General features: G+C 42.4%; 2 protein-coding genes across 4 annotated transcripts in view; one reads left to right on the top strand and one right to left on the bottom strand.

Annotated features, from left to right (window-relative positions):
- The window catches only part of LOC122565411 (MICOS complex subunit MIC13), a 17,901-nt gene extending 9,662 nt beyond the window's left edge, over window positions 1-8,239 (top strand). Inside the window, exons 2-4 of the mRNA XM_043721361.2 lie at window positions 906-1,062; window positions 5,706-5,757; window positions 8,127-8,239. Of these exons, the coding sequence (XP_043577296.1) occupies window positions 906-1,062; window positions 5,706-5,757; window positions 8,127-8,233 (316 nt within the window). The 3' untranslated portion in view covers window positions 8,234-8,239. The remainder of the gene's footprint in view (window positions 1-905; window positions 1,063-5,705; window positions 5,758-8,126) is intronic.
- Window positions 8,240-25,750: 17,511 nt separating this feature from the next.
- Window positions 25,751-121,277, bottom strand: LOC122565409 (spindlin-Z-like). 3 transcript variants are annotated; one of them, XM_043721358.2, is made up of 7 exons: window positions 121,200-121,244; window positions 82,149-82,296; window positions 81,505-81,576; window positions 71,669-71,716; window positions 48,534-48,784; window positions 32,876-33,109; window positions 25,751-27,476 (listed from the first exon to the last, which is right to left on the bottom strand). In XM_043721358.2, exons 4-7 carry the CDS (start codon window positions 71,692-71,694, stop codon window positions 27,277-27,279), a joined length of 711 nt encoding a protein of 236 aa, XP_043577293.1. In that variant the 5' UTR covers window positions 71,695-71,716; window positions 81,505-81,576; window positions 82,149-82,296; window positions 121,200-121,244; the 3' UTR covers window positions 25,751-27,276. The 3 variants fall into 3 exon arrangements, with proteins under 3 accessions (XP_043577293.1, XP_043577290.1, XP_043577291.1); XM_043721355.2 differs by lacking the exon at window positions 81,505-81,576 and having other exon boundaries at window positions 121,200-121,243; XM_043721356.2 differs by lacking the exons at window positions 81,505-81,576; window positions 82,149-82,296 and having other exon boundaries at window positions 121,200-121,277.
- Window positions 121,278-144,179: the final 22,902 nt, after the last annotated feature.

Genomic DNA, 144,179 nt, shown 5'->3' on the forward strand with positions numbered 1-144,179 from the left:
CGTTGGAGACAATCCAGAAAAGGTTCACAAGGTTGATACCAGGTATGGAGGATCCCTCTTCTGAGGAGAGATTGAGTTGATAGGGTCTATGATCATTCAAGTATAGAACAATTTAAAGTTACTTTATTGAAACAGGCATGATTCTTCCAGGACTGAACAGAGTTGGTGCAGAAAAATCGTTTCCCCTTGTAGAGAGAGTGTCAGACCGGACTGCATAATGGCAGAATAAGAATTTGGTACACTTAAATCAGATGAGAATCTTCAGTGGAATTCTTTACCAATGAAGGGCTGTCGAAGCGGGATTGTTAAGTCTGTTCAAGGTTGAGAGAGATTTTTAATCAGTACGGGAATCAAGGATTCTGGGAAAAATGGGGGAAAGTGGACTTTAGGGTTATTAGATCAGACATGATCTCATTGGTGGACATGCAATCACCAATTTTAAACTAAGTGACTGGTCAATCTGCTTTAAAGACGTGCTGTTTAGGAGTAAAATGTTAATAATATTACATTTTGAGTGGAAGTTTTGATTTTGGTTGAGGCAGAACAGGTCTCTGAAATCTGAGTTAATAAAAGCAGAGGAATCATCTGTTTGAGCCCAAACTGATTATTGTCCTCATTATCTGATGGTGATTTGGAGATGCCAGTGTTGGACTGGGGTGTGCAAAGTTAAAAATCACACAACACCAGGTTATAGTCCAACAGGTTTAATTGGAAGCACACTAGCTTTCGGAGCAACACTCCTTCATCAGGTGATCACCTGATGAAGGAGTGTTGCTCCGAAAGCTAGTGTGCTTCCAAATAAACCTGTTGGACTATAACCTGGTGTTGTGTGATTTTTAACATTATCTGGTGAGGTTACATTAAATGTTCATATTGTTTTTCTTTTCTAATGGTTTTGTTTCAAGGTTCTTTACAAAGTTTGGGATAATTGGAGGCACTGTGTACATCATTTATGACCAGGACCTATTTGGAAATGGGGAGCACAGTTTGGAAGTATTGAAAACTGTTTCAGCTGCGGTCCCAACTGCAATGGATCACTGGGCCAAGTATTTTGGCGTGGAGGTACAGTATATAAGCTGAGCAAATTTGTTTGTTTTTAATTCTTTGTCTCCTCTTTCCTGCTCCTGTTTTGAGCTGGGCTGCCATTGATACCAGAAATCAAGAGAATGTGGTGCTGGAAGAGCACAGCTGGTCAGGCAGCATCCGAGGAGCAGGAGAATCGATGTTTCAGGCATAAGCCCTTCATCAGGATACCAGAAGTCTTCAGTTAAATTGCTAAGGAAGCTTTATTTCTGGTGTGAGTTCAGCATATGTACAGGATTCTAGTTGGGTGCTTGAGAAAGAATATGAAAAAAATGTACAGGATTCTAGTTGGGTGCTTGAGAAAGAATATGAAAAAAATTGTGCCCAAGAAGGTGCTGATCCAACTAGCTGGGTTGTTAGGACATGGCAAGCTGGAAAATGTTAGTCCATTCTTAAGGATGCAAAAGCAGAACATTTAAAAATACATAATATAATCAAGCTGAGTCAGTTTGACTTCACAAAGGGAATATCATTCTGCTCAAATTTATTGACATTACCATCAAGCCAGGGTGATCACCTCTGGTTCGATGCAAAGTGTTGGAGAGCAGAGTGGGAGCAACCCTATCATGTAGAGAAATGTCCAGCACACAAAATGGAACAGATCTACCTCATCAATTACTGTCCATTCAGTCTACTCTCAATCATCAGTAATGTGGTGGAAGAGGTCACCAACAGTGCTGTGAAACTGCACTTGCTTAGCAATAATCTGCTCACTGTTGTCGAGTTTAGGTTCTGCCAGGGCCACTCAGCTCCTGGCTTCATTACTTCAAACATAGACAAAAAAGCTGAATTCCAGAAGGGAGGTAACAGTGACTGCCAGTGACATCCAGGCTGCATTTGACTGATTATTTTCTCGTGGACCTCAAGCAAAACTAGAGTCCATGGAAAGCAGGATTAGAGTCGCCGCTTATAAGAATCATACCCAGGACAAAAGATGATGTTTGTGGTTGTTGGAGATCAATAATCCTAGCTCCAAGACATCTGGAGTTCCTCGGGGATAATGTCCTAGGTCCTGCTATATTCAGCTGCTTCACCTTCCGTCCGTCTCTATCCGAGGGTCAGAAATGGAAATATTTTTTCATGATTGCACTATGTTCAGCACCATTCATGATGACTAAGATACTGAAGCAGTCCATACCCAAATGTAGCAAGACCTAGACAATATCCAGCTTTGAACTGACAAGTATGAAGTAACTTGCATGCCACATCAAGTGCCAGGCAATGACCATCTCCAGTTTGGGACAATCTAACTAATGGCATTGCCATCACTGAAACCTTAATATCAACATCCTGGGGCTACCATTGACCAAAAGCTGAATTAGACAGGCTTTATAAATAGTGGTTTCAAGAGCGTGTCAGAGGCGGTAGCAAATAACTCTCCTCCTGATGTTCCAAACTTCATGTACGAGGCAGAAGTCAGGAGTGTGATGAAATAGTCAAAAGAGCCTGGATGAATGCAGCTCTGACAATACTCAAGAAGCTTGACATCATCCAGGACAAAGTAACCCAGTTGATTGGCACCACTTTCACAGACATTGATTCCTTCCACTGCTGACACTCAGTTGCAGCAATGTGTACCATTTAAAAGGTGCCCAGTAGAAATTCACCCAGGCTCCTTAGACTGAATCTTCCAAACCCATGACCACTACATCTACAAATACAAAGGCAGTAATAGGTGGGGACCCTGCCAACAAGTTCCTTTCTAAGCAACTCCCCATTCTGACTTAGAAACATACTGTCAGACCCTTGGTGTCACTGGGTCAAAATCTGGAAACTCCCTTCCTCATGACATGATAGGTGTACCTGCACCAAATAGATTGCATTTGTTCATAAAGGCAGCTCACTATCACTTGAGAGGCCAATTAGGAATGGGTCCTAAATGCTTCACCAATCAGTGACTTGTACATACCATGACTGAATATTAAAAAAAAAACTGGCATTCCTTGAGAAGGTAACAAGCAGGATGGATAAAGGCAAATTATTAGGTGTAATTTTGAACTAATTTTGAAAATCCACATATAAGTTACTGGACAACAGGGTGTTTAATAAGATAACATCTTACGGTTTTGGGGATAGTATACTGGATAGAAGATTGCCTAACCAATAGAAGACAGAATTGGGTTAAGTGGAGGCATTTTACAGGTAGCAACCCGTTATCATGTGGATCAGTCAGAAGTCACACAATACCAGGTTTATTTGAAATCACAAGCTTTCAGTGCTCTTCCCCTTCATCATAACCTGATGACATGTGACTTCTAACTTTGTCCACCTCAGTCTCACAGTGGTGCTTCCATGCCTGGGTGACAGCTATTTGCAAATATATATTGATGACTGGAAGGATGGAAGTGAATATACTATAGTCCAGTTTGCAGAGGACAAAATAGATGGAAAAGAATGTTTTAAGAATGACAGAGGCATATAGACAGGTTAAGAGAGTGGGCAAGAGCTTGGCATATGGAATATGATGTGGGAAAATATGAGGTTAGGCATATTGGTTGGAAGAATAGATGAAAAAATATTATTTATAAAATGTTATTTATTTCTAAACTTCAATCAAATGGGAAAGGCTGCAACAAAATGCTAACATTTGCAAGTTCGGTAGGTTATAGGGAAGGCAAATGGAATATTGGCCTTTTGATTTCAAAATGAATGGAGTTTTTAAAAATAGGGAGGTCTTGTTAAACTACATGAGGTGTTAGAATACTGTGAACAGTTTTAGTCCCTTTATCCTAAGTAAGGATATACAGACCCCACCACCAAAGATATATTTCCCTCCCTACCCCTATCAGCATTCCAGAGAGATCATTCCTTTCGTGACTCCCTCATCAGGCCCACAGCCCATACCCCACTCCTGGCACCTTTCCCTGCCACCACATGAAGTGCAAAACCTGTGCCCACACCACTCCTCTCACCTCCGTCCAAGGCCCCAAGGGATCCTTCCACATCTGTCAGAAATTTACCTGTACCTCTACCAATGTCATCTACTGTATCTGTTGCACCTGATGTAGTCTCCTCTGCATTGGGAGACAAGACGCCTTCTTGCAGATCATTTCAGAGAACATCTCTGGGACACCCGTACCCACCAACCCCATCGCCCCGTGGCTGAACACTCCAACTCCCCCTCCCACTTCGTCAAGGACATGCAGGTCCTGGGCCTCCTCCACTGCCAAACCGTTACCACCCAGCGCCTGGTGGAAGAAAGCCTCATATTCTGCTCGGGATCCTGCAACCACATGGGATCAATGTGGATTTCAACAGCTTCCTCATTTCCCCTCCCCCACGTTATCCCAGTCCCAAGTCTCCAACTCAGTACCACCCTCCGGAACTGTCCATCCCTCCCCCCTCTGACTTTCACCTTCTCCCTCACTTCATCCACCTATCACTTTCTCAGCTACATTTCCACAAACCCCACCCCCGCTTCCCATTTATCTCTGTCCTGGCCCACAAGCCTCATTCCTGATGAAGGGCTTATGCCCGAAACATTGATTCCTCTGCCCCTCGGATGTTGCCTGACCTGCTGTGCTTTCCCAGCAACACTCTCTCAACTCTGATCTCCAGCATCTGCAGTCCTCACTTCTCTAAGTAAGGATATAATGGCTTTGTAGACGGTGCAAAGAAGGTTCACTAGTTTGATTCTGAGTACAGAGGGACTACTTATAGAATCCCTACAGTGTGGAAACAGCCCCTTCAGCCCAATAAGTCCACACTGATCCTCCAAAGAGTAATCCACCTGGATCCATTCCCCGACCCTATATTTACCCCTGATTAACGCACCTAACCTACACATTCCTGAGCACTATGGGCAAATTAGCATGGCCAGTCCACCCTAACCTGCACATCTTTGGACTATGGGAGGAAACCATCTGGAGGAAACCCACGCAGTCTCGGGGAGAATGTGCCAACTCCACACAGACAGTCGGCCGAGGCTGGAATCAAACCTGAGTGTCTGGCGCTGTGAGGTAGCAGTGCTAACCACTGAACCACCGTGCATGTCATTCTTAAATTCCAGTCTCAGTGTAGAGTTTCTGTCTGAAATGGCTTAACAAGCCAACTAGTTGTTAGTGCCTTGAGAATAATTTCTGTTAAATCTCTGATGGGATGTGTTCCTCACTGATGAGACCAGCATCCCTAATTGCCCTTCAGCTGAGTGGATTGTTGGGCTGTTTGCAAGAGTGTTAGTGGATAGGTGAGGATTTTATGACAATTCATGGGGAGTACCAATGCTTTAATTCCAGATTTTATTAATTGAATTTAAATTCTTTGAACTAAATTTTTGTTGTGGTTGGTTTTGAACCCACGTCCTGAGAACGTTAGTCGAAGTTACTCGTCCTGTTGCATTCCACTCTGCCACTGATGCCCTCAAATTGCGATATTTTTGCATGTCCAATATAAAAAGTTGTATATATGTGTGAACTATATAAATGTGAGTGTATATGTTCTGTTTGTAATTTGAACCATGGCAATAACATCTATACATATATGTTTAGCGATGATGCATGAATTACTGAGAGCATCTTTGTAAAATGGAGCTAACTCTGCACTGTATAGAAAATACTGACCACTTTGTGTGAAAGGAGCAGCTGTAGAACTACAGTGTCTAACCATTTTCATTCCCTTCACAGTTACCAGAGGTTCCCAAGCTGAATGTTCCCGTTAACGAATACTGGAATTCAGGTAAATAGGGGGTTGGTTAGCTCAATTAGCTGGACAGCAAATTTGCAATGAAGTGTAATGCCGGTGTGGGTTCAATTCCCACACTAGCTGAGGTAACTGTAAAGAACTCACCTTCTCAATCTCTCTCCCTGTACTGTGGTGTAGTGACTCTCGGTTTAAACCTCCACCAGTCATCTGTCTTTGAGAGATTAGTCCTGTGGTCTGGTAAGATTATGGTGACTTTCACTTCTAGGGTACATGAGTAAAATCTCTAAAGATAGACTTCAATGGAAGTTTGCCCAGCTTCGTACCAGCCTTTAAAAAGGCAGTTCAATCAGTTGCTAAACTGGTGAGCACCTGGAGTTGCAGTGATTGAAGATGACTAGATTGTGGAAAAGCACTGGGACCCCTGATCCTTCATCTTTTTTCCAGCAGTTACTGGATCTTGAACAGTAGCAGCAGTTGAATATATAGTTAAGGGGAATATTGAAACAAAGGATGAGTGGCGTTATGCCTGTCGTTGGATGTGTTTTGCCTCTTTTGAGAGTGAGTCAGGTGACCTGGCACAGGAGCGATGGGACACAGTAAGTCTGACTGGAGCAGAGAGGTCTATTCCCGATTTAAGTCTACCTTGTGTTGTAATGGACAGCCAACTTAATGCTGTGAAAAATGAAATATATAACAAATTCTAGGGAGATGCCAGCTTTACACAATTGGAATCGTTGACTCTAGATGAAGAGTTAGCACAGGAACGTGAGGCTGGTGCCTTGTGCTATACATTCTATGACCTGAAGAATATTTTGAGATATAATTCACAAGGTTTTAATTATTTTTGTTTTGCCACGTTGGACCATTCTGCTACTAGGCAGATAAATATCTCAGAAATGGGAGGAGCATTCTGAAGATTGGGTGACTTCTTTGGATAACTTATAAAGACAATAAGAAATAAAGCATAAATATGTGAGAAATGCCCAAAAGAGCTGTTGACAGTTAGAGATACTTAATTGGCCTTCCTGACATTGAGCCATAGCTAATCCATGAAGACGAAGCAACTGAATATAGGTTTGCTCGCTGAGCTGGAAGGTTCATTTTCAGACGTTTTGTCATCCTACTAGGTATTTCGTCATCCTACTAGGTAACATCTTCAGTGAGCCTCTGGATGAAGCCTCATCTAATATGGTGACGAAATGTCTGAAAATGAACCTTCCAGCTCAGCGAGCAAACCTACATCCAGAGGCCTGTGACCAGTGGAGTGCCACAAGGATCGGTGCTGGGTCCTCTACTTTTCATCATCTATATAAATGATTTGGATGTGAGCATAAGAGGTAGAGTTAGTAAGTTTGCAGATGACACCAAAATTGGAGGTGTAGTGGACAGCAAAGATGATTATGTCAGACAGAATCTTGATCAGATGGGCCAATGGGCTGAGAAGTGGCAGATGGAGTTTAATTCGGATAAATGTGAGGTGCTGCATTTTGGGAAAGCAAATCTTAGCAGGACTTGCATACTTAATGGTAAGGTTCTCGGGAGTGTTGCTGAACTAAGAGACCTTGGAGTGCAGGTTCATTGCTCCTTAAAAGTGGAGTCGCAGGTAGATAGGATAGTGAAGAAGGTGTTTGGTATGCTCTCCTTTATTGGTCAGAGTATTGAGTACAGGAGTTGAGAGGTCATGTTGCGGCTGTACAGGACATTGGTTGGAATATTGCATGTAGTTCTGGTCTCCTTCCTATCGGAAGGATGTTGTGAAACTTGAAAGGGTTCAGAAAAGATTTACAAGGATGTTGCCTGGGTTGGAGAATTTGAGCTATGTGGACAGGCTGAATAAGCTGGGGCTGTTTTCCCTGGAGCGCCGGAGGCTGATGGATGACCTTATAGAGGTTTACAAAACTGAGGGGCATGGATAGGATAAATAGACAAAGTCTTTTCCCTGGGGTGGTGTTGTCCAGAACTAGAGGGCATAGGTTTAGGGTGAAAGGGGAAAGATATAAAAGGGACCTAAGGGGCAACGTTTTCACGCAGAGGGTATGTGAATGGAATGAGCTGCCAGAGGAAGTGGTGGAGGCTGGTACAATTGCAACATTTAAAAGGCATTTGGATGGGTATATGAATAGGAAGGGTTTGGAGGGATATGGGCCAGGTGCTGGCAGGTGGGACTAGATTGGGTTGGGATATCTGGTCGGCATGGACGGGTTGACCGAGGGTCTGTTTCCGTGCTGTACATCTCTATGACTCTATAACTAGGCAACTGAGTTAGGTAATGTGGCCGTGTTACACTCGGATGGCAAAAACCTGTACCATGCAGAATGCCTCTGGTAAGTTTGCCTATACCTGTTGGAAAGTACTGAGCAGAATCTCAAAATTAACCAGCTTTTATTTAACTTGCTTTGCAGGTGTTGAAGCTACCGCATGCTTCTTGTCCGCTGCGCCTACAAAATGTAACGAATACACTCAGAAAGGCTGGCAGTACATCAAGAACTTAACCAATAAAACCGAGTAAACCGCTCCTTCATTATAATAGTTTTTGTTCATGACCACAAACTGTAACAAAGTGTAAATACCTACATGATAAAATGTTTTTGAAATTACCTGTGACCGTTGTCACACTGTCAGGGAAAGGAATTAATATTTAATACACTCAGAAACTAATGTAAGTTACATGTGTATTATCATTGTCAGTGTGATTACTACAGTCCTCTTTCAGGTTGATGATTTGGAGGGCAAATAAAAGACCCTGGGTGGGATCATAAATATCACTCCATTTCTTGACTGTGAAATATTAAGACAGATATCCTAGATGTATTGGTGGAGAGGATGAGATACGTAGCTGGGTTTGAATAAGTGACCCAGGATCCTCCCCAGATAGGATGGAGAGTTATGTGGGATGAAGTCCCATCTTACCAAAGACAAGACTTTCAATTATATCTAAGTGATTATAGTCTCTACTGTAGTAGTTTTTGTCAGTTTCAACAAACCTATTTGTACTTTTGAAATGTGTTTTATTACTCCCATACCACTTACCCACTCAGTTATTGTGTCCACAACACCAAAAGGGTCTGGTCAGCCCATCCTGCCTGCCCAGCTGAATGAACTAGCTGCCCAATGGAAACCCGCTTACTAGTATCTGGTCTATAATCTTATAGGTTCCAGGATTTTCAGTGCAAATTCAGGTTCCTTCCATGTGAGCTGAGCAACACCAAACTGGACAGTGCCCGACCTGCTGTGCTTTTCTAGCACCACTCTAATGTAGACTCTGATTTCCAGCATCTGTATCCTCACTTTTGCCTCGTGATTTTCAGACACCCACTACTCTCTGGGTGAAAATGATTTTCCGCCTGTCTCCTCTAATGCTTCTTAGCTCTCTGTCCCCAGCAATCGACTGCTATGATACAAGGAAAGGGTCTTTTCTGTCCACTTCATCCAACTCCATCGTTATTTCACCCCCTCTGTTCAAAGGAAAACAACCCTAGCCTATCTAACTCTGTTTGCAAAACTGCAATTTTCAAATCCTGGCAGGATTCTTTTAATCTCTTGTGCACTCTAAAGCAGTGATACACTTTTGAAAATGTGGTGACCAGAACTGTCAACAAAACTCCAGCTCTGCCTAATCACTGCCTTGTATCGCTCCATTGTTACATCCTTGCTCTTTGTATTCAATACCTCATCCAGCGAAGGAAAACTGCCCACATGTATGTACCACTTTATCTCCGTGTCCTGCCACAGTCACTCATTTCCTCTACCCCTGCCAATGCCCTCCTGTTTATTTCCTTGTTTTGTTTGCCATCCCCAAATGCATTACCTTGCACTTCTACAGCTTGAATTCCATTGCCATATTCTCACCCACTCGACCAAACCATTAATGTTTTCCAGTAGTTGATAGCCATCTGTTTCACTATCAACTACCTTGCCAATTTTTTTTTAGTTGTTTGCAAATTTCCCAATCATTGCCTCCCACATTTAGCAAGGGACCTAATACAGCCTTGTGGAACACCACGGAAACCTCATTCCATTTGCAGAAACATCTGTTGGCTATTATCCTTTGTTTCTATGGCCTCGATTGGAGAGATTTAATTATGGACAGAGATCGCATAGACTGGATTTCTCTGGAGCAGAGGAGACAGTTGAGGCAGAGAATTAAGAGTTATACACAGGGAGAAACTTCTCCACTTGGTGGAGGGATCAGTGACTGGAGGCATAGCTTTAAGGTACAGACAGAAGATTTAGAAAAGGATTTTGAGGATTTTTTTTTCATTCGAAGGTTGGTTGAGACAGAAGCTTTCAAGGGCCTGTTTCCACACTGTAATGTAATCTAACATTTAAGGAGCATTTAAGTGTGCAGTTGCAAAACCATGAGATACAAGGCGATGGGCCAAGTGCTGAAAAATAGGTGCTTGCTTTTGACTGGTGCAGGCCTTATGGCTGAAGGGACTTTTACTCTCCTGTAGGCCTCCATGTTTGCTGTCTCAGAATCGATTTTGGATCAAACACACCATATTCCCCTATATACCAAGGGCTTTAACTTTTTTTTTAGCAGTCTGCCTTGTGGGACCTTATCAAATGCCTCACTAAAATCCATGAGAAATATTCACTGCAGTTCCCTCATCAGTCCACCTTGTTACACACTAAATTGAGCTCTATTTCTATTTTTTCCTTTTTATTCTTTTTCATAACAAACTAAATTAGCAAGATAGGACTTGCTTCGCAATAACCTGTTCACTGATGCTCAGTTTGGGTTTTGCTAAGGCCATTCTGCTCCTGACATTGGCCTTAATTTGAACATGGACAAGATAAGTGAATTCCAGAGCAAAATGAGAACAACTGTTCTTAATGTTAAGGCTGCAATTGACCTACTATGAGAATGTGTCAATGAAGTGTTTTGGGTTGTCTTATGTTCAGGTACTTTATTTGTCATATTGTTGAATCAATTTGGATCAAACTCACCACATTCTCCTGTACCCCAAGGGCTTTAACTTTTCTTAGCAGCCCACCATGTGGAACCCTGTCAAATGCCTCACTAAAATCCATGAGAAATATTCACTGCAGTTCCCTCATCAGTCCACCTTGTTACGCACTAAATTGAGCTTTTTTTCTATTTTTTTCTTCCTTATTCTTTTTCATAACTTAAACTAAATTAGCAAGATAGGACTTGCTTTGCAATAACCTGTCCACTGATGCTCAGTTTGGGTTTTGCTAAGGCCATTCTGCTCCTGCCATTGGCCTTAATTTGAACATGGACAAGATAAGTGAATCCCAGAGGCAAAGTGTGAACAACTGTTCTTAACATTAAGGCTGCAATTGACCTACTATGAGAACACATCAATGAAATGATATGTCACGTTGTTGAACATTTTCTCCGAAAGATGAGGTGCAGGGCAAGTTTGGCACTAGGACAGATTTAGAAATAGGTTTTAAATATTTCCTATCAAGAATAGTTTCTATTTAAAAAAAATCTTTTTCTTTTGGAAATTTGTCTTTTTTTCCAGTTGTAGTATAGTTCCACAAGTTCTCTGGTATCTCAGAGGACTGTTTTCCACCATCAATCTAGGCAGGGAGATGTTTTGACATTTTAAAGCTTTGACTGGGTATTGCAAGGTGAGGTCAGAACCTCATCTTCTGATTTTACTTGGGAGTGTTTTGGGAGGGCAGGGAGGGTGCAGTACAGGCAGCAGCAGAAGGCAAGGAAGAGGAACCTATGCTGATCTTACCTCCAGCAACTTGTATGTTCAGTGGAAAGCGCTGCATGTTCCAGTATTAGCTACCACCATCTGCATTAATATAGCATTCTCAATGTCATAAAATGTCCAAAGATCATCACAAGAGCTTATCAGAGACAAACTGTTACCTAGCCAAAGCTTGAGATATTATGATAATCATGTGATTGCTTTAAAAAAAAAGATTGAAATAGTAGTAGCAGCTACAGAACAAAGGGATTGAGGAGTCCATCTCCATGAATCACAAAAAGCTAGCATCCAAAGTCAGTAGGTAATAAAGGAAGGCAAGTGGAATGTCGGCCTTTAATTCAAAGGAAATGGAGCATTAAAGTAGGGAAGTTTTGCTAAAATTATACAAGGCATTAGTCAGACCACAGCTGAAATGCTGTGAACTGTGGATGTGGGTTGGCTCACTGAGCTGCAAGGTTCGTTTTCAGACATTTTGTCACCGTCCTAGGTAACATCATCAGTGAGCATCTGGGTGAAGATTCATCAGGAGGCTCAGTGATGACGTTACCTAGTATGGTGACGGAATGTCTGAAAATGAACCTTCCAGCTCAGCGAGCAAACCTACATCCAGAACCTCAACCTGACCTACAAATCTCAAAACGCTGTGAACCTGTTTTGGACCCCATTTATAAGAAAAGATACAAAGATATTCAAGGCAGTCCAGAGAAGGCTCACTCAGCTAATACCAGAACTGGAGAGACTGTCTTATGAAAAGCAGTTCAGTAGATTGAACCTACACATTGGGATATAGAAGAATAAGGGACAACATTTTTGAAACATACAAGATTCTTATAAGACTTGACAAGGCAGGTGCAGACAGGTTGTTGCCCTTTTGTGGAAAAAGTGAAGACTGCAGATCTTGGAGATCTGAGTTGAGGAGTGTGATGCTGAAAAAGCACAGCTGGTCAGGCAGCATCGAGAAGGAGAGTCAACATTGAGCATAAGTTCATCAGGAATGTGGCGGGGGAGGGGGCTAAGAGATAAATAGAGTGGGGGAGGGGAAGGTAGCTAGACAGGTGATAGGTAGATGCAGTGGATGGATAGGACAGTTCAAGAGGGTGGTGCCAAGTTGAATCTAGGATGAAGTGTGGGGAGGGGAGATAAGAAAACTGGTGAAGTCAACTTTGATGTATGGTTGGAGGGTTCCAAGGCAAAAGATGAGGCATTCTTCCTCCAGTTGTCAGGTGGCTTGGATTCAGTGGTGGAGGTGGTCCAGGACTTGCATGTCCTTCATGGAGTGGGAGGTGGAGTTGATATGGTCAGCCACAGGGCAGTGGGGTTGTTGGGGTGTGTGTGTGTGTCCCAGAGATATTTCAGGGAACATCTCTGTGGGAGAGTCTCTCAGAGAAGACATTATCTCATAATCCGGGATCACACGTTTAAGACAGATCAGGAGGAATTGCTTATGCCAGAGGTTGTGAATTTGTGAAATGCTTTACCACTGATGGCTGATAATGTCATTAAATAACAAAACTGAGAAAGAGACAGATTTTTGATCAGTATCAAGGGACATGGGAAAAAGACAGGGAATGTTTTGCCATTCAATGAGATAATGGTTTGTTGTTTTCAAGGCTGAGGGGGGAATCTGCTTGAGGTTGTACAATCCTCTAAGTGGCAATAGACACAGTAGATAGGGAGAATTCCCCTTCCCTGTTTTGATCACACAGCACTGCCCTTTGATGTGAAGGGCAGTGCTTGTCAATGGCAACTCGGGTGTTTTCCTATCTTCCTGGTGGTGGAAATTGAATAAAGATTTGTGCACCTTGTGTCTCTCACTGTGTCTCACACCTACACACACCATGGGTGCTGGGGAAAAATAAGCACTACCGCAGTTAGGCGGTAGTGTGGGGGTTAAATAAAAAAGAAAAGAAAAGAAGAAAGAGAAAAAAAAGAAAGAAAAGAAAAAAAATAGGGAGAATCAGTAGATAGGTGAGGCAATGGCATAGTGGTGTTATCACTAGGCTATTAATTACAGTGAATCCCCAGTAATGATCCAGTGACCCATCAGAGCAGCCAATGAATCACAGAATCCTATGTAGAAGCAGGCCATTCAGCCCACAGTCCACAGCAACCCCCTGAAGAGTATCCCACCCAGATCCACCACCCCTTGTAACCTTGCATTTCCAAAGGCCAAACTATCCTAACCTGTATATCTTTGGATTGTGGGAGGAAACCAGAGTACAGATTTTTTTCTTCAAATCCTCCCCTCAAAACTGTGCCCCTCTGGTCATTGACCCTTCCCCAAAGCAGATTTTTTTTTTCATTCATTCACAGGACAGGGGCAGTAAAGAGTCAACCACATTGCCATGGGTATGGAGTCACATGTAGGCCAGATCAAGTGAGGATGGCAGTTTCCTTCCCTGAAGGACATTAGTGAACCAGATGTCCTGTCCCGTTGCACAATTAAAACTAATTTCATGGTTATCATTAGACTCTTCATTCCAGATTTTTAATAGAATCCAAATTCCACTACCTGCCATGGTGGGATTTGAACCTGGGTCACTCGATCATTACTGGGGATTCACTGTAATTAATAGCCTAGTGATAACACCACTATGCCATTGCCTCACCTATCTACTGATTCTCCTTATCTACTGTGTCTATTGCTACTTAGAGGTTTGTACAACTTCAAGCAAGTTCCCCCCTCAGCCTTGTAAACAACAAACCATGATCTCATTGAATGGCAAAACAAGGCTTGATAGGCTGAATGGCCTACTCCTATATAGTATGTCTTTCCACCTTTGTAAGACCAGAGTGTTTAGGGTCAAAACAAATTAAGGTCAATGGTGGGGTGAAGGAAAAAAGCAGATGCACATCGATCATAAACATTACACTGGACAAATTTAGGTACAGAGATTGGAGACAGGAAGACTTGGAACACAATGGGAAACTAATTCCTTCAGAAGTATCAAGTTATGTCTTGGTCTCAATATTTCAAATTAACCAACTTTCCTTTTCCATTCACCAGCTTTCCTTCAATTAGATTATTTCCAATGGCTTCAGTGTCAACAGTAAAATGCATTTAAAACAGTTCTTAATCATCAGTAGTTGTTCTTTTTAAAACAAAGCATCTCCCATGAAACGCAAACCACTTCAGTGCTAGCTTGAGCCAGGAGGTAACACCAGAAATAGATTCAGGAGAAGGCCATTCAGCCCTTCATGCCTGCTCTGCTATTCAATGAGATCATGGCTTTCTACTTCAACTCCATTTTTCAGTACTTTTAGATTACATTACAGTGTGGAAACAGGCCCTTTGGCCCAACAAGTCCACACCGACCCGCCGAAGTGCAACCCACCCATACCCCTACATTTACCCCTATACCTAACACTACGGGCAATTTAGCATGGCCAATTCACCTGACCTGCACCTCTTTGGACTGTGGGAGGAAACCGGAGCACTCGGAGGAAACCCACGCAGACACGGGGAGAACGTGCAAACTCCACACAGTCAGTCGCCTGAGGCGGGAATTGAACCCGGGTCTTTGGCGCTGCGAGGCAGCAGTGCTAACCACTGTGCCACCGTGCCGCACTTGATGCTAATATATGGAATTATATAGATCTCAATCTTAAATATAGTCCATGACTGAGCCTCTGCAGTAATCCAGATTTAACACCATCAAGTGGAGGAAGTCCTCACTCGAGTCTTAAATTTGAACTGACTGGCAGACAGACAAAATGGAATAAATGAGTAGCAGCCAGTAGCTACTGAGATACTGGGGAGATTACTGTTTGAGAATGTTAGTTGACACCATATCCAATGTCTTTACAGAAAGGTGAGCACGGTGGGGGATGTAGTGCTTCATGTCCCCCTCCAATACTGTTTTGATTTAGTTCTTACCCTCCCCTTCACTTTATGTTTCACATGAGCACTGACCCTGCTATGGCTCTGCTTGTCACATGGATGTTTTTCCTGGTGGTGGAATGTTAATAAAGATATTTATATAATTCGTGTTTAGCACACACACACACACGAGAGGGGATTTTAAAAAAAAGGAAAAGAAAACAAAAATGTTTGGCCAGAAGTGATTCCCAATATGTATTAATGATTTAGAGGTGGAAACTAAACATAACCTCTCCAACTGTGCAGATGACAAAGCTGGGTGGGAGGGTGAATGGAAAGGAGAACTCAGAAATGCTTTGGCGTGATTTGGACAAGTTCAGTGGGTCGGTAAATGCATGGCAGATGGATTCTGTGGAGAAACAGGTGGTTATCCAATGTGGTAACAAAAACTGGGAAGTAGATTATCATCCCAATTGTAATAGATTGAGAAATAGGAAGGTACAATTAGACCTGGGTGCCCTTGTACATCAACCACTGAAAGAGAGCATGGGGAGATGCAGCAGTTGGTAAGGCAGTGTGTTGACCTTCATAGTGAGAGGATTCAAGTACAGGTGCTGGGAGGTCTTGCTGCAATTGTACAGGGACTTGGTGGGACCACACCTGGAGTACAGTGTGTAGTTTTAGCCTCCTTACCTGAGGAACAATGTTCTGTCTATGAAGGGAATGCAAGAATGGTTTATTAGACTGATACCTTGAATGGTAGGGCTGATGTATGAAGAGAAATTGGATCGGTTAGGACTTTATTCACTGGAGTTTAGAAAATAGGTGAAGGGTGGGAGGTTTAACCCATAGAAACCCTTAAAATTCTAGACAAGGTAAACAAAGGAAGAATGCTCCTGGTGAGAGGTCACAGTCTTATGATATGGGGGTAGGCCACTTAGGCTGAGATGAGGAGAAATGTCTTCATCCAGAGAGAGTGGTGAGCCTGTGGAATTCTCTGCCAAAGAAAGTAGTTAAAAACATTCAATATTTTGGCCTTAAGAAGTCAGATATAGTTCTTAGGGCTAAAGGGACCAAAGGGTCTGGGGAGAAAGTGGGAAATGGAGTACTCAGTTGAATGATCACCCATGATCATACTGAATGCCAGAGTCATCTCAAAAGAACAGGATGACCTACACTTGCTTCTGTTTTCTACCTTTCTCAACAGCCTGCCCCTTATACTGATGCAGTGGCTCTGGCCTCAAGTTTTTAGAAAAGCAATATTGGCATGTGTCAATGAAATAATTCAACAGATGAAATGCTTTTTTGCTCTGATTGTCAACCCCCTCCTCACCACAAGACCAACAGGTCTCATTCTTGACACATCATGAGTGGAATGCCTCTAGAGTGGAATGCCTCTCTGCTGATCAGAGGCCTCTAGAAGCTTTTCTTTCACATTCAAATCAGAGACACATTTGGGTACAGTCAAAAGTACTAAGTAAACAGAACGCTTTGGGGCAGAATGAGGTCATGAAATACTTCAATTTTATTCTTTTATCCCACAGCTTTAATCTAAATTATAATTCAGAATATTTGTTGCTTTCCTCTGTTACCTGGCTCAATGAAAAGTTTTTGAAAATCAAAAACACAGACCCACTTATTTGTTTGTACAGTTTCTGGTTTTAATTCAGATTAATACTTTGCTATTATTGCACAGTACCAGTTTGGTAGACTTTTTGTTCGAGAATGGTATTGATACCAATCAGGATCCACTTACCAATCAATCAGCGCTTCCCTTCCGTGCAGTATAAATGTTGGGTTTCCTATTTGAATTAACATTCTTGCAACTTGTTCTGATGAGTGCAAGATTATCTGAGGGATAACTTTCTCACCCAGAGGATGGTGTATGAATGTAAAGGAAGCAGAGGCAGGTAATTGGAATTTAGATCACTGTTGAATAATCTGATGAGCAAAATGAGTTTGAGGGTTGGGATGACTATCCCAACATGGTGAATATTCCAGCCGAATTGTATACTCTCTTCACTCAACACACAGACACATCCAAATTCCTGGTCAGATTTTACCAGTAATGATTGGGGATAATGAGAAGTGAGAACTCCCTTCATCCTTAAAACTGTTGCAAAGTGTTTTGTTATTAACATACCTCTAAAAATCAGCAAATCCTGCATAGACCGAAGGTCTAACTTAGCACTTCCCAACTCAAACAGCATTTGGAGGAAAAAGTGATTTAAATTTATATTGCACCTTTTAGAATCACAAGGCATCACAAATCCCATAGCCACAATGAAGTTATTTTAAAGAGTAGTCACTGTTGTAATGTGGGAAAAACAGCCAACTCTCACAAACAGCACTAATACTAACCAAAATCAGGTTTTTTGAGATATGGATTGAGGGGATTTTAGCCTGGACGCTGGGGAGAACTCCCCTGCTCTTCTTTGAATACAGCCAGGGGATATTTTACATCCAAATGAGGCAAAAGATTGAGTCTCTGCCAAAAGCTTCTACTGAAAGGCAGCACTTCTGACGATGCAGCATTCCCTCTGTAGCGTACAGGAATGATCTGTGCTCAGGTTCCAGACTGGGAACTGTACTCACTACTTTCTGATTAAGTAGTAAGAATGCTACCAACTGAGTTATGACTGACACATTTAGTTTTAAATCCACTGGACAATGTCATGATGAGGTGCCAAATGAACACTACAATTTCCCACAGTCCTCAGGACAATGGACTTGCAGCTATAAAGAGTGACGCAGGTCAGAACCTAGGGAGAGAAATGGAGGGTAATAATTTTAGAAGAAGGAATCGATTTCACTCCACAACCTCAGCAATATGGATTTTATTTTTGTGTTTCTCCATGAAAATGAAAGCAGCGTATCACAACTGGAAAAAAATGTTTTAAATGCATTTTTCCCCTCGTTTTAAAATGCCGCCATTTCAAAGCAGCTGTTAGTGCAGGTTTTGATGGTGAAATTGCTCCGAAAGCTGTTGAGATTCCTCCTGCTGAGAAACAAATCTGTTCCAACACTGAATATTTAAATGTTAAACATAGCAATTATTTACAGATTAGGTGCCCTGCCATAGAGGCAACACTTATGGACAGACAAGAAACAAAATATTCTCCTGTTCCAATGTAGTTGAAGACTTGAACTTCCCCCATTCTCCCAAATGTGTGATCCATTTAGTCCTTTCTGAACACCATACCCCCATTAAAAAATAACTCACACCCACAACCCCCCCACCAACAAAAAAAATTTATTCTTGCCAGGGTGCAACTCCATGGACTTTTGCCAACCCAGACAACATTGGACAAGTTGCTTGAGATCCAACTCAGTCCACCTGTTGGCATGCACTGTTTTCATCTAGACAGTGCACAGCCATGGGGAAATCCTGCCTGTTTTTCTGCACCAACTACCCACCCCCACCCAACCCGCCACTCTCCCACCCCCGCTTAGTGAGTCCAGATGCTATGTCACATCAGCCCAGTTAGCACCTGACAAGAGATAGACATGGAAGCCATTTGCTCCTTGGCCCAGTGGAATATTTCCTGGGGTGTTGCTCAGCAAGATGGAAGATAAGAAAATACAAAGATGATTCATGGCTGGAGCTGTTGTTGCAGTATCACCAAGATCTGTTTACTCAATGAAACAGTGAGAGACCAAATGGAAATGCAGGTTACATATGGATCCAAATTGTGACTAAAAGTTGTACCAGCTCCACGATTATACCGTGCTATTAAATTCTGGGTCATGGATAAATCATAATTGCACGTTTATCATATAGGATTCAAGGGAGATCACCTGGTTGTGTGCAGGCCTTGGATATTGCTGAGAAGAGACATGCTGCTGAAACTTCTCAACTTGCAGTGATTAGAACAAAGACAAAATTCTAAACTTCCAATGAACCCAATTTATTCTTCACATTTTTAATATAGATTATTGAGTGCACTTGAATTTCGGTATTCTTGCCTTTGCCCTGATGATTGCAAGATGAAAAGCTTCCGCAACAAGTCCCTGTTTTCAGCAAGGTTCAGGAACTGTTGCTGGTGTTTTGGAAATAATGTTTTGCAATTCCACCCATTCAAAGTGAAAACCTCATTGTAAATATCAAATTGAAATGTTTTGATCCAAAGCAAAATAATGAAAAAGAGAGTGACATTTCAGCTATTGGTGGAGCAATGAACAGAATGCTGTGTTCATTCAACATTTCCAGCAGCTATCATGAACTAAACCACTTTGGGAGGTTTCAAGTCTTCTACAACATTAAGGATTAGGGAACATATACAACTCAAATGATATTCAGAATAATAAAGTGATAACATTTACAATGCCTTTAGCAATCAGCCAACTATTAATCATTGCAACATTTATGCTTGTTCCCAGACACTTGCCTTTCATTTTTATGATCTAACCCTTTAATTGGGAACACAGCCAGAGTTTGGTTCATTTGAGTCTTTTATTCCCCTTTCCATGGGAGAGACGGGGTGGCAGTTCAGTGATTTTTAACAATGACACAGCTGTACTGTTGATACAACAAACCTGACTGCATAGACCATGCTGAATGCTCACTGTGACCACAAAAACACGCTGCCATTTTAAGCCGTAAGCAAGAGCTAAGTGAGGTTTTAATTTTTCTTGAAAATCTCAAACCCGACAAATGGAAAGAAAATAGTCAAATGCACAGGGCTTCCTGTGGCTGCAGTAATAGATGGGGAGAGAAGGGGGAAAATTGTCTCTCAACAGCAGTGAGGGCTCCACAGCTTTAAACAAATTCCAGAAGGCCACAACTATTTTCACATAAAATTGCCAATCCAAATGGAGTAATAGAAACATCTGCAAACTGGAGCTCAACTGATCCTTAAGTGAAATTTAAATCAATGGCTTCAGTACTATCAATACAGCAATGCCTTGTGATCACTGAAATGTTCAATTTTGGTTGGAATCTTTTTAATATATTTTTTCTAAAATCAAAGAAACCTTCTTGCACTTAAAACTAAAAAATATTTACACTATTTCCTAAAGATAGCAACAGGTGGACTTTTTAATCTTCATAATCAGTATTTTTCCCAAGTTTTCCAATGCTATGTGCTCCAGGTATAAGACAATGCCTTGCAACAGGCTAGACTTCATGTGAACATTCATCCTCCTCTTTCCCCATTGGTATAAACACCAAATTCACCTTACTACTTATCCCCAACAGGGTTTCATGTATTAATGTGCTCACACCATGGCCAATGTACCATTGTACTGAATTAACCAACCAATCTCAATAAATCATCCCAATCCTCTTTCCATCCTGATTACTCACTACAGAGGTGGTCTTGGAGATGGAATTCCATCTTTTGCTTCTGATTCTGCACAGATACTTGTACACCCAATCCACCCATTGGTTTAATGGATTCTTCATAACTTTGAATGCACACATTTATAAAATGTCCAGCATTCCCAGGCTAGCAATAGATTTTTCTGCCTTTTCTGTATTTACCACCTTCCTTCACTGAGGAGAACGGAACTCCAAATGGAGTGTCTTCACTGGTGGAGAAGAGCAAAAGTAGGAGGCCACCAGTATAATTGCCAAAAATCAAATTAGGAATTTAGAAAAATTTTTACGCAGAATGTGTTGACAGTGTGTATTTCATTACCACACGGATTAATTGAGATGATTAGTTTAGATGTAGCTTTGAGGGGAGGCTGGATAAGGAAAGGAAAGGAGTGAAGGTGCCAGATTTATAATCCTTTGGAAAATCGCATTCTAGTGACATAATGTTGACTTTATTTCTGTTGTTTGCACTATGAGTCTAGTGATATTTTAGAAGGGTACATGCAGACAGCAAGCAGTAGCAGCATGAAGTGGCAGACGACTGAGTTACTGTGACAATAAAGACTTCTAATAACTGAAAAATCTAGCCTATACAAATTTCTTTTGTTTTTAAACCCATTTGCAAATTTCTAGTGTGATTTAAAATCACTCAGATACATTTGTCCCTAAAGCTTATGAGTAAAGTGTAAGTGGGATATAATTCAATGGGTGGCCATCATCCTGGGTGAGAAAGATCGACTCATGTTTGAGCTGCAAGTGCTTGAGGTGCAGACCATCTCAGACAAGGGAAAACATAAGCACAAACACTACTGCAGATCTCCCAACTGTCAGCATAGTGGATTGTCATCATAGATTGGAAATTCAACTAGGTCAGTAACAAAAAACATCAGCACCTGCTGCTGGAGCTAAATATTCTACAGCGACAGTGACTTCCAAATTCCCCAAAGCTCCTCTCGTTATCATGCAGATTGCAAGTTAAGAACATGGGTTGAATGCTGTCAAGTTTATCTAGACAGCTGTAACTATCTAGACTGTTCTAACTACCAATAACAGTCATTATGTCCAATACCACGGTGGGTAAAGCAGCCCATTGATAGACACTTGAGCTACTATTCTAAATATCCACACAATTGGTGTTCCTCAGCTGTGGTGAGCATGCTCAATGAGATGCAATGGAAGAATGTGCAACACCCAGTGACTCCATCCTTCTGTTATTAAGGGAGCTATTGTAGGATATTTGAAAATTTGTCATGTGATCAGGTAGAGCTAACATGGCTTGGAGAAAGGAATAAATTAGTTGAATAGGATATTAAGAGTGTTTGGAGGAAACCACAGAACAGGGTAAAAGAACCAGGGGATACGATGCTCTTGACTTCCTTTAAAGGTATTTGATAACATGCCATATCAAAGGCTGCTGTGCAAAATAACAGCTCATGGTGTCAACAGTAACATATTAGCATCAATAAAGCTAACAATTAGTTAACAAATAGAAAGTAGAAATGAAGCAGTTTTCTTTATAGAATGCTCAGGGATCAGTGCTGGTGCCTTAACTATGTGCAACCAATACTGATCACTTTTGAACTGGGGGTGTAATGAAAGGATGTTAAACTTTATTGATGACACCAATATAGCTGAGGAAGTTGTCAAGAGGAGGGAGAAAGCCTGCAAAGGGATAGACAGACCATAGGAGTGAACAAATAAATGGAGTATTGGTAAATGGAGTATAATGTGGGGAGAATGTGAGTGCATTCACTTTGGCAGGAAGGTAAGAAAAGTAGATTATTTAATTGACAAGGTTTACAGTTCCTGAAGAAGGTGCAGAAGGATCTGGCTGTCATGGCATAAGAATCACAAAAGTTTGTATAAAGATACATCGACTAGGAAGGCAAATGGAATGTTAGTGTTTATCGAAAGGGGGTGGAATCTGAAAGCAGAAACATTTTACTGCAGCTGTACAAGATCTGAAAACACATCTAAAAGTATTGTGTACAATTTTGGACTCTCACTTGAAAAAAATACAATTATGTTAGAAGCAGAACAGAAAAAGGTTAATTCAACTCTTTCCTGGTAATAAAGGGTTTATCTTAAGAAGAAAAGATGGCCAGGTTGGATCTTTACCCATAACTTGGAAGAACTGAGAGGTGATCTCACAAACATATTAAGCACAAAAGGAGATTCTGAGAGGAGTCTAGTACTTGAGGGAGAGACTAGAACAAGAGCACCCAGTTTAAGAATCAGCAGAATCACAGGAGATACAAGACTTTTTGCCCGAGGATTATTACTACTGTCTGTAGAATTCTGTTCCCTGGGAAATAGTGGAGGCGGAGTTCCCTAATCTCTTCATGCAGGGCTACGTTAGACAGATTTTTGATGGAGAAGGGAGTCAGGGATTAGGAAAGAGAGCAGTGAACAAAAAAGTGGAACTAACAGCAGAACTAAATCAGCAGTAATTTTTTTTGAATGGCAGAACAGATTCCAAAGAATGAAAGGATAATCGTGCTCGTAAGCCCTATGCTCCACTACCCAAAACAACAGGTCACGAGCTCTGGAAGTCCCAACCTAACAGTTTTGTGAAAGCACCTTCATCAATTTGACAGCAATGGGTTGGAGAAGACCATCAACCACCACTTCCCTCAAGGGGACGAGGTATGAACTGTAAATGCTGACCTTGTCAATGATACCAAAATCTTGACAACAGTGATGAGATTCCTTGCCCATAACTCCTCTGGGTTTGAATAGATGAATTCTGAAGAAACATATGTATTTTACATGGAGATGTATTTTACATCAAGACTACACGTGCCATGGAGAATGCCTGAATTTCAGAAGCTATGTTTCCTCGCACTCTCTGGTTGGCATTTAACCAAGACCAGGTCGGCAAATATGGTGGCTTTAATCCTGCCTGCGGCTCTGACAGCTTTCCAAAATGGATAAGAATCAAAAAAGTTTAATTGCTGGTAGACAGAAATGTGGTGTTGAGGCGTGATTTTACTGTATAGTGGAATAGGCTCAAGGGGCCAAGTGACCCACTCCGCTTAGTTGTGGAGTTGTATGAAAACCTTTTCAATTTCAAACTCAAGACCCTCACATAGGAAAACAAATGAAGAGAAGAGGGCACTGACCTCAAACAGAAGTTCTTTCTTGCTCCACAGATGGTGCCAGATCTAGAGTCCTTGCAGCAAGTTCTGCTTTTATGTTTTGACAAACGTTAAAATTTATTTTTAATTCATTAAAAAATTCAAAAGGATGTAATGCCATAGCTACTAACAATGCAATATGTTTTAAGACAGTAAGCTGCAAAGTACACAAATGAAACAACTGGATAGAAAAGGTGTTTCTGAAGTCTGTAGGCTTCCTTAACATTTCAGTGTAACCTTATTGCTAGATATCAAAGAAAATTCAGCTAATTAAGCTTTGCTCAGGAAGCCAAATAATCTGGTGGCCAAAACACGATGAGTGCCAACAGCTACTGTACTGGCGAGATGCAAGTTAACACGGGTTAGATTGTATCTGCTATTCTGTCTGCTGCATGTTTAACCAGAATGTAAGTAAATCAAAGAGCACCACTGTCTTCCCAAAGATGTCAGCAAATGTAGCTCAGTCAGAGTAGTGTCAAATTAGTTGAACTTGTTAAACAGACTACAACAAGTTTGTAAGTTACTCACATGGAAAACAACCACTTGCCCCATGAACACAGCACCATTAAAGTAATGCGCCTTCCCACCTCCAACATTAAAGAGCAAAATAAACCTCAGTTTACATATACAAATGAAGAATGAAGAACATTTCTCTTGTACGCATTGCATCTTTTATAAGTATATACAAATATCTTGAAAGCATTTTGGCATCTACATAAGCAGCGCACAACTCAACAAAGCTGCCAAACTTTGAGAAAGAGATTATGTTTGACATCACTGATACAGTCACACGCTGACTGCTGGGATTGTTTAACTATCAAGTTGCTATTGCATTCCAAGTGCTGTAAATGTCCAGCAATGCAATAAAATGGAAGAGTGACAAAATCTGGGAAACAACAAGGATCCAACAGCACTGGTGATGACTCACAAACTTCCAAACAGGAAATCTCATCGAAGTGCACACATTAGACTTCCATCTTCCCTTCAATCCAGTGTTGGGACCTATTTAAAAATACTGATCTGGAAAGTATGGTCTCCATGCCTGAAGTTATTTGCACCATCAAGATTTTACAGATTTGTTTTCTCTGATGAGCTCGAACCTTTGCTCTTTTCTGCCAAATGGCTTAATCTGGGAATAAACTAGAAGGCCATGCCACCTACTGCCAGTCTATGGATGATGAAATGCCATCGCATTTCCACCTCAATCACTCAACCCAAGCTGACTGCATTCCAAAACGACAAAACAAACCAGTCATTTTCCAAAACTGCACCAGGAAAAGGGAAATGCAACATCGGCAGGCCTTTATGTATAAAGGTCTCCTGTCTCTATGCATTCCCAGCACTGTGTACTGTCAGTGACATTCTTAGGTGGTGCTAGAAGCTACTGTGAAGTGCTTTAAAAACGAGGAGATCAAAAATCAGAAGTGAAATAAAATTCTCCTGTGAAAATGAACAGAACTATTTTCCATAGTTACCCACACAAAACAGCATTATTACCACGACTGAACAATATATTGGCAGCAATAAAATATAAAGGATAAGCTAATATGTTTATTAATCCTCCTTACTCGATGTTCTCACCTCACTCTTTGCAGCATGGTTACTGCAATCGGCAGACTCGGTATAGATCAGCACTTTTACCTCAGTCAGATAACAAAAAAGGAAAAAGAAAATCAAGCGTCAATGTTTTCTTTTTGTAGTTCAAAAGAAAATTTAAAAGTTTAACATGACTGAAATCCAAAGACATCACTGTAGATGTATGGAAAGAGGACTGGGAGTGAAGTAATGCAGTCAGAATGTGGACCTGTCTAGGTCGATGACACTGCTCCAATTAAGTTATTAAAACCGCAGTATGTTCGGAGGGACAAGGGCTTGGAGATACCACTCCCACCTTTTCATTTGAAATCTTAAGCTGGACCTTTCTCCTTCTCCAAATAAATTATACACGGGACAGAAAAGATAAGAACATCAGAGACTTCACTTCCACAATGAACCGCATAGCTCGGTCTGAAATATATGGACCAGTTTTGCTTTGAAAGGAATAAGGCCATCAAGTCCAAAATTCTACTTCGTTATTTGCCTTTACTTTTGTAAAACAAAGCCGAAGACATAAAATAAAAACAAGATTTGAGATTTGATGAGTTTTGCAGAAGTTGCACAACAAAGAGACAATATTCTTTCTGTTAGCCTGAATATGGTAGACATGATACACACTTATATACACACACACAAACGTACACATATATGTACACACACACACACACACACAGTAGGCTGTCTTCATGTGTGGTCCAGGTGTGCCACAGAAAGTGTGTGCCACAACAAATGGATGCTTTACATGCTCTATCCACTGGCAGTGCGGATCACACCAGAGTTCAAGGCAAATCAGCAAATACTGTCACAAAATAGTTTCCAAAAAGTATCCTAATAGAATTCCTTTCCCAAGCGTTTACTTTTATCGTTTCTTTAAACCTGCTTATTTTCCATGATTCAGTAAACAAACAGGACGAACCTTGGGTAAGCTCACATTAAAACCAAACACGAATCTGTTAAATAATTCAGCACCTTTTCAATCAACATTTGAAGCAGGAATCTGCCGCCTAACTTAATCAAGCTTTGTCCAGGCACAACCATCCCTCCCGCAATTCCAACACTGCCACTTCAATAACTTGCATCACTTTCAGTAAGAGGTCTCCTCTGACTCAGACACTGAGAAGGTGCTTTCTGCAAGACCAATGTAGCTGTCGTCACATTTACTCACTTTTCAGTCAAGCGGCATCTCAGTTAAAAAGAGCTCTGTGCAGAACAACCAATTGCATGAAGGTGTCAGTGTGATGGGATCAAAGAACTCTACAGTGAAAGACCTTGCCTTTGTTTCAGTCAGCATTATAATCATACAACAAAAACAGAAAAATTCGGAGTTCTGAAGAAGGGCCAGTGGACCAGAGACGTTAATTCTGTTTCACTCTCCACAGATGCTGCCAGACCTGCTGAGTTTCTCCAGCAATTTCTGTTTTTGTTTCAGATTTCCAGTACTCGCAGCTCTGTCATAATCATGCAAGTTGTATTAATCTGTAGGTGGTCTTGTGGTGTACTAGGTGATGTCCTTACCTCTGCACCAGTAGGCCCGGTTTCAAGTCCCACTCCAGGACTTGATGGCCACGGAAGGAGAGTTCTCATCACAGCTAAACAGGTTGATTATCGCTCTGTCAATCCTTGGGCAGGCGGTAAGACCGACAAGCCTCTGTCAGCCAGCACTGGGCCGCAGATGCAGCGCAATAGCCTCCCCATGTTAAAAATCTCCATATGCAGATTCTTGCGAGCATTAATCTCACTCTGAGGGATGACCCCACACACGTGCGCACACAATCACATACACGCAATGATCACTATGGGAGGCATGACAAAACAATGCTGGTCCAATTGCCGGGGATATCAAAAGGGACTTGGGTAAAATTTCACCTTTCATAAGTCCTTGAAAATAAACACATGGAGGGCTAACATAAAGAACACAAATCTCTTCAGTGATCTGTTCACAGTTCACAGTAAAAATCTCTTAGTGAAGGCAATGGCAAGCGTTGCATGCAGCTAGGAAGTTTTGACCAAGTCATACACATAAATGTGAAAATCGTCATCGAACTTGATGAAATAGACGGATGGTTTAGCCTGCACTTGATGGATCACCAATCCTGTTCTCTTTGTGCTGTCCTCTGTGACATACTCCACCTGCTTCCCCACAAGACTCTCGATCACTTCACCAGGCTCAGTTGGCAAAACTTGCTTGTTCTCTGTCACAAGGAACGGAACAATTAAAATCTCAACCAATGCAACAGAGTTATGTTTTTAAATAGATGTCTATTGCAATTGACAGCAATACTATAAATATGATTAATTATTGATTAGCACCTTTTGGATGTAGATTTGCTCACTGAGCTGGAAGGTTCATTTCCAGGATGTTTCTTCACCCTACTAGGTAACATCTTCAGTGCGCCTCTGGGCGAAGCACAGTTGATAATTCCTGCTTTCTATTTGTATGTTTGGGTTGGTGACGTCATGTCCTGTTCTTTCTCTCAGGGGGGTGGTAGAGCCATTAAATTTGATGTGTTTGTTGATAGAGTTCCGGTTGCAATGCCATGCTTCTAGGAATTCTCGTGTGTGTCTCTGTTTAGCTTGTCCTAGAATGGATGTGCTGTCCTTCCTTTTCTGTATGCAATGATACTAATGTGAAAGGATCATGTCGTTTTGTGGCCGTCAATTAGCCACAAAACGACATGACCCTCTCTCATTAGTATCCTTACATACAGATGAGGAAGGACATCTCTTCGACTGGGACAACATATCCATTCTAGGACAAGCCAAACAGAGACACGCACAAGAATTCCTAGAAGGATGGCATTGCAACCGGAAATCAATCAGCAAACACATCGAGTTAGACCCCATCTACCAACCCCCTGAGAGAAAGAACAGGAAATGACATCGCCACAGGAAATGATGTCACCACGGGAAATAACATCACCAACCTAATGAAACACAAACATATAAATCGAAAGCAGGAATTAACAGTGCTTCGCCCAGAGGCCTACTGAAGGTGTTACCTACTAGGGTGAAGTAGTGTTGGGAAATGAACCTTGCAGCTCAGCGAGCAAACCTACATCCAGAACCTCAACCCGAGCTACAAATCTTCTTAAAACTCATTAGCACCTTTTGTTACAACTTGTTAAAATTAAATAAAGCATAACGAAAGCCCCACTTTCCCTTTGCAATTGTCCCTCAACTGCTCATCCAATTTTTGACAGTGTTGTGCCATTAGTAATCTACATTATTGCAACATTAGTCATCCTTTACTAACATGATTATCTTTCTACACTGCTTTAAATTAACTTTCCAATAATTTTATAAAGAACTTCTTTCACAGAATGTGGGAGTCACTGGCTCAGCCACCATTTGTTACCGATTCCTAACTGCTGTCTCAAAAGTCTATGAGGCATAGGCATCCCATAGTATTGCTGGGGAGAGAGCTACAGGATTTTGACTGACAGTGAAGGAACGGCGACATACTTCTAAGTCAGGATGATGTGCAGTTCGGAGGAGATCGTGCAGGTAATGCATCAAGTGTCTTTGCCTTTTAGGTAGCAGTCGTGATTTTGTAGATACTGGTGAATTGCAGAAACACCTGCTATAAATGGGATACACTTCTGTCACCGTGCATCAGTGTTGGAGGAAGTGAATGCAAAAGGTGGTGGATGGGGTGCCATCAAGTCGGTTGCTGTGACCTAGATGATGTTGAGCTTAGAGAGCTTGTGGAGCTGTACGCATCTAGCCAAATGGTGAACAACCTGTCAGATGCCTGGCTTACAGCTGGCTTTGGGGAATCAAGAGATTAGTTACTTGCCACAGAGTTCCCATTCTCTGGCCTGCTCTTTAGCCACATACAAACCCAGCTGGTCTCGCTGTTTCTGGTCAATAGAGGGTCATTACCAGGCAATTGCATGGCATGATTACCACTAATCAGCCCAAGCCTCAAATGTTGTACTGGCCTTGCTGTATATCGACATAGGCAGCTTCAATATCTCAGGAGATGCAAATGGTACATTGTTCACTGATGATTGCACATTCTCCACTCCTGATGTCACAATGGAAAGAGAATTGTTGAGACTGCTGCCTGCATATCACCATAAGACATAGGAGTGGAAGTAAGGCTATTCTGCCCATCGAATCCACACCGCCATTCAATCACAGCTGATGGGCTTTCCAACTTCACTTACCCACACTCTCCCCATAGCCCTTAATTCCTTGAGAGATCAAGAATTTATCAATCTCTGCCTTAATGCCCTGGCCTCCACTGTGCTCTGTGGCAATGAATTCCACAGGTCCACCACTCTGGCTGAAGAAGCATCTCCTCATCTCCGTTCATAACAACCAATACCAAGTCCTGTTCACCCATTACCCATACTCTCTAAGCCACATCAGCTCTGTGTCCTTAAAAGCTTCAAGTATAGAATCATTAACCTCTGTGGTTTCACCATTCACCATTTCTGTAACCTGTCTCAGTCGTACAACCTTCAAGTTCAGTGTTAGAGGTCGTGCAAATCCTGCTTTAACAAATTAAAACTTATTTTCCTCTCTAGTGATTTAACAAGGTCCAATAATAAACTCCATGGAAACAGCTGAGAATTGGATGTAGAAATCATACTCCCCAGCAGGTAATTACCTGAATGTGGAAATAAAAAGTGATGCTGATACTTTGTGAAAATTTCTCTTGAATTAATTGCATCCCTCAATGGTGTGCTGCTCAAATGTTGAATATGCACGCGTGAACAGAGATTGTCGGCTTTATGATTGAAAAGGTCAATATCGACATTGGTCTGTTCAGACCAACGAGTTGCTCTCTCATTAGGAGAGGCGCAATGCTGGTGGTTTAACCCGTGGGTTACCATGCATCAGGTGAGGGGAGAAGTTGAGAAGGAGAGTCCTTCGTGGCAACTTCAGCCAGTGTGGGAATTGAACCCATGCTGTTGGTGTCACTCTCCAGCCAGCTGAGCTGACCAGCCTCTTCAAGGAATTGTAATAGAGTTTCTCCCCTAAAAACTACATAGCACTTCAAAGTAGAATCAAATTTTTTTTTCTTTCCCTCATTAATGGCTGCACTGGCATCTGATGTGAGCACAGCTTGGAATTCATCTCTATGACTCAGAGACATAAGACTGACCTCTGCAGCATCCAATGACCAATGTTAACATGCCTTCCATTGTATAATGATTCTCAGCTCCAGGCATTATATGAAAGAAAAAGGTAGGATCCACTACAGTGAAAAGTTCACCTCAGGGTCTAACAATGTGGTGGTAAGGTGAGGTGGGATAACTGCTCCCACTAGCTCTGCAGGATCTGTCTTCAGCAGCAGAGGGCGAAATATAGGTCCTTCATGCTTTGTGCCAAGGTTACGATCAGATCAGCTGGAAAACTAACCATCTCCCAATAATAGGGCTTGCCCAGACTGATACTGTATACAACACCTTTAATGGGCTCTAGCGGTGCAGTGGTAGTGTACCATCTGTGTCAGGAGGTCCAGGTTAAAGACCAAACTGCTCCAGTACTGTGTAATAACATCTCTGAATAGTGATCAAAAAATATCTACAGAAACACATCGTAGGGCTCTTGTGGTGCAGTGATAGTCAGTGTTCCTTCGAATTCTTTTTCGCTCATGCAGTGTGGTTGACTCTGAACTGCCCTTTGGGCAATAAATACGAGCCTAGCCAGCAATGCTCTCATTTCATGAATTAATTAAGAAAAAGATCTCTCACTCAGGTCTGTGTGCATCATTGACTCTCTACAATTGGATATCAATGCAATGCTCCACAATGGCATGCTGATCACTGTACAGAGAAGACCAGCATGGCTGAGAGAGAACTTTGGTGGCAACCGTGCTACCTCTGGCCAGAAGGTTTGGGCTGGGGTCCCACCAGCTCTGGAGAGGTCATGCTGTATCTGAAGAGGGTGATTAGAGTTACCACAATGCAACTCAGTACATCCTCATGACCAGAATGGCAGGTGCAATGTGAGCTGCGCAAATAGATTTCTCCTACTACTTAGAATATCATTTTTAGAAAATATATTTTAACGAGACATGGGCATCACTGAGCTGTTGCCCATCTCTAACTATCCTTTACCTGAACAGCTAGGGAACTGCAGAGACCAATTAAGTACCACACTGCTGAGAAATCTGGAGTCACAAAGACCAGACCGGGCTAAGATGACAGATTTCCCTTAAAACGAAACTTGTGAACCAGGTGGGTCTTGTAGGATTTGAGCATGTGTCCTTGGAGCATTAGCCTTGCCTCCTGATTATTAATCTAGTAATATTACAACTACAAGGAGGAGGGGAAAGTGAGGACAGCAGATGCTGGAAATCAGAGTCGAAGAGTGAGGTACCAGAAAAGAACAGCAGGTCAGACAGCATCTGAGCGGGAGAATCGGCATTTCATCAGGGATGACCATCAGGCGGCGCTTTTCCAACACTAGACATACCACAACTACACACCATTATTTCTCCATCAACTAAATATCGATCACTGCACTGAGCAGCTGGCTTGATGTAGTCCACGGTCACAGGAAAAAGGTCCAGTAACAGCACAGTTTGCAATATGGACGGTCTAGTTTAGTTCTTCAGTGGATGCACTGTATCCACAGCTTTTATCATCAGGTTACATCACCATTTGCCTTCTCTGATATGTCACCTCAGCCGAGAGCTAACTGGCAGTGACCAGAATCATGTGAAGACATCAAAAATACTGATTTTTGTACTATGTATAAAATTCCTATGTCTTTGACACTAACACTTTTAAAAGATTGCTAATAAATGTACAGCAAGAACAGAACAGAAGACATTATAACTTCAGGCTTGTCCAAGACTTGGTAGTAGGCTGTCTGCATGCATTTAATTGAAGACTTTGCAGACATTATTTTCTCAGAGAAAAAGTAAATTCCGTGACTTACCAAAACAGGAAGAGGAAGATACATTAGTTCTGCAAATGGTTCTTCACTCTAAGAGAGAGGCTCTGGTCTCACAAATTTGAGACTTCCATCCATTCCCAACTGTAAAATGCTTCAACTGGAATGAATTCTTTCCTGTGGTATTCTTGAGTATTGTCTATTTGAACCATTAAGACTTTTCTCCTCCACTATCCCTCCTCTAACTAAATAGTGACAGGTGCCTTAGGATGGGTCAAAACCTATCACTCACAACTATCCTGCACGAAAAAGGACTTTTTGTTTGGAGGGGGCACGCTGGGTGAGAGATCATTTCAATCTTTGACACGTTTGACTGACCATATATATGTTTTCACTCACTGTTTTCCTGAAAAAGCATGCTGTCTCCTCTTCCTTTCAAATCAGTCATGTCGATTCTGTTCACTGAGGGGGTAAAGCTGAGCATTCCAGCTGATGTGTAACTGGATGGCCAACCAGAAAATTAAGACTCCATGAAACTGCTACTACCTGAGGGGCTCCAAGTTATTCAATGCAGGGAGTGGTTGAAACCAAGAGGTTACTGACCTGAAACCCCAACTGCTTCTCATCCCACTGTCTAACCTGTGGGGTGATTATCAACACTTATTTACATTGGAAACTAATCCAGCAGCCGGTAAACATTCATTGGGCTTTGAGTGTACAATTCCGTAGCATTACGCACCTGAATCTGGCAGGATACGGAGATCTCCCTCTTTGTAGTCCTCCAGTAGCTGGTACATATACAGTACAGGGTCCTTTTCATATGTGATATAATACCACGTTGTCATGACAGGTGCACGAGCCAACACCATCCCTCTCCATTCGTTCTTCGATCCATCATCCTTCTCGAACATGTGCTCGACTGCTTTCCCCACTATGAGCTCTGCCAGGTCAGCATCCATTATTTTTGTTCGACCTGTTGGAAAGCAGGAGTCACAGCTCAAACATGGCCTTTCAACCCACGGAGTTTGTGCTAGCTTGCTCAGTGGGCGTTCCAGTCATTCCCACTCCTCTGCTCTTTCCCCACAGCCGTGTTACCTTTTCCTTCCATCAACGGTTTATACGAATACCTTTCCAAGGTTTGTGTTGAATTGGAACCACTAGTCTAGCAAACCCTAACCACTGGTTGAATCTTTTAAAAAAAAATCTCATCTGGTTTACAGGGACAGTTAGCTTGTTTGCTGGCCAAAGGGATGCCAACAACGTGGGTTCAATTCCTGAACCAGCTGAGGTAAAGGATGCTCCTTCTCAACCTCTCCCCTTGCCAGAGGCATGTTGGCCCTCAGGCTAAACCACCACCAGTTTTCTCTCCAATGAGAGAGCAGCCATACAGACTGTAAAACTATGACAACCTTATCTTTTACTTCTGTGGCCAACCATCTTAAATCTGGATAGTCAACAACTCAGCCTTTGGCAACAGCTTGCATTAAAAGTGTTACACAGAGATGTACAGCACAGAAACAGATCCTTTGGTCCAACTTGTCCATGCCAACCAGATATCCTAAATAAAACTAGTCCCATTTGTCAGCATTTGGCCCACATTCCTCTAAATGTTTCCTATTCATATACCCATCCAGATACCTTTTAGATGTTGAAATCGTACCAGCCTCTATCACCTCCTCTGGCTCATTCCATACATGCAATACCGTGTGTGTGAAAGAATTGCCCCTTAGGTCACTTTTAAATCTTTCCTCTCTCACCTTAAGCCTATGCCCTCTAGTTTTGGGCTCCCCCACAATGTGGGGAAGATGTTGCCTATCCATGTCAGTCATGTTTTTATATCAGTGACGTTTGATTTGCTTGCCTTTATTGGCCAATGCATGGAGTATAGGAGTTGGGAGGTCATGTTGCGTCTGTACAAAACATTGATCAGGCCACTTTTGGAAAACTGCATGCAATTCTGGTCTCCCTGCTATAGGTTGGATGTTGTGAAAACTGAAAAGGGTTCAGAAAAGATTTATAAGAATTGTTGCCAGGGTGGAGGGTTTGAGCTATTGGGAAAAGGCTATTTTCCCTGGCACGTGAGAGGCTCAGGGGTGATGGTTGTGTAATTGAGTGCAATAATACTGAATTTGCTCAGGAATTTATATTTTCTTTTTCCGAGGTTGCTGGTTTTGATGAGATGCAGTTCTGTAGGTGCTGGCAAGCCATGAGAGACCACATGCATACAGATGAACCATGTGTCAAGAGACTATCTTTTGTGTGAGCCATCATATCCAAGGACAACAGTCTTTACCTGATGTTCATATACAGTTTGAGATATCAATTTGCTGCTCCACATTGACTCCATTTCGTCTTGAAGGAAGTGAGGTGGTGGGGGTGGGTAATAAACTTTGCAAACCTATAAAATTCTGACAGGACTAGACCAAGGTAAATACAGGAAGGATAATCCTAATGAGTGGGTAGTCCAGAAATAGGGTTAATGGTTTAAGATTGCAGGATAGATCATTTCAGTCAGTGACAGGAAGAAATTGCTTCACCCACACAGAGGTGAGCCTGTGGAATTCTCGGCCACAGAAACTGAGGCCAAAACACTGAATGCTTTCGATGAGTTAGATATAGCTCTCGGAGCTAATGGGACCAAACTGTATGGGGAGTCAGCAGGCTCAAAGGCTGAATGGCCTACCCCTGCTCAGGGTTTCTATGTTTGTGTTTATTGTCTATAGCTCTCTTATCAGCAGCGGTGAGGTGGGGGTGATATTAAGCAGGAAATTTGAGATGCATGCAACAAGGATGGTTCAGTAATCATGGATGATTTCAATCTCCATACTTCGAAGAGAAAATCAAATCTAATATTTCCAGGTTTTCTGAAGACACAAACCTAGGTGGAAGTGAGTATGGCAAGGTTCCTTCAGAACAATTCAGGCAAGTGGATAGAAATATGGCAGATGCAGTAAAATATGGATAAATGTGAAGTTGACCACTTTGGCAGGAAGAACATAGGTTGTGACAGGTTGTTGTACAAATGGACCAGGGTGTCCCTGTACACTGGCTATTGAAATTAAGTATGCAGGTGCAACAAGGCAGGTAAATAGTATACTGGCCTTCACTGAAAGGGGTGGAGTACAGGAGCAAGGAAAGCTTACTGCATTTGTACAGGGCCTCGGTAAGTTCACACCTCGAATGTTTTGTGCATTTTTAGTCTCATTACCCAAGAAAAATAAACTTCCCATACAGGGTGTGCAGCAAAGGTTCATGAGACTGATTCAGAGGATGGCACGTCTGCTATATGAAGAGAGATGGGATCGAATGATCTTGTATTCACTGGAGTTTAGATAGATGAGGGGAATCTCATTAAAACACAAAAAATATTCTGACATGGCTGTACAGACTGGATGTGTGGATGGTGATTCCCCTGACCAGGAGGGGATGGGTATTGTCCCAGAATTAGGATACAAGGAGTCACAATCTCAGGTTATGAGGTAGGTCATTTCAGACTCAGATGAGATGATAAGAAAATTCTTCAGAGGTGAACATTGGTATTCTCTATATTTAATGACTTCACCTGCACAGCTTTACATGGTAGAGCCATAGGTCATAGCGTCATTCAACCTGGAAACAGATCCTTCGGTCCAACTGATCCATGCCAAACATAATCCCAAACTACACTAGTTCCACCTGCCTGTCCATATCCCTCCAAACATTTCCTATTCATGTACTTAGAGTGTTTTAAACATTATAATTGTACCCACAGCCACCACTTCCTCAGGAAGTTCATTCGACATGCGAACCACTCAGTGTTTAAAAAAAAATTGCCCCATGTCCTTTTTAAATCTTTCTCCTCTCACCTTAAAAGCCCCCTTGTGTTGAAATCTTCCATCCCAGGGAAAAGGCAAGTACCATTAACCTTATCTTATACCCCTCATTATTTTATAAACTTCGCCTCTCAACCTATGCTCCAGTGAGCAAAGTCCCAGCCTTTCTTCATAAGTCAAACCTTCTATATCAGCAGCATCCTGGTAAATATCTAGACACTAAAAAAGGTGCCAAGGGATTTGGGGAAGGAATGGGAGTATGGCATGGAGACAAGAGGACCAGCAACAATCAAACACAACGTGGAGTCAGCACTATGGACCTAATGCCTACACCTATTCCCATTTTCTTTCAGTTTTGAGGGAGGTGGGACTATTACAAATTGGATGGACTGGAACCAATGTCCTCAGAGGTGCTTTTGCAAACACTTTTGGGCATGGTTTAAACTAATGTGGCGGGGGATAGAAATCAAATGAGGTGAATAGTGGACAATAAGGAGGTAGTAACTAAAGCCTGTAAGGCAGTGATTCTCAAACGCCTGTTGGCCACGGCTCTTAGGTTCCAGAGCACCGTGCGCCCCCCCCCCTTTCAAACAGGGATACAACACAAACAGATAGACAGAAAATCATTTGTTATTGAAAACCAAGAAAACTTGAACATCCTGACATATTGGACAAAAAAAATTTTTTGATAACTGTATGAAATTAAACATCTATCAGGCCTAATGCGATCCTTGAGCTGGGTGCTTTTCTGCAAGTTTCATGATATCGGGTGCCAAAACAGTCGGAGGTCACCTCTTGTTGCAATATCAATTCTGCTCCTGGATTTTGTCAAAGAAACTACCTTGTGGAATCCACTCAACCAAATATGTTGTAAATTTATTCGGCAGATCACTCTTGATCCAGAAATCCTTTTCAAACTGACTGAACTGACAATGTGCAGTTACGTTGCTTGGGTATTTCATCGATTCAGTTCTGAACCCTCATAAGCCCTTGGGGCTCCACTCTCACAGCTTTCAGACTGTGGCTCCCTTCACAAGGGAGCCATTCAGCTCCCACTGAGAATGGCTGTTGTAAGGAACTAGATAATGAAGTCAGCATGACTAAGGGGGAGAGAAGGCAGGGAGCAAATGTTGAATGCAAAGAGACAGGTGACCTGAGATGCATTTATTTTAATGCAAGAAGAAGTGTAGTAGCTAAGGCAGATGAACTTATGGCTTGGATTAGTACCTGGGCGTATATGTTATTGTTATTAATGAGACTTGGTGGAGGGTAGGTCATGATTGACAACTAAATATCCCAGGATATAGATGCTTCAGGCGGGATAGAGAGGGAGGTAGAGGGTCGGAGGAGTTGCATTACTAGGGGATATCACAGTAGTGCTGAAGTAGGACACTATGGAGGACTCAAGCAGTGAGGCAGTATGGGCAGAACTCAGAAATAGAAAGGGTAAAGTAACAACGTTGGGGCTGTACTACATGCCTCCCAACAGCGAGCGTGAGATAGAGGTACAAATATGTAAACTGAGTATAGAAAAATGTCAGAGCAAAAAGGATGATGGTGGTGAATGGAGATTTTAATTATCCCAGCATTGACTGGGATTCACTTAGTGGTAGAGGTCTAGATGGAGCAGAATATGAAAGGAGCATCCAGAAGGGTTTTATAGAGCAGTATGTAAATAGTCCAACTCAATAAGGGATCATACTGGACCTGGTATTTGGGAATGAGCCCAGCTAAGTGGTTGAAATTTCAGCAGGGGATAACTTTGGGAATGGTGATCAGAATTCCGTAAGTTTTAGAATACTCATGGACAAAGACAAGAGTGGTCCTAAAGGAAGAGTGCTAAATTGTTGGTGGTGGTGGTGGTGGTGGGGGCAACTGTAGCAAAGTTCAACAGGAGCTGGGGAATGTGTATTGGGAGCTGCTGTTTGAAGGTAAATGCACATTTGATATGTGGGAGGCTTTTAAAGAGGGGTTGATCAGAGTGCAGGACAGACATGTCCCTGCAAAAAAGACTGATAGAAGTGGCATGGTTAGGGAACCATGGATGACAGGTGAAATTGAGAGACGAGCTAAGAGGAAAAAGGAAACATACATAAGGACTAGATGACTGAAAACAGACGAAGCTTTGGAAGAATATCAGGATAGTAGGACCAATCTGAAACAAGGAATTGACAGGGCTAAAAGTGGTCTTTAGCAAACAGGGGTGAGGATAATCCCAAATCTTTTTATTCATATATAAAGGAGCAAGAGGGTAACGAGAGAAAGGGTTGGCCCACTCAAGGACAAAAGGAGGGAAGTTATGCATTAGGGATAGATGTTTGATTACTCTAGGTCAAAGTGAGGTCTGCAGATGCTGGAGATCAGAAAGGGCTTATGCCCGAAACGTCGATTCTCCTGTTCCCTGGATGCTGCCTGACCTGCTGCGCTTTTCCAGCAACACACTTCCTACTCTAGGTCAAGTCAACATAGTGAGGAATTGTTGGGTATTCTAAAAGGCATTAAAATGGACACGTCCCCAGGTCTGGATGGGATCTATCCCAGGTGACTGAGGGAAGCGAGAGAGGAAATAGCTGGGGCCTTGACAGATATCTTTGCAGCATTCTTGAACACAGGTGAGGTCCCAGAGGACTGGAGAATTGCTAATGTTGTCCCTTTTCTTAAAGGAGTATAGCAGGGATAATCCAGGTATAGACTGGTGAGCCTGATGTCAGCTGTTGGAGCAGATACTGAGGGATAGGATCTATGTTTGGGAGAAAATGGACTGATCAGTGATATGCAACATGGTTTTGTGCAGGGAAGGTAATGTCTTACCAACTTAATAGAATTCTTTGAGAAAGTGACCAGGTTGATTGATGAGGGAAGGGGTTTAGATGTCATATACATGGGGTTCAGTAAGGCGTTTGAGAAGGTTCCCCGTGGTTGGTAGGCTGATGGAGAAAGTGAAGTCGCATGGGGTCCACAGTGCACTAGCTAGATGGATAAAGAACTGGCTGGCACCAGGAGATAGTAGTAGTGGAAGGGAGTTTCTCAAAATGGAAAACCATAACCAGTGGTGTTCCACAGGGATTCGTGCTGGGACCACTGCTGTTTGTGATACACATAAATTAACTGGAGGAAGGTATGGCTGGTTTGAGTGTCATCTGCAAATTGGATAATAAGATTAGTGAAATAATAGATAGTGAAGGGGACTATCAGAGAATGCAGCAGAATACAGATAGATTGGATAGTTGGACGGAAAAATGGCAGATGGAGTTTAAACCAGGAAAATGTGAGATGGTGCGTTTGGAAAGATCCAATTCAAGAGCAAACTATACGGTAAATGGAAAAGCCCTGGGGAAAATTGATGTACAGAGAGATTTGGCTGTTTCGGTCTATTGTTCCCTGAAGGTGGCAACGCAGGTTGATAGAGTGGTCAAGGCAGCACATGGCATGCTTTCCTTCATCGGACAGGGTATTGAGTACAAGAGTTGGCAAGTCATGTTAGATTGTATAAGACTTTAGTTCAGCCACATTTGGAATACTGCGTACAGTTCCAGTCACCACATTACCAAAAGGATGTGGATGCTTTGGAGAGGGTGCAGAGGACGTTCACCAGGATGTTGCCTGGTACGGAGGATGCTAACTATCAAGGGAGGCTGAGTAGATGAGGATGATTTTCATTAGAAAGACTGAGGTTGAGAGGGGACCTGATTGAGATCTACAAATCACAAAGGGTATCAACAGGATGGATAGCAAGAAGCTTTTTCCCCCCCAGAGTGGGGACTCAATTACTAGGGGTCACAAGTTTAAGGTGAAGGGGGAATGAAGTTTAAGGGAGACTTGATTGGAAGGTTCTTTACGCAGAGGGTGGTGAGTTCCTGGAAAGCTTTGCCGGTGGGAGGTGGTAGAGGTGGGCATGATAGCATCATTTAAGATGGGGAGGCACAGTCGCTCAGTTAGCACTGCTGCCTCACAGTGCCAGGGACCTGGGTTCGATTCCCACCTCGGGTGACTGTCTGTGTGGAGTTTGCACATTCTCCCTGTGTCTACATGGGTTTCCTCTGGGTGAACCGGTTTCTTCTCTCAATCCAAGGATGTGCAGATTAGGTGAATAGGCCATGCTAAATTGCCTGTAGTGTTAGGTGCATTAGTCAGGGGAATGTAGCGAAATGGATCTGGGCATGGGTTACGCTTCAGAGGGTTCAGTGTGGACTTGTTGGACCAAATGGCCTGTTTCCACACTGTAGGGAATCTAATCTAATCTAGACTGATACATGAATGGGCAGGGAGCAGAGGGATACAGATCCTTCGAAAAGAGGTGACAGGTTTAGATAGAGAATCTGGACCGGCACAGACTTGGAGGACTGAAGGGCCTATTCCTGTGCTGAAATTATATTTCTACGCTTTTGAACTACAAATGACAGATAAGTGCAATTGCAAAAAAAACATTTTATCGTCTTGCATTTCAAAGCAGAAAATGAGATAACCATTGCTTGAATCCAGGCATTTTAGTAGATTTCTCTGTTTTATTAAATCAAAAGCAAACAAATTACTTCATGAATAATCCACTTCAGATACAAACTCAATATTGCAGGACCTGGGACAATAGGAAAGAAATTGAAGCATGTTCTTATTTATAAAAACAATAACTGAAGAGAAGTTTTGCATGTACTAAAATAAAGTCTGTTGTGTTTTCTCCAGATTTGGTTTGTATTCTAAACCAAAGGGTTTGCCCCATGTTATTTTTTGATTTATCGCAGAGAACCAGAGGATATTGTGTTGTAGGAAATGTATTACATGTTTAAGCTCAGTTAAGTCAGAAGTTTTGAATTTTGAATTTGTGACTTATGGGTTTTTTGCCCCCATGTGAGGGGGTTTAATGATTAACTTGAAAGTATTTCTGTAACCATAGTGATATTTAAAACAACTTGGTAGAGAAGTAGCTTTCAGAACCAAATTACATAAGGCAAGTTTGTGACAGAGCAAGGTAAACATTGCACGTCAGCATTTCTGGTCAAAACCTCTGGACTTATTTTGGGTTTGGGGAAAAACCCATAGCTGTAAAAGATAAAAAGGTTGTTTTTTTTAAGTTCCTGTTTAGGGCAGATGGATAAAGCAGTACTCCTGAGAAAGACAGTAGATATAAACTAGAATAGAGTAAGGAGTTTAGAAATAACCCCAGACCAGAAGTGTTTGGATAAGATGCTGAAGAGGTTATTTGAAACCAAGAATTTTTAAATTCAGGTGTGAAGTCTCCAGGAAGACGCTATCAGATTTTCCAGACTGGGAGTTAAAGTCACAGTTAAATTAAGCCTATTGAAAAGCTAGAGAAACTTTGTCCCCCACTGGTGAGAGTACTGATTAAGGGATGCTTTTGGATACTGTACAGATGTGTTCTTGGGATCTATAAAAGGAGAATTTTTGGGATTAATACATCCATATTTTATCACGCATTTCAAAGTCTCTAAATTGCATTGTGTATGTCAATAACTTGTGTTTCTTCTATTTTATTTTCATTGCTCGTGAAATAAACTTCGGTTTTCTTATTAAAACCAAGTTTGGATCATTGTGGGTGTATGCTTCAGCAAAAAACTACCCTGTTAAAACCCAAGAAACAAAACATGATTTATCAAGCTAGATTGCAGTCTGGGATCATATCAACATGATGTACCTCATATATCCATTAGCTACTCAATTGTGAATTGCGAAAGGTGGATTTGCTAACTTCTGTGCAGGGCATTAGAAGTGTAAGCTCGCCTAAGGAAACTGTCCTCTTGTATTACGTACAGGAAAGATGTCGTGGACACTTAATCATGAAGACCACTCCTTACCCCACCAGGAATGTCAATATCTGCAGCAGTGACACACATCTAAAGTAAAAAAGTGATTTTGATTACATAAATGATTGATATACTTACTCACACACAAGAATGTACTTAATGGTTATGTGGGTAAATGTAGCATCTGGTATGATATTGATTTCACATGCTGGCAGTGAGCTGTGGCTAGTAAGCTACTGTTAGCAGTAGTTGTACTGGTCTAATCCCAGAGTACCAGCTCTGGTGGTTATTCAGTGATTTGCTGTTGGAAGATGCACTTCCGTGGGATATTCAACAAAAAGGACAATCCTTGTCACCAACACAGACAAGTTGGACCATATGGTCAAGGTCTGCACTGTGAACGATATATCACTATGGGTCTACTCCTCCATCAAGATGATCATTCGTAATAAACTCCCCTGAGCAGATCAGCTTTCTGAGCATGCTAATTTTTAAAATTTCATTTACAATATGAGGACGTCGCTGGCTAGACCAGCATATATAAATTCAGAGATGTACAGCACGGAAACAGACCCTTTGGTCCAACCTGACCATGCCGACCAGATATCCCAACACAATCTAGTCCCAACAGCCAGCACCTGGCCTATATCCCTTCCTATTCATATACCCATCCAAATGCATTTTAAATGTTGTAATAGTACCAGCCTCCATCACTCCCTCTGGCAGCTTATTCCATACATGTACCACCCTCTGCATGAAAATGTTGCCCCTTAGGTCCCTTTTATATCTTTCCCCTCTCACTCTAAACCTATGCTCTCTAGTTCTGGACCCCCCGACACCAGGGAAAAGACTTTGTCTATTTATCCTATCCATGCCCCTCATGATTTTATAAACCTCTATAAGGTCACCTTTCAACCTCCAACGCTCCAGGGAAAACAGCCCCAGCTTATTCAGCCTGTCCATATAGCTCAAATTCTCCAACCCAGGCAACATCCTTGTAAATCTTTTCTGAACCCTTTCAAGTTTCACAACATCTTTCCGATAGGAAGGAGACCAGATTTAGATTTAGATTACATTACAGCGTGGAAACAGGCCCTTCTGCCCAACAAGTCCACACCGACCCGCCGAAGCGCAACCCACCCATACCCCTACATTTACCCCTTACCTAACACTATGGGCAATTTAGCATGGCCAATTCACCTGACCTGCACACCTTTGGACTGTGGGAGGAAACCGGAGCACCCGGAGGAAACCCACGCAGACACAGGGAGAACGTGCAAACTCCCCACAGTCAGTCGCCTGAGGCGGGAATTGAACCCAGGTCTCAGGCGCTGTGTGGCAGCAGTGCTAACCACTGTGCCACCGTGCCGCCCGTTTGCAGTCAATATCCCAACAGTGGCCTAACCAATGTCCTATACAGCCATAACATGACCTCCCAACTCCTGTACTCAATACTCTGACCAGTAAAAGAAAGCATACCAAACGCCTTCTTCACTATCCTATCTACCTACGACTCCACTTCCAAGGAGCTTTGAACCTGCACTCCAAGGTCTCTGTTCAGCAACACTCCCTACACTTAATGGTAAATGTATAAGTCCTGCTAAGATTTGCTTTTCCAAAATGCAGCACCTCCTTTATCTGAATAAACTCCCATCTGCCACTTCTCAGCCCATTGGCCCATCTGGACCAGATCCTGTTGTAATCGGAGGTAACCCTCTTCGCTATACCTCCAATTTTCATGTCATCTGCAAACTTACTAACTGTACCTCTTGTGCTCGCATCCAAATCACTTGTGTCAATGACAAAAAATAGAGGGCCCAGCACCGATCCTTGTGGCACTCCACTGGTCACAGGCCTCCAGTCTGAAAAACAACCATCCACCACCACCCTCTGTCTTCTACCTTTGAGCCAGTTCTGTATCAAAATCGCTAGTTCTCCCTGTATTCCATGAGATCTAACCTTGCTGATCAGTCTCCTAGGGAAATCTTGTTGAATGCCTTACTGAAGTCCATATAGATCACATCTACTGCTCTGCCCTCAATCTTCTTTGTTACTTCATCAAAAAACTCAATCAAGTTTGTGAGACATGATTTCCCACACACAAAGCCATGTTGACTATCCTGAATCAGTCCTTGTCTTTCCAAATACACGTACATCCTGTCCCTCAGGATTCCCTCTAACAACTTGCCCACCATTGGCGTCAGGCTCACTGGCCTATAGTTCCCTGGCTTGTCCTTACCACCCTTCTTAAACAGTCACACTACGTTAGCTAACCTCCAGCCTTCAGGCACCTCACCGGTGACTATTGATGATACAAATATCTCAGCAAGAGGGCAGCAATCACTTCTCTAGCTTCCCACAAGAGTTCTAGGGTACACCTGATCAGATCCTGGGGATTTATCCACCTGTATAAATTCCAAGACATCCAGCACTTCCTCTTTTGTAAGATGGACATTTTGCATGGTGTCACCATCTATTTCCCTACATTCTATCTTCCATATCCTTTTCCACAGTAAATACTGATGCAAAATACTCATTTAGTATCTCCCCCATTTTCTGCGGCTCCACACAAAGGCCTCCTTGCTGATCTTTGAGGGGCCCTATTCTCTCCCTAGTTACCCTTTTGTCCTTAACATATTTGTAAAAACCCTTTGGATTCTCCTTAATTCTATTTGCCATAGCTATCTCATGTCCCCTTTTTGCCCTCATTTCCCTCTTTGGTATACTCCTACTTCCTTTATACTCGAAAGATTCACCCGATCTATCCTGTCTATACCTTACATATGCTTCCTTCCTTTTCTTAACAAAATCCTCAATTTCTTTAGTCATCCAGCATTCCCTTTCCCGACCTGCCTTTCCTTTCATCCTGACAGGAATATACTTTCTCTGGATTCTCATTATCTCATTTCTGAAGGTTTCCCATTTTCCAGCCATCCCTTTACCTGCCCCCAAAAGTTCTTGCCTAATACTATCAAAATTAGTCTTCCTCCAATTTAGAATTTCAACTTTCCGATCTGGTCTATCCTTTTCCGTCACTATTTTAAATCTAATAGAATTATGGTCGCTGGCCCCAAAGTGCTCCCCCACTGACACCTCAGTCACCTGCCCTGCCTTATTGACCAAGAGTAGGTCAAGTTTTGCACCTTCTCTAGTAGGTACATTTAGATACTGAATCAGAAAATTGTCTTGTACACACTTAAGAAATTCCTTTCCATCTAAACCTTTAACACTATGGCAGTCCCAGTCAATGTTTGGAAAGTTAAAATCCCCTACCATAACTACCCTATTAATCTTACAGATAGCTGAGATCACCTTACAAATTTGTTTCTCAATTTCCTTCTGACTATTGGGGGGTCTATAATACAATCCCAATAAGGTGATCATCCCTTTCTTATTTCTCAGTTCCATCCAAATAACTTCCCTGGATGTATTTCCAGGAATATTCTCCCTCAGCACAGCTGTAATGCTGTCCCTTATCAAAAATACCACTCCCCCTCCTCTCTTGCCTCCCCTTCTATCCTTCCTGTAGCATTTGTATCCTGCAACATTAAGCTGCCAGTCCTGTCCATCCCTGAGCCATGTTTCTGTAATTGCTATGATATCCCAGTCCCATGTTCCTAACCATGCCCTGGGTTCATCTGCCTTCCCCCTTAGGCCCCTTGCAATGAAATAAATGCCCTGACTGTTTGACTCGCTTCTGTTCTCAACTGTACCAGTCTCAGATTAATCTCTTTCCTCACTATCTCCCTGGGTCCCATCCCCCCACCTTACTAGTTTAAATCCTCCTGAGCAGCTCTAGCAAATTTCCTTGCCAGTATATTAGTCCCCTTCCAATTTGGGTGCAATCAGTACAGAGCTGAAAATGTGTTGCTGGAAAAGCACAGCAGGTCAGGCAGCATCCAGGGAACAGGAGAATCGACGTTTCAGGCATAAGCCCTTCTTCAGGAATGAGAAAAGTGTGTCCAGCAGGCTAAGATAAAAGGTAGGGAGGAGGGACTTGGGGGAGGGGCGTCGGGAATGCGATAGGTGGAAAGAGGTCAAGGTGAGGGTGATAGGTCAGACTGGGGTGGGGGTGGAGAGGTCAGGAAGAAGATTGCAGGTTAGGAAGGCGGTGCTGAGTTCGATGGATTTGACTGAGACAAGGTGGGGGGAGGGGAAATGAGGAAACTGGTGAAATCAGAGTTCATCCCTTGTGGTTGGAGGGTTCCTAGGCGGAAGATGAGGCGCTCTTCCTCCAATCGTCGTGTTGTGGTCTGGCGATGGAGTAGTCCAAAGACCTGCATATCCTTGGAGGAGTGGGAGGGGGAGTTGAAGTGTTGAGCCACAGGGTGGTTGGGTTGGTTGGTCCGGGTGTCCCAGAGGTGTTCTCCGCAAGTAGGCGGTCCAGCATCTGCAGACCTCACTTTCTCCTGCAATCAGTACAGGTCACTTCTACCCCAAAAGAGATTCCAATGATCCAAAAATGTGAATCCTGCTCCCATACACCAGCTCCTCAGCCATGCATGCATCTGCTCTATCTTCCTATTCCTGCCCTCACTAGCTCGTAGCACCAGGAGTCTTCCAGATATTACTACTCGAGGACCTCTTAAAAATTCCTGCCTAACTCTGTAATCACTCTACAGAATCTCATCCTTTTCCCTTCCTATGTCATTGGTTCCAATGTGGACAGTGACCTCTTGCTGGCCCCTCTCCCCCTTGACAACATTCTGCACCCTCTCGGAGACATCCTTGGTCCTGGCACCAGGGAAGCAACACACCATTCTGATTTTTTGCTGCTGGCCACAAACGTCTGTCTGTACCTCGGTTTACAGAATCCCCTAACACAATTGATCTCTTGGAACCAGGAGGTACCCCTCGTTGCATTTGAGCCAGTCTCAATACCAGAAACTTGGCTGTTCGTGATACGTTCCCCTGTAACTCAATCACCCCCTACATTTTCCAAAACAGCATACTTGTTTGAAGTAGGTATATCCACAAAAGTCTCCTGCACTAGGTGCCTACCTCTCTTACCTTTCCTGGAGCTAACCCATCTATGTGACTGTATCTGAGACATTTCCCCCCTTCCATCACATACTGTTGCTGTTGCAAATTCCTCATTGCTTCTAACCGTCTCTCCAACCAATCCATTCGATCCGATAAGATTTGCAACCAACAGCATTTATTGCAGATATAATCCGCAGCAACCCATAAACTCTCTTTAAACTCCCACATCTGACAAGAAGTACGCATCACTCTACTAAAGTCAATTTTTGCTCCTTCACAATCTACAGACCCAGAAAATAACACCATCTTATTCCTCTACAAAACACTGCCCCAGGTTAAATTAATAGTTATGGCTTATATTTTACATTTAATCATCCATCGTTTTTGTCATCCATCCCTAAGTGCTCAGAGGGTATTCAAGCACATTGCTGTGGGTCTGGAGTCAAATGTAGGCCAGACCAGGTAAGAATGGCAGTTTCCTTCTCTGAAGGGCATTACTAAACCAGATGGGTCTTTCCAACAATGTATGCATGATCATTAAATATCTGGAATTAAAGAGTCTATTGAATTCCATGTTGACCATCAGCCAGGGCAGGATTCGAACCCAGGTCCCCAGAACATTACCTAGGTGTCTGGATGAACAGTTTAGCGATAATACCACTAAGGCAATGCTTAATCTTAATAATGGAGGAATGGTAACCATAACAAGATCCCATCCCAACCTGGATCCTGGCCTTCGAAGGAATAGGAAGAGCCGAAGAGTAGGAAATAAATGAATGATCAAGAGGGGAAAAATTGTTTTACACAAAGTGATGATTATTGAATACCCCATTGTCACAGATATCTATTAAACCTCATTTAATTTCAGTGTCTGAAACAGTAGCCAAGACAATAATGACTCATTTATTTTCTGTAACTCTGAAAAGCACAAAATGGACGATACCAACAGTTTCTTGAATCTTGTGCAACACAGAATGGAACATAGCTACTGTATAAAGTGACAAACATGACTCAGCCAATGATGTAACATTGCACTCCCCCAGCCCCTCCAGGGGTGACAGCAAGATCCAGCAGCAGATACGTGAATCAGATCTTAAATTAAATCAACTGCCATAACTGACAGATGGGGCTCTCAAATTTCAACTCAGATGGTCCAGATTTGCATTGCTTCACACAATATAAATACAAATTTCAAAAGTAAAGCAGTGAGCCCTTGAAGGCTGTTTTGTCTGTTAACAGACATTATTACACTTTTTAAAATAAATTTTGATATAACGATTAAAGAGATTTACCTGACGTTGCAGATGTCAGACACTGCTGGTACTGATCACCCGAGATGAAGTGAGTGGATGTTTGTCAATGTGCTACCAAATCAAGTGGGCTGCTTTGTCCTGTATGCTGTTGAGTATTTTGGAATAATATTAGAGCTACAGTTATCCTGGCAAATGGTATGCGTTCTAACACCCCTGACTTGTGCCAATTAGATGGTGGACATGGTTTCAGGAGTCTGGTGTTGAATTACTCACTGCAAGATTCCTAGTCTAGGCCTGTTCTTGCAGCTGCAGTATCTAAATGACCAGTCAAGTTCAGTTTTAGGATCAATGGTAAACCCGAGGATGTTAAAAGTAGGGGATTCAGTGACAGTGATGCTATTGAATATCATGAGGTGATAGATACATTTTATTTTCTTGGAGATAATCATTACCTAGCACTTACGCAGCACAAATGTTACTTGCCACTTGCATGGGTATGAGGGCTTTTGAAGCAATTACTCTCATAACTGTGCACGTGTGCTCAATATACATTAAAAACAAAAACTGTTGGCCCACAACATATTGCTTACCGCTTTTATCCGGTAGAATTTCAAGACCCGAAACCCTTTCATCTTTGAAAAGTTCAATCCCATAAACACAGTCGAATTCATCATACTTGACCAAGAAGAGCGAGGGGTTAACTGGCAGCTGGTCTAGCACTGTGCCCTTCCACTGCGTTACCACTCCAGACTTCTCCTTCCAACCATGTTGCACTTTACTGCCAACAATACTGCGCTGTTTGTAGGCGACTGGGTCACTCGAATCTGCTTTGGTACGCTTCCTTGGAGGTAAAAAGCAACAAAAAAATAGCAAAAATTTACATTTGTTCCATTTCATCACAATCTCATTAATCACAGATCAAGTGCAATCATCCCAAATTCTAACAGGTGGTTGGAGCTGCCAACTCAACTTGTGTTTTGAGTCTGGCATTCTACAACGTAGATTAGAGTCCAGTCATTAGGGCTCCATAGGCACCTCCTCCTTAGCTTTACTACACCTCACGCTCTAAAACACATCCTCTCCTGCTTTTCACCCTCTATTCCTCATCTACTGCCTATGCCATTCATCATAATTACTTCTCTTGATAGGTCTTTATATTCTATCCATTTTCAGTGAAGAATGGCTCTTCGATCCCTCAGTGGATTTAGTAGGGACCATCCTACATTGATGCTTATGGTCCCTAGTTTTGGACTCCGACAGTGGAAAGTCTTTTTGAACATATGAAATCAAGGAACAAGAGTAGTCCACTTGAGCCCCTGGGAAGTGTTTTGAGCATCAATTCTACATTCCTCTATATCCCGGATCCCATTGGTCATCAAAAGTCTATTCACTTCTGCCTTAAGAGTATATAAAGATTGTAGTTCATATTTGCCTATACCTACCCATTTGGAAATTTAAAACTCCTTCATCAAATAATTTCTCAATTTGTCTTGTTGCCAAATCTTCCTAAAAGGACAAAGATACAGGATTACAGGTGAAGGTGACCATGTGACCATACGACCATAGGAGCCCAATATAGGCCATTCAGTCCATTGGGTCTGCTCCACCATTCCATCATGGCTGATAGGTTTTTCAACACCCATTTTTCCACTTTCTCCTCATAACATTTGGCAATCAAGAACTTACCTCTGCTTTAAATATACTCCATGACCTGGCCTCTACAGCCCTCTGCAGCAATGAATTCCACAGATTCACCACTCTCTGGCTGAAGACGTTCCTCCTTGTCTCTGTTATAAAGGGTCTTCCCTTCCCTCCAAGGCTGTGCCCTCAGGTCCTAGTCTCTCCTGCTAATGGAAACATCTTCCCAACATCCACTCTGTCCAGGCCATTCAGTATTCTGTAAGTTTCACAGAATGGACCTATCACACTATTATTATGGAATCCTTAGTGTGGAAACAGCCCGTTTCCAAACAGATTCCCTCCTCATCCTTCTAAACTCCATCCAGTATAGTTCCAGAGAGCTCCAATATTTCTCAAAGGTAACAGATTGACGGATTACTCCTTCGGTGGGTCAGCATAGACACAACAGGCCGGATGGGCTGCGACAGTGCTGGCTGTGATTCTAACCTTCCAAGATCCCCAAGTGTGCTGTTCCTGAAGATGCTTCATATTCCAACCAAAAGGAGGGATCTGTATTTTTTTTTAAATTTACTCATGGTACATGGTCACTGAATCACTGTGGTCCATGTTCCCCAGCCACGACCCATAATGCACAGGATTGGCAGCCTGGGATTTGAACTCCAAACCTCGTGAATCCAAGATGAGAATGCTACCCACTGAACCATATAGTTATCCTGATTGCCACGTTTAATGATTTGTGAATGCACCAGTTATGAGACACCTCCCCCTAACAATAGGAAATCCATTGAATTTGGAACAGAAGTTATAGAGGCAGATGTACAGCATGGAAACAGGCCCTTCGGTCCAACTTATCCATGCCAACCAGATATCCCAAACCTAATCTAGTCCCACTTACCTGCACCCAGCCCATATCCCTCCAAACCCATCCAAATGCCTTTTAAATGTTGCAATTGTACCAGCCTCCACCACTTCCTCTGGCAGCTCATTCATACACACACCACCCTGTGTGAAAAAGTTGCCCCATAAGTCCCTTTTATATCTTTCCCCTCTCACCCTAAACCTGTGCCCTCTAGTTCTGGACTCACCCACCCCAGAGAAAAGACTTTGTCTATTTACCCTATCCATGCCCCTCATGATTTTATAAACCTCTAGAATGTCATCCCTCAGCCTCCAACGCTCCAGGGAAAACAGCCCAGCCTGTTCAACCTCTTCCTATAGCTCAAATCTTCCAACCCTGGCAACATCCTTGTAAACCTTTTTTGAACCCTTTCAAAGTTTCACAACATCTTTCCAATAGATAGGAGACCAGAATTGCACACAATATTCCAACAGTGGCCTAACCAATGTCCTGTACAGCCGCAACATGACCTCCCAACTCCTGTACTCAATACTCTGACCAATAAAGAAAAGCTTACCAAAAGCCTTCTTCACTATCCTATCTAACTGCGACTCCACTTTCAAGGTGCTATGAACCTGCACTCCAAGGTCTCTTTGCTCAGCAACACTCCCTAGGACCTTACCATTAAGTGTATAAGTCCTGCTAAGATTTGTTTTCCCAAAATGCAGGACCTCGCATTCATCTAAATTAAACTCCATCTGCCACTTTTCAGCCCATTGGCCCATCTGATCAAGATCCCGCTGTAATCTGAGGTAACCTTCTTCGTTGCCCACTACACCTGCAATTTTGGTGTCATCTGCAAACTTACTAACTATATCTATTATGCTCACATTCAAATCATTTATATAAATGACAAAAAGTAGTGGACCCAGCACTGATCCTTGTGGCACTCCACTGGTCACAGGCCTCCAGTCTGAAAAACAACCCTCCACCACCACCCTTTGCCTTTGAGCCAGTTCTGTACCCAAATGGCTAGTTCTTCCTGTATTCCATGAGATCTAACCTTGCTAACCAGTCTCCCATGGAGAAGTTGTTAGCCTATAACTCATATTTCCAACTCCTCCCATTCCAGAAACAACTTGCCCACAGTTTGAGCCAGCAAATAGAAACTTAAGATTATCCTTCACAATGTAATAAATTAAGATTACAGTCAAGTCATTCAAGAGTGAAGAACGTCTCCTCACAAAAGGATTTTAAAAATATGTAGAAAGACCCTAGAACCAGGAGAAATAATCCCAGGATAAAAGGGACAGATCAATTAAGATGGAGATGAGGAGAAATGTCACTCAAAAAGTGGTGAATTTTTGGAATTCTTAACCCCAGGTGGTGTGTGGAAGCTCAACCACTGAACGTGTCCAAGACAGAAATTGACACTTTTCTGGAGACTAATGACAGAATGAGATATGGAAATAGAATTGAGGTGAAAGATCAGTCAAGATTTAAATGAATGCTGGGACAGACCCGATGGGCAGAAATGCCTCCTGCTGCTCTCACATGAGGGGCGATGGCTCAATTAAAACCTTCTAAACAAATTTGGCCAATTTATTTTAGTGAGGTAAGAGTTAACGCTCCCAGTAAACTGTGTGCAGCCACTCCAAGGTCCTACATATGGTGATCATGCAAATATTTGACACGCATGGACCTCAAAGGCTCACACAACCAGAAGGTAAATTAGAGGGAATGCTGATATGGATGCAAGATACAAATCAAAGATGGGTAAGGAGGGTTGAGGTACAGATCAGCCACAACCTAACTGAATGGGCAAAGGCCCAAGAGACCACGCCCATTGCAATGTTTCTAAAGGAGGTCAATTTTAATACAGCCTATTTACTGGTTTCTACAGCTTCTATTCAAGGTGATCTTGAGTTTCGATCAAAGTCCTGATGGACATTTAGTCAACAGCATGATGTAAAAGCTAGCTCCAGGTTGACATCCTGAATACTACCACTACCACTACAACATGTACACACTGGAGGATCTACTGTGGCAGTTCAATGTGTACACTACTTGTAAAAAATGGTGGCTAGTTCAATTAATCTACAGACTGGAGAGCAATATCAGCACAGCCTTAGACTGTCAAGACCATTGCATGGCTTCTAGGGACCCAATTAGTCGAGGGCACAGGCATCATGTGCTACTGGGAAGGGGCTCACACTGTGTCGAAGTAGTTCCATTATATCAAAGGCTATTGGGAGAGGGTGGGAAGGAGAGTCAGTGGAGTGCTTGTGTGGTAGGGCAATGGTAAGATGAGTGGGATTCGGGAATGGGGAGAGATTAACATGTTGCTTGTTACAATTTCAAAAGAAACTCCCCATCCTCATCAAAAAACTGAATTAAGTGCAGGGTAGAACAGCCAGCCAGGGAAACACATAGCGAACTAAATCAGTAGGCGGAGCTGCAGAGCTGGAGACCCTGAGAGTGCAGAATCAAATGCATGCTTGTTTACAAACGCGAACAAATGTAAACACTAAATTTAAAAGTGATCTCAAGCACAGAGCAAGGGTCAGTGTGGCATTCACCATCAAGCTGTGGCTTGGCCTGCTCTGAACAGGCCATTTCCAGAGCCCAGTCTTGAGGCAATACTGCATGAGCTTCCTCCAGTAATAGTCAACACTGGGAACTAGAGAACAGCAAGTGACTTCTGTCCACAAACCAAGATGGCAGATATTCTTCAACCAGCATTTAAATGCAAGAGCAATTTTTATTTTTAAATTTAGTTTCAAAATGGAAAAACAGGGCGTTGCAACCACAGAAACAGAGAAGTTTGAGTTCAAGCAAATCACTGGACATCAGCCAATAAGCAGCAAAGACCACACCAAACAAAACATAAGCCTTTGGAACTGGCTTATATTAGTACTTAGCAACTGTGTCCATAGCAACACAGTTGCTAGGGCTTAGCCACTAGATGCACTAGCAATGGATGTTATCACGACATTCTTAACTATTATTTGACATTATCCCAGTTGATGTCTTCCTTGGGTTAAGTTGCCACAATGTCTGCAAAGGGTCAATGGATGGCAGTGTGATCTGAGTCAGCTGACCCACACTAGAGACTGAAAAGGAAATATCCTGGCTGACAGTACAACACTATACTGTTGGAGGTGCCATAATGTGAATGAAAATTCTGTTTGGTGCACATTCCCCAGAGATGTTCCCGGAAACATTCCATGAGTTGGTGTCCTATCTCCCCGAACATACAGAAGACCCATCGAGAGAGATGGACACAGTAGTAGTAGTAGTATTTGGATGTGCAGGAAAATCTCTGCCAATGTAGAAGGATCCATTGGGGTCTTGGACAGAGGTGAGGGGGGAGGTGTGGGCGCAGGATTTACACCTCTTGCAGTGGCAGGGGAAGGTGCCATGAGTGGAAGGTAGGATATGGAACTATATTGTCATCCCTTCATTGTCACTGCATCAAATCCTGAAGCTCTGTCCATAACAGCACTGTGGGTCTCCCTAACACATCAAGGGTGGCATTAGTTCAAGAAGGTGACTCAATACCATCGTCCCAAAAGGAAATTAAGGCTAGGAAATAAATGCTTAGTAAGGGAGCAACACATGCATCCCTTGAATAACTAACAGGAAGTGTTCAGAGCCAATTCCACATCGGCAGGAGAGATTGTCTTTTAACTTGGCGGACACAGGCACATTCAGAACCTGTAGAGTTGCCGCTTTTACTGTGAGCAAATGTTACTGGAAATAATCTTAAAATACCCAGTGGCATCTAACCTCTGCTGCAGATTCCCAGCATTACAAACCTGAACCACAAACCAGACCTCATTCCACAACATGCCCCCCCATCCCAGGCTTCACATAATTTCAATTTCAGCTCAACCAGAAACAAAGTCGGAAATTAAATCCAAGAAGAGGAAAATGTCACCAAAGTTGAAATGTGTACGGCAGTTTCAGCACTGCTCTGGACAGCACACTGGCTGCAATGTTAAGAGAATGCAAAATTAACAGAAGTTGGAAATTGAGAATGGCACAGCATTTAAAATCACAGATGGTTCTGGGGCAGCATGGTGGCTCACTGATTAGCGCTACTGTCTCAGCATCAGGGATCCAGGTTTGATTCTACCCTCAGGTGACTGTCCATGCGGAGTCTGCACATTCTCCCCGTGTCTGCATGGGTTGTTTCCTCTGGGTGCTCCAGTCTCCTCCCACAGTCCAAAGATGTACAGATTAGGTGGATTGGCCATGATAAGTTGCCCCATAGTGTTTAGGGATGTGCAGGCTAGGTGGGTTAACCTTGGGAAAATGTGGGATAGGGTAAGGGGATGGGTCAGGGTAGGATGCTTTTCGGAGGGTCTCTGCAGACTCTATGAGCTGAACAGTCTGCCTCCACACTAAAGATTGTATGATTTTATGATCCCAATTTTTCTAGTGTTTTGCAGAAGCTATGTATATTCTTTCCAGGGCCATTATAGTTTTCAGGACAATGTTGATGAAAAGCTGACAAATAGTGTGTGAGGTAATGAGGAAATAGAAGGGGAAAAAACAAACTGAGCTCAATAATCAGAGATACCCTTATTCAACATGTGCACTCAAATACTTTTTCCAGAGGGTGACCGGAATGATGAGCAGGAAAGATGCATAGCATCCTCCTTCAGGGCCATTGATCAGCTCCTGTCTCAATGTCTCAGTTTAAATACATGCTAATTAAGCAAAAGCCAAGCACCTGAACCAGAGCTTCACAAACAAATGTATTGGAGTGCTGCAGCATCACACCAGGCAACCTCAAGTAGCTTAATGTCGTTGGGACACAGGAACCCGGTAAATTATATCCTGGCCATTCTTATCTTAGTCATTTACCCATTTTTCAAACTGATTCCATCCCTGTCAAATGCCTTTGGAACTAAATGCTACTAAATAAATGCAAGTAGCTGTTGCATTAATATGTCAGGACAAGTAAAAGGTACAAATCTAGGAGTAATGTGGGGAGAAGAGACCAAACATTTAGACACAATCAAATATGACTTGCTGGAGTTGACAGTGTTTAGTGTAGATTTGCTGCTCAAAAATTGCCCAGTAAGAGAGAGAGTATCGAACTGATTGAATCAGCAAAGCAAAACGTGATTTCAACAGAGTTAGAAAAATTATCCACTCAGATTCACCTGAAAATGGAAGCCACACTATATAATTTGAATTGAGGACAACCACGTGCCCAACAAACATTACGAGCACCCGAGCTACAAATCTTCTCACAAACTTTGAACATTACAGTTCTTTTCTAATAACCTACATCAGTTTTTGTTTTGTAGTTTTTACCTCCATTGTTATGATCACAAGCTACCCTTTTAATATCCAAAAGAGTGATTTTTTTTCCAAAACATGACCCAGAAAGATCCAGCCCAGAGAAGAATGTATAAAGCAAAGTGCCGGAGAACTGGAAGTGAGGATTAACAACAGACTTGGTCCAGAGGTATATTTGCCTGCAAGACAGAAGGTGGCAGGTTTCAAGCCAGTACTGAGAAAGGTCCACATCCTGCTGCAAGCTGGGCATCTTATTTTGGAAGAACCATGTTTTTGACTTGGATTTGCCGGTGTTGGACTGGAGCGTACAAAAGTTAAAAATCACAACACCAGGTTATAGTCCAAGCACACTAGCTTTCGGAGCGACACTCCATCAGGTGATAGTGGAGGGCCTCGATCGTAACACAGAATTTATAGCAAAAATTTGCAGTGTGATGTAACTGAAATTATACATTGAAAAATTGATTGTCTGTTAAGCCTTTCATCTGTTAGAATACAGTGATTGTTTCACTTCTTTCATGTGTAAATCACAAAACCATTTTTTTAAAGTTGCATTCTCGGGTTAGCTGTTAACAATGGTGATAGCTAGACAATATGTTGAAGGTAAAAACAATGACTGCAGATGCTGGAAACCAGATTCTGGATCAATGGTGCTGGAAGAGCACAGCAGTTCAGGCAGCATCCGAGGAGCTTCAGCAAAATCGACGTTTCGGCATGAAGGGCTTTTGCCCGAAACGATTTTGCTGAAGCTCCTTGGATGCTGCCTGAACTGCTGTGCTCTTGCAGCACCATTGATCCAGAATATGTTGAAGGTGTTAGCCCCCTGTGTTCTCTGTCTCTGACCTGATGTTTAGATGGTTATCTCACTTTTTAGATTAGAATCAGGAGTTTTACATAAATTCATGCAGTTTTTGAGATCAGAGTTCTACATGAATGTATGCAATTTTTGAGCAAAGTAGAATGTAACTCTGCAAGTACAAATTCACCCCACAAAATATATATGTGTGCATGTGGGTCTTTGTCTGTCTGTCGGTCTGGGGTGGGGGTTGAGAGTGTGAGAAAGTGTGTATATGTGTGCGTGCGCAGAGTGTCTTAAGTCTGTGAGGGGGTGCATGTGGGAGCGTGTGCGTGTCTATATGGGTGCGTGTGGGTGTGTGTCCGTGAGTCGTGCAATGGTGATCACCTGTAAAGTGACATGAACCCAAGGTCCCGGTTAAGGCCCTCCCTATAGGTACCGAACTTAGCTATCAGCCTCTGCTCGGCCACTTTCCTCTGCTGCCTGTCCCAAAGTCCACCGTGGAGGATGGTCACCTGAAGGTCCGAGGCTGAATGTCCTGGACCACTGAAGTGTTCCCCAACTGAGAGGGAACCCTCCTGTCTGTTGATTGTTGTGCGCTGCCCATTCATCCGTTGTCGTAGCCTTTGCTCAGTTTCCCCAATGTACCATGCCTCCGGGCAACCCTGCCTGCAAATGTATAAGATAGACAACGTTGGCTGAGTCACATGAGTACCTGCTATGTACAAGGTGGGAGGTGTTCGCACGCGTAATAGTGGTATCTATGTCCACAATCTGACACGTCTTGCAGCGTCCACCGTGACAGGGTTGTATGGAGTTGCCCTGAGAGCCGGGCAGTTTGCTACGAACAACGATCTGTTTGAGATTTGGCAGTTGTTTAAAGGTAAGTAGTGGAGGTGTGGGAAAGGTCTTGGTGAGGTGCTCATCCTCATTGATAATGTGTTGCAGGTCACGAAGAACATGGCGTAATTTTTCAGTCCCTGGGAAGTACTGAACAACGAAAGGTACCTGGTCAGTTGCAGCACGTGTCGGTCTCCTGAGGAGGTCATTACGGTTCCTTGCTGTGGCACGTCGGAACTGGCGGTCGATGAGTTGAGCATCGTACCCAGTTCTTGTGAGGGCCTCCTTGAGTACTTCCAGGTGTCTGTCACGTTCCTCCTCATCTGAGCAGATCCGGTGTGTGCGTAGGGCTTGTCCATAGGGAATGGCTGTTTTAATATGTTTTGGGTGGAAGTTGGAAAAGTGTAGCATTGTGAGGTTGTCTGTGGATTTGCGGTAGAGTGTGGTGCTGAGGTGTCCGTCCTTGATGGAGACGCAGGTGTCCAAGAATGAGACAGACAGTCGAGAGTAGTCCATGGTGAGTTTGATAGTGGGATGAAACTTGTTGATGTCACTGTGTAGTTTTATCAGTGACTCCTCGCCATGGGTCCAGAGGAAGAAAATGTCATCAATGTACCTGGTGTACAATGTTGGTGGAGATCCTGCATAGAGAAGAAATCTTGTTTGAACCGGTGCATAAAAATGTTGGCATATTGGGGTGCAAATTTAGTCCCCATGGCTGTTCCGTATGTCTGGATGAAGAATTGGTTGTCAAAGGTGAAGATGTTATGATTGAGGATAAAGCAGATGAGTTGTAGGATGGTGGTTGGAGACTGGAACACCTCCCCCACTTGTACATGGCAGGTACTCATGTAACTCAGCCAATGTTGTCTATCTTATACGTTGCAGGCAAGATGCCCGGAGGCATGGTACATTGGGGAAACCGAGCAAATGATACGACAACGGATGAATGGGCAGCGCACAACAATCAACAGACAGGAGGGTTCCCTCCCAGTTGGGGAACACTTCAGTGGTCCAGGACATTCAGCCTCGGACCTTCAGGTGACCATCCTCCAAGGTGGACTTTGGGACAGGCAGCAGAGGACAGTGGCCGAGCAGAGGCTGATAGCCAAGTTCGGTACCCATAGGGAGGGCCTTAACCGGGACCTTGGGTGCATGTCACATTACGGGTGGCCACCACACACACACAACCCCCACCCAGACAGACAGACAGACACACAGACAAAGACCCACATGCACACACATATTTTGTGGGTTGAATTTGTACTTGCAGAGTTACATTGCACTTTGCTCAAAAACTGCATACATTCATGTATACATTCTGATCTCAAAAACTGCATGAATTTATGTAAAACTCCTGATTCTAATCTAAAAAGTGAGATAACAATCTAAACATCAGGTCATAGACAGAGAACACAGGGGGCTAACACCTTCAACATATTGTCTAGCTATCACCATTGTTAACAGCTAACCCAAGAATGCAACTTTAAAAAAGGTTTTGTGATTTACACATGAAAGTAGTGAAACAATCACTGTATTCTAACAGATGAAAGGCTTAACAATCAATTTTTCAATGTATAATTTCAGTTACATCACACTGCAAATTTTTGCTATAAATTCTGTGTTACGATCAAGCCCTCCACTATCACCTGATGAAGAAGCGTTGCTCCGAAAGCTAGTGTGCTTCCAATTAAACCTGTTGGACTATAACCTGGTGTTGTGAGATTTTTAAACCATGTTTTTGACAGATTCTTTTGGTTAATCTACGCCTCAGCTCTTCTCGTCAAGATCACCACACAAAATGGTACAAAATTATACGATAAAGCTCTGTTTAGGCTCCAACCCAAGCAGGAATCCAGTTCTGGTCACCATGATTGAAGGCAAGGTATGAAGGTCGATAGCTGGGTGCAGAGGTGGCGTACTACTGTTATAGAGTCAGAGGTGTACAGCATGGAAACAGACCCTTTGGTCCAACTCGTCCACGCCGACCAAATATCCCAACCCAATCTAGTCCTACCTGCCAGCATCCAGCCCATATCCCTCCAAATCCTTCTTATTTTTATACCCATCCAGATGCCTTTTAAAATGTTGTAATTGCACCAGCCTCCACCACTTCCTCTGGCAGCTCATTCCATACTCTGTGCCTCCAACTAGAGTTCCTAACACAAATCGATCTCTTGGAACCCGATGTACCCCTCATTGCATTAGAGTCAGTCTCAATATCAGAAATTTGACTGTTCATGCTACTTTTCTCCGAGAATCCATCCCCTCTACATTTTCTAAAACAGCATACTTGTTTGAAACGGGGATAGCCACAGAAGACTCTTGCACTAATTGCCTACCTCTCTTACCTTTCCTGGAGTTAATCCATCTATGTGACTGTATCTGCGACTTTTTCCCCTTCCTATAACTGCTTTCCAATTCATCCCCTTGCACTTGTAAATTCCTCATTGCCTCTAACTGTCACTCCAAACGATCCATTCGGTCTGATAGGAGTCACAACCAACAGCATTTATTGCAGATATAATCCGCAGTAACGCGTAAACTCTCCCTAAACTCCCACATCCAATAAGAGCAGCATATCACTCTACTAACATCCATTTTTGCTTCTTCCAATCTGCAGACCCAGAAAATAGTCTTGTCTTATTCCTCTACAAAACACTGCTCCAGGCTAACTCAATACTTATGGTTTAAATGTTTTTAAGTTTAAACAAGAGACATAACTCTATAAAACATACAATCCAGAAAGCACCCACGATACTCACTACTGCAGACTTACAGCAAGGCCACACTTCAAAATATTTACTAATCAATTTCTGTGCTGTTAACTCTCCTAAACACATTCCTCCAAGATCAATTGAGAATTTCACTGTTTGTTAATTTTCCCAGATGCACTCTGATGTCCAGCGATACATTACTTCAGCAGCAGTAACTGCGTAGGTTCCTCCCTCTCTCTCTCTCCTGCACTGACCTCACAATGTGTTGCCTTTGTCTGTTCCTCTCCCTTTTGAAAGTGCCGTTGTTTTGCCTTTTTTTCCCCTCCAAAGTTCCAAAACAATGCAACAGCATATAAAATAGTAATTGCTGCTCCTGGAATTCGAGTAAATCACCTCCAACACCTAAAATACCTCGAAGGGTATTTTAGAGCCAGAACTTTTACTATGCTCCACCTTGGATTACCCAGAACCCTTGAGCCAAAGAGTGGGCATGAGGCAAGACAGAGAGCACGTGCGTGAGGGGCCTAAGAGAAAGAGCTTCCCATTCAGACGTTGAGCCAAAGATGAGAAGAAATAGGTTTAAGCTTTTGGCAAGAGATGTTGGTGAATGTGAGGAAAGCTCTGTCATTCACCAAACAGTATTAACTTGGAACCTTCCACCCAGGAGTGGGTTGGATGCAGAGACAACGATTCCAAAAGGAAATCAGATTTCAGCGTCACAGATGTCAAGTGGGGAAAGTGGGACTGGCTGCATTGTTGTATGAAAAGCCAACATGGATGTGATGGGACCAAGTAACCTCTGTCTGTTCTTTGAATGATTATGAATAATGCTACCCTATGATTATTTGAGTAGAGGCTTCTGTGGACTCAGATGGCTGCAAAGGATCCCATAAAATAACTTGAAAAACAATGGCATTCTTTCCGACATCTTTCGTGATATTCAACATTCAATTAACATAATTAAAGAGACCATGTGATCATTATCTCATTAGTGATTCAGAGTTTGGTTGCCGTGCTTTTAATATTGTACCAGTGCCTACAATTCCATTAAAAAAAAGGTGAAATCGCCATAGACCTACCGGACCATAGGGCTGCTCACTCTCATGAGGGAGAGACTTGGTGGCAGTCTAACCTGCAGGTCACCATACCTCAGGCAAGAGGAGAGATGGAGAAGGAATATCTTTCATGGTAACCTCAGCTGGTGCAGAAATTGAATCTACGCTGGTGGTGTCATTCTGCTTCACCAACTGACCACCAACCAAGTGAGCTAGCCAATACCTATAATTTACATAATGCCATTAGCTTGAGGAATTTTGGGAAGCTGCAAAAGCCACTCAACACAGGCAGATTTTGTTTTTGCATGATGATACCACATGTCCAACATTTGAAACTGGAAACCCAGTTTCCCCAATTAAAAGACGGCATTTATGTAGCAACTATCATATTGCAATTCTCAAATTACTTCATATGCAACGAATTACAAGGGGTGGCTGGTTTACAAATGTCTGACTTATGAATGCTCGAGTTAGGAAAACGAGCACATCCACGGGTGTAAGTTTGAGCATCCCATGTATGAATATTTCTTGTATATACAAAACAGCTGTGCCTAACTTGTGCCTAAATGGACTCTGGTTTGTAACCTGCACTCTGAAGTGTTGCAATTAACTGTGTCAACAAGTGTCATGGTCATTTGCATGGCGTAAATTTAACATTATAACTGGAAGATGTCCAAGATGATTTGTCTGTGAGCAATAAAATGATGAAAAACACTTCACATATGAGGGAGCAATTGTACAGAGAAGCAGAATTGGTGTTTCAGGTTAATAAAAACCTGTTCTGGTAAAAGGTTTTCAAAAAAGGCAAAGAGACAAAAGATTGGAGTGAGTTCAGAAACCGGAAAAGGTTGTGGTTGGGGCGTGGTTTCAGACAATTCAGCTCTTGGAGTATGCTCTACCTTTCAATAGGATCATGGCTGATCTCACCTCAACCTTAACTCTACTTTCTTTCCTGCTCTTCGTAATCCTTCAAACCAATTACTGATTAGAAATCCAACTAAAATTAAGGAGAATATAGACAATGTCCTGGTAACCACTACTCTCTGGGGTAATGAATAAAAATTCATGACCCTACAGAGGATTAGATACAAGTTTTCAAAATCACAGAAGATCTGGACAAAGTGATAAGGAGAAACTGCTCCCACTTGTAAGCAGATCAGGAACAAGGTGGCATAGTTTTGAATTGTTTTGCATAAGCAGCAAATGTGGGGTGAGCAAATAATTCTTTTCACAGTAAATAGTTAGGAAACATTGTCTGGAAATAAAGTGGAGGCAGGTTCAATTGTGGTATTCTTGAAAGCAAATGATTATTTAAATTGAAACAATATTCAGGGTTAGTGGAAAAAGGCAGGGATTGGCACTGTAAAGTGTTCAGGAAGACAATGTAGTCATGACAATCTTTCTCTGCACTGTAACAACTCTGATTCTGCAGAAAAAAAACTGCGCTTTTAAACAGCAAGAGTAGTTTTATATGCATTTATCCTCCAATGATGTCACAGATAGTAAAATGTCGACAGGCAGGAGGAGGCTGGAAGAACACAGCAAGCTAGACAGCATCAGGAGGTGCAGAAGTCAATGTTTCGGGTGTAACCCTTCTTCAGGGCTGATTGAATAGCAACCATGAGAGCAAAATGAGCTTCAGGAATGCCATAGACTTGGACTGGACAATCAAGATCCAAACAAAATCCATGGCTTTAATTCCCTACACTGTAGAAGCAGGCCATTCAACCCATTGGATCCATACTGACCTCCAAACAGCATGGCATCCACACCCCATCCCCAACCAAACATTGCTGTAACCCCACATTTAGCACAGCTAATCCACTGAGCCAGCACATCCCTGGACACGATGGACAATTTGAAACATAGAACAGTACAGGCCCTTCAGCCCTTGTTGTTGTGCTGGCCTCTTATCCTACTCAAAGATCAGACTAACCTATATAACCCTTCATTGTACCAACTTCCATGTGCCTATCCAAAAGTCACTTAAATGTCCTTACAATATCGACTCTACCACACCGTTGGCAGTGCGTTCCATGCACCCACCATGCTTGGTGTAGAGAACCTACCTCTGACATCTCTCCTAAGCATTCCTCCAATCACTTTAAAATTACACCCCGTCATCACAGACATTTCCAACATGGGGAAACGTCTCTGGCTATCCACTCTATGCCTCTCATCATCTTGTACACCTCTATCAAGTCACCTCTCATCCTTCTTCAGTCCAATGAGAAAAGCCCTAGCTCCTTCAACCTTTCTTAAAGAGAGTTGTACAGCACAAACAGACCCTTCGGTCCAACTCGTTGCTGACCAGATATCACAACCCAATCTAATCCCACCTGCCAGCACCCAGCCCATACCCTCCAAACCCTTCCTATTCATATACCCACCCAGATGCCTTTTAAATGCTGCAATTGTACCAGCCTCCACCAATTCCTCTGGCAGCTCATTCCAAAAATGTACCACCTTCTGTGTGAAAAGGTTGCCCTGTAGGTCTCTTTTATATCTTTCCCCTCTCATGCTAAACCGATGCCCTCTAGCTCTGGACTCACTCACCCCAGGGAAAAGACTTTGTCTATTTATCCTATGCATGTCCTTCATTATTTTATAAACCTCAATAAAAGGTCACCCCTCAACCTCTGACGCTCCACAGAAAACAGCCCCAGCTTATTTAACCTCTCCCTATAGCTCAAATCCTCCAGCCCTGGCAACATCCTTATGAACCTTTTCTAGTTTCACAACATCTTTCCGACAGGAAGGAGACCAGAATTGTGCCCAATTGTTCTCCAGTCAGGCAGCATCCTAGTAAATCTCCTCTGCACGCTCTCTAAAGCTTCCATATTGTTCCTATACGGAGGTGACCAGAACTGAAAATAATATTTCAAGTGTGGTCTAACTGCAGGATAATCTCACAGCTCTTAAACTCAATCCCCCTGCTAATGAAAGCCAACACACCATATGCCTGAACAAGGAGAAAGTGAGGACTGCAGATGCTGGGGATCAGAGCTTAAATTTTCCAACAATACATGCCTGAACAACCCTATCAACTTGAATGACAATTTTGAGGAATCTATGGATATGGACCCCAACATTCCTCTGTTCCTCCACACTGCCAAGAATCCCATCTTTAACCTTGTATTCTGCATTCAAATTTGACCTTCCAAAAATGAATGACTTCACACTTTTCCAGGTTGAGCTCCATCTGCCACTTCTCAGCTCAGTTCTGCATCCTGTCAATGTCCAGTTGCAACCCATAACAGCCCTCAACACTATCCACAAATGCACCAACCTTGATGGCATTGGCAAACTTACTATCCCACCCTTCCACTTACTCACCCAAGTCATTTATAAAAATCACAAAGAGCAGAGGTCACAGAACCGATCCCTGCAGAACACCATTGGACAAACTCCAGGCTGAATATTTTCCATCTATCATCACCTCTGTCTTCCATAGGTCAGCCAGTTCTGTATCCTGACAAACAAATTTCCCTGTATCATGCCTCCTTATTTTCTGAATGAGCCAACCATAGGGAAACTTACCAAATACCTTGCTGAAATCCATGTACACCGCATTCACTGCTCTACCTTCAACGTGTTTTGTCACGCCCTCAAAAGAATTCAGTAAGGTTTGTGAGGCATGACCTGCCCTCAATGCCTTGTTACTATCTCTAATCATTTACCATATCCAATCCACCTGACCTGAACACCTTGGGTCTGTGGGAGGAAATGGGAGCACTCCAAGAAAACCCATGCAAAAATTGGGCGAGTGTCTGTGAGGTTTGCAAAGTCACACAAGGTAGAATCAAACTTAGGTCTCTGATGCAGTGAGGCAGCAGTGCTAACCTCTGAGCCACCATGCTGCCAGTTCTTTGCTTCAGGCCACCTAACTTTCCAAATGACAGTTATTTAAAGTGTCGTAATTTATTTAGGGAAATTGGCCAGCCAATTAGTCCACCAGTACAGCAGGAAGATCTGTAAAATATCAAGTCATATTCAGATATGAAGTCAGAAGGTTGCACTTATGACAATGCAGCAGTCCTTCAGAATTGCCTTGAACACCATGTTTTTAAGACAGATAGATGCAAGTTAACTGCACCATTTGGAGACAAAAGTGCCACCAAATTGATTAAAGCTCACCATGTCTGAAGTTCAAACTCCCTCTTTAATAAGTGACCTTTGGCAAGAATATAGAGTAGATCAGGTCGCTGTGTGCTGTGCGGAAACTTTAGAAGCTATTTGTATTTTACATGAGAAATCGATCATTTAATCCTTCATTTCAAAATCCCTGCACATTATAATATGGTAAGGGATTAAAGTGAAAACCATACTCATTTGAAAGAGTGAAGTGCAAGCTCAATTATCTTCCTAATTGGAGTAAGCACACACAGGAGATTATGGAAATGCACACAATGGTCTTTTATTAAAACAAGCCTGATCAATGTCTTGGCTTAGTCTTGAATCAGAATCCAAGAAAACAAAACAAAGTCGTTTGAATTCCTCACAGGTAAAAGATTTAATGTTAATGTTAGAGTGTCTCTGCTACTTTATAATAACAATTGAGCATTTTTTTAAAAAAGTATAGTCACTATTGTAATGCAGAAATCTTGTCAGTTAAATATGTACGGCCACCTCCCACTCAATAGCAATATATTTCCTGACAATCTGTCATAATTAATACCGTGAACAGCCACAGCACTACCACTAAGGCTACTGTAGCTTTCCCAAGGTAAAGGCAGCAAAACTACATGCAATATTCCAGAGTCACACCAAGGTTCTACAGTCAAGACATCTTTGCTTCTGTATTCAGTATTTGAAATCACCAAGAACCATAATGTTGAGAAGGATTGTGATGCAGAGTTATGGAAAAATAGTAGAGTTGTGGGGGTAGACTGAGCAGTAAAAGATTAAAAAAGGAATAAGGAGATCAAGATGATTTCAGACGCTTTGTCGAGCGTTGGAGAGACCTCAGACTCTGGGATAGACACCTCGATGCCTTTTGTCCTCTGAAGAGGAGAATGAATTTCTTCAGAGATGCTCTAGGTAGAAGAGATAAGCTGTGTTCCCTGATTGGACCAGATTAACCACCCCAATCAAGGAACCTTGGCTGACAGATGTAATAAGTGTGAGGTCTGTTGACTGAGAGCTGGCTCTGGGCGAGCTAGATCAGTGTCAAGGACTCTCCACATGCAAATAAAGGGTGACTTGGTGACAGGATTCCAGCTTCTGCGCAGTTATTTTATGCACCACCTGCAAGGTGCCCTCCAACTCAGTCGCCACCCTGACTTGAATCGATAATTACTGTGACTTCAGTGTCTGTCAAAATTCTGGAACTCTCTCCCTGACACAAACGTACATCTACCTACATCACATGGACTGTAGCAGTTCGAGAACACACTTTCCAACAACTTCTGAAGAGCAATTCAGAATGCTGTTCTTGTCAATGACATCCATATTCCATGAATAAGAGTGGAAAAAAATGAACTTGGATCAAAACTTATTTTGTCTTTGAGGACTCCTTATTTATTTTCATTGTGAATGTCTTGTAAAAGAATTATACGCAAAGTTAGTAATATTCAGTTCTATTGTTTGTATACAAGATTAAAACTAGGGATTAAAAGTGTAATGTAGTAACTGATTAAACTAATGATAAATTCAGTAGAAACTTAATTAACCAAAAGATGGCTAGAATGTAGAACTCACTACCACAAAGCACAACTGAGATAACTAGTATAGATGCATTTAAGGGGAATCCAGATAGGATGTGGATAGGGTTAGATTAAAAGGGTGGATGGGTAGACACTCACGTGAATCCTAAATTACACTATAAATCAAGTTGGCCAAATGGTCTATTCCTACACTGTACATGCCATGTAACTTATCAGTCCATCATGAATTCTAGCGAGTACCATGTGCAACTTCAATCATTCATAAAGCAGTGTGTCACAGTCAATTAGGATCAAAGAAATCCCGGCAATAATGTATGTACTAAGATCAATGCTACAATATTTACACTCGTGCCATTTGAAGCTTCACAGAAACCATTAAGTTATAGCAACAAACCCTTGAAGCTGATCAACATGTTGATGCATTCACTTACGCTTTTAGAACACACTTGCAAACACAAGATGTCCATGCAGCAGAAAAAAAAATAAGATAGGCTTTTGCTTGGAATGTAATGGAGAGAGTAACTGATCTTATCAAGTTATTTTCTTTACTATTTTTTCACTGGTGGCTATGCAGACATTTCTCATCCCTAACCACAGCCCTCAAGATGGTGGTGAGCTGCCTTGTGAAATCACTGCAGCCCATGCACAGTGGGTACATCCATTTGGGAGGGTGCTCCAGTATTCACTGTCAGCATCAGTGAACGAACAGTGATACGGTTCCAGGTTAGGATGGTATGTAATTTGGAGGAGGAACTGGTACAAATGTCCCATACATCTGCTGCCCTAGTTCTAGGTTTCAGGCTTGGAACATTTTATTAAGGATGCTTTGTGTTGTAGTGCATCCTTTAGATGGTATACAATGTTGCCTGGGTTGGTCATGGAGAACATAAATATTGAAAATGTTAGATGGGGTGCCAATCAAGTGTGCTGCTTTGACCTGGATGGTGTTTAACTTTTTGGATATTCTTGAGAGTGCGCAGTTCCAAGTGGAAAGCATTCATTACATATTTAAATAATAGGTCAAACTGTTATCCCTCTTATTAACTCCAACATACAGGAGGAAAAAATAAAACATGAAATCAAGGGTTATGGAGATAAGGCAGGAACAGGATACTGATTAAGGATGATCAGCCTTGATCATACTGAATGGTGGTGCAGGCTCGAAGGGCAGAATGGCCTACTCCTGCACCTATTGTCTATTGTCTATGATTGGATGGATAGAAAATTGGGAAAGCAGTTCAGTGGTCTTCTTTCACAAGACCTGCCAAGATCGATTTCGTTCTTGTGCTGATCAGAACGTTGCTTCTCAGTTATCCTTCTCTGGATGCTGTTGCTGATTTGCAGGAGGGATGAGCTGGCTTTCATACTTAGAAAAGGTCTCCGACTTACTAAAAGTCACAGTTTATAGTAACTGGTGAAAGATAAACTGGTTTTTCTTCAGGCTTAAAATGGCTTTAACTGCAGAGAACAGGCATTTCCCCAGAGCTGGAGGTGGTCAAGGTTTTCTCTATTTCACAGTTCCAAGATGTCCAGCTACTTGAGAATCAATGATATTGCTGCTGGCAGGCAGGGTGGCTATATCATCAACAGCGGAACACTTGCCAGAGCAATGTTACGAGTTGCCAGTTGAATTCCTATTTGTACACAGACCTCAGCTGAAGCTCATGTGCAAACTATAGTTCAATACAGCAGAACCTCGATTATCTGGCATTCGATTATCCGGCAAGACCACAATGTCCCGATGCTCAGATAAACTATGTAATCTGACATTCGATTAACCGAATAAAACATTGCTTGGCATGGACGAGTTGGGTAAAGGGTCTGTTTCCTTGCTGTTTGACTCTATGACCATGACCCATTTCCTCTGGCAACTCACTCCATACCCACACCACTATGTTGTAAAAGGTGCCCCTCAGGTCCCTTTTAAATCTTTCCCGTCTCCCCTGAAATCTATGCCCTCTCGTTCTGGACTCCCTTACCTTGGAGAGAAAAAAATAATCTTGGCTATTCATCCTATCTGTGCCCTTTATAAATCTCTACGAGGTCATCCCTCAGCTTCTTATGATACGGGAACAAAGTCCCAGCCTACCCAGCCTCTCTAATTTGGGCGACATGATGGCTTAGTGGTTAGCACTGCTGCCTCACAGCAGCAGGGTCCCAGGTTCAACTCTGGCCTCGGGTGACTGTCTGTGTGGAGTTTGCACATTCTCCCTGTACCTGCATGGGTTTCCTCCCACAGTCCAAAGATGTGCAGGTCAGGTGAACTGGCCATGCTAAATTGCCCATAATGTTAGGCGCATTAGTCAGAGGGAAATGGGTCTGGATAGGTTACTCTTCGGAGGGTCGGTGTGGACTTGTTGGGCTGAAGGGCCTGTTTCCACACTGTGGGGAATTGAATCTAGTAACTTCCTTGCTTTTTAAAACTGCATTAATCCTTCAGCAAACCTTGGTTGAAAAAAAAACTTACCCCGATTCAGTCCCCAACTAAAAATACAGAAAAAATAAAAAGGCATCACTTTTACAGGGTCTGGCGACATGTAGGGCGGACTAAGTGGGCATGGCAGAAATCTGCCCTGGAAGGATACTGGTGAATCAGATGGGCTTTTAGAACAATTGATATAGTTTCATGGTTGCCATCATGAAGATAGCTTCCAATTCCAGACTTTATCAGCTGAATTTAAATTCTACCATTTGAAGTGATGGTCCTGTCTCCCCAAGGATTAACCTGGATTTCTAACCCAGTGACATTACCATGCACAGTAGGGACAAGAGAAAGCAAGATGGGGAAAAAATATAAGCAAAAGAAAAATTTAAAAATTAAATTAGAAATCCAGAATGCAAGGATTCTGCTGGAACAACTTTGGTTAATCTTTGAGGTCCACATCAGCAGACAATCCACCAACACTCACTCTTCAGCTTAGCTGTGATGGTTCATCTGGAAGGGGGCTCTGGTGCACATTGAAAAATTCTGAGGCAAGAATTGAAGATGTTTTTAAAAATAAAGTCAATGCCCTTTTTCTCTCACCAAATATATTTATATCCATCTGACAACGATTGACATACTTTTAAAAAGCATAAGTTATTCTATCAAACGATGACACCAAATCACAAACTTACACAAAAGGAATTGTTGCAGGAAGGTCAATTTCCATGTAACCTCAAAGCTGTCAAATCCTTTGGCAATGATAAAATGGAACTCATTCACGCTTGACATTTTAATTCCTGTATAGAAACACCTTGGAAGCCATTAATCTCCATCTGTGCTCATTTTCAGAGCAAGGTGTTCCTTACAAACACAGCATGACGTGGAAATATTCAGACAGACGTTTTAACTCTCAAAACCAGGTGTGAAACAAGGGTAGTGGGAAAATTACTATATTTTGTTCATGGCTGAAAACGTTTCCAATCTAATTTTTCTTCCAGACCTAAGCCCTCACTCAATCCATCCACTCGGAATATGCCAAGTCTTGATCGTGTACAGATGCACAAACAGTTGGCAGTCAAAACTAACTTCAGTTGACCAGTCTGCTCATGCGAATGACCCATGTTCATGCTGAGTGTAGGCAGGGATGCATTATGTTCATTTACCAATGAAGGGGCACTGCAGCAGCCTTCAATCTTAGCCTCTAAGAGGCTTGCAAACATGGGTGGGAGCCAAGTGGAGAACAACAATCAAGCAGCAGGTTTAGCCACCCCCTCTGATGCAGGCACACAAAGTGCAACACACTTCTCCACCCAACTCCACATAGACCAAGAATCATGCTGGGATTTTCCAGGTCTGACCAGTTCACATTTAGTCATGCTATTTCTCACTGAGTCACAGGGGGGTTTCTTCCACAATTCTGTTAAGACGTAAAGTCATTAATATGCCATCAGACAAAATGGACCATAACGGTGTTTATGTCATGCACAATCCTCCAACCATCTTACATTCCTTTCTCCCAAAAGCCAATAATCTAGCTTTCCTTTAAAGCATACCTATACTGTATATCTGCTTTTTTGTTCAAACTCACCTGCTTCTGGATCGTGGATGTTGCTAGTTAGGCCAACATGCATTGTCCCTCCCCAAGAAGATGGGGGTGAGCTCTTTTCTTGAACTGTTTTAGTCTCTCTAGTGCAGGGAGATGATAGTGCTTTTAGGAAGTCATCACAATTTTGACTCAGCAACAGTGAAGGAACTAACAGTGATATAGTTTCAAGGGGCCATGACAGTGTGAGGCTTGGAGGATGTTTTGCAGGTGCCAATATCTGCTGTCATCCTTCTAGGTGGTAGAGGTTGCAGGTTTTTGAAGGTGCCTTGCTGAGCAACTCCTTAATATTTTAAAAGTTATGCACAGACTGTAAAGATCAACGTGCTGCAACTTCACTTGCACAAGAACATGGGGTCACAGTTTGAGAATAAGAGGTAAGCCATTCAGGACTACGATAAGGAAGAATCCCTTCGCTCAGAGTTGCGAACCTGTGGAATTCTCTACCACAGAAAGCTTTTGGGGCCAGTTCATTACATATATTCAAGAACGATCAAGGGGCATGAAGAGAAAATGGGAGTGGGATAGTGAAATTACATGATCATATTGAACAGTGATGCAGACTCCAGGGGCCAAGTGGCCTGTTCCAACTTTCTATGGTTTCCTTTTGCAGTACGCTGACCACAAAGCCCACATTATGGCCATTGTAAATTTGAGCACACATACGCAGGAGTTAAATTCCACAACTCCACTCCCTTGTCCCAAATCTCTACAAGCTCCAGTTGGAACAGGCCACATCTGGGACATAAGACAATGTCCAACGGAAACCAAATCAACAAGACAAAAACAAATGAAAGACAGTTGCTTTCGTGTCCCACGCTGTCCACTTACCTATGAGGCTTCTTTCTCTTCAACATGTTCACATGAATTCTCGTAACTCTGCAACAGAATAGATAAGAAAAACATTACTTTAAAGCAAAAATTCTAGTCCTGCACAGCATACACATTCAGTACGAGCTACAACAGCTGTGTTTACTCTTTCATATTGGCCCAGCTTAAAATCCTAAACTTGATTTTTCAATTCTTGCCAGTAATGGTTCCAAACTCCGAGCCAAGGATCCAAACCATTCGTCTACACTTTGAAGTAGAATTAAAATGTGAGATAAGGCAGTGAAAGAAAATGGCATGGGGTGGAGGAGGGTGGATGTTTAAAAACATATTACAGAAGTTCAAAGATAAAAAAGTTTTTTGTTCATGCAGTGTAAAGTTTACAACTGAAAGCTCAGATCTGACCACACCAAATTTAGTATAAAACAAACTCTAGCTATGACTCAAATATCATTAAAGTAATACAGGGAGCTCCAGAATTCTCCGCTCCCAGCCAAAAAAGAAAACAATTCCGGTTGCTTGCACTTCCTGGTTGATATGAAATCTATGGAACAATTTAAACTTTGTTTGTTTTACAAACAGAGCCAAGTAAAATAGGAATAGTACATGTGAAGTTATTGTGAAATTTCCATGGTAATGCTCCAGTTGCTCACCTTCCAGTCTGAGATACTTTAAATCAACCTGTTGAGTGTTTTGGCTGGAATGTGTGTGATCTGAACCTGCACCTTCCAACTCAGTAGAGGGACAAGAGTCCTCACCTTATGGACATTTACAAGGCATTGCCTGGCAGGACACTTGGTGTGAGTCCTCATCCTGTTACATAGCACAATGATGACAAGAAAATTGGTGCTGTTGATAGTGAGGTTGGTGGTCTCAGTCTACAGTCTGATACTGATCAGCTGATGGAATTTAATCCCAATAAGTGCGAGATGTTGCTATTTTGGGATGTCTAATGAGGGAAGGTTATACACAATGAATGACAGGTCCCTAGGGAATACTGAGGAACAAAGGGTGTACAAATCCATAGATCCCAGAAGGTGGCAGTATGGGTAAACAGGGTGGTGAAGGCAGCATAAGGAGCAAGGAAGTCTTGTTACAACTTTATGAATTACGCAAGATCAAAATTCGAAATTTCATTCTTTCAATTCCCCCTCCTGAAAAATGTCTCTTCAAGACAGGACAGATAATGGAAGTTCCAATGTTATTTATGGATGAATACAAGAATTAAAGATACCAGAGGGAAGTTTAAATTTTGCATATGCTGCACTCATTAACTTTTCACTGTCTAACACAAAATATGTGCTTTTGAAACAGTTTATTAGCTACTAGAGTAGAGAACTTTTGCATAAATCTTGTTCTTTAGTTCCTGCCTTTAACAGTTTTGTCAAAATGTTAACATTTCCTTAACCTGCAGATGCAAACAGACCAGCTGTGCATTCAAACAGTTCCTGTTTTGATCGTTTATTTTGATTTCCAATCATTTATAGATCATTTTTCATAAATCGCAGGCACACTGTGGCTTTAGGTGTGTAACATTTGTGGGAGGTTCTACAGCTATGCGCTAAAGACATAAGAGATAACACCTTCCAAGCCTCCATCAGCTATACAAAGCTAGATCTATACATCTGTACAAAGATAGTAATCACCCTAAGTCACATACCATTGTTATTTATGCATCTATTTCCCATTCCCAAGAATGCCAAGACAAAATCCTGAAAACTCATGATAATTTATGCTGAAAAGAAATCGTAACCGCCTCCCAACAGCAGAGTGATGTCGGATGACAAGTTTGCACATGCATTTTCCAGTATAAATATGGTTGTTAAAAATAATGGAAATAATTTTAAAGGTTCATTATATTTTAAAATGAGAACGGAATTAAATCTGCATGTGCCCATTTCCCACTTGGTAACTTTCAAAAAAAATGACTAGTTTTTTCAATTTCCAACCTCACGATTTTAAGCCCACATTGAAGCTTTATTCCCTCCATTCACAATCCCAATATTATTTTAATAACCTCTATACTCTCACATTTCTTTAAAGAGGGAGGAGAAGCTACAAGAATTGCTGTGATTTAGGAATTGAAATAGTAATGAAACGATTCAACAGTAACTTTCAAAAAGGGATTCTGACAAGTACTTGGAGAGGAAACGTTTGGTCAATGGAAAAAGGAGTGGTGGGGATATAGGATTAAATGGACAACCTTTTTGAAGAATCAGAGGAACGATGGGACAAAAGGCTCTGTGCTGTGAGAACCAAATGATGTCAGAATGTCACTTTCGGACAAACTACACTGTCTCCAAGACAACAGATCTCACAGCACATGCCCTTCCTTTCAATAAGACGCTCACTTGTCATGGCAGGTGTACTGTTAGAGGTGTGAGAAACAAAAATAAAAGAGAGAGGCATGTCCAATCATACTTCAAGAGTCTCATGTGCAAAATGTTTGGGAAGGTGAAAAAACCACAGTCACTTCTTTCTAACCTCAAGATCTGCCTCTATGACTCTAAGACTAGAAACTAATGACTGACCACAGAAAGCACAGCAGTTGGGTGAGCTGACCTCGAAGAACAAAGTCACACTCATTCCACTATAGCAAAAAGAAAAGGCAGCCATGATTAGCATTTAAATAGTGCTATTCACGACTGTCAAACATCCCAAATTACCATTATAACTAATGAGGTTTAATTTGAAGTGCAGTCTTTCTTGTAACATAGGAAACGATGGACAAAACAGAAATGCGATAACGATCAAACAAACAGTCTGCTTTAGTTTAGCATCAGCTTTGGCTCAGCTAGTGACATTAATTTTCCAGTCAGAAGGTTGTGGGTTCATGTCACCCTCAAATTGAGGGACAACTGGAGGAGGATGCCTAGTCAGGATCATGATTTTCTGCTGCACTGCCTTCATGTAGTCAATTTTCTCCTAAATGCCCCGACATATTGTCCCCTTTACAAATGATCCTAACGAGAAACTCAATGAGCAAGTTATGGTCTGTTGCCTGCACTGACTCTATGAATCTTCAGAGTTTAAAAATCATGATACTGGATCCAACAGGTTTATTTGGACGGTCCTGCTCCACAACCACCTGATGAAGAGGCAGCACTTCGAAAACTAGCGCTTCCAAATAGACCTGTTGAATGATAACTTGGGTCGTGTGATTTTTTACCTTTTCCCACACCAGTCCAACACCGGTACCTCCGATAGCCGGAGTGCCAGCAAATTCGTTATGATGCCAAACTAACTTTACACAGCAAGTAGGCCACGCATGTTAATTCAGCAAAGTTGGTCACAGCTGTTGTCAGTGGAAGAAAAATATACGAGTAGCACATGTTCCATTTTATAAAAATCATTCCACAACTGGCAACCAAGTTTTCAGCCACTTATAAAGAAACCTGGCATTTGAAAACAGGAGTCTAATGGCAACCACATAACCCATTTAAAAACTCATCTGGTTAATTAATTCTCATTTAGAGAAAGAAATCTACCATCCCTCACTGGTCTGGCCTATAAATGAGTCCAGACCCACTATAAAAGGTGCTTGACTCTTAACTGTCCTCTGCAATGGTCAAGCAAGCCATTTAGATCAAGGGCAGTCAGAGTCAGGCAACAAATGCATTGAGTTAGACCCCAACTACCACCCCGAGAAAAGAAACAGGAAGTGACTGCACCACAGGAAATAATAATAATAATATCACCAGCCCAAAGAAACCCAAACCTATAAATAGAAAGCAGAAATTCTCAGCATTGCTTCGCCGGAGGCCCACTGAAGATGTTATCTGGTAGGGCAACAAAACTTTTGGAATTGAACCTTGCAGCTCAGCAAGCAAACCTACATCCAAAACCAAAACCTGAGCTACAAATCTTCTCAAAACTCGTTAAAATGTTTGCAAGGTCAGTAACACCCAGACTCCATGAAAACATAAAAAGACATGAGGCTCCCTCGAAAAACTTACCATCGCTCTCCTCCATGAAGGCGTTCTTTGAAACCCAGCACTTTCATCAAGTTTTTAGTCACCTGTCCTTACACTATGTTGAAATTTGTTTAGAACCAGTCTTGCGAGGCACCTTAGAATGCTCAAGGCATAACGTAACTGCAAATTGTTGTTGCTGTTGTGATGACACCAGACCGTGTCAGTGAGAAATCAGAAAGCACTCCCACCATCTTGTTAGGGGGCATACTGCAATTTCCAACTTTTGCCTCATCGTGCTATTCTCTCCTTTTCTCCATTTAACAAGGCCGCCAGTTCCAAATCAGTATCTATCATGGTTCAGTTAATATAGGTCGTTCTGATATAATGCATGCTCCTTCAATGAAAATTGGTTATAACGCAATTGACGAACTGTGGACGTTGTTTGGATAACACAAACTTTCTACCCGAATGGGTATGATGACTTTCTATTAGTGTTCTTCTACAGCGCAATTCTTCTATAGTGCAACTTTCTATAGCAGGAGGTTACAGAGGAACACAACTGTTGTGTTATAGCAGAACAACCTGCAAGTGCAAAACATATGCAGTGAACTAAAAAGCAGAGCTCCTAAACTTGACTAAAGGTTAAGTTAATCTTAGCAAAGCGATCTCAGTGTACCTGGACATCTAACACATAGGTGAAGCAATGATTGACAAATACAGAGGAACCTTGATTATCTGAATATCGAATTATCCGGCAAGATTGCATGGTCCTGATGCTTGGTTAAACTATATCATCCGGCATTCAATTACCCGGAATTTGATTAACCGAACAAAATACTCCCCACCTGTGTCCTTCGGATAATCAAGGTTCCTCTGTACAAGAGTACAGGATGGCCATTCAGCACTTCTAGCCCACTCATTATTCAATAAGATCATACGAGAGTTATATCCTAACTCCATCCATTTGCCTTGGCTGAATATCTCTTAACAACATAGCTTTTAGAAAAGGTCGTGGTGTAGTGGATGTTCCTGTAAACCCAGACCTTTTGGCCCAGAGCTCAAGTCCCACTTGCTTTGAGGTGTGTCATGATGTGCCCAGACAGGTCGATTAAAAAATAATTCCACTACTTGTGGGAGTGTATTCCACCTTATGAAGAACTGCTTCCCAAATTCTCCCTTGAAATGATCGTAGTTTAGAGTCAAGTGTGAATGGAGAATCAAGTGTGATCATCCGACAAGTTTACAAAGATCTACTTAGATAGTCATCATTGATGTAGTTGGGCTCACATGAGTAGCTGTCAGCACCATCAGCAACCGGGACTGCAACAGAACCTGTGCAAGTGTAACACATCACAAGAGCATACATTCATCAAATCCTTAGCTATTTAGCCTATCAAGGCCTGTACCAACCCTCCAAAGAGCATCACACCTAGAACCAGCTGCCTACCCTACCCCATAACTGTGCGTGTACAATGACTAATCCAGTTGGCCTGCACATCTTTGCACAAACTTCGGACAATGTAGCATAACCAATCCATGTAAACTGCACATCTTTGGACTGTTGGAGGAAATCAGAGACCCTGACGGAAACCCACAAAGACACAAGTGTCACACAGATAGTCAATCAAGGTTGGAATTGAACTTGGATCCCTGGCAGTGAGAGGCAGCAGTGCTAACCACAGAGGACATGGCATAATAGGTTTCTGAAAGGGGCAAGGTAAAAAAAAACACACCTGCACAGAAAGGGTACTGGAAATTTGGAACTCTCCATTCCAACTAAATACTACTGAGGTAGAGGGTCAATGGCAAATATCAAAACTGGGATATTTTGGATAATTTGGGAGGCAAGAAAATCAAGAATTATGTATCTAAGATAGATGAATGGAATTATGATAATCAACCATCATCTAACAAAAAAAGCAGAATGGTTTCAAGGCCCTACATGTGTTCCTAAAGTAATGGGATTAAGACGATAATAGCAGTAACTGTTTAATCAGTTTACTGTTATAGTGTCACAGATGTATAGCATGGAAACAGACCCTTCAGTCCAACCCATCCATGCCGACCAAATATCCCAACCCAATCTAGTCCCACCTGCCAGCACCTGGCCCATATCCGTCCAAACCCTTCCTATTCATATACCCATCGAAATGCCTCTTAAATGTTGCAATTGTACCAACCTTCCCCACTTCCTCTGGCAGCTCATTCCATACACGTACCACCCTCTGCATGAAATAGTTGACCCTTAGGTATCTTTTACATCTTTCCCCTCTCACCCTAAACGTATGCCCTCTAGTTCTGGACTCCCCAACCCCAGGGAAAAGACTTTGCCTGTTTACCCTATCCATGCCCCTCATGAATTTGTAAAACTCTATAAAGGTCAGCCCTCAGCCTCCGACGCTCCCGGGAAAAACAGCTCCAGCCTGTTCAGCCTCTCCCTGTAGCTCAAATCCTCCAACCCTGGCAACATCCTTGTAAATCTTTTCTGAGCCCTTTCAAGTTTCACAACATCTTTCCGATAGGAAGGAGACCAGAATTGCACGCAATATTCCAACAGTGGCCTAACCAATGTCCTGTATAGCCAAACGTGGCCTCCCAACTCCTGTACTCAATACTCTGACCAATAAACGAAAGCATACTAAATGTCATCTTCACTATCCTATTACCCGTGACTCCACTTTCAAGGAGCTATGAACCTGCACTCCAAGGTCTCTTTGTTCAGCAACACTCCCTAGGACCTTACCATTAAGTGTAGAAATCTTGCTAAGATTTGCTTTCCCAAAATGCAGCACCTCGTATTTGTCAGAATTGAACTCCATCTGCCACTTCTCAGCCCATTGGCCCACCTGATCAAGATCCCATTGTAATTGGAGATAACCTACTTCATTGTCCACTACACCCCCAATTTTGGTGTCATTTGCAAACTTACAAACTATACTTCTTATGCTCGCATCCAAATTAAAAAAAACTGTTCGCCAAGAGTTAAGAAAATTAAAACTTACAGCAACACTCAGTGCTTTGGAGGGATGCAGGGATGAGGAGGATGAACAGCAAAGTCAAGATTTGCATTCAAGTCAAGTATCTGCTACTGGTAACCATTATGTGGAAGCTAGATTGACACTGCATATTACAGGGCCTTATGGGCTATTGTGGCTGTATTGGGTCTTTGGAAAACCCAACTAATTAGCCCCTTCCCCCAATTTACAGTTGCCCCTTCAAGGTTAACATCCAATCCCATATGAATGTTTATTATTGAATGTGCTAATCCCAAATCAAAACAGCTCACCTGAAAAAAAAACAAGTTTGCATCTCCCTTCTAGTTGTTTTTCTAATTCTTAAATCTGCACCCTCTGATTACAAACTCTTCCAGTCAGTTCAAACTGGTTTGTGTTATTTACTCTATCAAAACGCTTCATTATGTTGATGTTGCTCAGGGAATAACTGTGCTCTAAATTAATGCTCTCTGTAGTTGCATATGCAACCAATATTCATCACTCAGCCTGATATATGAAGAACACCCAGTTGAGGGAGGAAGGAAGCAGAGATTGGTCGACAGCCATGGAACTGTTGCAATTTTATGTAGTGTTTTTAAACATAATAAAAAAAAAAGTGCTCTACTGTGCACTGAGGGAGCATTAAAAAGCAAAATTAGACAGTCATTTGGCAAAATGCTTGACTAAAACCTTGGTCAAAGGGGTTGATCTTAAGAAACACCTTGAAGGAAGGGAGAGGCAAGGTGTTTCAGAATTCAGGGTGGGAATTCCAGAGTTAGACCAAGAGCAATCATAGCAACAGTCACATCTTCAGGAAACAAAAATAAGAAAATTCAAGTGCTTGTGATTTAAAAAAAAACATAACCATTTCAAAATGACAAAGGCTTTGAATTGTTGTTATGTCTGATTGCTAGATCTAATGCTGGACATATAACAGAAATATTGAATGATTCTAAGAAAATGAAGGACGCGCAAATACAAAACGTTCACTGGACTACAATACCTTGCTTGGGGCCAAATCAGACTTTTTCCCCCTCATTTTCCCATTAAAAGCACATATAGGAGGAGAATTCTGATTTTCATATGAAATAGACACAGAGGAACTGGAAAAGGTGCAAATAAAATGACAATAGTACCAGGTCAGAGTAGTTAATAGGATGCAATCTATTCCATAATTTGTGGTGAGGAACAGATATACTACAAATTGTTGTTGGACAGTTTGCTTCAATCCATTGTCAGCTTTGCAAAATGGTAGTTATAGTCCCTAATTTCCTCATGAAGTTCAAGAAGTTGGATTTGCACATGGACTGTCAACTAAACTTAATGTAGAAAGTCAGGACTGGTACTTCAATACTGTAGCTGATAGATGCTCCAATTAATCTCCTTAAAAAAAAAGGGAATAATTCACACCCATTCCTACACGCAGAAAAAAGTGTGGTTATTTTTAAATGACAAATGTAAAGTGTAATTAATTTTCACATTTTCCTTAGTTTTTACTCTCTTGGGGTGATATCTTTCTTTTGCTCTCTATTCGTTTCTGTAGCAAATTTGACTCCATTGCAGCCCTTTTCCTTTCTCACAACTTCTCTGTTCCTTGCTCAGTTCATAATGCTCTTTCGTTAAGGAGACAGATACAAAAGATGCCTCCAGCTCGTAGGTGATTCTATGAGAATCTTCCTTGGGTAGCTATGCTGCCACCAAATCCTTGTCATGTCAAGTCCATGGGGTTTACTAGTATTATTGTCTAATCCTTCACTTAAGTATGTCCCCTCTGCTGAAGACTTAAGTAACGAGTTTGTTTGTTACATACTGACTAAAATAATAAATTACAGTATCTTAGACTGTTTAACTGCATCAAACTTGGCAAAAGGGATTGGTATCTCCTAAGAGATACCAGGCTAACCTTGTTATTTACAGTAGGGATAAGACTCAAACTGGAACAAGACTTTCAGACAACCACAAAAAAAATGTGGTTGCAGGACATCCAAAACAAAAACAAATTTCTGGAGAAACTCACGTCTAGCAGGATCTATGGACAAAAGGCAGAGTTAATGTTTCATTTTCAAAGAGGTTCGTCAATTCCAAAGAAGCGTCATTGGACTGGAAACATTAACTCTGATTTCTCCAGCAATATCTGTCTTTGTTTCCATAGATAACTAAAACTGACAAGCATCTCTAGTGAACAACAGTCATCTCCTAGCGAGTGGAATTAAACAGGCTTCAGAGATAACACTTTCACGCTACCGGTCTTGGACAACAGGCTGGTCAGCTGTGTTGCTTTCAGGTGCCCTGTTGACCTCACTATGATACTATTAGCTCTCATGTCCAAGGGAAACATTATTCAATTGAAAGAAGGGTGAAGAAAAATGTCTGACTGACAGAGCAGTGGTGAATGATGATGACTTCTATAAAGTCTGAACTATTAGTAGTGATCACATCCTATTGTTTGCCAGAAACTTTTTATCCTACAGTAACTTTTAAAAAAGGTTTTCTCATGTAATATGGGTATCAATAGCTAGGCTACGAACTGTTGTTCTTCAATTGGCATTTGTGTGCCATCTTGAATCATTGCAGTCAGTCAAATCGGTAAGGACATTCACAGTGCCACTGGGAAGAAAGGAAACTTCAGAATTTTGACACAATGACAGTGAAGTAATAGCAATGCAGTTCTAAGTCAGGGTGTGTATCAGTGGTAGAAGGAGGAAGTGTTTAAGATGATGAATGAGATGCTGATCATGCAGAGGGCTTTGCCTTGGATAGTCTTGGGCTTCTTAAGCATTTTTAGAACTCCATCCATGCAGGTAAGTGGATGAGTACAACATCACATACTTTGTGTCTTGCAGATGGTGGATAGGCATCAGGGAGTCAGGTGGTGAGTGACTCAAAGTATTCCCAACCTGCTATTGTAGGCATTACTATTTACATGGCTCACCTGGTTCAGCTTCTGGTCAATGATGAGCCTCAGGATGATGATAGTGGGAAATTCAGTGACGCTTTGAATGTACTGGGGAGAGAGTTAATTTCTAAATGTGAAGATGCCTATTGGCTGACATTCATGAGTCACTAACGTTACTGGTTACTCATCAGTGGAAGCTTGAAAAAATGAAGAGATTCAGCATGTCCATAAACATAGAACATTATAGCGCAGTACAGGCCCTTCCGCCATCGATGTTGCGCCGACCTATCATACCAATCTGAAGCCCATCTAACCTACACTATTCCATGTACGTCCATATGCTTGTCCAATGACGACTTAAATGTACTTAAAGTTGGCAAAATCTACTACCGTTGCAGGCAAAGCATTCCATACCCTTACTCCAAGTCTCCAACTTTTACAGATGCACCATAAAATATTTTCTATATAGATACAATCATGGCTTGGTGCAGCAACTACTATGCCCAGGACTGAGAGAAACTATGGAGTTGTGAACACAGTCCAGTCCATCACGCAAGCCAACCTTCCACATATTGACTCAATCTATACTTCACGCTGCCTCGGAAAGACAGCCAAAGACCCCTCCCACCCTTATTATAATCTCTTCCATCAAGAGGAGACAAAAGCTTAAACATACGCACCAACAGGTTCAAGTACAACTTCTTTCTCGCGGTTATTAGACTGCTGGTGGACCTCTATCTTCCTTTCTGTGCACCTTCTCTGCTGCCATATCTTTGTATTCCTCGCTCAGTTCTATCACCCTATGATCCGAGTGATAATCTGCCTGTACTGCACACAAAACAAAAACATTTCACTGTACCTAGGCACATGTGACAACAATAAATCAAATCAAATGCATGAATGATGTCCATATCTGCTACACATTGGCACACAGACAGCTTCATTATCTGAGGTATGACCATCTCCTCTGACTTTAGGATAAAGAAAATGGCCAGTACAACAAAGAAATCTACCTTGAGGTTATTGCGATGGGAATACTTGCATATTGTCCACTGGGTGAGCATACTGCATCTTAAAACAAATCATGTCTTTCAATGCCAATGAGTTACACCTGCTCGGTGAAATTCAGGCCCCACATCTCTTCAGTCGTAACAAATATTTCCATGTGCTACAATTCAACTGCAATGTCTACAAACTGACCTCTCCAAAACATAACTGCCATTTACATATCATTTCCTGTTCTTTGTTAAGCTTTCTCCCACAAAGCCCATTCTCACCATCCACTGTTCTTCACCCAAATTTGCATTACTAAGCTTGAGAATTAACAGTCAGTGACAGTTTATGAGCTCATGTCAACACTCAGAACCTAAAGGATGCAACATTTTTCATAGATAAGCCATTACACTGAGGTGGATTCACTGCATTCCCTGAATTACAGCACATTTAGCCAATCAAATCCATGCTGCTTCTCTCTACAGCAATCCTGTCCAATTCATTGCCGTGGTCAATCCCTAAAGCCTGCAAATTTACTTCACTGTCAAGTGTCAATCCACATTCTTTTGAGATGGTTGATAATGTGTACTTCCAACACCCTCATAGCAGGTAAAATTCAGGCCACTGTTAATCACTGTATAAAGACGTTCCTCCTCTTAATCCCCTACACCTCTTGGCTAATACAGTAAATTTGTCACAATTCCCCCCCCCAACTGCCTACCCCCCCTTCCGCCAGTTCTTCTTTCCAATCCTCCCACTTTCTCCAAACAAAAGGAGTAGCCATGGGCACCCGCATGGGCCCCAGCTATGCCTGCCTCTTCGTAGGGTATGTGGAACAATCCATCTTCCGCAACTACACTGGCCCCACCCCCCATCTTTTCCTTCGCTACATTGATGACTGTATCGGCGCTACCTCGTGCTCCCACGAGGAGGTTGAACAGTTCATCCACTACACTAACATCTTCCACCCCGACCTCAAATTCACCTGGACAGTCTCGGACTCCTCCCTCCCCTTCCTAGACCTTTCTGTTTCTATCTCAGACGACCGAATCAACACGGACATCTACTACAAACCAACCGACTCCCACAGCTACCTGGACTACACCTCCTCCCATCCTGCCCCCTGTAAAAACGCCATCCCATTCTCCCAATTCCTTAGTCTCCGCCGCATCTGCTCCCAGGAGGACCAGTTCAAAATACGTACAACACAAATGGCCTCCTTCTTCAAGGACCGCAATTTCCCCCCCGACGTGGTCGACGGTGCCCTCCACCGCATCTCCTCCACTTCCCGCTCCTCCGCCCTTGAGCCCCGCCCCTCCAACCGCCACCAGGACAGAACCCCACTGGTCCTCACCTACCACCCCACCAATCTCCATGTACAGCGCATCATCCGCCGTCACTTCCGCCACCTCCAAACAGACCCCAGCACCAAGGATATATTTCCCTCCCCCCCCCCTATCAGCTTTCCGTAGAGATCACTCCCTCCGCGGCTCCCTTGTCAGATCCACACCCCCCACCGACCCAACCTCCACTCCCGGCACCTTCCCTTGCAACCGCAGGAGGTGCAACACTTGCGCCCACACCTCCCCCCTCACTTCTCTCCAAGGCCCCAAAGGAAACTTCCATATCCGCCACAGATTCACCTGCACCTCCACCCACATCATCTACTGCATCCGCTGCAGCCGGTGTGGACTCCTCTATATTGGGGAGACAGGCCGCCTACTTGCGGAGCGATTCAGAGAGCACCTCTGGGCCACCCGGACGAACCAACCCAACCACCCTGTAGCACAGCATTTCAACTCCCCCTCCCACTCCACCGAGGATATGCAGGTCATTGGACTCATCCACCCCCAAACCACAACAACGCGACGGTCGGAGGAGGAGCGTCTTATCTTCCGACTGGGAACCCTCCAACCACAGGGGATGAACTTGGACTTCACCAGTTTCTTCATCCCCCCCTCCCCCCACCTTGTCTCAGCCGAATCCCTCCAGCCCGGCACCGCCTTCCTGACCTGCAGTCTTCTTCTTGACCTCTCCGCCTCCATCCTACTCCGACCCATCACCCTCACCTTGACCTCTTTCCACCTATCACATTTCCAACGCCCCTCCTCCAAGTCCCTCCTCCCTACCTTTTATCTTCTCCTGCTGAACACTCTCTGCTCATTCCTGAAGAAGGGCCTGTGCCCGAAACGTCGAATCTCCTGTTCCCTGGATGCTGTCTGACCTGCTGTGCTGTTCCAGCAATAAAGTTTCAACTTTGATCTCCAGCATCTGCAGACCTCACTTTCTCCTTCTACTAATACAGTCAGTTTTCATTTACTAAACTCATTGTTACCTTTTCAATCAAGTCAAAGAGAACAACACTACGATCTCTATCCTAAACTTGTAGTTCAAATGCTCATCCCTGGAACTGTTCTGGTAAATCCTCACTCTGAGTCCTCTCAAACATAATCACATCCTTGCTAAGGTATGACTTCAGTTCTGATCACCAATACTTGACCTCTGGTCTCTTAAGGGGTTAAAACACAATCCATATCATATTAAAGGGGTTACTGTATATATTAAGAGCAGATAGCACAGGGAAACTTGCAATCACCTGGGCTTGCTCTGAAACCTCATTTTGCCTTCAACTTTTATGCATATAATTGTTTCTTGCAAAATTAAGTCGCGAGCTTCTCTACTATTGCACAGCCCACCAATACACAGAGCTTGTCTTGTACTAACAATGTTGTACTGTTTATCCCATTATACTGTATCACTGAAGGAGATGCCATTCTCTCAGGTGATTCCTCAGGGCAGTATGTCTGTTTTTATACAAAAGCATTGCCAGTGGAGCAACCTTCAATTACTCAGCTTTCCAGGGCATTATCTGTTGTTTTTAAAACTAAAAGATGGCCTTTATTTCCTACTGAATTTCTTTTAGCATTCGGAAATATTTCAATTAGCAACACACTTTGTAACCTGACCCAACTGCTGAGTTGTTGATAACATTATTATTTTTTCCCTAGCTCCATTATAAACTCATTAGATACTTAGGACAACCTTGTATAAACCAGAATAGGGGGGAAAATAAAGGATGAGAGCTTTGCATAATTCTCGACAGAGATAGTGCGGTCTGTGGATCAGTCATCCAACTACAAACATTCTTACTCAAGCCCACGAGGACAAATCTGGCTACCATCCCAGCTTTTATCAAGATCCAAAAACAGATTAATTTGAGTATCATCTCAATAATGTTGGTGGCTGTTTTCTTTTGGCTGTGCACAAAATGGTTGCTACAAATACCTGTACAAGACTAAAGCACATCCGAGCATTACCATATAGCACTGTGCAACCTGCCAGACTGACAAAGGTTTATTTTTCCCCTGAGATCGGTGGAATGTGGATTCCAAACACAAAGTCCCACTGTCAGTATCAGCAGTCGGCAAAACGACTGCTTCATTTATAACCAAGCACCAGAATTGGCCTCAGCATCTCTGGTCTTAGAGGGATTGGTAGAAAATCTAGTTACTGCTACAGATAGGCATCTGTGGATTTTTCTTTTGATTTTACTCATTCACGGGATGAGGGCATCACTGGATAGGTCAGCATTTATTGCCCATCGCAGAGAGCAGTTCAGAATCAAACACATTGCTGTGGGTCTGGAGTTGCATGCAGTCCAAACCAGGTAAGGATGGCAGTGTTTTTTCCCTAAAAGGAAATTAGTGAACCAATGTATTTTCTTTTTTGGACAATCAATGCATTTATGGTCATCATTAGACTCTTAATTTTTTTTTTAGTGAATTCAAATTCCACCACCTGCCCAGGCAGGATTTGAACCCTAGATCTGTGGGTTAACAGTCCAGCAAAGATACCACTAAGTCATCACCTCCTCTATTTCCATCTGGAAGCACATCTTGGGTGTAACTAGCATAGCGACCAGCTGTGGTTTCCCCCTCCCCCCACACACACACGTTCACAATGGCAAAGGGTGTCCTGGGAGGCTGCGGATTCCATTCAGAAGTCACCACAACCCAGAGAGGGATGTGGTGAAAGGCGTTTATTAATATAATATTGGATTTCAAAATAGAGGCCATTGGATCTTGGTTCTGTCCGCGTTTTCATTTCTAAATAAAACCAAGTTCAAAATGTTTTATCAGAAAAACGATTACTGAGCCCTGCGGTGTTCATGGAAAGGCATTTATACTGTTGGGTTTATAACAGCTGGGAGTAAAAAGGTGCTTTGTTACCAGTTCAGAAGAGTATGGGATTGTGCATTTTTTAAAAATTCAGTTCAGAAGACAACAGTGAGAAACTTAGAAGTTTAGTTTCTCTCCTTGGAGATCAGGGCAGTTCAAAAGACAAGTCACCTCAGCAGAAGGGTTTAGTTTGTGAATCTTCAAAACCAAAGTCTAGGTAGAAATCTGCAAGTTTTTAGAACAAAAAGTTTAGGCTCTCAGATTTGTGATAAGTTAACGGTAGCAGACCTTGAAAAGACACATGGAAAGTGGAAACAATTCAATGGCAGAGATACTGTAGGGAGTCAATTATGTAAAATCTTACAGTGGAGGTGGAGTGTAACATCCCTGAACTCGAGACATTGTAACCATGTATCTTCAGCAACAGGACTAAGTTTTACTGTGTGTTCAACATCTAAATAGCTTGATTTTTAATTTATTCTTATTTGCAATAAACTTCTGTTCTGTTGTTAAAGAAATCCTGCAGTCTTATGTGATTGACTACCATGTTAATTAACTCATGAAAAGAAAAACATATGATCGATCATATCAAGTTTCATTCTGGGATCTGTTTTGCCCAGGAGTAAGAAGGGTTATACCTGAAGCATTGACTTCTCCACTTCCTGATGAGAATGTGTATAGGGTGTAAGCAGGTAGAGAAGGAGTCAAGTTTTGAGTTTGGTGAAATAAAAAAGGTTCAGCTAAGCATGACTCAGATCAGATAAGAACTTGCAGTAAACAATGAGCTGCTGAAGGCAAGGGTAGTGGGTTAACAAGGTGAAAGTTATTCATTGTGTAACAACAGATGGCTTAAATCGTTACTCTTGACACTCACTGATTGTAACAGTCATCCAATCAACACGTATGTTGCCTTATCTGGATGTTTCTCCCTGTAAACGGCTATGTAGTTCAGTAAGAAAATACTGTTTGAGAAAAGACAGAACACATGCCCTTGTGCACATGGGCAATCGTTCTCTCTCCCTCCAGGGCCCGGAATAAAGACGAAGGAGGTAAAACTATATTGTGTCTGAGTGTTTTGCTTCGACTGAGGCAGGAATGGGACAACACTGATGCTTGCTGTGAAACACAGCCTGGCTTGCTGTGGTTCTTCTCGCCCCTTGTCTACTCAGGAGTAACATAAGCTGGGATCATAAAAGGAATGAGAAATTGGAGGCTTGGGAAAGGAACTCTCAATAAAAGTACAATGCTGAAACATGCGTTGAAAGTTAGCAGGGAAACTCATTAGGCTGTTTGCAGCTCTGATGAAAGTTATTGAACCAAAACATTACAGCATATGCTTGTATAAAAATGGAGTTTGAGACCAATTTTTTTTTAAAAAAAGATGTAGGGTCTGAAATACATGAGCAATTTTTTAGAGGGCTTGAAATCTACTCTCTATTGTATTGCTACCCAATGGGTTATGTCAGCACATGAGCTGGTTGTACAGTTGCCAGATCAGTGACCGGTCCTGACAACTCTGCTCCAAAACTAGTGCAAAACAAACTACACTTAAGTAATAATCTCCACGGAGACAAACAAACATTCATTAGCATGCACTAAATGCATCAAATGCAGATGCAGGTAAATGCTCATGTGCCAGAAGCCTATCATTCCAGTTCTAGCTCTCTGTCACAATTCAAAATTATTTTCCTTCACAAGATTGGTACACCACCCAGGGCTGGCTTTGAAATCTGCAATCACTGACTTTCTTGCTCACTTCAGAACAGGGATTTGGATTGATCCATGAAAATGTAAGAGCTCATTGTGGAGATTTTTGCTAACATATGTTACAAATTCATTCCCAACTGTGGCCATTTGGTCAGTTGTTATTAAGAATCTACTTGATGAGTTTCTCCAGAGTTTAATATTAATCTCCAAAATTTCAGTGTCTCCTGATAATCTCTTGAAACCGGAATCTGAGGTGCCATAAAATTATTGGCGTTAAAATCCTAACTAAGTTGGAACTGGGCTTGGAATCTTGATGTTGCGTTGATGTCCATGGAGAGCAAGCTCGGCAAGAATAGAGTGCACTTGTGAGGTGGCACACCTTGATAGATCGTGTTAACGCATCGTGACAAGAGGAGATTAATTTTGATTAAATAGATTTACACCAGGGAGAGCTATGATTTACTACCTGTCCGCCCAAAGGATTTAAACAGAAATTATGGGTCAACCCGTACACAATATTGACTCAGAGTCAGAGTGATGTACAGCACAGAAACAGACCCTTCGGTCCAACCCGTCCATGCCGACCAGATATCCCAACCCAATCTAGTCCCACCTGCCAGCACCCGACCCATATCCCTCCAAACCCTTCCTAGTCATATACCCATCCAGATGCATTTTAAAATGTTGCAATGATATTAGCCTCCACCACTTCCTCTGGCAGCTCATTCCATACACGTACCACCCTCTGTGTGAAAAAGTTGCCCCTTAGGTCTCTTTCATATCTTTCCCCTCTCACCCTAAACCTATGCCCTCTAGTTCTGGACTCCCTGACCCTAGGGAAAAGACTTTGTCAATTTACCCTATCCATACCCCTCAATTTTGTAAACCTCTAAGGTCACCCTGCAGCTTCTGACGCTCCAAGGAAAACAGCCCCAGCCTGTTCAGCCTCTCCCTGTAGCTCAAATCCTTCAATCCTGGCAACATCCTTGTAAATCTTTTCTGAATCCTTTCAAGTTTCATAATATCTTTCTGATGGGAAGGAGACCAGAATTGCACGCAATATTCTAACAGTGGCTTAACCAATATCCTGTACAGCCGCAACATGACCTCCCAACTCCTGTACTCATTCCATACACATACCACCCTCCACGCGAAGTTGCTTCTTAGGTCTCTTTTACATTAGCAAGTTTTGAGAAGATTTGTAGCTCAGGTTGAGGTTCTGGATGTAGGTTTGCTCACTGAGCTGGAAGGTTCATTTCCAGCCATTCGTCACCCTACTAGGTAACATCTTCAGTGCGCCTCTGGCGAAACATTGTTGATGATTCCTGCTTTCTATTTAAATGCTTGGGTTTCTCTGGGTTGCAATGTCATTTCCTGTTCTTTTTCTCAAGAGGTATTAGATGGGGTCTAACTCTATGTGTTTGTTGATAGATTTCCGGTTGGAATGCCATGCTTCTAAGAATTCTCGTGCCTGTCTGTTTGACTTGTCCTAGGATGATGTGTTGTCCCAGTCGAAGTGGTGTACTTCCTCATCTGTATGTGATGATACTAGTGAGAGGGGCCTTTTGTGGCTAGTTGATGTTCATGTATCCTGGTGGCTAGTTTTCTGCCTGTTTGTCCAATGTAGTGTTTGTTACAGTCCTTGTGTGGTGTTTTGTAAATGACATTAATTTTGCTTGTTGTCTGTATAGGGTCTTCCAAGTTCATTAGCTGTTTTAGTGTGTTGGTGGGTTTGTGGGTTTGTGGGTTACCATGATGCCAAGGGGTCAGAGTAGTCTGGCAATCATTTCTGCGATGTCTTTGATGTAGGGGAGAGAGGCTAGGGTTTATGGACCTGTTTTGTCTGAATGTTGGGTTTGTTGCTGAGAAAAAAAAAGAAAAAATTTCGGCGAACTGTGTTCATGGGGTACCCGTTCATTTTGCATAGGTGATTTTCCTCTGCTCTGCGTAGCTCCTCTGTGATGCAGTGTGTTGGCTCATTGAAATAATGTTCTGATGCAGCTTCATTTTTATATCTTTTATACCTTTCCTCTCTCACCCTAAACCTATGCCCTCTAGTTCTGGACTCCCGCAGTCCAGGGAAAAAAAACTGTCTGTTTACCCTATGCATGTCCCTCATGATTTTTATAAACTTCTATAAAGGTCACCCCTCAGCCTCCAACGCTACATGGAAAACAGCCCAGCCTAGTCAACGTCTTCCTATAGCTCAAATTCTCTAACCCTGGCAACATCCTTGTAAATCTTTTCTGAACCCTTTCAAGTTTCACAACATCTTTCCAATAGGAAGGAGATCAGAACTGCACACAATATTCCAAAAGTGGCCTAACCAATGTGCTATAGAGCTGCAACATGACCTCCCAACTCCTGTACGCAATACTCTGACCAAGGAAAGCATACCAAACGCCTTCTTCACTATCCTATCTACCTGTCACTCTACTTCCAAGGAGCTATGAACCTGCATTCCAAGGTCTCTTTGTTCAGCAACACTCCCTTTTCTGAACCCTTTCAAGTTTCACAACATCTTTCTAATAAGGAGACCAGAATCTCACGTACTCAAGAATACACAGGAACTTTGCACCTGTCTCCAGGGATCGTATGGTCGACTGAGTGTTTCTGGAATTGTGTCCTTATTGAAGGGATTGAGATCCAGTGAGAACTACAGTACAGCAGTAGAGAGTGTTGGGACATGAAACATCTTTACATTCTATTCTATCAAGTCACAATGACAAACTGACCTCCAGGAGTGACTGACCTAGATTTATATTAATTTTCAGTTGTAATCTCCTGGAGGCCTATCAGTGGCCAATTTTACACACAAACAAGATTGGAAACAGATTCAGAAAAAAAGAGCCATTGGACAGCAGACCAGACACGTCACTGACACCAAATGACAATTCTTCAGTTAGAAAGCAGAGCCTGGGAACAATTTGCTGTACTAGCTCAGTTACTATCACAAACAATAAAAATGGCATTTCAGAAGGAAAACAGGGCAGGTTGTAGATCCACTGCCAAAAATCAGCAGATTCTACCTTTTTTCCAGCGAGTCTAGTAAATTTTTATTTCCACTGCTCGAGAATTATCCAATGGAGGGACGAAGTTAAGATTTTTTCAAAGGTGAATATAAACTGATATGAATAATACCACAACTGAGGGGTTATACCTGGAAAAAGGAGGAGGAATTTCTTGCTTTTGAAACAAAAAAAAGTGGAAGGAGATTAGATTAGATCAGATTACTTACAGTGTGGAAACAGGCCCTTCGGCCCAACAAGTCCACACCGACCCACCGAAGCGTAACCCACCCAGACCCATTTCATTTACCCCTTCACCTAACACTATGGGCAATTTAGCATGGTCAATTCACCTAACCTGCACATTTTTGGATTGTGGGAGGAAACCGGAGCAACCGGAGGAAACCCACGCAGACACGGGGAGAATGTGCAAACTCCACACAGTCAGTCGCCTGAGGCGGGAATTGAACCCGGGTCTCTGGCGCTGTGAGGCAGCAGTGCTAACCACTGTGCCACCGTGCCGCCCACAAATTTGGTATAGTAGACATAAAGAATTGGTTATGGAGGCAACAAAAAAGCTTGACGTTATAATGGAATCATTATCAAATCCATACAGAGATTCAGAAGAGAAGGTCATTTCCAGAGCATATAGGAATCAGAGTCAGAGATGTACAGCACAGAAATAGATACTTTAGTCCAACTCGTCCTTGCTGACCAGAAATCCTAATCAAATCTAGTCCCATTTGCCTGCATTTAGGCAGTATCTCTCTAAACCCTTCCGATTCATATACCCATCCAGATGCCTTTTAAATGTTGTAATTGTATCAGCCTCCACCACTTCCTCTGGCAGCTCATTGCATACATGCACCACCCCCCATAAAATGTTGCCCCTTAGATGCCTTTTAAATCTTTCCCCTCTCATCCTAAACCTAATGTATGCCCTCTAATTTTGGATGACCCCTATTTGAGAGGAGATTTCATAAATCAATAATGATATGGAAATGGGTTAGAGAAGAGTTAGGGCAATAAAAACACTGGCACATTCCAGTGGAATTGGCAGGTCCCCTTCGGTGCACTAAAAACCTATATAATTCACACGTTAGCAAAATCTAACAAACAAACAAACAAACAAACAAACAATCTTTACAGTGATGTGCCTTAACAAGGAGAAAACAGACAATGAGGAAACTGAGGAACATAACCAGGAAAGAGCCATGCATGAATGACAGAGCTGAAGTACCTACATAATTAGCCAGTATACAAAGGACCACAAGAGCCCTTGTGACACACTAGTAGTGTCCCTACCTCTTGATCAGGAGATCTGGGTTCAAGTCCCACCTGAAAAAGGTGTGTAATAACATCTACAAGATTAGATTAGATTACCTACAGTATGGAAACAGGCCCTTTGGCCCAACCAGTCCACACCGACCCTCCGAAGAGTAACCCACCCAGACCCATTTCCCTCTGACTGATGCACCTAACACAAGGGGCAATTTAACATGGCCAATCCACACATCTTTGGACTGTGAGGGGAAACCGGAGGTCCCGCAGGAAACCCACACAGACACAGAGAGAATGTGCAAACTCCACACAGACACAGTCACCCAAGGCTGGAATCGGACCTGGGACCCTGGCGCTGTGAGGCAGCAGTGCTAAGCACTGAGCCACCACACCCATCTGTCAACAGGTTGATTAGAAAATGTCTACAAAGGATCACCCGCATCTTTCTTCATTGGATGGAGACACAATTGCTATAAGTAGCTCAAGGAGCATTCCATGGCCACAAGGCAATGCAAAGGGACAGCTCTCCATAAAGTACCACAGCCAGTACTGGGTGTGAACCTGTGCCATGAGTATTATTCCATACCATATTAGAGTCAACTGAGCTGATCAATACAAATGTCCCCGATTGCAGACAAAGCTAGTGCACCATGGAGGCTAGACCAAGGGACTGGCAGGTGAAAACCAGATTAAATCCTTCACTGAAAATAAACGATAATACACAGCAAGAACTAAGCAGCAACATATCGATGCAGATCAGAGTTTGAAAATAGAAATACAAATAGGTTTATGCATGGTTAGTTGCCTAGCTTGTTATGCACTCATCAGAACTCAAAATACACAAGCTTGTCTAGACAATTTAAAAAGGAACATTTTTCCAAAACACAGTGAAAATAAAATATGCTGCCAAAGCATTTTGCCTTGCTTCCATCTGGACAAAATCACAAGAATAACAAATGTCAGAGAATCTTACAATTCTGTCCTGATAAGTGCAAGACAAATAGTTTCAAAAACATGCCTCTTTTTTTTCCAGAATTACCCAAATTCTGTACTGCCAAGTGTCTATTTCACATCGTGAAACAATGCAAAGCTGACCTTGCTAAAAAAAAAAGCCACAATCATTTTTAAAATCTACCTGCATTCACCAAAGGTCCATTGGATCAAGAGAGGAGGAGGATCTGACTGCAGTTTCATAAACCCCACAGAAAGGCTGGGGGTGCACAGACACGAGATACTGATGGAACTAAAATGGAATCATGCAGCACAAGAGATTATTCAGCCCACTGTGCCTGTGGCAGCTCCTTGAAGGAATTGCTCAATCACCTTCACAAGCCCCCAAAAATAGAACATAGAACAGTATGGCACAGGAACAGACCCTTTCGGCCCACTGGGTCTGTTCTGACCATGATACTATTTTAAACTATTCCTATCTGCCTGAACATAGTCTGTATCCCTCTATTGTCTGCCTGCTCATGCCTCTTAAATGCGGCTATTGTATCCGCTTCTCCCACCTTCCCTGACTAAAAGTTTCAGCCACCTGAAACTTTCATCGCACATCTCCTCTCACCTTAAAACCTATGCCCCCTAGTATTTAACAGTTCCACCCCTGGGAGTTGGACAATCCACCCTATCCAAGTCATACAGTCATGGAAATATACAGCAAGGAAAGAGATCCATCCACGCCGACCAGATATCCTAACCTAATCTAGTCCCATTTGCCAGCACTTGGCCCATATCCCTCTATACCCTTCCTATCCAAATATTATTACAATATTTAAAAAAGGCATCTGGATGGGTATCAACCTCCACTACTTCCTCTGGCACCTCATTCTGAACATACACCACCCTCTGCATGAAAAAAAAAAGTTTCCCTTTAGGACCCTTTTAAATTTTTCCCCTCTCACCCTAAACCTATGCTGTCTCGTTCTCAACTCCCCCATCCCAGGGAAAAGACCTTGTCTATTTATCAAATCCACACCCCTCATGATTTTATAAACCTCTATATGGTCACCCCTCAGCCTCCGCACTCCAGAGAAAAACAGCCCCAGTCTATTCAACCTCTCCCTATAGCTCAAATCCTCCAACCCTGGCAACATCCTTGGAAATCTTCTGAACCCTTTCAAGTTTCACAACATCTTTCCAATAGGAGGGAAACCAGAATTGCACACAATATTCCAACAATGGCTTAACCAATGTCTTGTACAGCCGCAACATGACCTCCCAACACCTATACTCAATGCTCTGACCCATAAAGGAAAGCATACCAAACACCTTCACTATCATACCTATCTATCCATGACTCAATTTGCAAGAAACTATGAACCTGCACTGCAAGGTCTCTGTTCAACAACACTCCCTAGGACCTTACCATAGTCCTGCTAAGATTTGCCTTTCCAATATATAGCACCTCACATTTATCTAAATTAAACTCAATCTGCCACTCTTCAGCCCACTGGCCTCCTCATAATTTTGTGTGTTTCTATCAGGTCACTCCTCAGCTTCCAATACTGTCATGAAAGCAATCAAAGTTTGTCCAACCTCTTCTTTTAGCTAATACATCAATCCAGGCAGCATCCTGGTAAACCACTTTCGCGTCCTCTCCAAAGGCTCCACATCCTTTCTATAGCATGACAAATTATGCACAGTACTTCAAATGTGGCTTGGCCAAAGCCTCAATTGAAGCATAACTAGCCAACTTTTACTCAATGCTGTGACCACTAAAGACAAGCATGCGGTATACCTTCTTTACCACCTTATCCACTTGTGTTGCCACTTTCAGGGAACCATGGACTTGGACTCCAAGATTCCTCTATCATTGATCCCAAAGGACTGGTCATTTACAGTATACTTGCCTTTTGTATTTGACCTCACATTTGTCTTGATTAAACTCCATCTGCCATTTCTCCACGCAACTTTCCAGCTGATCTACATCTTCGCTATCCTTCCTCACTATCCACAGCTCCACCAACTTTGCCTCATCTCCAAACTTACTAATTAGCCTCCTGACATTTTTCATCCAAACTAAATACTCCCTTTACAAGTGTTTATTAAATACCCCTTTGCAAATTCACTAGTTAACTTGTTTCCAGCGCCCTTTCAAGCAGGACATCCTGGATCATAACAAATTTTTGCATTAGAAGTGAACATTCCAATTCACCTCTAGATATTCTGTGTCAACGAACTTTAAAGTGTGTTCTCCAGTTGCCATCCTTTATGCTAATAGAAACATTCTCACCTCCCCCCAACTACCCTAACAACCCTTAAGACACAAAACAGCCATCTGGCCCATCAAGCCCACTCTTCCATTTAACACGATTATGATCATCTCACTGCTCTACTCAGCTCTCCCCCCATAGACTCATTGATAGGCATTGGATGCAAGTTCAATAATAATCTTCAGAAGCAAGCTGGGTAAATACCTGAAGGAGGAAAAAATTCCAGCGATGTGGGGGAAAGAGAAAGACTTAAATGGATTACTCTTCAAAAGGGTTGGCATTGATTTGATGGATGAAATAGCTTGCCTTGCAGTAATACCACTTCATAATTAATATGTAAATATACACAAACATACACATACATTTAAAGTCCCCGCGCACAGAACACACTATTTAAGACAAACAACTTTACTGGAAGGTATCTGTGCTTGGATGGTTTGTTGGACTCTGCAACATTAACAATGACTAATTTTACCACTAATTTGTTTCTCAAATTTCAACAGAGTGTGAAAGGGAGATGTGTGGCACATCCGCTATCTTCAAAGGGGTTAGAAACTAAAAACACGATAGTACATAGTCAGCCCTTTAAAGGCAATGAACAACAAACCAAAGAGAAAAAGGTAAAACCGAAACACCAACTAACAGGCACAAAAATCAAAACCGAAAATGTCGGAAATGCTTAGTGAGTCAGATAGCATCGGTGCAGAGACCAAAGCAAAGCAAAGTTACAGTTTCACAGACTGATTTTTCACTCAAACTCTTACCATGTGACCTGGTGATGACTCCCAGCATGATCTGCTTTTATTTCACAATTCATACAGCAACACAGTCTTTTTTTCCCCCCAAGGCAGACAAGCTACTTCAAAAATACTAATTTGCTTACATTGATGATTCATATTTTATTTGAATACTAGAAATTTCAAAAGAGAAAAAATACATATTTGATAAAGGGAGAAGCCTGCTGGGACAGAGCAGAGGAGTCCTGGTAGTTGGAAGTTTCTTTCACAGAACTGCCACAAGTACAAGTATAAGGGCTAAGCCATTCTGGACTGAGTTGAGGAAGAATTTCTTTGCTCAGAGTTGTGAACCTGTGGAATTCTCTCCCACAGAAAGCTGTTGGGGCCAGTTCATTAGATACATTCAAGAGGGAGCAGGACGTGGCCCTCGTGGTTAAAGTGATCAAGGGGTGTGGGATACTGAAATCGCATGATCAGCCATGATCACACTGAACGGTGGTGCAGGCTTAAGAGCCGAATGGCCTACTCCTGTATCTATTTTCTATGTTTATATGTAATAAGTACAAGGGCTGAATGGTCTGTAAAAACTGTATTTGTTTTTGCATTTTTTTTGTATTTTGTGGACAGAAATGGAAAACTACTTTTTCAAAAAAAAAGTGTTGACAAATTGCTGCACTTTTTGAATGCAAGTAACCTGTAAGTGCTGATTTGACTGTTGCAGGTTCAGGGAGTCGGCAAAACATTGTGGGCCAAAGGGCCTGTTCTGTGCCGTACTTTTCTACATTCTATAAAAGTTTACAGGTGAGCTCGAGCCAAGCGTGTGCAAATCGACATTCAACCGGCCAAAAGTAACTGTGTGGTCTATGGTCTCGTGACCATTTATTGATGACAGAGGCCTTCTGCCTGCCAAAAACTGTACGATTGGCTTCCAGGTAGCTGAACAAGTTGGGGCCATGAAAAAGAATGAGATCTCTAAACTCAGGAGGTGTCTCTGAATTTTTTTTTAAAAAAAAGAGTAAACCACTTTAAGCCTGAAGAAAGCTAGTTAATGTTTCCTTTAGCAGTGCCAAAGACTTTGAATTAGTAAGTCAGAGACCTTTTTAAGTGTGAACCAGTCACCCTGTGCCACCTGCAAGCAAGTGAACGCACCTGGAGAAGGAAGATGTTCAGGAAACTGAGTTCTGAGCAGTATTAGAATCAAGTCAGCAAACAGGGACACCAAACTGCTTTGCATTCTTTTCATCTGCCTGTAATATCTGTGTTTTATCCCCTGGCCCTATGTGTGTACAGGAAGAGTTTAAAGTGGAGTAGAGTTTTAACTAGTAAAGTTGTACGCCAAGAGTTTAACATTGTTTACCTGTTGCTAGCACCCATTGATTTGGATTAAATACAATTCTTGTTCAGTACAGAAATTTGGTCCATGCTTTCTGTTCACCTAAAATTGAGTAAATTGGGGAATGTGGGATACTTTTTAAAAATCTAACTTTTTTTTTAAATTAGAATCCCTACCGTGTGGAAGCAGGGCCATTTGCCTCATTGAGACCACACCAACCTTCCGAAAGAGCATCCCACCCAAATATCAGCTTTGCATCAATGCTGGAGGCAAGCACATTGGAAAACTGCTGGCAGTTCTTGGGGAGTTACACATTGCCTTTCTGATCTGCCAGCTGCGTGGGTTTCACAAATTGAAATGGTCAATGCATGAACAGGAGCTGACAATTCTGACTCCAGATCAATACTAAGGGAAAATACTGAATGGTCAGAGGTCCTATCATTTTCGTGAGACATTTAACAGAGGCCATGTCTGCTGTTACGCATTGAAGAATAGATCCCATGGCGAATACTTTCCCCTTACGAATATCAGGATGGATAAATCAGATCTGATTGCTCTTTATAGGGGCCTGCTGTGTGCCAACAGCCAGTGAACTTTCCTTTATCCCGCCAAGTTCTCAAAGAGCTGTAAAATGCTCTGTGGCACTTTGAAGTAATGAAAAATGCTAGGGAAATACAAATTCTTTTCTCCTATACCTACTTAATTGGAGATAGTGCTTTCAACTAACGTCATATTATACTTGTTGCAAATTCCATCACAACTATCAGGTCAGTTTTGGTTCACAATTAAGGTCAATTAAGTTTCTCAAATCGTCAAAATGGTACAGTTGAAAACAGGACACTTTCAAAATTAAAGGCAATTCCTCGTACAGTCACTCAGGATTGAAAGAACAATCTTCCAAACTGCAGGGTCTCCCTGTTTGCTGATTATTTCACCTATTTACACTCGTGTGAAACAATCTCATGGAAAAGTCGACCCCCCCCCCCCACCCACCCCCATATTTTTGGTCAAAAAGAATGCACGTTTCTATTTCTCTCTTGTAAATGTCAACCCTAGTTCTTCACAGATAACAGATCAACATTTGAGTTAAGGTATGATCCTGTACATAAATGTTACAGTGAGGAAATGAATCTTTTGTGCCATTGTGTGTTTTGATGCACAACTCACACCAGTTTGGTGCAAAGTTTAAGATGCATCAGGTCGGAGTCAGGTGAAAACCTTCCTTAATACAGTCTTATTACCACAATTGGTTGTGTTTTTGTTTAGAGAGCAATTGGACTTCTGCTAATGATGTGGTATTTTAGACCGTAACACTAATTTCAGCCCCTCAGAAATAGTATTCGTGTAATAGTCAACCCCATAAATTTAACCTTAGAAAATAGTCTAGACAAATATTCAACTTTTACACAAGTATATTTGGTACTTGCTTTGCTGACACCAAGTCGGCTGGAAAGAGTGACAGACACCAGGTGCAGTCTAGTAAACTTCTGAGGAGTCAGTCACACCTGATGTCAAGGGAAACAGGAAAGGCCAAAGGAGGTTCTTATGTGCCTCTTGGCCTGTAACCCCACCTTCAGTTGTTCAGAAAGGCAAAAAGCATGTGCACACACTTGCTCCCCTCCCAACCCCATTGTAGCAGGAGCATACATTGAACTTGATTTTCTAAGCTGGTGACAATAAACAAGCATCATGAGTAGTGACAGCTTTGGTTCAGGCTACACCTCTTGGGGAAAGCCTTCCTGCCACCTGCGTTCAAACAATGATACAACATCTGCAGATTCCAATTCCATTCCTTAATAACTCCCACTCAGGTCCACAGACTGTCACAAGGACAAACTGATAATAAACACTTCAAGACAAAATCAAAATTACTGTTCATAATAAGTCATTGCAAAATGCTGAAACCTTAGAAACATGGTCAAGATAAGAGAACAATCACGACACCACCTTGGTATCCAATAAAAGCATAACGATCAAAGTCCATTCTCAGGCTCAAGTCAAAGCCCCAACTGATGCAAATTACAAGTAATTTTACCTTAAAAGCTTAAGCCCATGAGTCAATAACACAAAATCTTTGACTGACATTGAACAGGCAAGTACACAGGAGTGGCACTTAGCACAGCTGGTGAAAGGCCGACCCGAGGGACCAGTCAGTCTATGACACAGAACCATGATCCTTTTCCAGTGTTTGCACTGTGACCCACTGCAGATACAAACACACTCCTAGAGACCTGCAAAACTCAAGAACGCATCTTCCCAATCCAAACCAGTTATGACTGATCAAATTTCAAGTGTTAGCATTGGAAAAGAAATGTTTTACTCACCTTTAGCAAGAATACCAATAAGGTATTAAAAACAAAATAAATCAGCCAACCCCTCAGGTCCCCTTAGATATTTTTACAGATTGTCTGGGTTCTGCTGACTTTAGTTGCAAACCATATGACTGCACAATATGGAGCTGAGCCAGAACAAGGACAACTCTTCGACTGAACTTCTGTCTATACTCAATTTGCGGAGATTGGGCTGGCTGGCATTAGCGATAATACCATGAACCTCTGCATTTCTTGCTTAGACAGTGCACAAGAACCAGGACACACCAAGGGGGGTTTCATTTTGTAATAAGTTGTTAAACTGTCGCTAATGGCATTTCCAAAAGTTCAATTTTAGTGTTCTAATATTCTTCTCCTTGATGGATACAAAACCTTCTTTTCTCTTTTCCATCTCATAAAAAAGGTTATTTGGTTATAACCTGTAGCATTTTTACAAATCCTCTACGTATAATAGGTAGAGTGACCCCCACCCTTCACTGCTTTCCCACTCAAATTCCCAAACAACAATAAGTCAATGCTATGGAAAGGTCCTTTGGCCCATCAAGAACCCTACGTACCATACAACTATAAAATCCCCAATGATTTAATCCAGAGGTTTAGGTTGCGTTGATGCCTGTTTTACACTCCACCGAAAACAGAGAGCATGGAAACAGATCCTTTAACCCAACCAGTCCATGCCATGCTCCCAAACCAAACTAGTCTCTACTGCCTGCACTTGGCCCACATCCCTCCAAACATTTCTTACTCACATACTCATCCAAATCTCTCTTAAAATGTTGTAACTGTAACTACATCCACCAATTCTTCAGGAATTTCACACATAGACCACTGTTTAAAAAAAAGTCGCTCCTCTTGTCCTTTTTAAATGTTTCTTCTCTCGCCTTAAAATTAAGCCTCCTAGTTTTGAAGTCCGCCATACCCCGGGCAAAGACCATCATTTAACTTATCTACACCCCTCATGATTTTATAAACCTTAAATGCAGCCCTCAAACCTTTTACTTCAGTGGAAAAAAAAAAGTCCCAGCTTTTCTAGTCTATTTTTATATCTCAAATCCTCTATTCCCAACAACATTCTGGTAAATATTTTCTGAACCCTGTCTAGTTTAATAATATCCTTCCTGCAGCAGGGTCACCAGAACGGCACACAATATTCCAGAAGTGGCCTCACCCACATCTTATATAGTCTCAACAGGACATCACAACTCATATACTCATTAGGTCTGAGCAATGACAATTCAAACTCACATCTCTACAATCCTGTTTGCCCTGTTTTCCAATTCAGAGTTCGATATTTATTTTTATTTGTTTTCCTCTAACTCAAAAATTTATTAATTCTCTGGCATTATTTTCCAGGCTGCTTCTGAACTCAAATTTTTCAGCCTTTGGCCAGAATCTCTGAAGAAAGGAAATATTTTTTAAAACCTACTGCATCCTTCATTGTGGTCACTGGCTATAAGGAGATCTAGTGCTATGAACACAGCAGCGTACACGAGCCAAACCACCTTGTCAGCACAGTTCTGGAGTGCCACATTTCTAAAACCGTTGCCCTCAGGTGAGAGATTTGCACGACTCATCCTTCTTGCAGATAAAATCCAATTTCACCAGTTAAGTGAACAAGGAATAGTTACGTGGCTAAGTCATGGCCTAGCTGGAAATTCACCTGCTCTAAGCCAAACTTCAGAGACTTAAGTCTCACAATCCGCACAGATTCTCCAGTACATTAGTGCATCTTCATTATCAGAGAGACTGTCTCTCTAAATGTCAAATCAAGAACCCCACCTGTGACATCTCAGGTGGGTGCAGGAAGAGCATCTGGGCATTATTTGAGAATGAACAGGAGACTCTCCCCGGCATCCTGGTCCATATTTAATTTGGAGAAAGATTATCTGGACCATCTTGACACTGCTGCTTGTAGGACCTTACAGTGTTTAGATTGTTCTATCATAGGAACAACAGCCAGCAATCATGCTTCACATTTAATCATTACCTGCAAACTTTGGACATATGAAGGCGTGAGAAACTTATAAATGCTTTCTTGGCTCTCCAACTGCATTAAGTAACATTACACAGGTTGGCCACATGCCACTCAACATATTGGCACAAGGTTCACGTGAAACTTGAGACTTGTCTGGAGGGTTCCTTTCTTTAAAGTGACAGGATTGCCGTTGGCATATGTATATCTCAACACTAGTACAATTCAATAGAACTAGAAATGAGAGAGAAATGCTGTAAACAGGACAGAGGTGGACTTCTCAAAGACTGGCAATGCTCCAGCTGGCATCACACTATTGCGTCCTTGAGCTTGGCTCTGAATTGTAGAACACTGATTTAGTTGGAATTAATTCGGAAAATAACAACCCTTTTAAACAAAAGGGTCAATGTAAAATAATTTTACATCAGTGATTCACAGTCCTGACAGAAGGTGGATTAAGGTCATCATTGTGACATTTTGGAAGTAATTGTAAAAGACTTGCATTCAAGAAACATCCATCAGCAAGGTCCCACGTACTAACTAAACAGACCATCCTTATGGTTGTTTTTGCAAACAGACGAGTCAATTTGAGCACAGTGCGATCTCACAAACTAGCCAACAGGCACACACCAATTAATATTTGTTTGTGAAATTAATATTGGCCATGTCACCTGGAAAAAGACTCTACTTCTTTGTAGAAAACTCCTGTATTATTTTAACCTCCACTTGAATCAAAGCAAAAGACAAAACTATATAGGTGGAGGAGGAGGAGGAGGAGGAATGGGTTTGCAATTGTATCCAGAGGATAGCCCCTCCAATAGCCCCTCTCTCAGTACAGTCAGTTCTGCTATAAATGCAGAAAATCACATAATAACAGCACCATTTAAACGAAGAGTCAGGATCACTTTATAAAAAAAATACACACTTTAAAACTTTGCACTTTAGAAACAGTATTCCCAATTCATCAATTGTGTTATAGCGAATTCGCATTAACAAAATGCACGTTATAGCAGGACGGCCTGTATTGCACTTGACAATCAGCCTCAAGTCAACAAACAAAACAGTGATCAGGAAACTCAGCTGATGAGGCACTATCTGTGGAGATACAGTTTATGGTTCTTCAGAACACTCTGACCCTTTAAAAGGCAAAGGGTCTCTTGACTCTCTCAGATGCTGCCACATGGTGCTGCAGGAACTCAACACATTCTGGTTTGTTTTGTTTCAGATCTGCAGTGTCCGCTGTTGTTTTATTGAGTGACCAACTCCTGAGTTAGGCTTTGAAACACAAGCAAAAGCTCTTTTTAACAGTGTATCCTAGATCCTGACTGCTCACTAAGAGTGTGATAGAGGTAGATTCAACTCTGGCTTCTGAGAGAGATTGGGCAAGCACCAGATGAGAAAATGAATTGCTATGCTACAAGGAAAGGGCAGAGAACAGATAACATTTGTTTAACGTCTCAGTACAAGAAAGGCCAGCTGATGTTCTTTTCATTATCTTGGTTCAGTCATGAATTTATGGAATCTTTTAACTGACATAACTTACTGGGTCTCAGCATGGTGGGATAAGGGTCAATGGCCTACAGATCATTGCATTGTTATTACCTATTCTGAATCATACTTGAAAGCCACAACTGATATTACCGTGCAAGTGACCCATTTCTGAATGTTGCCAAAACAAAAACTTGCATATCAAATTCCACTATTCGTTTACACAGATGAAGAGAAGGCTTTGAAATTTGTTGAGTATTTCCGTAATCATTACAGCCATCGCTCTGAAAAGGCCACCATTGATGAGGAGATCCAACAGTGGATTAGCTGCACCAGCTCAGCCTCTTACAAGCTACAATGAGTATGACAAAGACCTTTTGTCAGTCAACTAAACTAAGGAGACATAGGGCAGAAGTTCCCTGTTTTTTCTGTTGCTCCTTTCTTAAATAATTGGGTGACATTTACAAGTTTCCAATCTACAGGAATGAATGTAGATCTCATTACAGAAACTGGAGTGTTTGAGAATAGGCTGGGACTATTTTCCCTGGAGAGTCAGGGGCTGCGGGGTGACCTTATACAGGTTTATAAAGTCATGAGAGGCATAGATAAGGAGACTAGGCAAGGTATTTTCCTGAAGGTAGGGAGTCCAAAACTAGATGGTATAGGTTTAAAATGAGAAGGGAAGATTTAAAAGGACCTCAGGGGTTACCTTTTCACACAGACAGTGGTGTGTATATGGTACGAACTGCAAGAAGTGGTAGAGGTGAATACAATTACAACATTTAAAAGATATTTGGACAGGTACATGAATAAGTGCAGCTGGTCAGGCAGCATCTAAGGAGCAGGAGAATCGACGTTTTGGTCATGAGCCCTTCTCCTGCTCCTTGGATGCTGCCTGACCTGCTGCGCTTTTCCAGCAACACATTTTCAGCTCTGAACTCCAGCATCTGCAGTCCTCACTTTCTCCAGGTACATGAATAGGAAAGGTTTAGAGAGACATGGGTCAAATGCAGGCAAATATAACCAGTTCAGTTTCAGAAACCTGGTCAGCATTGATGCGTTGGACCTAAGGGTCTGTTTCTGCTGTATTGACTCGGATTACAAATACATTGATTATCTCTATAACCACCTTCAACACTTTTGGTTTGCTGTGCTGCGAAGTCAGATTGTTAAATTATTTTATAACGTTTATACAGTGACTTTCTCTCTACCATACCCCTGTCCATTCTGGCATGTTCCACCTCTCTTCAACCAGGGCCAATCCCTTAGAATGCCAGCCTTAAGCTCCTCTTTTCTTTCTTCACCTTTAAAAGCCTATCAAAAATCCAACTATTTATCCAAGGTTTTGGAAATCTTTCGTTGTAACTCTTTCCATTTCTCTACAGCTGCTACATTTAATAATAACACATCTTGATGCATTGACAATACCGAAGTAGAGGAAACAAACTCTTGGAATGTTGTGACACAAATTTGTCAAATCCATCAGTGTCATCTCACTGCGACTCTGGCCACTGAATAACATTCTCACCCAAGAAAAATCCATTAAAGTTTTTGCTCCAGAACTATAACGTTTTAACTTTTTTTGAAAAAGAGGATAATCCCTGGGTACCAGTAAAATACTTCAGTCTTACAGTTGTTGGTCTTGTGAATTGTATTACCGTACAGTGACCTTTTTGAAGGATGTGGTTTGCTGAGTAGCTGGTTTATACAGTGCAACATTCTACGTGTCGTCTCAAGACACATTTGCCTGTGACCTGTAGGCAACGTATGATCACAACAGGCTCAAACAAAAAAGAAAACAAATTATGCATTCCACAATCTTCGAAAAACAACATGCTGGGGTTTTTGTTGCTGTGCCTATGTAAAACATAGGTCTGTTTGATGAAAATCCATTCTCAGAAGTAAAAAAAAAGGTAGAAAACTCTCTCTACTTTCAAAGATTATAATTTCCTGTTGCCCTGATGCTATCCTCTTATCAGCTCTTGACTCACCCATATCTATAACTTAAAATACAAAACGTCTATGACTTTTACAGTTACTGTCACGTTGTTTGGAAAATAAGTTTCTGCAGCATCTTGGCAATAGTTGCTCTCAACCAACACCACTACACCAGACAATCTGGTCATTATCACATTATTGTGTTGTGTTAGAAGAACAAACAGCAATGGAGCAGGAGTAAGTATTCCAGCCCCTTGAGTCTGCTTCTCTATTCAATATGGGCGGCAATGTGGGCGACCCGGTGGCACAGTGGTTAGCACTGCTGCCTCACAGCGCCAGAGACCCGGGTTCAATTCCCGCCTCAGGCGACTGACTGTGTGCAGTTTGCACCCAAGCTAAAGCAGATGAGTTAAGGGGGTGGACTGACACATGGACTGCGATGTTGTTGCCATCACAGAAGTGGTTGGAAGGGGGTCAGGACTGATAGTTCAACATTCCAGGGTTTTGGATCTTCAGGCAGAAGAGAGGAGAGTGTGGTGGTTTCATATTATTAAAAGGAGTCGTTACTGCAATGAGGTGGGATGATATTTTGGTGTTCAAATGAGGCTGGGAATAGAGCTTTGAAATAAAAAAAAAATCAATCAAACTGCTGGGAGTGTATCATACGCCCCCGAATAGTTTGCAGATGGATTGGACATGCTAAATTGCCTATAGTGTTAGGTGCATTAGTCAGAGGGAAATAGGTCTGGGCAGGTTACTCTTTGGAGGGTTGGTGTGGACTTGTTGGGCCAACAGGCCTATTTCCACACTGTAGGGAATCTAATCTAATCTTGTGGGAGAGATAGAAAGAGGACATTATCTTAGAGTAAGGGGTCAACATTTAGAACAGAGGATGAAGAATTTCATGTTAGGAGGGTAGCAAATGTCTGGAATTAATTTCTACAGAGGGCTGTTGAGGCTGTGTCTAAGAGTATATTCAAGGCTGAAGTAGACCGATTTTTATATCAGTAAGGGGAATCGATGATAAAGGAGAAAAAGCAGAAAAATGGAGTTGAGGATTCAGATCAGCCTGGATCTGACAGCAGACTAAAGGGCCAAATGGTCTCCATCTATTCATGCATCTTAAGGTCTAACAGACTTTCAACACATTAATGTAATACAGAATGCAGGAATGACTTAAAAATGGACTGTTGTGAAATTGTTTGGTCTCAATCTAATAAAAAGTGCGCTAAATAATCAGCACAAAGCTGCATCTAATTCAGCCCCAATTGTAGATCTTAGTACAAGCTAGGGTAAATGTTTGGCCATTTATCATATTAGCTTTGTTTCCCCCCCCCCCAACCCAATCCCCACCGCACAGTATATTTATTATGATGTTACCTCGTAAAGGTTAGCACATTCCATAATTCTGTCTTCACCTTTTAAAATGATGCTGGAGCTCGCTCAGAGATAGTTCATAAACACGGGGCGAGTCTTCTCAACTCCAAACTTTCAGTGTTCCGCTGCATCTTCCCAGCCAGTGACCAGAAGAGAGAGTGGTTCCATCGCCCCAAGGGAATGGTTGATGGTTGTCATGAGATTATTTAAGTCCAGGTCAGGCCTTGGGTTTAACATTTCTCCCAAAAGCAAGTACCCAGGACAATGCAGCACTCCCATAGTTTAAAGACAAAAACATTGCTGCAAGTCACAGGTCAGGCTGCATCCAAAGAGAGGGAGCAAGCTAATGTTTTGAGTCTTCATCAGAGCTGACGAGAAGTGTGCATAGGGTGGCTTTTATACAATTATGGAGTAGGAGGGAAGGGTGGAGTGCTGGGGGAGAAAGGCTGCTGATAGTTCAGATTAAGTGATCAGAATGTGACAATGGTGTGTCTAACTGCCAGACTGGGAAGAACAGACAGTCCTACTGCAGTTGTGGGAGGGCAGAGGGGACATTGTGGCAGAGAACACAATGAATAAAACCCAAAGAAGGGGAAGGAGTGGGAGTGGGCTCACAATCTGAAGGTGCCGAACTCAACTTTAAGTCCAGAAGGTTGTAAAGAGCCTAGTCTGAAGAAATGCTGTTCCACCAGTTTGCACTGAGACTCACTGGAGCATTGCAGCATACAAGTGACATCGAGACAGCAGCATCAGCCAAGATAAATAATGTGCTACACTTATGCCTTGAACCGGAGCCTTCTGATGGAGAGTGAAGAGAACAGAAATGTGTGTGTGTATTGAGACAGAACGGAAGGGAAGAAAAATGCATTTTTCAAATTCATTCACAATTTTATCATGGTCAGCAATAAATTATTACTTGGGTTTTATTCCTAATTCTGGATTAGTGGTGCTGGAAGAGCACAGTTCAGGCAGCATCCAAGGAGCTTCGAAATCAACGTTTCGGGCAAAAGCCCTTCATCAGGAATAAAGGCAGAGAGCCTGAAGCGTGGAGAGATAAGCTAGAGGAGGGTGGGGGTGGGGAGAGAGTAGCATAGAGTACAATAGGTGAGTGGGGGAGGGGATGAAGGTGATAGGTCAGGGAGGACAGGGTGGAGTGGATAGGTGGAAAAGGAGATAGGCGGAAAAGGAGATAGGCAGGTAGGACAAGTCCGGACAAGTCATGGGGACAGTGCTGAGCTGGAAGTTTGGAACTAGGGGGAGGTGGGGGGAAGGGGAAAATGAGGAAACTGGTGAAGTCCACATTGATGCCCTGGGGTTGAAGTGTTCCGAGGTGAAGGATGAGGCGTCTAGTGGTAAGGGAGCGGCGGCGGAGGCGGCCCAGGACCTCTATGTCCTCGGCAGAGTGGGAGGGGGAGTTGAAATGTTGGGCCACAAACCGGTGTGGTTGATTGGTGCGGGTGTCCCGGAGATGTTCCCTAAAGCGCTCTGTTAGGAGGCGCCCAGTCTCCCCAATGTAGAGGAGACTGCATCGGGAGCAACGGATACAATAAATGATGTTAGTGGATGTGCAGGTAAAACTTTGATGGATGTGGAAGGCTCCTTAGGGCCTTGGATAGAGGTGAGGGAGGAAGTGTGGGCACAGGTTTTACAGTTCCTGCGGTGGCAGGGGAAGGTGCCAGGATGGGAGGGTGGGGGGGAAGGTGGTGGACCTGACCAGGTAGTCACGGAGGGAACGGTCTTTGCGGAAGGCAGAAACGGGTGGTGAGGGAAATATATCCCTGGTGGTGGGGTCTGTTTGGAGGTGGCGGAAATGTCAGCGGATGATTTGGGTTATGCGAAGGTTGGTAGGGTGGAAGGTGAGCACCAGGGGCGTTCTGTCCTTGTTACGGTTAGAGGGGTGGGGTCTGAGAGTGGAGGTGCGGGATGTGGACGAGATGCGGTGGAGGGCATCTTTAACCACATGGAAGGGAAATTGCGGTCTCTAAAGGAGGCCATCTGGTGTGTTCTGTGGTGGAACTGGTCCTCCCGAGAGCAGATACAGCGAAGGCGGAGGAATTGGGAATACGGGATGGCATTTTTGCAAGAGGTAGGGTGGGAAGAGGTGTAATCCAGGTAACTGTGGGAGTCGGTGGGTTTGTAAAAAATGTCAGTGTCAAGTCGGTTGTCATTAATGGAGATGGAGGTGTCCAGGAAGGGGAGGGATTATTCCTAATGTGTGCAAAATACTCCAGGAGACTGCATATGAACACTTCTGAATTATGTATCATTGTTGAGCATTGGTAAAACAGAAGAACTCTGACAAACTCATTGTTGTCTAATTGGTGCATAACATATATGGTATTTTTAAAGTGCTCTTCTGAAGACAGCAAGTTCAATACACACTCTGAAAGATCATAAATGCTTTTTGACACCCAGTGGAAAGTATTAATATGTAAATATCAGAGACAGAATTGGACTATGACACTTCACATGTTTAACCAGCTTTTGTCGTTCACTCTCCAGAAACCTGTGAAAAATAGCCACTAAAATTCACTTAACTGCAAAAAGCATCGCCCAAAAGTACAGAGCCGCTGAAACCTGAAAGGTCCCAGATTACTACAAAAAGGGAATACAGCACTGCTGCCTCACAGTGCCAGATTCATTTTTCACCTTAGGCAACTGTCTGTGTGGAGTTTACACATTCTCCCCGTGTCTACATGGGTTTCCTCTGGGTGCTCCAGTTTCCTCCCACAGTCCAAAAATGTGCAGGTTAGGCGAATTGGCCATGCTAAATTGCCCCTAGTGTTAGGTGTAGGGGAATGGGTCTGGGTGGGATGCTCTTTGGAGGGTTGATGTGGACTTGTTGGGCCGAAGGGCCTGTTTCCACACTAAGTAATCTAATCTAAAATACTATACATGAAAGGTCAATCTAAAAAGATAGCTGTGTTGCACTCCACAAATTGAGCCAGACTTGCTGGGATTTTACCAGCTTTTCTTGTTCTTACTGCTACCTGTATTCATACCCTTAGGCACACCAAAACCCAATTACCTCTATTTGCTGAAATGTGCATGGCCTGGACACACACAGCCTTGCTAAAGCTTTCATACTAGCTTTTAAAATCTTACTCTGCTTGACCACTCAGATTTCTACAATTATTTATCTCTAGACTTTTGCATATCCCTGCTTTATATCACTGACAGCCAAGTCTTCAGTACCTAAACTCTGAAATTCCCACCATAATTTACTCCTTAAAACACACCTCATTCTGACCGTCTATTTCATGTGACTTTGTTAACTATTATCTGTAGTGTCCTGTGAAGTACCTTCGGAAGTTTACTACAATAAAAGGTACTATGTAACATCATGTTAATATTCTTTGCTGAAATGTCCCCGTGCAGCTTGTCGGATTGCAGTTTTCAGAACAATCTGGAGACAATCCCAGGCAAGGGTAATGTTTCACAATTTCCTGTTTGCAATCACTACACTACGTGTTGATTTGGGGTTTAATGTACAATGTAATATAGGTTTGCTCTCCACTCTATGCAACAACTTCAGCCTCACTTCAGTTTTCACCAACATCTGCAGTTTTTTTTTTGTCTTGATCAGGAAACCCCCAGCTTCAGTTTTCTATACGTTGTTGACAGTTTCTACTCAAGTTCACTTATCTCAGTAGCACACCCTCTCAACCTATCTATATTTAAAATATGCAAGAATCGTCAAATAAACACGGCCAACGGACTTCAGACAACAGTCTAGGGATGCAGGGGAGCAAGTCTGGCTTCTAAACTGCAAGTTTGTAAAGCAATAGCCTTCCCCACTCCACTCCAACCAAGTTAAGACTTGGTGGCGTACCAGCTTCATGCCTTGAAGCTCAGCCATTTTCACTTGGGCATCCATTAGAAACTTCTGTAGGCAATAAAAATATCTGAAGGTAAAGTATTTACCCGAGGTGGCAGACTGATCAAAGACACCACTTTACTAGACCGGTTTTAGAATGGTGTATGAAGACAGTCTGGATTGATTAAAACTACATTCACTAGAGTTTAGAAGAACAAGGAGTGATCTCATAAAAACCTATAAAATTCTAAACAGGGTATACACAGGATGCTCCTGATGACCAAGGGTCACCATCTAAGGATACAGGATAAGCCAGTGAGGACAGGGATAAGCAATCTTTTCTCCCCCCAACCCAGAAAGTTGTAATCCTGTAGAATTTGTTGCCACAGTAAGCAGGCGAGGCCAAAGTAGTGGATGCTTTCTAGAACAAGACAGGACTCGAGAGGTCAAAGAATACGGGTAAAAAGCAGCAATAGGGCTGGATGATCAGCTACATCATATTGAATGGTGCAGTAGACCTGTAAGACAGAATGGCTTACTGCGGCTTCTATACCATATATATCATAATTTGGGATTTGGATTTCAAGGGAGTTGTGAATTATTTCTATAAAAGTATTTTCTTTAAATAGGTTTAGCAAATTTCTAAAGTGGTTAAATCACAAAGCTGTGGATGCATTAGCTGCATTATCTACACATTACTTGGCTTTGTTCAATTAAATCTAGGAAAAACATCTATGCTACTTGAATGAGCTGTTTAATAGTTTAAAAAAAAAGTGGTGATTTGGAGAAAAATCTGTCTCAAAAGTGAATTTCCCCAAGCAAAAGTTTTGGTCCACAGTAAGAGACAATGTCAAGGATAATGTAGCAAAGCAAAAATAAGGGCTGCTCTGGATTTTTGTGTGCCTAAGATAAAGTGTGAAATTCTGTGATATGTGACTTGAGAGGATTTGTTGGATGTTTGGTCTAAATTTTAACATTTTAGTGGCTCCTTTAACATTTTAATTAATGATAGTCAAAAAATGTGAATGGACAGGTGAATTTCAAAGGTGTGTCGAAAATTTTGAAGCTGTGCTGAGAACCGCACAGATTTTAGCAATACCAAATTATGAAAAGTCATTCAACTGACTGTGGAGGCCAGTTATTCTTCTGAACTCAATAAATGCAAGTCAATACAAATTTTCAACTGTGGGGAATGAGACAACATGTCTTGTGTTGGCTATGTAGAAATTACATAATGTTTGCATAAACAACAACTGTGGGACTTATATGGATCATAAACCTTTAGATTTTCTGGAGAGATTTTTGACCAGAAACTGAAGGCTGCTTCAGTTTAATGTTGCAGCCTTACAAATTAAAGATCATTTACATGGCTCTTAAGAACAGTTTTATAGTGGATGCTTTGAAAAGGTGAAACATACAGGAAAATTGCCATAATCAAAATGGACTTACATGGAATATGGCGATGAATATCACTGTTTCATGTAACGTAAGAGTTGATAGAAAATGAAAATATGTCAAGATAACCTTTGCATTTTTAATCTTTGGGGACAGTCTAATGAAAGGTATATTATAATTTGGAATTTGGATTTCAAAATATAGAGGCAGAAGAACATGGCACAGTTCTTCTGAAGGTAAATATTTTAAACAGATCAAAGTAATTTGCAACAGGAACGTTCCATGAAAACATAACTGCAGTGAAGTGCCTGGCAGGAATCCCTGCAATGTAAATGGATAGAGTGATTATACTGTGGCATTTATGACAGAGTAAATACATCAGGGTCACTCGTTTAGTTTTGAATTCAGAACAGAAGATTCAAGCTCTCAGTTCAGAAGAATTGGGAGTTAAGTTGAGAACCAAGGTTTTAGTTTTCTCTAAAGAGAATTAAGTTTTACTTCAGGTGAACCAGTCATTAGAACCAAAGTATTTTAGTTTGTGAAGTTTCCAAGCCATATAGAAATCTTCAAGTTATTCTAATTGAAAAGGTTTAGGCCATCAGGTGTCCAGTCACAGGTGAACCTGGCTGATCATGTAGCCAGGATGCCTGATACGTAAACATCGAAAACAGGTTCTGGATTAAGCCATTCAGCACTTGAAGGCTGTACCACCATTCTATAAGATCATGCAATTTCAGCATCCAGCTCCCTCCTCCCTCTTGAAAATATCTAATGAACTGGCACCAACAGTTTGTGGTAGAATTCCACAGGTTCACAATGAAGTGAAGAAATTCTTTCTTCTGTGCTGAATGGCTTCCCTTTATTCTTAGACTATGGCCCATTGCTCTGGACTTCTACAACATTGGGCACATTTCTCATCTAGCCTGCACTGTCCTATCAGGATTTCATATGTTTCTATGAGGTCACCCCCTCATTCTAAATTCCAGTGAGTACAAGCCCAATCAATCCAGTCTGTCTTCATATGTCAGTCCTGCCGTCCCAGGAATCAGTCTTGTGAACCCTCGCTGGAATCCTTCAATAGCAAGAATGCTCTTCCTCAGGAGTTCAAAATTTTGCACATTACTCAAGGTGTGGCCTAATCAAGGCCCTGTATAACTGCACTAAAATTACTACTCCGACACACAAATCCTTGCTTACAAAAATGAATAGAATTCAGAGAGTTCAAGTTTAATGGTACTCTCTTGGCAATAAAATTATATGTTATAAGGACATTCTCAAAGCTTCACTTTGGGAGTTCTGATGTTGATTTTGAATCCTCAGGGATCTTGCACAGGATTGCTGCAACTAACAATAATGTAAAAAAACCACTAGCTTCACCTTCAAAATACATCCAAACGTTAGTCTTCTGCTAAACCGATTTTGATATCAACTTGCTGAGATGTTAAGCGCCTCTGCAGTAGTCGGTACTCAAATCTGGGCTACTTGGCACAAAGGTAGGGACACTATCTCGGTATCAGAAGAGATCTAATCTTCTGTGTATTCTGTCCCATTCACAGGAAACAAAATCCAGGTGCAGATCAATTTAAGCAGTCACCTTCACAACTAACTAATGGAACCCTACCAAGCGCTGCAGATGAATAGTCATTCTAATCTTGAATTAGATTAGATTAGATTACATTAGATTACTTTACAGTGTGGAAACAGGCCCTTCGGCCCAACAAGTCCACTCCGACCCGCCGAAGCGCAACCCACCCATACCCCTACATTTACCCCTTACCTAACACTACGGGCAATTTAGCATGGCCAATTCACCTGACCTGCACATTTTCGGACTGTGGGAGGAAACCGGAGCACCCGGAGGAAACCCACGCAGACGCGGGGAGAATGTGCAAACTCCACACAGACAGTCAGTCGGTCGCCTGAGGCGGGAAATGAACCCGGGTCTCTGGCGCTGTGAGGCAGCAGTGCTAACCACTGTGCCACCGTGCCGCCCACGGTGTTGAAGGACAAAAAAAAGAAAATACACAGAATGGGCAAAAACTCAGTCGAGTGAACTGACCTCCATACTTGTTCACCGTGAAGAAAGAAATGGTGTGGGGGGTAGTAAACAGGAGAGCTTTTGCATTTCGCTTGTCTAATAAAGTGAATACAAATATCAGGTGAGGGTAGATTGATGCCTGCTATTCCCCCATGCTGGTCTGCTCTCAGAAGAGATGACATCATTACATAGTACCAGAGTGTTTCTGGGTGCGATGGAACTAAACTTCAGCAATAAGCAGCAGCTTAAGAGGAGTGATGAGGGGAGAAACATGAGAAGTTGAAAACAAAGACAGTTTGGTGAAATACTGAACATCTCTAAAAGAGTGACTGAATAGCTTGGTGGTGTGTTGTGTATTAGATTAGATTAGATTAGATTACTTACAGTGTGGAAACAGGCCCTTCGGCCCAACAAGTCCACACCGCCCCGCCAAAGCGCAACCCACGCATACCCCTAACCTAACACTACGGGCAATTTAGTATGGCCAATTCACCTGACCTGCACATCTTTGGACTGTGGGAGGAAACCGGAGCACCCGGAGGAAACCCACGCAGACACGGGGAGAATGTGCAAACTCCACACAGTCAGTCACCTGAGTCGGGAATTGAACCCAGGTCTCTGGTGCTGTGAGGCAGCAGTGCTAACCACTGTGCCACCGTGCCTCCCATTATTATTAATGCAGATTCAAAAGTGCTCAAGTACTTGAAGTATGGGAACAAGCTGTAATTTTGGAAAGTCAGTTTGCATAGAAGTATCTACAGATAATGTGTTAAATGACCAGATAATCTGTTTTACTTATGTTGGTGGAGGGCGATATACATAGACAAGGATACGAAAATCACCCTGTTCTTTGTTAACTCCTCAAATTTACCTGGATGAGTGCAACTTCAGCTACACTCACGAAGCTTGACATCCAGTGATTGATTTGCAGCTCAACTGACACCTTCAATATTTATTCACTCCTCCACCAATGCATAGTGGCAGCAGTGTGTACCATCTACAAGATGCCCTGTAACAACTCACCCAGGAAGCTGAGACAGCACTGTCCAAACCTGTGATCGATACTGCCTTAAGGCAACAAATACATGGGAACAACTTTACCTGCAAACTCCTCTTTGACTGAACACAGGAGCCCACAATTAGTTATTGACTCTTATTCTCAGAGCAATGACTTGATTAATCAGAGTCTATCTGCCTGGTTTAAAATTTAACCAAAGCTTGGCAGTTAACTATCAGTTATCATTAAACAGTGTCTTCACTAATTGAATGCTTCTACTTGTTTATTTGCTACACAATCAGCACTCTCGGTTCATAAATGTTGATTACCATATTACATGATTTTTCTTGTGTATTGTCCTGTTAAACACAAAACAAAATCGTGACAAAATGTGCTTTTCTTCAGCAATAAAAGTTATGCAAAGATGAAGTGGGTCAACAGGTAATACAGAATATAAAAAGTGAAGAATGATAAAGATTAATAAGCAGGAGAAATTGAAAGAAAGCTTGCTAGAAATATAAAATATTAAAGATTCCATGAATATTTACAAAATAGAAGAGTTTGCAAGTGAGAGTTGGTCCTATAACAAGTAAGGCTGGGAAATTAATAGAAAATTAGATGTCAGCTAAATTGATCATAGAATCACATAACCTCTATGGTGCAGAGGGGGGCAATTTGGCCCATTGAGCTTGCACCAACTGTCTGAAGTGCATCCCACTCAGACCTGCCCACCATGCATTGAGTGCTGCACCCTCAACTTTTTACAACCAATAACGTGGATGATAAGACCAAAAGGCATAGTTGCTAATTTTGCTAATGTCACAAAAACAGGTAGGAAGGTATACTGTAATGAGGGTAGAATAAAGCTATTAAGGGATATAGTTAGATTTACTTAATGTGCAAACTTCTAACAAATGGAGGATATTTTGGAAAAATGCAAGATTGTTCAGTTTGGCAAGAATAAACAGCATAATCTAAAAGGTGAGAGAAATTGCAGAATTCAGATGCAGGGGGAATCTGGGCATGGTGGCTCAATGGTTAGCGCTGCTGCCTCACAGCACCAGGGTCCCAGGTTCGATTCCAGCCTCAGGCGACTGTCTGTGTGGAGTTTGCACATTCTTCCCATGTCTGCATGGGTTTCCTCCAGGTGTTCCGGTTTCCTCCCACAGTCTAAAGATGTGCAGGTCAAGTGAATTGGCCATGCTAAATTGTCCATAGTATTAGGTGCATCATTCAGAGGGAAATGGGTCTGGGTGGGTTACTCTTCGGAGAGTCAGTGCAGGCTAGTTGGGCCGAAGGGCCTGTTTCCACACTGTAGGAAATCTAATCTAAAAAATGCAGGTGTAGTAAATAGTCAGTTCTACTATATAGTTCTGTTCTTGTACAATCCCATGTAATAAGAAATTTGCATAACAGCAGCATCATTTAAACATAATGAGGCTGGAATCACGTCATAACCAATGCACACTTTAAAACTGTGTGCTTGAGAAATATAGTGTCCCCAATTCGTCAACTATGCTATGGCAAATTAATGTTAATGAAATGCACACGATAACAGAACAACTTGTAATCATGAAACCAATAGAATGTCATTGTTTATTGCAACAGGGAACGGAATATAAAACTTGGAAAGTTACGCTTCAGTTATTCCAGGGATGGGGATGCTAGTGGGGGGAGAACTGCCTTTAAAACTTCCACACAAATATTTGGCTCAATCTCAATGACTGTGGAGGTGCTGATGTTGGACTGAGGTGGACAAAGTCAGAAGTGACACGACACCAGGTTATAGTCAAACAGGTTTATTTGATGACACCTGATGTCATGTGACTTGACTTTCTCCAAAAGATTAGCTGTCAACTTCAAAAAGGTCTGAAGAATGCACATTTTGTTCACAAATACCAGACAGAAGATCAATCTTTCTAATGTTAAAATTGCCAGAAATGTAGAAAAAGTGAAACGAATAAGATATTCTGTTGATGTTTTCAAGATAAGAAAGGGAACTGACAGGGTTGATAAAAGATAAAATTACTGGGATTAGAATATTTAGGTGGTTGCTCTACAACTATTTCAATTGGCTCAGGAAATATGGCCAATGTGGCATTGTATAAAAAAAGCACCAGATCTTTCAGGAGCAAAATTAGGAAACAAAGACTGACAGAGGTTTGGAACTCTTTCACAGACCGCAATTGATAATCAATTCTTAATTTTAAAACCAAGACCTATAGATTTTCCTAAGCAATGGCATTAAGAGACAAAAAACATGGTACAGAGGAGCTTCGATTATCTGAATATCAGATTATCCAGCAAGATCACAAGGTCCCAATGCTTGGCTAAATAACGTTTATCTGGCATTTGATTATTCGGAATACGATTAACTGAGCGAAATACCCCCCGTCCGTGTCCTTTGGATAATCCACGTTGCTCTGTAGATGTGTAAAGTTAGGTCAAACACCACCCTTGATCTTAAGGAATACCCTCGAGGGGCTAACTGGGCTTCTTTTCCTTTAAAATGCACTTGAACATTATTTGGTTTCATGGTGATCAAGACACAGGGCTGTCTGAATTCAGACTTGATAAACGATCAAGCACTGAGTATTAAACACATTATTTACAGAACTGAATGAAAACACTGAATAATTAATTTGAAGAAAATTGATGCGATAGAGTCAGAGATGTACAGCCGGAAACAGACCCTTCGGTCCAACTTATCCATGCCGACCAGATATCTTAACCTAATCTAGTCCCATTTCCCAGCACCTGGACCATAACCCTCCAAACCCTTCCTATTTATGTACCGATCCAGATGCCTTTAAAATGTTGCAATTGTACCAGCCTCCACGACTTCCTCTGGCAGCTCATTTCATACACGCACCACCCACTGAGTGAAAAATTTGCTCCTTAGGTCTCTTTTACCTTAAGCCTATGCCATCTGGTTCTGGACTGGCCACCCCAGGGAAAAGACCTTGTCTATTTATCCTATCCAAACCCCTCATGATTTTATAAACCTCTACAAGGTCACCCCTCAGCCTCTGACACTCCAGGAAAAACTGCCCTAGCCTATATGAATAGGAAGGGTTTGGAGGGATATGGAGGTAAAAACAATGACTGCAGATGCTGGAAACCAGATTCTGGATCAGTGGTGCTGGAAGAGCACAGCAGTTCAGGCAGCATCCAAGGAGCTTCGAAATCGACGTTTCGGGCAAAAGCCCTTCATCAGGAATAAAGGCAGAGAGCCTGAAGCATGGAGAGATAAGCTAGAGGAGGGTGGGGGTGGGGAGAAAGTAGCATAGAGTACAATAGGTGAGTGGGGGAGGGGATGAAGGTGATAGGTCAGGGAGGAGAGGGTGGAGTGGATAGGTGGAAAAGGAGATAGGCAGGTAGGACAAGTCCGGACAAGTCATGGGGACAGTGCTGAGCTGGAAGGTTGGAACTAGGGGGAGGTGGGGGAAGGGGAAATGAGGAAACTGGTGAAGTCCACATTGATGCCCTGGGGTTGAAGTGTTCCGAGGCGGAAGATGAGGCATTCTTCCTCCAGGCGTCTGGTGGTGAGGGAGCGGCGGTGAAGGAGGCCCAGGACCTCCATGTCCTCGGCAGAGTGGGAGGGGGGAGTTGAAATGTTGGGCCACAGGGCGGTGTGGTTGATTGGTGCAGGTGTCCCGGAGATGTTCCCTAAAGCGATCTGCTAGGAGGTGCCCAGTCTCCCCAATGTAGAGGAGACTGCATCGGGAGCTACGGATACAATAAATGATATTAGTGGATGTGCAAGGCTCCTTTAGGGCCTTGGATAGAGGTGAGGGAGGAGGTGTGGGCACAGGTTTTACAGTTCCTGCGATGGTAGGGGAAGGTGCCAGGATAGGAGGGTGGGTTGTAGTGGGGCGTGGAGCTGACCAGGTAGTCACAGAGGTAACGGTCTTTGCGGAAGGCAGAAAGGGGTGGGGAGGGAAATATATCCCTGGTGATGGGGTAGTTTTGGGAGGTGGTGGAAATGTCAGCAGATGATTTGGTTTATGCAAAGGTTGGTAGGGTGGAAGGTGAGCACCAGGGGCATTCTGTCCTGGGCCAGGTGCTGGCAGGTGGGACTAGATTGGGTTGGGATATCTGGTCAGCATGGACAGGTTAGACCAAAGGGTCTGTTTCCGTGCTCGACATCTCTATGACTCTATTCAGCATTTCCCGATAGCTCAAATCCTCCAATCTGGCAACATCCTTGTAGATCTTTTCGGAATCCTTTCGAGTTTCACAATGTCCTTGCACGCAATATTCCAAAAGTGGCCTACCAATGTCCTGTACAGCCTCAACATGACCTCTCAACTCCAATACTTCATGTTCTGACCAATAAAGGAAAGCTTAAATCAATTTCTACTTTTGTCTCGTTTACAGCATCTGCAGTTTAGATTTTTTAACCAAATCAGGAACCTACTGGATCCATCGTTGTACTGCTAGAGATTTAGCTGCAATTAATTTCCAATACCACATCACAGGCACAAACATTAAGGGGTATTCTAAAACGTTACACACTGTCTTTCTTCGGTCATTCTCCAGCCCTATTATGTCTGACACAGAAAACAATGAATTTATGACCGTGCTGGCCTGCGAAGTGTGAACCTGATGCTAATAATCTATTTAAAATGCGTCCACTTCGCGTCACCGTCACCATGGTGAACTGAACCGAGGATTCCACCAGAGATTACTTTCGTCAGCCCAAACAACGCCCGTGGAAAAAAAAGACACCGCAGAGCAAAAACTGCGATGAATACATCCAATTTTCATTTTTAAAAAAAGGTGCAGAATGGGACATATACGTGATATTAACATCTTTCTCCATGGGTCTGGATGCAAGAGGATATCAACTTTGTGTGTTTTATTTTTACATGTTGCAGATGCCTCAGCCTTTATTTCTCCCTCACAAAAGGCGGTCGTGCAGCCGCATGTACCGGGGGGGGGGGGGGAATAAATTTTTAAAAAATCAGGCCAATGCTCGTGATGTGATTGCAAGCCATTGCAAAAGCTGTACGGATCCTATCCAACGGCGGATTGACCCCTCCTACCAAAAGCCGCTCATGTTCCTTCCTCTCCCCTCCACCACCCCCCCCCCTAACTTTTGAAGATGTCACAGAGAAACCCAGATGATCAGGCCAGGAGGAGGACAGACTGCATTCCAGCAGCATTGAAACCCGTGAACATGAAGCAGGAGCCATGGCAGGCAAACAAACAGACAGAGAGAGAGAGATATGGGTTTGGCCTGACTTCCATGTTACACGACGCATTTCCTCAAACAATAATGCCGCCTTTACATGGGGGGGGGGGGGTGAAATACATATCATACTTATTTTTAAATGCAAATAGAATCGGGGGGGGGGGGCAGGCGCATAACATATCACGTGAAGGGAGGTGGAAAGCAGAGAAACAACAGAGCAATGCACCAAAAAAAACGTCCGCGAATACACGCTGGCACTGTACAGCAACACTGTATCGGGGGAGGGAAACCAAATGGATACTATTGACATTTTCGACACAATGTTTCTTTTCCATTCAGTGTTACCACCCCCCGCGTTCCAATGCAAACCAAAACTGCTACCAAAAAGAGCAACAATGTTTCCCCGACGTTCCTCCCTCAGGGCTCGCTTGAATTTTCATTAAAATTCCCCCCAGCTTTTCTCCCCCTCTGTCAGTAATAAGCTCGGGAGTAACGCAAAGGGGAGAGAGAGAGAGAAAAAAAATGACATGAAGGAAGCTGCCACAATAGGCCAGACATTTTGGAAGTTTAACCGACCCCCCCCCAACAAAAGATTTTTTTCCAACTTGAATAAAAAAAGTTGCGAGACGTTTTTGTTTTATTTTCGTCCGGAGAATGGCATTGGTGCATTAAAAACCGTGCAAAGATGAGAAAGTATGAAATGGAAGGCAGAGAATTGCAATCTTTTTACCTGCAGTTTCTGACGCTGCCTCACGCATTCATTTTTGCTCGAGCAAAAAAAAAGCCACCCAGAACCCCGGGGGCTCGCGCAGACGGGAAGCAACCATGGGAGGGTGCACATGCGCAGAGACACCGGGCATGCTGGGAATTGTAGTCCACTTGACTCCCCTCGTCGTTTCTATGTCTCTTCTGCCGCACATTCACCTCATTAAAGTGGAGACGTCAGCTTCAGTTGTTTTGACATCACAGGCTACCATCTCTATTCTGCTTAAATGCTAACTACATTCAGGATCAAAACACGTGAGAATGGCCAGAAATACACACAAAAGTTCTGAAGAGTCATTGGACTGTAAACTCTCTCTAAATCTCTACAGATGCTGATAGATCTGCTGAGTTTCTCCAGCAATTTTTGCTTTTCTTTCAAACTTTCAGCATCAGCAGTTCTTTGTTATATTGTGTCTGAAGAAGGAATACCAGACTTGAAACAATAACCGATTTCTCTCTCCACTAGCTAGTCCCGTTTGTTTTTCTAAAAGCTGTTCCTTGGCTCAAGGATACTCTGTCCTTGATTTTTTTTCAGAGGGGTAATAAACCAGGCTGGGCTCCGATCAGTCTGGTTTGGTACAGAGATGAAAAGAATTTTGAGAGGCCTTTTGTTTATATGTAAACAGATGAGACTTCAGGCCAAAGTGGTCATGTTTTAGAAGTGACCGGTATAATAAAAAGGGAGTGGTCAGCTCTCTAGCTGAACTGAGCAGTTTTAATTCAGTCTTGAACTGGGAAGTTCAACAGTGATTTCTGAAACTGTCTCTCTGCCCTTCAAATTCAAGCTGTAAGCACGTGTTCCAGTTATACTGGGTTTAAGAGTTTGCTTAATGGGACTGTTGTGTATATTCAGAACAGCATAATTAAGTCTAGTTGGATAGGCTGAGTTCTGTAGGGGTTCTTTATTATGTTCTTTTGTAATTTTGTGTATAACTTTTTTGTCTGTATTAAAATCTAGTAGTCAACCTAGCTAACTTAATCCGGGTAATTTTCACTGTACACTTACTGAAACAAATTGCAAAGTTATGGTCTGAGTTGCCTCCTCAAGAATGTTTTGAGTGGTCTAGCTTAGTCCCAATGTACACCTCTTCTCTAAAAGAACAATCGACCAAATGCAATAGACCCTCGCCCAAGACAACTTTTACGCCTGGGGCTACACTGTGCCGACAGTATGGGACCTGGACGTACTGGCCATTCAATCTTGATCAAAACCCATTTACACATAGTCTAACCATCGGAAAGCCAATTAACTTCAGAAGAGAACATCAAGATATAACTGCCAGCCCTGATCTCGCCTGAGAAAGCCTTTTTCACAACAGGCTTCTGCATAAACAGCTTCCCCATAGCCTTCCACCACCAACCAGCAGCTTCAGAACCAAGAACTACAGAGGCCAAACTGAGAACCAAGACCAGGAAAGCCAGACCAGGGGTCCCATCGGAACAAAAGACATCTGAGAGGGAGAAGCCAACCAAAGCCTCCCGAAGAACAGCTATCAGATACAGGCCTGTTCTGAATGTGGGACACATTTCTGATGAAGAGCATAGGCCCAAAACATCGATTCTTCTGCTCCTTGGATGCTGCCTGACCTGCTGCCTGACCTGCCTGACAGGCTGAACAATGGTTCAAACACAGATAGGCAGGAGGCTGGAAGAACACAGCAAGCCAGACAGCCACCTGACTCCTGCCTGTCTATTTTGGGTTCCAGCATCTGCAGTTTTTTTGTCTAGTGGGCGGCACGGTGGCACAGTGGTTAGCACTGCTGCCTCGCAGCGCCAGAGACCCGGGTTCAATTCCCGACTCAGGCGACTGACTGTGTGGAGTTTGCACGTTCTCCCCGTGTCTGCGTGGGTTTCCTCCGGGTGCTCCGGTTTCCTCCCACAGTCCAAAGATGTGCAGGTTAGGTGAATTGGCCATACTAAATTGCCCGTAGTGTTAGGTAAGGGGTAAATGTAGGGGTATGGGTGGGTTTCGCTTCGGCGGGTCGGTGTGGACTTGTTGGGCCGAAGGGCCTGTTTCCACACTGTAATCTAATCTAATCTAATTTAATGGTTCCAGGCAGCCATCTGAGCTCTGAGAGTTGCCTTTGTGTATTCTGCACAAAAACACTCAGTCCAGCGGTCGCTTTTATCCTTTAAATGTTTTGAAAAGTCCAGGGTTTTGTCCATTATTTTAAATATTGGGGATTTTTGCTTGATCCTCCATGGTAGGAGCAGGTACAGTTACAACAATTAAAAGACATTGGGGCAGGTATTTGAATAGGAAAGGTTTGGAGGAATATGGGCCAAACACAGGTAAGTGGACTAGTTTAGTTGAAAAACAAGTTTGGCGTGGTGGGTTGGACTGAAAGTTCTGTTTCTGTGCTTTGACTCGAAATGTGCACTCCAAATCTGCTGAGGTTCTGCAGCAATTCCTGTGGTTGTTGCAGAATTCCAGCATTTGCAAAAGGAGGATGGCCAGATTTTTTGATTGACACAGTAATTACATTCAAGAAAAATCACTATTAAGCGATATTGTGTTATTCAGAACACATTTCTATAGAAACCCATGTATACGTTTGGGTTACATTTCCAGAATACGTGGGATATAGCCTCACGTAGTCAATTCATTATCTTGGGGTGGACAGTTTCTTTAAACCAAACCAATTTTAATGAAGGAAGCAACAGCCAAAATGAGCTGAAGGAGCAGAAATGTGCCCAGGAATTCTGGGTTTTTGTGTACACAAATACCACCACCACCACAAATACCACCATCACAAATACCACCGAAAAGCTCAGCAGGTCTAACAACATCTATGAAGAGAAATCAGAGTTAACGTTTTGTGTTTGGTGACCCTTCCTTTGAGCTGATTGTAGCTCAGAAAAAGTTGCTTTTTATGCAAAAGATAGGGTAGGGGAGGGGGTAAGGAGTAAATGATGGGTGGGGATAGAGGCAAAAGGCAGAAGAAGTAACAATCTGGCTAGGAGGGTGAACAGGAGGTGGCAGAAATAGCAGCTAATGATTTTATGGACGTGGATGTTGGTGGAATGGTAGGTAAGGACAAGGGGAACCCTTGCAGGAAGGGAGAGAGGAGTTGAGGGTAGGAGATGGGTCAGACACAGTTGAGGGCCCTGTCAACAATGGTCCTGGGGAATCCTTGGTCGAGGAAGAAAGTGAACATTTTGCACACAATCTTAATCTACTGCATTTGCTGCTCATAATGTGGTTTCCTCTAGATTGGAGAAATGAAGGGTAGACTGGATGCTGCTTCACAGAACACCGACATTCTGCCTGCAAAAATGATCCTGAGCTTCCAATTGCCTGCCACTTCAACTCACCACACTATTTGCAATTTTTGAGAAGATTTGTAGCTCAGATTGAGGTTCAGGTTGTAAGTTTGCTCGCTGAGCTGGTAGATTGGTTTCATCAACCATGCTAGGCGACATCATTAGTGATCCTCCGGAGAAGCACTCATGTTCTGTCCCATTTTCTATTTATGTGTTTTGGTCTGTTAAAAGGTCAGTGATACCATTTTTGGTTCTTTTTCTCAGAGGTGAGAAAATGGGGTCTAAATCAATGTGTTTATTGATGCAGTTTCGGTTTGAATGCAAAGCCTCTAGGAATTCCTATATGTGTCTCTGTTTAGCCTGTCCTTTTTGTCCATGTCTCTGTAATTGTAGTTCATTCCTCTTATGATGACGGCTTTTTTGGTGTCTGTTAGTGGTCAGTCCGACAGGTTCTTAATCCATGCTTCTGAATTGTCTGTGTTGTTCTGTTGTGAGCGCTTGTCCAGTTTTGTTTTGTAAGGATAGGTTTTTCTTTGTCTTGGTCTGCTGTCATTTGATACTGATGGCTCGTTCTAATATGCTTGTCCATTCATGGTCAGTCATGTTGGTGTACAAAGGCTTTTTGCGCAAAATTTCCCATTTGTATTTGATCAGTCGGTTGTGGGCATCATTAATCATTTTTCGCAACATTCTGGTAATACCCATTTCCTGAGACATTCATGTAGGAAATATAGTTGTTCACAGGTGGTGCTCAGTCAGGTGGCATTGGTTTCCCACCTTCGGGCTAGTTTGAGCATATGGTGCCCATAGGTGTTTGCGATTTTTGAGAAGACTTGTAGCTCAGGTTGAGATTCAGGCTGTAAGTTTGCTCGATGAGCTGGTAGGTTTGTTCTCAAATGTTTCATCACCATGTAACATCATCAGTGAGCCTCTGGTGAAACTCATGTTCTGTCCAACTTGCTATTTGTGTGTCTTGGTCTGTTAAGGTGTCATTTCTGGTTCTTTTTCTCAGAAGTTGGTAAATGGGGTCCAATCGATATCCACATATCAGGCAAAATTAACAAGACAGATCTCCAAAGAATGAAACCTGATGGATCAAACACACCTCGCACCTACAGATTACCTAAGGTTCACAAACCAGGGGCCCCCCTCAGACCCATAGTCTCATTGCCCAGCAGATACAGACTAGCAAAGGAACTTCACCATAAACTGAAATACCTAGTTGTAAACTCATGCCATTTGATCCACTCCATCCAAGAATTCCTGAACATCAAAGACTCCATGATAGAAGAGAACAAAGTCGTGGTCTCCTTCGACGTAGCAGCCCTAATCACATCAATTAACATCAGCCTGGCCAAACAAACACTGACCTCACTACTAGACGAACTGAGGACACAAAAAACAGACAGCACCAACTCCATCAGCAAGGACAGCATCCTCACGCTAGTAGACCTGTGCCTCATGCCACGTCACCTTCAATGGCAAGACCTACAAACAAATCAATGGCACACCCATGGGATTGCCACTATCAGGATTCTTGGCAATAATGCAGAGACTTGAACGAACAGCCCTCACACGATCCAACTCAAGGTTTGGGTCCGCTATATGGATGACACTTCTGTCATCATGAAACGGAACAAATTAGAGGAAACCTACAATATCATCAACAACATCCTTATTGGCATAAATTTCACTAAAGATGAAGAGAACAAAAACAAACTCCTCTTCCTAGATACCACAGTGGAACGAACAGTTAATGGAGAACTGTAGGCCAGCAAAACTCTGGTGTGGCCACACTTGGAGTAATGTATACAGTACTGGTCACCACATTAAAGGATGTGGAAGCTTTGGAAAGGGTTCAGAGGAGATTTACTAGCATGTTGCCTGGTATGAAGGGAAGGTCGTATGAGGAAAGGCTGAGGGACTTGAAGCCGTTTTTGTTAGAGAGAAGGTTGAGAGGTAACTTAATTGAGACGTATAAGAGGGTTAGATAGAGAGGACAGTGAGAGCTTTTTTCCTCGGATGGTGATGGCAAGCATGAGGGGACATAGCTTTAAATTGAGGGGTGATAGATATAGGACAGATGTCAGGGGTAGTTTCTTTACTCAGCAGAAGGGACATGGAACACCCTGCCTGCAATAGTAGTGGACTCACCAACATAAAGGGCATTGAAATGGTCATTGGATAGACATATGGATAAAAATGGAATAGTGTAGGTTACGTGGGCTTCAGATTGGTTCCACAGATCGGCGCAACATTGAGGGCTGAAGGGTGTGTACTGCACTGTAATGTTCTATGAAAGCAGCACACAGAGACCAGATACTCAACTACATGTCCAATCATCCCAACACCCACAAACAAAGCTGCATCAAGACATGATTTAAACCGGCCACAACACACAATAGCATCCAGGAACTACCAGCAGCAGAAAAATACCTACACAGGGTGGTTAAGAACAACGGGTAACCAATACACACAATCTGCCAATTGTTAAACAACAAATCCAAAACAAGAAGACAACACGCCCAGAGACTCTAGCCACACTACCGTACAAAGATATCTCCGAGATGACTACCAGACTACTCCGACCCCTTGGCATCATGGTAGCCCACAAACCTACCAATTCACTGAAACAGCGACTGATGAACCTGAAGGACCCTGTACTAACAAGCAGCAAAATGAATGTCATTTACAAAATACCCTGCAAGGACTGCAACAAACAACATTGGACAGACAGGCAGCAAAATAGCTATCAGGACACACAAACACCAAGTTGCCAACAAAGGACATCACCACAAGCTATCACTAACATCCTGACATACAGCCAAAGAATGACACCACTTTGACTGGGACAACACATCCCATCTTAGAACAGGCTAAACAGAGACATGCACGGGAGCTCCTAGAGGTCTGTCATTCAAACTGGAACTCCATCAATAAATACATCAATTTGGGCCCCATTTACAACCTCTGAGAAAAAGAACCAGAAATGATGTCATCCACCACAACAAATCAAGGCACATAAATAGAAAGTGGGACAGAACGCCAGTGCTTCACATGAGGCCCACTGATGATGTTACTTTGCATATCTGAGAACAAAGCTGAAAATGTGTTGCTGGAAAAGCGCAGCAGGTCAGGCAGCATCCAGGGAACAGGAGAATCGACGTTTCGGGCATAAGCCCTTCTTCAGGAATGAGGAAAGTTTGTCCAGCAGGCTAAGATAAAAGGTAGGGAGGAGGGACTTGGGGGAGGGGCGTCGGAAATGTGATAGGTGGAAAGAGGTCAAGGTGAGGGTGATAGGTCAGAACGGTGTGGGTGGAGAGGTCAGGAAGAAGATTGCAGTTAGGGATGCACTCGGATTTCACCAGTTTCCTCATTTCCCCTCTCCCCACCTTGTCTCAGTCAAACCCATCGAATTCAGCACTGCCTTCCTAACTTGCAATCTTCTTCCTGACCTCTCCGCCCCCACCCCAGTCTGACCTATCACCCTCACCTTGACCTCTTTCCACCTATCACATTTCCGACGCCTCTCCCCCAAGTCCCTCCTCCCTACCTTTTATCTTAGCCTGCTGGACAAACTTTCCTCATTCCTGAAGAAGGGCTTATGCCCGAAACGTCGATTCTCCTGTTCCCTGGATGCTGCCTGACCTGCTGTGCTTTTCCAGCAACACATTTTCAGCTCTGATCTCCAGCATCTGCAGACCTCACTTTCTCCTCATATCTGAGAACAAATCTATCAACTCTGCGAGCAAATTTACAACGTGAACCAGCCTATTCCATGGCCAATATCTTTGTCTCAGGCTTGCTGAAGTGCTCCATCAAAGCTCAGTGTAAACTGGAAGAGCAGCATTGCATTTTCTGCTTGGGAGCCCTGCAGCCTTCAGGATTCAATACTGAGTTCAATAACTTTAGGCTTTGTAATTTCCAATGCCCCACATCCACACCCACACACCAGGCCTTGTGATCATATAGTCTGTCATTACACACAACCATTGTCAGCCACTGAAGGCCTCCATTAACAGCTATTCACCCTCCTGGTCAGATTGTTATTCACTCTTTTGTCTGTCCAACTGTTCTTCTCTCTCTTTGAGCTCTATTCCCATCTATCTTTTACTCCTAACCCCCACCCCCCCACCCTATCCTCTGCATTAAAAAATGACATTTTCCTAGCTGCCATCAGTTCAGACGAAGGGTCATCAGACCCAAAACGTTAACTCTGATTTCTCTTCACAGATGTTGCCAGACTTACTAAACTTTTTCAGCAATTCCTGTTTTTGTTTCTGATTTGCACCATCCACAGTAAGAGTCATAGAGTCATGGAGTCCTACAGCATGGAGACAGGCATTTTAGCCCAAACTGGTCCATGCCGACCAAAATGTCCATCCACTCCAACCCCATTTCCCTGCACTTGACCCATATCCTTCTAATCCTTTCCTATCCATGCATTTGTCCAAATGCCTTTTATATGGGGTTAATGTACCTGCCTCAACCATTTCTGTTGGCAGCTGATTCCACCCTCTGCGTAAAAATGTTGTCCCTCAGGTTCCCTTTCGTTCTTTCCCCTCTAACCTTAAGTTGAGTCCGTCTTGTCCTTGATTCCTCAGCCCTGGGAAAAAGACGGCGTACGTTCACTCTATCCATGCCGCTCATGATCTTACACACTTCTATAAAACACCACCTCCAGACCCAGTCTCCTACGCTCTAAAGAAAAAGTCCTAACTTGTCTAACCTTTCCCTGTAGCTCAGGACCTTGAGCCCTGGCAACATCCTTGTAAATTTCTTCTGCACTCTTTCTACTTTAATAGCATCCTTCATAGAGCTACGTGACCAAAACCGAACAGGATACTCCAACTGTGGCCTCACCAACATCCTGTACAACTGCAAAATAACTTCTTTACTCAGTGCCCTGACTGATGAAGGCCAGTGTGCCAAAAGCCTTCTTCACTGTCCTGCTTATCTGCGACTCAATTTTCAGAGCATTGTGCACCTGAATTCCAAGGTCCCACTGTTCCACCACACTCCTTAAGACCCTACTATTCACCATGAACCCCCTACCTTGATTTGACCTTCAGTTTTTACTTGATCAAGGACAAGCTGTTTTGCAATAGGTTTTATTTACATCAACCTGGACAGTCGGGGGTGGGGGGTGGTGTTAGTATAACATCTCAACCAGAAGACAGCACTTCTCATATTCCCTAAATACCACAATGAACTCCCAGTATTTGGTTTTTATGCACCTAAGGTTTAAAGTGGAATTTGAACTTAATACCCTGTACCTCAGAGGCAAGAGTATAGCCACATGAGCCATTCCTGGGGATGAGAGACATCAGTACTTGTTAGTGATGGAAAACGCTGGGCTATCCTCATGACAGAAAAGATTAAGACAAGATTTGATGGTGAGAAACACTTACATTTGTAGAGTATCTTTCAAAACCTCAGGATGCCTGAAAGCTCTTTATAACAACAACAAAACTAACTTATATAGGGTCTTTACTGTGATATAATGTGCCAAGGTGCTTCATAGATGGAAAGTGTTAATAAAGAATAACACCATGTCACATAAAGACATATTAGATCAGATGACCAAAAGATAGATTTCAAAACTTGTTTTAAAGTACATAGTGAGGTGTCATAGAGTTATTCAGCACAGAAACAGACCCTCCAGTCCAGCTCATCCATGCCCACTGAGTTTCCCAAACTATAATGGTCCCATTGCCTGCCTTTTGTGTCTGGAATGTTATGATCAAAGCTGAAAGTATTAGTGGATAAGTCAGGTCTCAGGCGGAAATCTGGCTTAATAGGTCTTTTTTTTTGAGGTGGTCTTTCAATGAAACACAAATATGCAGATTTGGTTTTCACAATAAAACAAGGTTATTATGCATTATTACCTATAACATAATGATTTTGAGAGACTTTGTTTAACATAAGCCCATTAATCCCAAAAGCACCCCTTTACATCACTCGCACTAGAAAGAACTCCCTTCTCTATCATATTTAGAGGGCTTAGTTTAACTGCGAATTCGATTTCCATTCTCAAGAACCTGATAGTCTCTTCCGTGAGTCTTCATACAACTGAGTTTAAACTTTCTCAGCTTCAAATAACACTTAAGGTATTAATCAAATAGTTCCACTCTGGAACATCAAAACTAAAATCGTTACACTGAGGTAATATATTTCTTAACAGTTCAAAATGATATCTCATCTATAGGAACAATTTTTAACAGCTCAGTTCAGTTCTGTAAAGTCTGAAATCAAAATAAATCCAAGTTATTTGTGTTTCCACTAAGCCAAAAGGAATCTCTGGATCCTTGTGTCTGAAATCTAATGGTACAACTGTTTACTCTGTTCAGTCATTAAAAAAACCTTCGACCCTCTACCCTTGAGCCCCTCCACGAGTGTCGCTCAGTAGTAGCAGTGTGTAGCACCTAAAGAGGTTCTGCAGGAATTCACCAATGGTTTGTAGACAGTGCCTTCCAAACTCCTGACCACAACCATCTGGAAGGGCAAGGATAGCAAATACATGGGAACACCATCACCTGCACTCTCCTGTCCCTGACACTCATCATCCTGACTTGGAAACAAATTGCTGTTCCTTCAAAGTCACTGGGTCAAACTCCTTGAACTCTCTCTCAAACAGCATTAGAACATAGAACATTACAGCATAGTACAGGCCCTTTGGCCCTTGTTGTTGTGCTGACCTGTGGAACCAACCTGAAGCCCATCTCACCTACGCTATTCCATTCTCATCCAATGACCATTTAAATGCCCTTAAAGTTGGCAAGTCTACGACTGTTGCAGGCAGGGCATTCCATGCCCCTATTACTCTGAGTAAAGAAACTACCTCTGACCTCTGTCCTATATCTATCACCACTCAATTTAAAGCTATGTCCCCCTTCTAGCCATTGTCATCGAAGGCAAAAGGCTTTCATTGTCCTAACCTATCTAACCCTCTGATTATCTTATATGTCTCAATCAAGTCACCTCTCAACCTTCTTCTCTATAACGAAAACAGCCTCAAGTCCCTCAGCATTTCCTCGTAAGACCTTCCCTCCGTACCAGGCAACATCCTAGTAAATCTCCTCTGAACCCTTTCCGAAGTTTCTGCATCATTCCTATAATGTGGTGACCAGGGTTGTGGGTGTATCTTTAACAAATGGACTGCCACAGCTCAAGTAGGATGCTCACCATCATCTTCTCATGGGCAACGAGAGTTAGGCAATAAGTGCTGGCCCAACCAATAATCCCTGCATCCCATGAATAAGAGAGAAAAAACAATGGTTGTAGGTGCACTATTACTACAATCAAACTAGCACACTAGATCAAAATCTGTATCAGATATGGCCAGCCTTTTTAAATATCTCTGTGGCATGTGGCATCAAGGGATTACAGCTAAACATATGCAGAATATCTGGTTCTAAAAGCCAAACCAGATGCCAGAACAATTCACAAGTGACCAACAAGATTGTACAACACCACAACGCTGGCAGAAAGGAAAGTATTAAGAAGGTACACAAAAGCAAACACATCAATGAAGTTCACAGTCTACCAAGTGAAAATCAAATTTTGAGCATTCTATATTGTTAATGTTATACATGTTGATGATATAAGGCAATCAGAAGCTTTTATATCCATTAATACATATCCTGAAAAGATTGGACAACACACATTAAAAGCTAAAAATCACATGCCACAATCTATTCAATCAACAATCTCCCTGGATGCCATTGAATTGAAACGTAAACCTGGTACCATGATAATTACTTCTAATATACTGAGCAGATTATCCAACTTTCACAAAGACCTAGATATTCCGCTTGATCTACACATTAATGCTCAATACAGTGAAGCTGAAGACATGCTTAAGGTTGATCATTTTGGCCAGAGTTGTGAGAACAGCTTCCAAAGATGAGCAACTGCAAGAGCTGCACGGAATCATTAATAAGGGACCACTTGAGACTATTAAAGAAGTATCTGACAATATTCCTTCATTTTGGGCATGCTAAGGTGAACTATCAGGATAATTCATTCGAGGGTAAACAAATTACCCCAAAATAATTCATCACCGTACATTGATAAACAATTTTAAAGATATGTACGATGTGGGGAAGGACACATATCATTTATATCACCATTATCCATATTGAAATAATCTAGCAGATAACATGGTACCTACTATCGAATCAATGACCATGTGTCAAGCATCTGTCTACTTTTGTTCACACTGTTCCAGGAAATACCAGCATTGCTCACAACTCACAATATGTTCCAGTAAACGTGATTTTATGACTGCAGTCATCTCTTTGCACAGTCTCCTTGACTTAAAGCACATATTTGCATTTTTAGTCACTGTCCAAAAATTACCAAAATGAAAAGAGATATGGTCTTTACACAACATTGCAAAGGAACAGAAGCTAGCTCAAATCAATGTCGCCCATGCCAATTTAGCACAAGAGTGAGAGAGAGCACTCCAACAATGAATAGGCAGCAATGTTGAGTGAAAGGAATCTGCAGCAAGACCGCCAAGTTATCAAACAATGTGCAAAAGGGAACAATGTGTATACCTCCTAGTGGATATATATTCACCAAATCAGGACAATTTGACAAAACTGTTAGTTTTGTAAACTCTGTTTTGCTCTATATTATTATTATTGAATTGACAGTGTGTGCCTATGTTCAACCATATATATCTGTTTGGGATAATTTATTATCTTTGCAAAAGCTGGGTGCTGTGTTATGTTTCATGGTCAGTATGGCCATGCTGTTACAGACCTGTACCACTGCTGTCTTGCCTTCCACATTTTTCGTATTTGACTAACCATGATGAGTTCAGGACCAGCATTTTGCATTACAGTAGAGAAATTCTTGCATTTTTAATTGTTTTATATTGAAAAGATTGGAAGTGAGTAAGTGCTGTGCTTAGTTTTCTCAACAGCAAATTAATTTTTAAAATCTCAGTGGAAAGGTACATTTCATTAATGGACCAACCATCAAACAATCAGAATTCCTACAGTGTGGAAACAGGCCCTTTGGCTCAGCAAGTCCACACTGAGCCTCTGAAGAGTAAACCACTCATAACTGCTCCTCTCTCCCCCCCCCAACACACATACACCCACACGCACATATAAACATAGGTTTTTGGGGTGAATTTGTACTTGCAGAATTACATTTGATTTTGCTCAAAAACTGCATGAATCCATGTAAGATTCTGTAAATCCATTTTTAAGATTAGAACCAGTCTGAGCATTGTGGCACAGACAGCCTCACACAGGACAGCTTGCACCTTCAATGCGTTATCTGGGCTGACATGACACCAATTGTTAAAGTTCACTTGGGAATGTAACTTTTAAAAAAAATGTTTTGCAATTTGTATATGAAAGAACTGAAACCAACATGGTCATTCTAAATGAGAGACTTAATAAACAATCCAGGTCTTTTTCAATATATAATTTCAGCTACATCACACTGTTAACTTTTGTCATAAATTCTGTGTCTTACAATCTTATTCTCCACAACCACCTGATTAAGGAGCAGCGCTCCGAAATCTAGTTCTTTAAAATAAACCTGTTGGACTATAACCTGGTTTGTGTGATTTTTAACTTTGTACACCCCAGTCCAACACCAGCATCTGCAAATCATGACTACCCAGACCCATTCCCCTATCCTATCTAATATTTACACCTGACCAAGGCACCTAATCTACACATTCCTGAACACTATGGGCAATTTATCATGGCCAATTCACCAAAGCTGTACATCTTTGGATTGTGGGAGGAAACTGGAACGCCTGGAGGAAATCCATGCAGACATGGTGGAGAATGTGAAAACTCCATACAGACACAGTCGCCTGAGGCTAGAATTGAACCCAGTCCCTGGCGCTGTGAGTCAGCAGTGCTAACCACTGAGCCACTGTGCCGCCCTAATGCATGCACAGAGACATGTGCAGTGGGTTCGTTTGAGTCACGAGAAGGTGGAGAAAGACAGTCTGAAAGTTTGGTTTAAAAATAGAAAAGATGTCGTCATTCAAAGGGTGTTTTATAACTTGACATGCTAATATGTGGAATGTTGCAGTTCAGAATCTAATTCAAACTGAGACAATGGTATTAAATTGATTCTCATTTGAATAACCCCATTTCATTTGTGAATAGAAGGATTGGGATTTTCTAGGCCCACACCCCATTAGGGTGGTCAAACAAAATTGGCTGGGAGGCAGGAAGCAGAGGATGATGGTAAAGAGATGTCTATATTTCTGCGCGTTGAAAGCTGATGGTGCAGCCTGCAGAGGGAAGGCAGAAGCTCTCGACCACTACCCATAACCCAGCAACATCCCACCGCTGCATTCTGCCTCTACCTGATCACTTCCCTCCAGCCCCTGCCATCACAATGCTTGCGAAGTTGTATTTCGACTTTATCATTACCATATTCTCATGCTTACCAATATTTGCTGGATCAGATTAATGGCAAGAGAAATTCAGTTGTGATAGCTCACACATTGAAAATCAGGCCCTCGGCCATATTTAGCACAAGTCACTGTTTTGGTTGTCTTTAAGACTGCAGGCTTGAGGGAAAACCTATCACATCTCACTGGGAATCCAGCCCTGCTATTCTCGGAGTCATCACAGAAGTTCAAGACTTTTAGAAATGCATAAGGATTCCCCGATTTATCTGAATTTCAGACCCAGATGGATAGAAAGAATGGACCAGGTTTCTGAACTTAATAAATATGATGATAACTTGCACAAGGCCCATGTGGGGATCATTGATCAATCTCACTGTAGAGATCAATGGAGTATGATTTCCCTTGGTAACAGGCAATGGCCTGCCCAGCTGGAACTCATCTTCGGAGCCCTTTACATAGCAGACCTTTGTGGCACAGTGGTAGTGTCCCTACTCCCGAAGCAGAGTCCCAGGTTCACGTCCCACCTGCTGCAGAGGCCTGTAATATCATCTCTGAACACATTTATTAGAAAAATACTTCAGATAAAGCAGACTCAGTGGATCAAAAGAAATAAAAAAAAGAGAAGATCCAGAAAGGACTCTTGTGACAGTGGTATTGTCCTTATCCCTGGATCAGGAGGCCCAGGTTTGAGACCTATCTGCTCCAGAAGCGTATGATAACATCTCTGAACAGGATGGTTAGAAAGATTCTTTTTTTGAAACAATGTTGGAGCTGACCCTTTCGGTTCTGGGGTTGTGAGACAAGAGAGCATAGTGGCAGAAGAAGCACACGTGCAGGCGGAAGTGTAACAGATGAAAAGGGGAGGCAAGACGTCCAGGTGAACAACTGCTGAAGATGCAGTACTGCTCAGGCTTTGTTGAATCTTTACATAGCAAAATGGACTCTGACTCTCTGTTTCTATATACGTTTGATGAAGATCATCCATTTTGGATACAAATGTTGGCCATGAGAAGATCTTTTACATCAATCTGTTGAACTGTGCCCTTTGTGCACAGTAGTTGTGAAATAGAATGCAAAAACCTTTTAAAAAGCAGACCTAAGGGCTCTTGTGGTGCACCGCTGGTGTTCCTACACTGGATCAAATTCACCTGCTCCAGAGGCGTGTGATAGCATTGCTGAACAGATTGTAAGAAATATTCCAATCAAAAGCAGATCCAAAACTCTAATCCCCTTGTAAAAACCCATTTACAAACACACACACACAAAAAAAACATACATACGTGTTATGGATGGATGGAAAAGTTGTGCAGCAGTGTCCTGGCTGAAGTACAGATAGGTTGCTAACTTGGCTAAACAGCAAGGAATGCTGGTACATTGGCTCAGTAAAACTCTGAAATTATAAAACCCACACATCAGAAACACAGCAGCCAGGTGCTAATGATATTAGCATAATGTAAAAGGCACCCGTTATCCTGGACTAGACATACCCCCCAACAACTTATCCACTAAACAAAGAAGAGCCCAGACAGAAAAGCACTGGGTCCTGCTGCACAAAGAAACTAACAGTAGCTCGCCCATCCAAATGATTGACACAGTGTCAAGCTATTAAGTGTGCCTCCCTCTTTGGCCAGAACTACAGAAAGTTCCAGAAAACCATCTAAAAGATATAAAACAGGGCTCAAAAGCAGATTGCTCTCATGGAACCTCTCTTGGACCTTCTGAGGAGACCAGCATGACCAAAGGCAGAGGCCTACTCACTGCCCAGAGAGACAGAGGAAGAAAGCAGCTTCGCAATCCCAGCAACAGAAGAGAGAGAGAGACACACACAGAGACAGAGAATAACTGCACAAATCAGAAATATTGTGAGCTTATGGGGCCGAATAGGATTAGAAGAGCATGTTTGGTATTAAAGGTTATTATAACTTGTTTCCTAATAAAGTTGGGACTGTTTTGCATTGATGCCGGCATATATTTGTATTGATTTGACCGCTTTGGTATTGTGGGACACCTTGATAAATTCATTCAAAACATTCTGGTTGGAGATGTTGGTAACTTCTTTTATGAAGGAACAAGACAACACTGGGAAAACAATTCAGTGGTCTCTACTCACAGGATCTGTGAGGATGCTTCATATACTTCAAAACTCTGCTACTTGGTCTTCCTTTTATGGATATTTTAATTCATCGCTGAAAATGTGTTGCTGGAAAAGTGCAGCAGGTCAGGCAGCATCCAAGGAGCAGGAGAATCGACGTTTCGGGCATGAGCCCTTCTTCAGGAAGAAGGGCTCATGCCCGAAACGTCGATTCTCCTGCTCCTTGGGTGCTGCCTGACCTGCTGCGCTTTTCCAGCAACACATTTTCAGCTCTGATCTCCAGCATCTGCAGTCCTCACTTTCTCCTATTTTAATTCGTCTACAGGAAATAAAGGGGCTAGTTCATTCTTATAAAAGGTTAGCAACATATAACTGACTCTGCATATTACAATAAAGTCAGGAGAACAGGTCACTGGGACAGATAGCAATCCCAAACTTAAAACAGAGAATTTAAAACAACTTGCCTGATTTTTATTCAGCATTTCCTGACCAACATATTCCCAACCACAAGCAGCTTTACCGTGGCCTTTGCCATCACTGCAATCTGACCTCCAACCACACTCTGAGCTGGTGCTTCCGACTTAACACGCCTCTCCCACTGCCCAACTAGGGGTGACATCCTTTGCACTTGTGCAGTCTCAGGCAGTTGCATGTTGCAGGGCTGCCTCGTCATGAAGTGCAGGCATTAGGGTTGTCTTCATTGTATCCATTTGAAGGTCACTGGTATTTTGCTCCTTTTGCCCTCCTTACTTTCTGGATCTGGTGTTGGAGTTGGCCAACGATATTGAGAGAGTGGTTAGCAAGGTAAAGGAGTTCTTGGGTTTCTTGAATAGAGACTATAAGTGAAACAGCAGGGATATTATGTTAGGCCTTATGAAGGTCTGGTTAAACCACAACTGGAGTATTATATTCAAACGTGGACACCACAGTTTCAGAAATGTGAGGGTCCCTGAGAGTGTTGAGATTTACTAGATATGGTTTCCTGGACTTAAACCCCAAGGCTAGGTTGGAGAAGCTGGTGCTATTCTCTTTTGAACAAAGAACATTTAGGGAATATTTGATGTAAGTTTACAAGATCATAGTGTGATGATGATGATGCCCCTTCAACAATGTTATTTTGCCCTTTTTTCAAGAGGGGTCATAAAGGCAGAGGTGCCGAAATGTGTGAACTGGCTAACTTAATAATGGCTAATAGATACTGCCTAAGTCAACAATCAGAGGTGGCTTTTAGCATTTTCCAGAAAAAGCAGTTGCACAATGAAATGGAAGTGGCCAGTTCTCCCAGATCAGGTTTTTTTTCCCCAGTTTGGTTTAGTATGAAACTGCTGGGGAAAAAAAAGCAGCTGGGGAGAAAGGTTCCCTAATTCAATAGAGGCTTTCTGGCTGACTCTCTCACTCACATTTCTCCTCTAAGAACCAGTGTTTGATTTTACTTTTTTTGTCAAGTGTGTGTTTATAGGTATGTTGCAAGAAAGTGGAACAGCATCATTAAGTTGTGATAAAGTCATTTGGGTTTTCAGATAGGTTAAGTTATTCTATATCCCATTCTCTTTTGTTACATTCGGTAGTCTGCAAATGATTCTGCTTTGTTTAAAACTAAATGGTTTGAATGGCTGCATCACTCCTGATATATCTGTCTTACACCTGCGCAAAGCAACAAGAAAAGTTAGGGGTTGGGCTTCCTTCTTGAAATGTTTTAGGGGAGGGGGAGCGCAGGTTTAGTCTGCTCCACAACACAAGCTGGTTTGATAAAGATAGATGAAATAACTGTACAGAAGCAGGTATCCTGCCACCAACTCACCCTTTATTTACACATGGGCTCTGACCAGTCAGCTCACAGCCAGTCTAGAGACTGAGGAGACCTCCTGAATATATATATAAATATTTTTAAATAACCACCACAATACTGCCAAACAGCAGTAGTGGTTATTGTCCTCACCATGTCGTGTGCGCACACAGGTGTAGGACAAGGTGAAGAAACAATGAGTGCAGAAATCTTTATTTATACCCATAGGGAGGGCCTCAACCAGGACCTTGGGTTCATGTCACATTACAGGTAACCACCATTGCACTACACACACACTTTCTCTCACACTCAACCCCTAATCCTGACAGACACAGACAAACAAAGACCCACATGCACACATATTTTGTGGGATGAATTTGTATTTGCAGAGTTACATTGTACTTTGCTCAAAAGCTGCATGAATTCATGGAAAACTCTTATCTCACTTTTTAAGATTAGAATCAATCTAAACATCATGGCATAGACAGAGAACACAGGGGATGAACACCTTCAACATATTATCTAGCTATCACCCATTGTTAACAGCTAACCTGAGAATGCAACTTTTTTAAAAGGTTTTGTGATTTATGAAAGAAAGAAGTGAAACTATCATGGTATTCAAACAGATGAAAGACTCAACAGACATTCAGTTATATCACTGTAAATTTTCGCTATAAATTCTGTGTTAGGATTGAACCCTCACTATCACCTGATGAAAGAGCGACGCACTGAAAGCTAGTGTGCTTCCAATTAAACCTGTTGGACTATAACCTGGTGTTGTGTGATTCTTCACCAGGAAGAAAGGAAACACTTTAGTGGCCAGTGACAAGCAGCGCCCTTCTCAGAGGGCAATGCTGTATGATCAAACAGTGAAGAGGAGGACAGGGATTAAATCAACACAGAGTTGGAGGGGGAATCTCCTGGTTTTTTTGTGTGTGTGCTAGTGTGAGACACAAGGTGCATGAATCTTTATTCAATTTCCACCACCAGGAAGAAAAGAAACACCCAAGTGGCCAGTGACAAGCAGTGCCCTTCACATCAAAGGGCAATGCTGTGTGATCAAACAGTGAAGGGGGGGGCAAGGGTTAAATCAATATAGAGTTGGAGGGGGAAATCTCCTCGTTATTTTTTTTCACACATAGAAAGTCTTTGACACTGATCCAGGTCCCTCAGAGCCAGATCTCAGAGTGAACAGAACCTCTGACACTACTGTTATTTCTTTTCTTCTTTTCTTTATTACCCCCACACTACCGCCTAAGTGCTTAATTCATGGAAAACTCTTATCTCACTTTTTAAGATTAGAATCAATCTAAACATCATGGCATAGACAGAGAACACAGGGGATGAACTTATTTTTCCCCCTGCACCCATGTTGTATGTGTGCAGATGTGAGACAGTTAAAGACACAAGTGCACGAATCTTTATTCAGTTTCCACCACCAGGAAGAAAGGAAATACCCAAGTGACCAGTGACAAGCAGTGCCCTTCACATTAAAGGGCAATGCTGCATGATGAAACAGTAAAGGGGAGGGCAAGGATTAAATCAACACAGAGTTGGAGGGGGAATCTCCTGGTTTTTTATTAGAGTGAACAGGATGTCTGACACTCCTTTTTTGTCCCCTTTTTAAAAATTTTTAAAAATCGTTTTCCCCCACACTACTGCCTAACTGCGGTAGTGGTTATTAATTCCCCAGCACCATGTTGTGGGTGTGCAGGTGTGAGACACAGTGAAAGACACAAGGTTTAAGACTTTAAGCAGGAGAGGTGGGGTTATTTGAAGAGGCGCTTTTCTAATGCTGTGAGTGATAATAATGCGGAACCTGCTGCCTACATGAGTGATACAAGTGGAAAGGATCAATTATCTCTAAAGGAAATTGGATGGACAATTGTAGGAAAAAAACTTGATGCCTGCAGTATCCATGCTCTATAGGCAGAGAGTCAACACAGATGGGCCAAAAGACCTCCTTCTCTGCTGTAAGTGAATACACAATTCTATAAATCAGAGGCTTGCCCTATCAGTTGTTGGAAACACAGATAAACAGGTGAAGAGACATTTGGGAAACCAGTGAGGTTTAAAACAGCTGGGTTCAAAGTGACATTCTGGGCTACTGCTGAAAGCAGCAAAATGGAAGAAACTGATTTTGCAGATAAAAGTTACACAAAAAAGTAAAGCCAGAAATAAACATCTACAATAAAGGACAAGCAACACAGTTTATTCACTGTTTTCTAATTCCTCAGAAAGTGAAAATTAACCATGGAAATATCAGCGTATGGAATGAACTTCCTGAGGAAGTGAAGGATGTGGGTACAATTGCAACATTTAAAAGACACTTGGATAGTTACATGACTAGGAACATTTGGAGGGATATGGGATAAGCATAGGCAGGTGGGACTAGTTTAGTTTGGGATTATGGTTGGCATGGACTGGTTGGACTGAAAGGTCTGTTTCTGTGCTGTATCACTCTATGATTCAATGTCTTTATATCAGCCTTGTCTCTTAATATTTTACTGGAAAATTGGCTGATTGAACATATGAAAACAGTGAAATATAAGATGTGTCATTCAGAACACAAAGGGTTATGTTATCAGAAAAATGTGCAGTGTGGAAACATGTCATTCAATGCTAACTAGTCCATACCATCACTTTTGCTCCACTTGAAGGTCCTCAACCACATTTTTTGACATAATTTGCTTTCAATAGTTGTAATTTGTTATAAAATCAATAGCTTTGGCATCACTTGATCTCCTTTGAACTGAATAGCAATCCTTCAGCTATCAGTTCACATCAATCGCACATAAGAGCAATCTCGGAGCTGTAATTTGACATCCTAAGTGCCTATCAACTGGTATCATTGTTATTAACAAAACTGGAATACCACATTATCTGACATTAATTGATCAGTTAATTACTTCTTAGACTGTTTAATATGCAGGGCACAGATTACATAGCTGGGGGAGGGGGTCGTTAGGGCCAACTACCTGCCCCTCTTCCGCGGTTATGTTAGAGCCCAGGTGTCTCTGGAAAAGGAGCACACGGTGTCCACGTTCAGGGAGAGGTGGGCACCGCAGGGAGTGGAGTGCATTATTTCCCCCTCCAACTCTATTTTGATTTGATCCCTGGCCTCCCCTTCACTGTTTTGATCACACAGCACTGCCCTTTGATGTGAAGGGCACTGCTTGTCACTGGCCACTCGGGTGTTTTCCTATCTTCCTGGTGGTGGAAATTTGAATAAAGATTTGTGCACCTTGTGTCTCTCACTGTGTCTCACACATGCACACACACAACATGGGTGCTGGGGAAAAAATAAGCACTACCGCAGTTGGGCAGTAATGTGGGGATAAAAAAGAAACAAAAAAGAGAGAAGAAAAGAAAAAAGAAAATGAAAAAAAATACATAGCTGGGGTGTGAATATGTACATCTCCCTTTACATTTCTTTAGTTCCTGTGTATGAATGGCCACATATAGATGTATCTTATGAAAACCCATTCTGTTTAATCATAGAATCCCTCCAGCAAGGAAGCAAGCCATTTAGCCCATCTTGACTCTCTAAGGAGCATCTCATCCTGACCCACCCACCCATCCGACCTCATCCCTGTAACCCTGCATTTCCCATGGCTAACCCACCTAACCTGCACATCCCTGTACACTATGAGCAATTTAGCATGGCCAATCCGCCTAACATCTTTGGAGTGTGGGAGGAAACCAGAGCACCCAGTGCAAACCCATGCAGACACAGGGAGAATGTACAAGCTCCACACAGACTGTTGCCTGAGAGTGGAATCAAACTCGGGATTCTGGCATTATGAGGCAGCAATGCCACTTTCAATTGTTCTATTAGCCTCTATCTTTAACCACCAACACCTCACCAATTGCCGAAGACTCCAAGATAAATTTTTCCAGTTACGCTTATCGTTAGGAAGATCAGAGATAGTGAGGACTGCAGATGCTGGAGAGTCAGAGTCGATAAAGTGTGGCGCTGAAAAAGGCACAGCAGGTCAGGCAGCATCTGAGGAATGAGAGAGTCGAGTGAGAGGGTCAGGCATAACCCTTCATCAGGTGGATACAACAGTATATTTTTGCATGAAATTAACTATAATAGCATTTATAACTAATTTGTCCAGGTCCTGTCCTCTTTGCTAACAGACTTGGCAGTTGAGTGTCTGAAATAATTTATTAACCACGTTATCTTAATATTTGCCTGCGGATTGGGGGTCACTGAGAGTCGATGTTTCAGATCTGTGAGACCAGGAATTGAAAATGTTACAGTAACTGCGTGAAATACCAGTTTCAGATTCAGCTGACCAGTGGGATGAGGAGCTTCAGGTTATTATGACTCTGTTCTGAAAATGCTGGATGGGCAGATCTTTGTTATGATCTGGCTTGATAGATTATTTCCCAGATCCTCTGAAATGATTAATTTCCAATCTTGATTTGTCAAAAAAAACATACTTTCAAGGAATTCCCTCGTGAGGAATATCCTGGGTCAGCAGTCTTCTTATCTGGGCAGCACGGTGGCACAGTGGTTAGCACTGCTGCCTCACAGCGCCAGAGACCCGGGTTCAATTCCCGACTCAGGCGACTGACTGTGTGGAGTTTGCACATTCTCCCCGTGTCTGCGTGGGTTTCCTCCGGGTGCTCCGGTTTCCTCCCACAGTCCAAAGATGTGCAGGTCAGGTGAATTGGCCACGCTAAATTGTCCATAGTGTTAGGTAAGGGGTAAATGTAGGGGTATGAGTGGGTTGCGCTTCGGCAGGTCGGTGTGGACTTGTTGGGCCGAAGGGCCTGTTTCCACACTGTAAGTAATCTAATCTAATCTAATCTGAAGCCAGTCGAGAGTTGTGCAGGAATCCACACTGCGGGTGGGAATGGTGTTGAACACATACACCTTTGTCCATGACAATTCCTTGCATATTCCAATATTTAAATGTCCTGAAGCCACTTTCACAGTGACTGAGAGAATGTGTGTAAAGTAAGTGAGGGGATATGATGCTAGATGGATAGGGTTTAGGTGACAGGGAGGTGATAGGGTCAGGAGACACTTTATTATATGAACTTGAACAAAAACATTTGGAATATTGCGTGCAGTCCTGGTTGCCAGACCACCAGGACTTAGATACTTGGAAAAGGTGGAGAGTAGATTTACCAAGATGTTACCTGGTCTGGAGGTTTAGTTATGAGGAGAGGTTGGATAAACTTGGATTGTTTTCACTGGAAAGAGAGGCTGAGGGGTGACCTGACAGAGGTCTACAGGATTATGAGAGGCATAGATAGGGTGGATAGTCAGAGGAAAGGTCAACTACAAGAGAACACAGGTTCAAAATGAGAGGAGGAAGTTTAGGGGCCAAGTGTGGGGAAAACCTTTCAGAGGGTGGAGGGGTGCCTGGAACTCACTGCCAGTGGAGGTGGC

This window comes from Chiloscyllium plagiosum, unplaced genomic scaffold (genome assembly GCF_037043375.1).
Source record: "Chiloscyllium plagiosum isolate Xiang-an unplaced genomic scaffold, Cpla_swu_hap1 HiC_scaffold_28, whole genome shotgun sequence".
NCBI classification, from domain to species: Eukaryota; Metazoa; Chordata; class Chondrichthyes; order Orectolobiformes; family Hemiscylliidae; genus Chiloscyllium; species Chiloscyllium plagiosum.

Coding starts and splice junctions, on each gene's coding strand:
- LOC122565409 (XM_043721356.2), bottom strand. CDS start 71,694: ATGTTGAAGAGAAAGAAGCCTCATAG. Junction 33,110..48,533: donor AATTCTACCGGATAAAAGCG/GTAAGCAATATG, acceptor GCTTTCCAACAG/GTCGAACAAAAATAATGGAT. Junction 27,477..32,875: donor CCGTATCCTGCCAGATTCAG/GTGCGTAATGCT, acceptor TCCTTGTGACAG/AGAACAAGCAAGTTTTGCCA.